Genomic DNA, 144,179 nt, shown 5'->3' with positions numbered 1-144,179 from the left:
GGTGGGGTTGGCGGGTCCTGGGGAGTCCCTGCGCAGTGCAAATGATGAATGTCCTTGACTGCTAACCCAAAGGTTGGAGGTTGGAGTCTACTCAGAGGCACCCTGGAAGAGAAGCCTGGTGATTTACTTCCAAAAAATCAATGATTGAGACACCTCTGGAGCACAGGTCTACTCTGGCACACATGGGGTCGCCATGAGTTGGAATCAATTGGACAGCAACTGTTTAGGAGGTTTCTTACGTTAACGAAAGGAAAGCAGAGGGCTAATGAAAATGAAGGGAAGCCCTCAATGAGATGAATTGACACAATAGCTGCAACAATGGACTCGAACATACCAACGATCATGAGGCTAGCGTGGGATCGGGTTACACTTTGTTCTGTTATACATAAGGTTACCACGAGTCAGAGCCCGCTGGACAGCAACTAACAGCAAAGAGAGGCTTGGGAGCAATGGTTTGGCGCCCTAGCTGGTGGGCCTGCATGAGCCCTGGCCTCTGTGAAACTCTACCCCACAGAGATGCATCAGATACCAAGGTGTTCCAGCCCAGCCAGGGGTAGGAGCTGTGGGAGGCACTCACAGACCTGTACAGGTGGTCCTTGCAGAAGCAGATTCCTTCATTCATGGAAAATCATAGATGCAAGAGATCAGCATGATGTGCAGCCCTCTTCCCATGCAGTTGGGGAAACTGAGGCCCAGAAGGAGTCAGCTCTCTCGATTCTATCTCCTTGCCAAATTACTTTGCATTTAAATATTTCAAACAGACTTTTCACATGTCTCATCTGGGGTGCTAGCACACCTGTCTAAGCCTGCTGGCCTCAGGGCCTACCAAACCCCTGTCTCTATGCACACCCGGACATGCTTCACAGAACAAAACTCCAACCACAGGTTATTGATTTGATCAAAGCCATCAAAGGGTGGGCTCATCTGGTGGGGGAGAAAAGTTGTTCAAAGTCATTGTTTATTAACCTCGTGGCATAGTGGTTAAGTGCTATGGCTGCTAACCCAAACCTCAGCAGCTCCAGTCCACCAGGCACTCCTTGGGAATGTCATGGGGCAGTTCTGCTCTGACCTATAGGGTTGCCGTGAGTCAGAATTGACTTGATGGCAAGAGAAACACAAACTTCATTAAAAAAAAAAAACAAAAAACAAAACCCGTTGCCATTGAGTCGATTCTGACTTATAGCGACCCTATAGGACAAGGTGGAACTGCCCCATACGGTTTCCAAGGAGCACCTGGTAGATTATTTATTTGTTTGTTTGTTTTTTGCACTTAATATAACAACAATAACCACCATTTTTTTTTTTTTTTTATGGGCCAGGCTGGAAACCCTGGTGGTGTAGTGGGTAAGTGCTGTGGCTACTAAACAAAAGGTCGGCAGTTCCAGGGACTCCTTAGAAACTCTACGGGGCAGTTCTTCTTTGTCCTATAGGGTCACTGTGAGTCGGAATTGACTCAACGGCAGTGGGTTTGGTTTTTTTGATGGGCCGGGCTCTGTGCTAAGTACTTGAAAGGTATTCTATCATGTAATTCTTCTAACAAAGCTATAAAATAGTTATTACCATATCTGCTTTACAGAGGTAACAGAGGCTCAGAGAGGTTAAATAACTTGCCCAAGGCCACACAGCTGAAAGGAACAGAACCAAGCTTCACACCCTGGTTTGCCTATGGGGCGCTGCCTCTTCATGACACCTTCCCCTATTTCTACAACCTGATGTAGAAACTTACTAGAGTTTCTTACCAGAGCACTAGTCATCAACTTATCATTTTCCTGTTGTGACATGAAGGCTCAGTGACAGCGAGCCAGATCACGGGCCTAGAGACTTGGTGATATCCATGTCACATCTACAGGACAATCAGAATGTGGAGTTGTGGGAAGACAAGAGATGCTCCTGCAAAAAGCTGCTGGAACCAGAACCCAAGAAACAGCCAGAATCTGCTGAAATTATTCCCAAAGGTAAAGAGTTACAGTGAGTCCTGGAGACTGAGGGACAAAAAAATAATTACGGAAGCTAGTGTATTGAGGGCTTGCTTTGTGCTATGTTTTGAGGGACGTGTTTTAGGAGCATAATCTCATTTGAGCCTCACAAGAGCTCCTTGCAGCTGGACTACTCCACCCCACCTCGCCAGGAACAATACCACAAATACAGGAAGTTGTCCTAAAGAAACTGATGCCAGATTTTTAAAAAAAGTCTTCAGAAATCAAGGTTCCTGTTTTACTTCAAAAGGTTGTGAAATTGAAATACATATTAAGATGGAGATGAATAACAACCAGCCCCAGAGCAGTAGTTACTGTCATAGAAAAAGGGATGAGTATTTCCAGTCCAACAGATTTGGATTCCCGGCTTAGCACCATCCTCTTCTGTTCATCTCCATGCAAATTACCCAACCTCTCCCGAGTCTTAATTTCCTCATCTTTAAAAAGGGGATGATGTTAAATACATCCCAGGGTTTTGTATTAAATGAAATAGTGCAGGCAAAGTGCCTGGCATAGTCTCTGGCACATAGTAAGTGTTCAATAAATATTGATGATGATGATGATGAGAATGGTTTCTATTCATGCCCTTTTCTTACTCCAGATCCTTTTTTCTGACCATTACGAGAATCCTTGAACTCATCTATAGTCCAATTATCTCAAGGACGGTAATATTTTTCTGCTTGTTGGCTCACTTGTCTCTGGGATGAGCCTCACCCTCCATGTCCCTGCTGTTTTACCAGGCTCTAAAAGCAGTAGTCGAGAAATAAAATGATGCATTGCATTGGGCAGATCTGCTTCAAAAGACCTCTTTAAAATGTTAAAAAGCAAAGATGTCACTTTAAGGACAAAGGTGCACCTGACCCAAGCCACGGTGTTTTCAATCTCTTCATACGCGTGCAAAAGCTGGACAATGAATAAGGAAGGCTGAAGAGGAATTGATATCTTTTAATTACAGTGTTGGTGAAGAATATTGAATATGCTATGGACTGTGAGAAGAATGAATAATTGAACAAATCTGTCTTGGAAGAAGTATAGCCAGAATACTCCTTAGAAGCAAGCATGGAGAGACTTCCTCTCCCATACTTTGGATGTGTTATCAGGAGGGACCAGTCCCTGGAGGAGGATATCATGCCTGGTAAAGTAGAGGGTCAGCAAAAAAGAGGAAGACCCTCAATGAGATGGATTGACACAGGGGCTGCAACAATGGGCTCAAGTGTAACAATGAGCATGAGGATGGTGCAGGACCAGGCAATGCTTTGTTCTGTTGTACGTAGGGTTGCTATGAGTTGGAGCCAACTCGACGGCACCTAACAACAACAACACAGAATTTAGGTCATAAATTCTCAGGACCTCAAGAGCATGGTCTATGATGAGTTTACTACCTGTGCCCAATAAATGTTCAATGAATAAAAAAGAACCAATAAAACTATAATAACCAAGAGTTAAGAATAAGTATCCTTACATGTGCTTTAGATCTTAAGAGGCTTTTACATTCAGGCTGCTCAGAGTCCAACGTGTGTCTAATAAAGATTTTACAAAGGGCCTGGGGTGGCATGACCAAAGGAAGAGGGAGGACTCCAGTGCCCATAATAGGCCAGATGGATACTCACCTGGGGCAGGGGCAGAGATTCCAGATCTCCAAGTCTGATAAACTCCAGGTAAGACACTCAGGTCAAAATATATTTCCTGCCAAAGAAAGGAGACCAGAAATGGAAAAGGGAGAAAAGAGGAAACCTCCCAAAGACACCTTCCTCTACGAACAGAAACTGTGAATCTACAATAGAAAGGCTAGCTACCTACCAGCTACCTACCTACCTACCTGTCTGTCTATCATCTATCTATCTGTCTGTCTGCCTGCCTGCCTGTCTGTCTACCTACCTACCTATCATCTACCTACCTACCTACCTACCCATCTATCTGTAAAAATATACATAATAAAACATATCAATTCAACAATTTCCACATGTATAATTCAGTGACATTGATTACATTCTTCAAGTTGTGCAACTATTCTTGCTAGCCTTTTCCGAATCATTTCACCACCATTAACATAAACTCAGTGCTTCCTAAGCAAAAACTACCCCTTTCCCTCTCCTTCCCACCCTTGGTAACCACTAATAATCTTCGGTTTCTATATATTTGCTAATTTCATATAAGTGAGATCATACAGTATTTGTCCTTTAGTGACTGACTTACATCATTCAGCATGATGTTTTCAAGGTTCACACATGTTGTGGCACGCATCAAGATTTCATTTCTCTTTATGACTGAGTAATATTCCACTGAATCTAGGTATCACCCTTTGTTCATCCATTCATCATTTGATGTACATTTTGGTTGTTGCTACGTTTTGGCTATTGCAAAAAGTGCTGCAAGGAACATGTGTTCAGGTTTCTGTTTGCCTTCCTGCTTTCAATTCTTTGGAGCATATACCTAGGATTGGGATCGCTGGATCATATGGTAGAAAGGCTTTTAAAAGGAGATATAAGGCTGCCTTGACGATGTTCTAGTAGTTGAATAGAAAAAGGCATAAGAAAGACCACAATGACTACGAAATCCCACCTCCATCCACTTGCCACATTGCCTGAAATTCCATCACTAGGAATTCTTTCCTTTGAGTTAACAAATAAGAAAAGATCTAGAAAATTCTTATTGTACACCTTCAACTTTTGGACTGTCTTTTCTTGATTACAAACAGAAGCTGACAATTTTTTTTTATTTCTTTTTTTTTAATAATTTTTATTGTGCTGTAAGTGAAAGTTTACAAATTGTCAGTCTCTCACACAAAAACCCATATACACCTTGCTACACACTCCCAATTACTCTCCCCCTAATGAGACAGCCCGCTCTCTCCCTCCACTCTCTTCATGTCCATTTCGTCAGCTTCTAACCCCCTCCGCCCTCTCATCTCCCCTCCGGGCAGGAGATGCCAACATAGTCTCAAGTTTCCACCTGATCCAGGAAGCTCACTCCTCACCAGCATCCCTCTCCAACCCATTGTTCAGTCCAATACATGTATGAAGAGTTGCCTTCGGGAATGGTTCCTGTCCTGGGCCAACAGAAGGTCTGGGGGCCATGACCACCGGGGTCCTTTGAGTCTCAGTCAGACCATTAAGTCTGGTCTTATGAGAATTTGGGGTCTGCATCCCACTGCTCTCCTGCTCCCTCAGGGGTTCTCTATTGTGTTCCCTGTCACAGCAGTCATGGGTTGTAGCCGGGCACCATCTAGTTCTTCTGGTCTCAGGACAATGTAGTCTCTGGTTCATGTGACCCTTTCTGTCTCTTGGGCTCGTAATCGCCTTGTGTCCTTGGTGTTCTTCATTCTCCTTTGATCCAGGTGGGTTGAGACCAATTGATGCATCTTAGATGGTTGCTTGCTAGTGTTTAAGACCCCAGACACCACTCTTCAAAGTGGAATGCAGAATGTTTTCTTAATAGATTTTATTATGCCTATTGACTTTATTTATTTATTTTTTTATTATGCCTATTTTTTTTTTATTGACTTAGATGTCCCCTGAAACCATGGTTTCCAGACCCCTGCCCCTGCTATGCTGGCCTTCAAAGCATTGAGTTTATTCAGGAAACTTCTTTGCTTTTGGTTTAGTCCAGTTGTGCTGACCTCCTCTGTATCGTGTGCTGTCTTTCCCTTCACCTGAAGTAGTGCTTATCTACTATCTAATTAGTGAGTGCCCCTCTCCCATCCTCCCTCCCTCACCCCTCTCAAAACAACAAAAGGATATTTTCTTCTCAGTTTAAACTATTTTTCCAGTTCTTATAATAGTGGTCTTATACAATATTTGTCCTTTTGTAACTGACTAATTTCACTCAGCATAATGCCTTCCATGTTATGAAATATTTCACAGATTCCTCAGTGTTCTTTATCTATGTGTGGTATTCCATTGTGTGAATATACCATAATTTATTTATCCATTCATCTGTTGATGGGCACCTTGGTTGCTTCCATCTTTTTGCTACAATAAACATGCAATAAACATGGGTGTGCATGTATCTGTTTGTGTAAAGTTTCTTATTTCTCTAGCATATATTCCAAGGAGTAGGATTGCTGGATCGTAAGGTAGTTACATTTCTAGTTTTTCAAGGAAGCACCAAATTGATTTCCAACGTGGTTGTACTATTTTACATTCCCACCAGCAGTGTATAAGTGTTCCATTCTCTCCACAGCCTCTCCAACATTTATTATTTTGTGTTTTTGGATTAATGCCAGCCTTGTTGGAGAGAGATAAAATCTTATTGTAGTTTTGATCTGCATTTCTCTAGTGGCTAATGATTGTGAACATTTCCTCATGTATCTGTTAGCTACCTGAATGTCTTCTTTAGTGAAGTGTGTATTCATATCTTTTGCTCATTTTTTAATTGGGTTATTTGTCTTTTTGTAGTTGAGTTTTTGCAGTATTATGTAGATTTTAGAGATCAGGCACTGATCAGAACTGTCATAGCTACAAACTTTTTCCCAGTCTGTAGGTAGTCTTTTTACTCTTTTGGTGAAGTCTTTGGATGAGCATAGGTGTTCGATTTTTAGGAGCTCCCGGTTATCTAGTTTTTCTTCTGCATTCTTAATAATGTTTTATATTGTTTATGCCATGTATTAGGGCTCCTAACTTTGTCCCTGTTTTTTCTTCCTTGATCTTTATCGTTTTAGATTTTGTATTTAAGTCTTTGATCCATTTTGAGTTAGTTTTCGTGCATGGAGTGAGGCATGGGCCTTGTTTCATTTTTTTGCAGATGGATATCCAGTTATGCCAGCACCACTTGTTGAAAAGACTGTCTTTTCCCCATTTAACTGTTTTGGGGCCTTTGTCAAATATCAGCTGCTCATATGTGGACGAATTTATGTCTGGATTCTCAATTCTGTTCCGTTGGTCCATGTATCTGTTGTTGTACCAGTACGAGGCTGTTTTGACTACTATGGTGGTATAATAGTTTCTAAAATCAGGTAAAGTAAGGCCTGCCACTTTGTTCTTTTTCAGTAATGCACTTTCCCTTCCCTATGAAGTTGGTGATTCGTTTCTCCATCTCATTAAAGAATGTTGTTGGGATTTGGATTGGAATTGCATTAAATGTATAGATCGCTTTTGGTAGAATAGACATTTTTATAATGTTAAGTCTTCCTATCCACGAGCAAGATATGTTCTTCCACTTATGTAAGTCTCTTTTGGTTTCTTGCAGAAGTGTACTATAGTTTTCTTTGTATAAGTCTTTTACATCTCTAGTAAGATTTATTCCTAAGTATTTTATCTTCTTGGGGGCTACTGTAAATGGCATTGATTTGGTGATTTCCTCTTTGATGTTCTTTTTGTTGGTGTAGAGGAATCCAACTGATTTTTGTAAGTTTATCTTGTATTCTGAGTCTCTGCTGAACGCTTCTATTAGTTTCAGTAGTTTTCTGGAGGATTCCTTAGGGCTTTCTGTGTATAAGATCATGTCATCTGCAAATAGAGATACTTTTACTTCTTTCTTGCCAATCTGGATGCCCTTTATTTCTTTATCTAGCCTAATTGCTCTGGCTAGGACTTCCAGCACAATGTTGAAGAAGAGCGGTGATAAAGGGCATCCTTGCCTGGTTCCCAGTCTCAGTGGGAATGCTTTCAGGCTCTCTCCATTTAGGGTGATATTGGCTGTTGGCTTTGTATAAAAAAAAAAAAATGTATAAATGCCCTTTATTATGTTGAGGAATTTTCCTTCTATTCCTATTTTGCTGAGAGCTTTTATCATGAATGAGTGTTGAACTTTGTCAAATGCCTTTTCTGCATCAATTGATAAAATCATGTGATTCTTGTCTTTTGTTTTATTTATGTGGTGGATTACATTAATTGTTTTTCTAATGTTGAACCATCCCTGCATACCTGGTATGAATCCCACTTGGTCATGGTAAATTATTTTTTTGATATGTTGTTGAATTCTATTGGCTAGAATTTTGTTGAGGATTTTTGCATCTACATTCCTGAGGGATATAGGTGTATAATTTTCTTTGCTTGTGGTGTCTTTACCTGGTTTTGGTATCAGGGTTATGGTGGCTTCATAGAATGAGTTTGGTGGTATTCCGTCCTTTTCTATGCTCCGAAATACCTTTAGTAGTAGTGGTGTTAACTCTTCTCTGAAAGTTTGGTAGAACTCTGCAGTGAAGCCTGGTCCTGACCAGGGCTTTTTTTTGTTGGGAGTTTTTTGATTACCTTTTCAATCTCTTCTTTTGTTATGGGTCTATTTAGTTGTTCTGCCTCTGTTTGTGTTAGTTCAGGTAGGTAGTGTTTTTCCAGGAATTCATTCATTTCTTCTAGGTTTTCAAATTTGTTTGAGTACAGTTTTTCATAGTAATCCGATATGATTCTTTTAATTTCAGTTTGGGTGGGTCTGTTGTAATATAGCCCATCTCATTTCTTATTTGGGTTATTTGCTTCCTCTCCTGTTTTTCTTTTGTCTGTTTGGCCAGTGGTTTATCAATTTCGTTGATTTTTTCAAAAAACCAGCTTTTGGTCTTGTTCATTCTTTCAATTGTTTTTCTGTTTTCTATTTCATTTAGTTTAGCTCTAATTTTTATTATTTGTTTTCTTCTGGTACCTGTGGGTTTCTTTTGTTGTTCTCTTTCTATTTGTTCAAGTTGTTGGGGTAATTCTTTGATATTGGCCGTTTCTTCTTTTTGGATGTGTGCATTTATTGATATAAATTGGCCTCTGAGCACCGCTTTTGCTATGTCCCAAAGATTCTGATAGGAAGTGTTTTTATTCTCATTGGATTCTCTGAATTTCTTTATTCCATCCTTAATGTCTTCTATAATCCAGTCTTTTTTGAGCAGGGTATTGTTCAGTTTCCAAGTGTTTGATTTCTTTTCCTGTTATTGATTTCCACTTTTATGGCCTTATGGTCAGAGAAGATGCTTTGTAGTATTTCAATGTTTCGGATTCTGCTAAGGCTTGCTTTATGACCTAATATGTGGTCTATTCTAGAGAATGTTCCACGTGCACTAGAAAAGAAAGTATACTTGATTGCTGTTGGGTGGAATGTTCTGTATATGTCTATGAGGTCAAGTTGGTTGATTGTGGTGTTTAGATCTTCCATGTCTTTATTGAGCTTCTTTCTGGATGTCCTGTCCTTCACCAAAAGTGGTCTGTTGAAGTCTCCTACTATTATTGTGGAGCTGTCTATCTCGCTTTTCAATACTGAGAGAGTTTGTTTTATGTATCTTGCAGCCCTGTCATTGGGTGCATAATATTTAATAGGGTTATATCTTCTTGGTGTATTGTCCCTCTAATCATTATATAGTGTCCTTCCTTATCCTTTCTGATGGATTTAACTTTAAAGTCTATTTTGTCAGAAATTAATATTGCCGCTCCTGCTCTTTTTTGATTGTTGTTTGCTTGGTATAATTTTTTCCATCCTTTGAGTTTTAGTTTGTTTGTGTCTCTAATTCTAAGGTGTGTCTCTTGTAGGCAGCATATAGACGGGTCTTGTTTTTTAATTCATTCTGCCAGTGTCTGTCTCTTTATTGGTGCATTTAGTCCATTTACATTCAGGGTAATTACGGATAGGTATGAATTTAGTGCTATCATTTTGATGTCTTTTTTTGTGTGTTGTTGACAGGTTCTTTTTCCTACTTAATTTTATGTGCTGAGTAGATTTTCTTTATATATTGTCCTTTCCTCATATTTGTTGTTGTTGATTTTGTTTCTGCTGAGTCTCTATTTTTCCCTTATATTTTATTTTGATGAGTAGGATAGTTTGTCTCCTTTGTGGTTGCCTTATTATTTACCCCTATTTTTCTAAATTTTAAACTAACTTTCATTTCTTTGTATCACTGTATCTTCCTCTCCATATGGAAGGTGTATCATTACATTTCGTAGTCCCTCTTTATTATTTTAATGTTGTCTTCTTTTATAAAATAACATCACTGTTACCCTGTTTTGAGCTTTTTTTTTTTTTTTTAAATAATCTTGCTTTGTTTTTTTGGGTTTCCCTGTCTGGGATGACTTTTCTGGTTGCTCTGCCCAGTGTTCTAGTCTTGGGTTGATACCTGGTATTACTGATTTTCTAACCAAACTACTATTTCTTGTAGTTTTGGTTTGGTTTTTATGAATTCCCTCAACTTGTGTTTATCTGGAAATGTCTTAATTTCACCTTCATATTTAAGAGACAGTTTTGATGGATATATGGTTCTTGGCAGGCAATTTTTTTCCTTCAATTTTTTAAATATGTCATCCCATTGCCTTCTTGCCTGCATGGTTTCTGCCGAGTAGTCTGAGCTTATTCTTATTGGCTGTCCTTTGTAAGTGACTTTTTGTTTATCCTTCACTGCTCTTATAATTCTTTCTTTATCTTTGGTTTTGGCAAGATTGATTATAATATGTCGGTGACTCTGTTTTAACATCTACCTTATGTGGAGTTCGATGAGCATCTTGGGTAGATATCGTCTCATCTTTCACAATATCAGGGAAGTTTTCTGCCAACAAATCTTCAACAATTTTCTCTGTATTTTCTGTTATCCCTCCCTGTTCTGGGACTCCAGTCACTCGTAGGTTATTTCTCTTGATAGTGTCCCACATGATTCTTAAGGTTTCTTCATTTTTAAAAATTCTTTTATCTGATTTTTCTTCAAATATATTAGTGCCAAGTGATTTATCTTCCAGTTCAGAAATTCTAGCTTCTACTTGCTCAATTCTGCTCCTCTGACTTTCTATTGAGTTGTCTAATTCTGTCATTTTATTGTTAATCTTCTGAATTTCTGATTGCTGTCTGTCTATGCATTTTTCCAGCTTATGAAACTTTTCATTATGTTCCTGAATAATCTTTGAAATTTCTTCAATTGCTTTATCTGTGTGTTCCTTGGCTTGTTTTGCATATTGCCTCTTTCCTTTCCTGATGTCTGGAAGGGTTCTGTATATTAAACTTTTGTATTCTGGCTCTGGTAATTCCAGGAATGCACTTTCATCTAAAAGATCCCTGGATTCTTTGTTTTGAGAGTCTGTTGAGGTGATCATGGTCTGTCCGTTTATGTGACTTGATATTGACTGTTGTCTCTGAGCCATCTATAAGTTATTGTATTAGTTTATGCTTGCTTACTCTGTCATAGGTGCTTGCTTTGTTTTGTTTTGGTATACCCCTATGGGTTGCTTGAGTGAGCTAGCTTGATTATTTTTGCCTTTGGAGCTCTGATGTCCTGTCCCCAGCTGGCTAGAGCTGTTATCAGGTATATCAGTCTAGGAGTTCATTCAGTTTTCTTGTATGAATTCAGCTCAGGTTTCCAGGTAGCTGATCATCAAATGTGTGGTACAGGCTCTGTCCTACAGTCTTAGAGGGGCAGGGGTGATTGGCGTGTATGCCGGTATCTGCAGCAGGGGGTCATGTTCTGAACAAGGCAGGGGGCTAAGAATCGATCCCCGAGTGTCTCTAAGGAAAACACGTCCCTGTTCCCTAGAGTGTGCAGGTGGGTGGGTTCTGCAGATGGACCACAGGCAACCAAAGTTTTTGGTTGTAAGGACTGGGAGGTACCAGTTATCTTTGGACCCCTGTCACGGGTGGCTGGGTGACCTGTGTGGAGCTACCAGTCCTTAGGTCCCTGATGTGGGTAGGTGAGGGCCTTGTTTAATAGGCAAAGCAATGTCAAACTTCATACATCCACCTCTCCACCGCACAGCTGAAGTGGTTGGAGTTTGCCACAGGTCTATGCAGGAGGGAAAGGTGCTCAAGGTCCACGGACAGTTTACACCTGGACAGGAGCCACTTCTGTTCTGAGCTCCCCCGGGTAATGGAGCTAGCAATTATCTTTTCCCCCCAGTTGCAAATTTTTTCCTTCTCCCAAACCAGGAGAATGGCTCTAGTGCTCAAAAGGGCCTGTCTTAGGCCCAGGGATTCAGCCGTTGAAGCCAGCTTGGGGGTGGGGGGGGGGGTGCAGTAAAATATACGCAAGTACTTAGCTTTTGCCGAGAGTGCCATTCTTCTCAGGTTCCGGAGGTGTGAGTAGGCCTTGTGGCTGGCTGCTTCTCCCTGAGGAAACTGCGGCTGAATGCTAGTACCAGCCAGCCACTGCCGCCGCTCCGGGAATGGTGCCGGAGGGCTCCCCATGATTCAGGTCCGGTAACTCCTCTCTACTTCTGAATGGTCTCTTCCTCCCCCTGCCGCTCAGTTCTTGTCTAAGCTTGCCTTTGATACTCAAGGCTCCCAGCTTGTCACAGATATACTCGTTTCACTTGTTTTTTCAGGTTTTTCTTGTAAAGAGGGCTCAATGGAAAAAAAAAGGAAGCATCTGTTTATTCCGCCATCTTGGCTCCCTGTCCTAGTTCTTCTCTTTCTTATTACAAAAGAGATCCATGTTTGTTGCAGAACATTTGGAAACGAATAAACTAAATGAAGAAAATTAATTCAGTCCATAATCCAATCACCCAGAAATAACTATCATTAAAATTTAAGGTATGCCCTTCTGATATTTTTTCTTCTTCTTTTTAACAAACGCTTTTTCTTTTGAAATTTAATAGAATACAGTTTAACTGTAATTTCCTTTATAGTTATTTTTGTTTCTTATTTAGGTAATGTTTTCCTGAGTTGTTAAGAATTTTCCCGTATTTTCTTTATAAGCTTTATTACAGTTTTACCTTTCAAATAAGACTAATCAATACACCTAGAATTAATTTCTGCATATGGTGTGAGTAGGAACTATTTTTCCCCCTCCCAAATGGATATCCAGTTGTGCAAGACTATTTTTTCCTTACTGCTCTGCAGTTTCACTTGTTTTGAAAAATTAATTGTCCATACACGGGAAGATCTCTTTCTGAGCTTTCTTGTGTTCCATTGGTCTGTCTGTATGTTGGACAGGATAGGATTTGATAGGCTATGCTTTATTTTGGGTAACGAGCAACTCCAACATCACATAGCTTAATATAGTGGTTATTTCTTCTTCATCAGAACGCCACTGCTGATGCAGAGGGTGCACCAGTACAACTGTCCTTCATGAGGCAACCCAAGCTTCCAGGGTCTGCACTATCTGGATCACTCTGGATCCAGAAAAAAAGACTGGTGCATCACTCATGTGGTTTTTTCTGACTTAGCATGGAAATGTGACTCATCACTCACTTCTTACACTATATTTGCCAGAAACAGTCACAGAGCTCTACCCATCTGCAAGGGGCTGTGAGGCATAACCTGTCATGTGTCTGGAAGAGGAGGATACCCAGATATTGGAAAACATTAATGATGTCTACCTCCATCTATCCTTAAATGAAAATGACGGTCTTAATTGTTTTAGTTTTACAACAAGACTTAATACACGGTAGAACAAGTCCTCTCACCTTGTGTTTCTTCTTCAAGAATGTCTTGACTAATCTTGGAGCTTGGCAATTCCATATAAATTTTAGAAAGTGCTTGTCAAATTCTTTTGACACTTGTGTTGACTCCACAGCTCAATTTAGGGAGATGTTGAATGTTCCAAACCATTGACACAGAAATTCCTTCTCTTCATACAAGTCTTCTTTAATTTTTTTCAACAATGTTTTATAATATTTTGCACAAAGGTCTTCCACATCTTGTGTTAGTTTTTCTGCTAGTTTTTTTTTTAAAAATTTGTATTAGTATAAATGTTATTTAAAAAAATTCATTTATAAATATTTATGGTTAGTATATGGGCATTTAATTAATTTTTCTATATTGAGTTTATCCAATAACCTTGTGAAAATTATTTATTAATTGTAAAAACTATTTGTAGATTCCCATGTAATTTCTAAGTAGACATTTATATAATCATCTGTCGGTTTGTCATACTATGGTGGCTTGTGTGTTGCTATGTTGCTGGAAGTTATGCCACCAATATTTCAAATACCAGCAGGTTCACCCATGGTGGACAGATTTTAGCTGAGCTTCCACAATAAGACAGACTAGGAAGAAGGACCTGGCAGTCTACTTCTGAAAAAACTGACCAGTGTAAACCTTATGAATTCCAGCTGAACATTGTCTGATATAGTGCTAGAAGATGAGCCTCTCAGGTTTGAAGGCACTCAAAATATGACTGGGGAAGAGCTGCATCCTCAAAGTAGAGTTGACCTTAATGACATGGGTGAAGTAAAGTTTTCGGGACCTTCATTTGCTGATGTAGCTCAACTCGCAATGAGAAGAAATATTTGCAAACATACATTAACAATCGGAACATGAAATTTATGATGTATGAATCTAGGAAAATTGGAAGTCATCAAAAATGAAGTGGAATGCTTTAAGATCAATTTCCCAGTCACGTGTGAGCTAAAATGGACTGGTATTGGTGATTTGGAATCACATGATCGTGTGGTCTACTATGCTGGGAATGACAAACTGAAGAGAAATAGCATCACATTCATCGTTAAAAAAAAAAATGTCAAGATCTATCCTCAGGTAAATGCTGTCAGTGATAGGATAATACCCATATGCCTAATGTGATTATTATTCAAAATTTATGCCCCAACCACTAATGCCAAAGATGAAGAAACTGAAGATTTTTTATTAACTTCTGCAGTCTGAAATCAATAAAGATGCATTGATAATTACTGGTGATTGAAATGCGAAAATTGGAAACAAAGATGATGGATCAGTAGTTGGAAAGCATGGCCTTGGTTACAGAAATGACGCCAGAGATCACATGATAGATTTTTGTAAGATCAATGACTTATTCACTGGAAATACCTTTTTTCAAAAACATAAACGGCGACTGTACATATGGACCTTGCTGGATGGAATACATAGGAATCAAATTGACTATATCCTTGGAAAGAGATGATGGAGAAGCTCAGTATCACCAGTCACAAGGCCGGGGGCTGACTGAGGAACAGACCATCAATTGCTCATATTCAAGTTGAAGTGGAAGCTGAAGAAAATTAAAACAAGTACACAAGAATCAAAATATGACCTTGAATATACTACCCGAGTTTAGAAATCATCACAAGAGTGGATTTGGCACATTGACTGCTGTGATGGTTAAGGTTGTGTGTCAACTTGGCTGGGCCATGATTCTCAGTGGTTTGGCAGTTTTGGTGTAGTTTGGCAGTCATAAGGTATTGTGATCACTTCCATGATGAAATTTGATACAATGTAATCACTTCCATGATGGAATCTGCTTTGAGTAGCCAATCAATTGAAAAGGAATTTTCTTGGGCGTGTAACCTTTGTTGAATATACGTGGACATTCTGGCAAGGCTTGTGGGCTTTTGCTTGCTCTGGATCCTGCCGCTTGCTCCTGTTTGTTTGACCTCCAGTTCTTGGAACTTGAGCTAGCAGCTTACCTGCCATCTTGCCTGCTGATTTTGGGATTTGTTGATCTTTGTAGCCTGTGAGCAAGAGCTCTGCTGTCTGACCTACTGATCTTGGGTTCACCAGCCCCTGTAGCTGTATGGAACAGGAGAAGCTTCTATCCTAACCCACGGACTTGGGACGTTCCAGCCTCTACAACTGCATGAACCATTTCCTTGATATAAATCTCTTTCTATATATATTTATACACTTTACTGGTTTTGCTTCTCTAGAGAACTCGGCCTAAGACATTTGGTACCAGGAGTTGGGTGCTGCTGTAACAGATACCTAAAATGTGGAAGTGGTTTTGAAACTGAATGCATAGAGGCTGGAAAAGTTTTAAAGTGCTTAATAGTAAAAGCCTAGATTTGTTTGAAGAGACTATTGGTGGAATTATGGACATCAAAGACAATTCTGGTGAGGACTCAGGAGGAAATGAGGAGAACTGTTACACTGGAGACAGTGCAGACAGCAAAAAGCAGCAGCAGAGAAATGGCAGCAATGGAACCAGGAGACTAGAACAAGACAGTGCTGGAGCCAACCCATGGAGTAAGAGAGCTGAGTGCCTTTGGCAGGAGGCTTCCCAGTGCAGTAGGGTGCCCCTGGGCACTTATCAGTGGATCTAGGCTTGCTGATCCATAGAGCAAGAGCTCTGAGTGCCTTCTGGCAAAAGTTTACTGATGGGGTGGTTGCGTACAGGCACTTAATGGTAGAGCTAGAGAGCTTTAGAACACTTGCCTGAGCAGGGCAGACACTGGCTAGTCCAAAGGTCCAAGGAGCAGAAAAGCCAAAGAACAAGGAAGCAGAAACTAAAGAGACAAGGAACACAGGAAGCAGAGTTGCCTCAGTCTCAAAAGAAAGAAGCAGAGAGACATGGGGACCTCATACCACCAAGAAAGCAGTGCCAGAAGCAGAGCACGTCCTTTGGATCCAGGGTTCCTATGTAAAGAAGCTCCTAGACCAGGGGAAGATTGATGACAAGGACCTTCCCCCACAGCCAAAAGAAAGAAAGCCCGCTCCTAAAGCTGGCACCCTGAATTCGGACTTCTAGCCTCCTAGACTGAGAGAATAAACTGTTGAAGCCATCCACTTGTGGTAATTCTGTTATAGCAGCACTAGATAACTAAGACAAACACTAGCAACTGAAGACCAGACAAGTTGTAGGATGACATCAAAGACATCATACATGAAGAAAGCAAAAAGTCATTAAAAAGACAGGAGGGAAATTAAAGACCAATATTGGGGTCAGAAGACTCAAAAACATAGAGTAGCTAAAACGAATGGAAGAAATTATGAAGTAAAACAGCTGAGCAGAAGATTTCAAAGGGCAACTTGAGAAGACAAAGTATCATAATGAAATGTACAAAGACCTGGAGTTAAAAAACCAGAAGGAAAGAATACGCTTAGCATTTCTCAAGCTGAAAGAGCTGAAGAAAAATTCAAGCCTTGGGTTGCAATATTGAACGACTCAGGAAGCATCAAAAGAAGATGGAAAGAATACACAGAGTCACTTTACCAAAAAGAATTGGTCAACATTCAACCATTTTAGGAGGTAGCATATGATCAAGAACTGATGACATTGAAGGAAGAAGTCCAAGCTGCACTGAAGGCATTGGCGAAAAAGAATGCTCCAGGAATTGACGGGATACCAATTGATATGTTTCAATAAATGGAGGCAGTGCTGGAAGTGCTCACTCATCTATGCCAAGAAATTTGAAAGACAGCTACCTGGCCAGTCAACTAAAAGTAAAGTTTTTGGGACCTTCATTTGCTGAAGTAGCTCAACTCGAAATGAGAAGAAATATTTGCAAACATACATTAATAATTGGAACATGAAATTTATGATGTATGAATCTAGGAAAATTGGAAGTCATCAAAAATGAAGTGGAACGCTTAAAGATCAATTTCCCAGTCACGTGTGAGCTAAAAGAGATCCATATTTGTGCCCATTCCAAAGAAAGGCAGTCCAACAGAATGAGGAAATTATCGATATCATTAATATCACATGCAAATAAAATTTTGTTGAAGATCATTCAAAAGCGATTGCAGAAGTACATCAACAGGGAACTGCCAGAAATTCAAGCTGGTGTCAGAAGAGGACATGGAATGAGGGATATCATTGCTAATGTCAGATGGATCAAGGCTGAAAGGAGAAAATACCAGAAAGATGTTTACCTGTGGTTTATTGACTATGCAAAGGCATTCAACTGTGGGGATCATAACAAACTATGGATAATGTTGCAAAGAATGGGAATTCTAGAACACCTCATTGTGTTTATGAGAAATCTGTACTTAGACCAAGAAGCAGTCATTTGAACAGAGAAAGGGAATACTGAGTATATAAAGTCAAGAAAAGTGTGCATCAGGGTTGTGTTCTTTCACCACACTTAATCAATCTGTATTCTGAGCAAATAATCTGAGAAGGTGGACTGTATGAAGAAAAACAGGGCATCAGGATTGGAGGAAGACTCATTAACAACCTGTGATATGCAAATAATACAACCTTGCCTGCTGAAAGTGAAGAAGACTTGAAGCACTTACTGATGAAGATCAAAGACCACAACCTTCAGTATGGATTGCACCTTAACATAAAGAAAACACAATTCCTCACAACTGGACCAATAAGAAACATCATGATAAACAAAGAAAATATTGAAGTTGTAAAGGATTTCATTTCATGATCCACAATCAATGCCCATGGAAACAGTGATCAAGAAATCAAAAGACACATTGCATTGGGCAAATCTGTTGGAAAAGATCTCTTTAAAGTGTTAAAAAGCAAAGATGTCACTTTAAGGACTAAAGCGCACCTGACCTCAGCCATGGTGTTTTCAATGGCTCTATTTTTATATGCATGAGAAGGTGGACAATGAACAAGGAAGAACGAGAAGAATGGATGCTTTTGGATTAGGGTGTTGGCAAAGAATATTGAATATTCCATGGACTGCCAGAAGAATAACAAATCTGTTTTGGAAGAAGTGCAGCCAGAATGCTCGTTAGAAGCAAGGATGGTGAGACTTTATCTCAATACTTTGGATATGTTAGCAGAAAGGACCAGTCCCTGAAGAAGGACATCATGCTTGGTAAAGCAGGGGGTCAGTGAAAAAGAAGACCCTCAAAGACATGGATTGATACAGTGGCTGCAACAATGGGCTCAAGCATAACAATGATTATGAGGATGGCACAGGACCCAGAAGTGTTTCATTCTGTTGTAATAGGGTCACTATGAGTTGCAAACAACTTGATGGCACCTAACAACAACAATGGGCTCTGATTATAATATGTAATTTTCTTTTCTCATACTGTTCTTGTTGGGTTTTGGTATGAATGTTATACTAGCCTTACAAAGTAAACTGGGGATTTTTCCGACTTTTTTCTATTATCTGGAAAAGTTTAAACAGGATTGGCATATATCTTATTTAAATATTTTTATAGAATTTGCTTGAAGCCACAGAAACCTGAAATTTAATTTATGAAAACTTTATTTTGAAAGAATCAATTATTTTTTAATAGTTTTAGGATTGCTCAGATTATCTTTTTGTTAATTTTTGTAGGTAGTGTTTTCTAGGAATGTATCTATTCCATCTAAACTTTTGAATTTATTGGCATAAAGTTATTTGTAATATCTTCTTATTATCTTCCTAGTGTCTGCAACATACGTAATGATGTTCCCTCTTTCATTGCTGATATTAATTATTTGTGTTTTCCCCCTTTTTTGTCTTGATCTTTATAAGCAGATGTTCATCAATTTTTCTGGACATTGCAAAGACCCTAATTTTGTCCTTTTTGACCCTGTCTATTGAATTATTTTCTATTTCTAACTTTTCCTTCTAGACCTCTTAAAAATGTGTTAAGTCTGATTATTATATTCTTCTTATCTCTGTATTTTCCATCATTTTTCTCTCTCTGCTTCATTTTGGTTAGTTTTTTCTGATCTATCTTTCAGTTCACTAATTCTCTCTTGACCCATGTTTAATTTGCTATTGAGTTTTTCACTTTGGTTATTGAGATGCTCAATTATAGAATTTCTTTTCAGTCCTTTTTTGAAGTAAACAATTTTTTTTGTTTGTTTTAGTTTTATTGCTCACTGTCCTGCAGCCACATTGGCCTTCTTGCTGTTCTCTAAATAATGGAACATGCTCCAACCCCAGGGTCTTTGCATTTGCTCTTCCTTCTGCTTTGGAACACTTCTTCTCCAGATACTATCTGTCTTATTTCCTCATCTCATTCACTCCTCTTCTCAAATGTCACTCCTGCAGAGAGATTGTCCCTGACCACCTTATCAATAATAGCATCCCTTCCCATGATTCTTTATCATCTCATCTTGTTTTGTTTTGCTTCATAGGACTTATCTCATCCCTTGGTGGCAGTATATTACAAATGTGTTGGTTTATTGTCTGCTTTCTCCACTAGTTTATAAGCTCTGTGAGGGCAGGGACTCCATTTTTTGTTCACCACAGTTATTTCCAGTCTCTTTGATAGTGTTGGGCACATAATTGCCACTCAAGAAATATTTGTTGAGCACTTACTATGAGCTAGGAACTCAGATAACTGTTTTATGTGGAATTAAATTTTTTCCCTCTAGGCAGGCCCTCCTTGGAAACTCCATGGGGCAGTTCTAGTCTGTCCTGTAGGGTTGCTGTGAGTCGGAATCGACTTGACGGCACTGGATTTGGTTTTTTGTTTTGTTTTGGTTTAGCAGTTCTACAATTTTAATATGTTATTATTGTCTCCATTTTACGGTTGAGGAAATTGAGGTTCGGAGAGATTATTTCACTTGACCAAGGGAAGTCAGGGATTGACCTGGGTTCTGAACTCTGCCTTCTAAAGATAGCCAGGGAAGTCTTACATATGTGACAAGAGCCTACTGAAATGTGGATATGAAATTAAGAAGGAGGCTGAAACATCTGTTGGGAAGGATAAAGAGAGAATATTGAAGACGTGAGGAGCACAGGCAAGTTCTTAAAGGTCAGCAGCCCTTTCTACACCCTTCAAATGATCAGCCTGATCTGAGAATTCCCTTACCCCATCCCAATCAGTCTTCGTCTGGCAGTTTTCATTAGCCCAGCTGATGGGAACAGCAGTGTCAACAAAAGAATGGTGGCCAGACGTGTAAAGCAATGCATTAGAAAGGCATCTCAGATGATGCAAGATCTTCCAGATGTAAAGCACTGTGTGCTTGCACACTTGCGCATTCATGTTATTAGTTTTTTAAACATCTGTGATAAGAACAACAGTAGGGCTGCTTCACTCACGGGCTCTCTGAGTGGATTAATGCAGACATCTGCGGCTTTAGGTTTTCTGATTGGTTCCTACTAGTTTGGGCCAAGAACAGAAGATTCTGAGCTGAGTGCAGGGGAAGAAGAGCTTCCAAGATCCCCTGGAAGAAACAGAGAAGGACAATTAAGAAACCACTGGGAACCACATGTGCCAAGATTCCTTCCTCTCACCTGCAAGTTTAGAATGGTGGTCAGAATGCAACTCTCCACCTCCTCTGCAGCTTTACTGATGCCTCATTGAAAACACACAGGAAGAAAACCCCAGATCCTCTGGGGAACAGGGTTAGGTCAACCTACACAGAGCCTGGTCAGATTATGTCATTGTCCCATGTTTTGGAGACGAAGCAGGCTCCATTTTAGGAGTGGTAACATGGAGAAGCAAGAGGCTGGTTTTGGAATCAAGCAGAACTCAGTTGGGATTTGGGTCATAGCTGGGTGACCCATGGACACTTATTTAATCTGAGTCTAAGCTTTCTCATCTGCAAAATGGGAACTACAATACCTACTTCATATAGTTGTTGTATAAATGAAACCATGAAATGCAGTGTCTAGGGCTAAACCTGACACATAATAGGGCATTAGTAAGTGGTACCTCCTACTGGAGATAGAGGTAAGAGTGGTTGGGCCACAAACCAGCCCCCTAGTCACCTTGCTGACTTCTCCTGTGAACACTGTCAATGTTTTTCTATAATGTAGAATAATAGTCCTTAAAACTTGTTTTTCATAAGGATCATCTGGGGTGCTAATTAAAAATACACCTTTTTGTTCCTATTCCCCAGATCTTCTGTTTCTGTAGGTGTGGGGTGAGGCCTGGAGTTTAAGTTTTTAACAGAACCCCCTACTCCCACAGGTGATTCTGACTTTGAGAAACACTGCCCTAGGACTTACAGAATGCTGACCAAGCCTGGTTGGTGCTGATGCAAAATATACTTGTAAAGACCAAAATAGAAATGAGTACTCCCGCAAACTCCTTTGGGTGTGCAATTTGCATAGTTATAGCACCTTTTCATCAAGTGCAAATGAGATCCAAATGAAGCCTCATTTTGACCCAGAAGGAATGTCTCCTGGTTGTAAGAGTTGTGGGGAGAGAGAAGGGCCAGAATGCCGTAGGGAAATAACACTGACCCAGGCAGTATGACAGCTGGGTTCTGGCTTTTGCTTTGTACTAGCGGTGCAACTGTGGCATGCCACTTATCATCTATGGATCTGTTCCTTTTTCTGTAAAATGGGAGTGGGAATCCCTGCCCTGTGTATGTCTCAGGGATTCTGTGGGCTTCAATGGATAAGGCACATGAACAGACTTTGAAAACGGCACTGCTCCATGAGCCTGGATGACAGAATATTATAGGTAGTAAGTAGGCTGGAAAGTAAAGGCCAGTTATGTCCTGTATCAGCTGGAGTCTAATCAGGAAAGCAGGAAAGACCTCAAGAGTTTTCAACAGAGAATATTTAATGCAGGGAATTGGTTATACAGTGTTAGAAAAGCTGTGAAGATACAAGATAAACATACAAACATCAGTTGGATTCCTCTACACCAACAAAGATAACATCAAAGAGGAAATCACCAAATCAATATTGTTTATAGTAGCCCCCAAGAAGATAAAATACTTAAGAATAAATCTAACCAGAGACGTAAAAGACCTATACAAAGATAACTACAAGACACTACTGCAAGAAACCAAAAGAGACCTGCATAGGTGGAAAAACATACCTTTTTAGTGGATTGGAAGACTCAATGTTGTGAAAATGTCTATTCTACCCAAAGTGATCTACAGATACAATGCAATCCTCATCCAAATTCTAATGGCATTTTTTAATGAGCTAGAGAAACAAATCACCAACTTCATGTGGAAAGGGAAGAGGACCTGGATAAGTAAAGCATTACTGAAAAAGAAGAACAAAGTGGGACACCTCACACTACCTGATTATAGAACCTATTATACTGCCACAGTAGTCAAAACAGCCTGGTACTGGTACAACAACAGACACATAGACCAATGGAACAGAATTGAGAATCCAGACATAAATTCATTCAGCTATGAGCAGCGGATATTTGACAAAGGCCCAAAGTCTGTTAAAGGGGGAAAAGGCCGTCTCTTTAAGAAATGGCGCTGGCATAACTGGATATCCACCTGGAAAAAAATGAAACAAAACCCATACCTCACACCGTATGCAAAAACTAACTCGAAATGGATCAAAGACCTAAATATAAAATCTAAAAAGATAAAGATCATGGAAGAAAAAATAGGGACAATGCTAGGAGCCCTAATACATGGCATAAACAGTATATAAAATATTACTAACAAGGCACAAACACCAGAAGAGAAACTAGGTAACTAGGAGCTCCTAAACATCGAACATTTATGCTCATCCAAAGACTTCACCGAAAGAGTAAATAGACAACCTACGAGTGGGAAAAAATTTTTGGCTATGAGAAATCCGATAAGCATCTAATCTCTAAAATCTATAAGATACTGCAAAACTGCAACAACAGAAAGACAAAAAAACAATTAAAAAATAGGCAAAGGATATGAACAGGCACTTCACCAAAGAAGACATTTAGGCGGCTAACAGATACATGAGGAAATGCTCATGATCATTAGCCATTAGAGAAATGCAAATCAGAACTACAATGAGATACTATCTCACTCCAACAAGGCTGGCATTAATCCAAAGAACACAAAATAATAAATGTTGGAGAGGTTGTAAAGAGACTGGAAAACTTATACACTGCTGGTGGGAATGTAAAATGGTACAACCACCTTGAAAATAGATTTGGTGCTTACTTAAAAAGCTAGAAATGAAACTACCATATGATCCAGCAATCCCACTTTTTGAAATATATCCTAGAGAAATAAGAGCCTTCACAGGAATAGATATATGCACACCCATGTTCACTGAAGCACTGTTTACAATAGCAAAAAGATGGAAACAACCAAGATGCCCACTGATGGATGAATGGATAAGTAAAGTACGGTATATTCACACAATGGAATATTATGCGATGATAAAGAACAACGATGAATCTGTGAAACATCTCATAACATGGAGGAATCTGGAAGGCATTATGCTGAGTGAAATTAACCAGTTGTAAAAGGACAAATATTGTATGAGACTACTATTATAAGAACTCGAGAAAAGGTTTCAACACAGAAGAAAACATTCTTTTATGGTTACAAGGGTGGCAAGGGAGGGAGAGGGGTATTCATGAATTAGATAGTAGACAAGAATTATTTTAGATGAAGGGAATGATAACACACAATAAGGGGGAAGTCGGACCAACTGGACTAATCCAAAAGCTAAGAAATTTCGTGAATACAACCAAACACTTTGAAGGACAGACTAGCAGGGACAGGGGTCTGGGGACCATGGTTTCAGGGGACATCTAGGTCAATAGGCACAACAAAGTGTATTAAGAAAATGCTCTGCATCCTACTTTGGTGAGTGGCACCTGGGGTCTTAAATGCTAGCAAGCAGCCATCTAAGATGCATCAATTAGTCTCAACCCACCTGAAGCAAAGGGGAATGAAGAACACCAAAGACACAAGGAAAATATGAGCCCAAGAGAAAGAAAGGGCCACATAAGCCAGAGACTCCATCACTCTGAGACCAGAAGAACTAGATGGTGCCCTGCTACTGCCAATGACTGCCCTGACAGGAAACACAAGAGAGTCCACGATGGAGCAGGAAAAATGTGGGGTGCAGAACTCAAATTCTAGTAAAAAGACCAGACTTAATGGTCTGACTGAGACTGGAGGGGCCCCAGGGGACACGGCCCCTGGACTCTCTGTTAGCCCCAAACTAAAACCGTTCCCAAAGCCAACCTTCGGACAAAGATTAGACTGTGTCTACTTGAGCTGAGAAGCACATTCCTCATCAGTATCATTTTAAGTCTTATAAACTGGGTTTTTTGTTTATAAGACTTAAAACGATGCTGATGAGGAATGTGCTTCTTAGCTCAGGTAGACACATGGGACTATGTGAGCAGCTCCTGTCTGGAGGTGAGATGAGAAGGCAGAGGGGGACAGAAGCTGGTTGAATGGACACGGCAAATACAGGGTGGACAGAGTGTGCTGCCACATTGTAGGGAGAGCAATGAGGGTCATATAACAATGTATGTATAAGTTTTTGCATGAGAAACTGACTTGAATTGTAAACTTTCACTTAAAGCACAGTAAAAAAAAAAAAAAGGGAAAGAAGAAGCTGTGAAACCAAATAGGGGGTGGTGAGGTCACTCAAAGTTTAGCAACAGTAGAAAGTCACTATTGTTCATAAGACTGAAGAGAGACAGGGAAGAGGTATGTTACCAGAGTTCCTGATGGGCTTGTCTGGAGGGAGCTGGGTTCAGGGAGGAAATGTAATCACTGCTGGAGACATTTTCAAGGAAGCAATAGAGGGAGGAAATGCCCTGGATTCTCACTTCCTCCCTCTAGTCTTGAGCTGGCGCCCCCACTAGCTGAACCCAGGCTAAAGCAGGCTGACATAGGAGCCTGAGAAACTCCTGCTTCCTGCAGGCACCAGACCCCAAGGAACAGAGCATGGGGTGGAGGAAGGACAGGCAATGGATCTGAGGGCAAATAGGCCCAGCAAAACACATCTGCCTGGATGTAGGTCTACCCACAGATCTCTGTTATCTGAATTTGTCTTGGAGCTAAGAAAGCTCTCCTACTCCATCCTATAACTCAGCAGCACTTAACGATTCAGTTCAAAAGTTTAAAAAGTTCCAAAGGCTAAGGTTTTAGGTCAGAGCCAGACCTCCACAATGCCCAAGAAACAGGAGAAAAGAGGTGGCACCGAATCAAGTTTTTGTTTGAACCTTTCTTTAATATTTTTCCTTGTTCACAGAGGCAGGAGTGTAAGTACTTGTGGGGAATTTGGCCAACTTTTGCTTAAACCCTACCCAGTAAAATAATTAATCAAATATTCTGGATTTTATAGCTATGATATCATGTTTTGACTTTTTCATGGCATTAGAATACCATTATCTATATTCAATTGGGAAATGGTCTGTACACATAAGTAAATATTTCTTTGATGAAGATGCCTTGGGATCTTACAGGAACTATAGGAATGGAAGGATCCGGAAGTGTCAGTTAACAGGGTCCTGGTTAATGGAGTGCAGGAGTGCTGAATGTAGAGGCTGCTCTATATAGAGGTGGTGGTGTGGGTTTTTTAGAAACTGTGCTTACTTACTGGGCAACGGCCCCTCAAGTGAGAGAATTGAGGGGACTGTGTTCTGGAAAGGAGAAATGGCTTACCCAAGAGCAGACAATGTGTTAGTACCAAAACCCAAATCTCCTAACTACTAACCTAGGACTCTTTACCTAGTATAGTAAGTGATGAGTAACCAGGACAACTTAGCTTTGTAATCCAGTTTGAAATCTAATGTCAGGATGAATGATTAGATACAGGGAGGCTGAAAGAGTGCTCCAAAGACCACATGAGTCAGCATCACTTGCTGTGTTCACTAAAGGGTCCTCTTCGGACCTCTTCTCAGACTTAAGACTCACTCTCTGAGTGTGCACCAGGAATTCTACCTATTTAACAAGCTTCCCAAGTGATCCTTACGCGTATTAATAGAAACTCAACAGAAATATTTTGAATGAAAAACCAATGAGGATGAGGTAACAATTTATTCATTCTTTCACCGAGGTGTAATCAGGTTGTTTCCAATTGTTCATTTTACAAACAGTGCTGCAGTGAATGTTTTTGTACTGCCACCTTGTGCGTGGGTGTTAGGGTTTTCCAGATTTTATACCTGGATGTGGGTTTGCTGGCTTACATGCATCTTCCTCTTTACTACATATTAGCAAACATTCTCTAAAGTGCTTACAACAATCCTTATACCTGAGGCAGCAGTGGATTAGAGTTCTTTCCTCATCACACTGTGGCCAATATATATTATCATCAGGTTTTAAATTTTGCCAGTTTGAAGGATGTGAAGCGGCCTCTTATTTGTGCTTCTCTGGTTACTAGCGAGGTTGAATGTCTTTTCTTCTGTTTGGTGATGCTCCCCCCTCCCTTTTTCTCTTGTACTTTGGATGAAGGTTTACAGAACAAACTAGCTCCTCATTAAACAGCACACATATTGTTTTGTGACGTTGGAATGATGTCCATTTTTAAACAGACTTTCTTTTATGCAAAAAAAAGCAGTGAATTGAAGTTGTAAGGATATTTCTTTCTTTCCACGGGAGTTACCTCAATAAGCAATTTTCATTTGAATGAAAAAAAAGTAGTAGGTGTTATAAATATTCTTATTTTTTCCCCGAATTTACATGGTACAAAAATGCAAAAATGGCCACTTAGCACTGGAAGAGAAAATGGCACTTCACAGACTGAAGGTGTGGATTGGAAAGCCTTAGGAAGGTTCTGCTCAGCCTCTTGGATTGGCTGGATCACAACTAACAGCCTGGGTAATCTACCCAATCCAACTCCTGTTTTTTCTGCTGTGGTTCCAAGGGTTGATCTACCTGCTTCTTCCCTACTGCTGCCGCCTGATTTTCTTTCTGTTGCCAGAAAAGAGGGATTTTGTGGCCCAGAGTCTTTACCTCACTTCCAGTCTGGAGGTCCTCTAGGTAAATAGTTGCCACTGGAAACCACACTAACAAACAAAAGAAGGTAGAAAGAGATGGAAAACCTTTAGCCAATAGTGTCATCAAGAAAGAAAGGAAGGAAGGAAGGAAGGAGAGAGAGGGAAGGAGGGAGGGAGGAAAGGAAAGAAGGAGAAAGAGAAGAAGGAAGGAGGGAAGGAGGGAGGGAGAAGGGAAGAAAAGATGGAAGGAAGAAAGGAAGGAAGGAAGGAACTGGGCACATATTGCATACTGTTTAACTATCTTCCAGTTGCTTTCACTAATGTATCAGTCATGCTCCTGAAATTAATCTCATGTCATGCTCACAGTTTTCCTTTTTGAATTCTCAGGACTGGTGCTCAGGAGTTTACCTCTTCCTTCTCTTTCGTAAGACCTGTCCTCTTTCTCAGACAGCCACAAAAACTGAAGCAAAAGTCATCCCCCTCACAGAAAATGCCAGATAGGTACGTTCTCACCTCTTATCACACAGGAAAGTCAGCTTGAGTTGGTTTCTGATAGGGCCTTCCGACTTGGTTTTTTCTGTTCCTGTCCTGGAGCAACCACAGATGCAGTTCCTGCATAGAATCCCCTTTTTAACTGTTACTTGTTTCTCCTCTGCCACCACCATCTTTCAATTACTTGCTTTTCCCCTGGACCCACCAAGAGCCTAGAAAAGTGACAGGACAGGCCGAAGAGGTAGGGACTTCTGGAAACCAGAGGTGGGCATGTATTTGTTGAGTTCCTACTGTGTGGCAGATACTATGCTAGGCACTTGGGGCGAGGGTGGGGATGGAAAAACACAGAGAAAATCTGTCTTCATTTCTGCTATCACTTACAGAGAGTACAGCTTTGAGGAAATGAGAAGGACAAGCAAGCTTTGACCCCTGCGGAGAGAAATGTCAAGCAGGAAATGCTGTGGGGGGAGGGGCCAGGCCTGGATGTCATAATGTTGGAGACAGGAGAGGGGCTGGATCAGACAACTGGTGCCCAAAGCAAACACAGAGTTTGGGGATGGAGTCTTCCCAACCAAAGATTTTGCCTCTATTTAAAGTTTTATCTAGAGCTGAGAAAGTAGGCAAAGTACCAAACACAGTGCCTTGTACATAGTAGGTACACAATAAAATGTTCTTTTTTTTTTTCTTTCTTGTTTCTGTTTTCATTTCTCTTTTATTTTTCTTCCTTTCCCTTCCGTTCTTTCCTGTAACTAATTGGATTCAACCCCTACCTCCCTCCTGAGCTTCGTTTAGAGTGGAGGTTGACAAACTTCTTCAGTAAACGTCCAGGTAGTATATATTTTAGGCTTTGCAGGCCAGACAGTCTCTGTCACAACTACTGAATTCTGTCATTGTAGCTCAAAAGCGGCTGTGTTCTAATAAAGCTTTATTTATAGGCACTGAAATTTGAACTTCATATAATTTTCACATGCTATAAAATTTTATCCTTTTTTGGATTATTTTTTCAACCACTTAAAAATGTAAAAACCATTTTTACCTCATAGGTCACTGAGGTCGTGGGCTAGATTTAGCCCAAGGGTCATCATTTGCACCCCCTGATTCCAAGTAATAGTTCTTAAATTTTGAGGCTTACATCCAACCCTTACGAGAACCCAAGGAAAATTTATATTCATTCACTTGTCCTACAAATGTTTTTGAGTCTCCTATATGCCAAGCGCTGTGCTAGCCATTACAGCTACAGCTGTGAGCAACAAGAAGCCCCACCCTCATGGGGCTTACATTCTAAACCTTAAATAAACAAGCAAAGGAAAACCTAATAACTGTTATAAATATATTAACAGGGTGCTGGTGGGATTAGGGGCTGAGGCAGAGCAAGAGTGATGCTGATTCAGCTAGGGCAGTCAGGAGAGACTTCTCTTTGCCTGAAACATTGGAGCTGAAGCTTGAGGGATGAGAAAGGGGCAGCCTGGAGAAGAGCTGGAGGCAGAGCAAACAGCAAGGGTAAGGCCCTAGACCTGGGCAGGAGAGGAGTCAGTGGGCCTCAGCGCAGTGGTCAAGGGCAGGGCAGGAGGGGAGAGTGACAGAGGGTAGACAGGACCTCTGTGTCATGATTAGGACTTTGCCTTCCTTTTGCCTCTATAAGCAATGGAATAAACAGGAAATGAGTAAAGGGCTCTAAGGTGGTTAGTGACAGGTTTGATTTATACCACTTTGGCTGAGTGTAGAAGCCCATCCCTAGACAAATGCACTTAGATACAGAGTGCTAATCGTTTTGTTTATTACTGGTATTTTGAGGGGTTCATAGGTCTCCCTTGAAAGCCCCTCCAGGGAAGCCCAAACCTCAAATAAAAAAGTCCCTGTGTTGAAGAAAGGTAAAGGTGGAGGAGAGGCCCGACTCCAAAACGAAAGGGCTTTAGTGTTCTCTGGAAAGTACTTGATCAAGTCAGCTGCTCCTTCTACTTTGTCCCCTTTGTGGCCCAGCTCGGTGGTGCTTGCTAGAAGGGGGTAGGGGTAGTTATTCAACTTATGGGGACTGTCTACAGAAGATGGAAGTTACATGGGGTAGAGTTTGTACAGAAAGCTCCAGGAAGGGGGTGGAGGTACAGATAGTAAGAGAAAGTGATGGCATTCTTTCCCAGGACCAGATTGTCATTCTACACTCCCCCCCCAACAAACACACACATACACACAATTCCACCGAACCAGCTGCCTGCAGGCATGCCTGCCCAGTGCTTTTCCCAGCAACCTCTGCCAGTTAGCACTGTGTCAAACATCTTGGCCTTGTCCCACTGGGCCCATGACTTAAAGGCTGTGGCCTCTGGGCCTTCCCTGTCTTGCACAGAGAAATGGGCCCTGAGTCAGGTTCTTCTGCTCCAACCCAGTGGCACCTGTGTTCCCAGGGAGCTTGGGGGAGGCTGGGAAACTTTCAAAGAGCAGTTAATCACTAACTACCTAGAGATAAGAGAGAGAGAATGAAACAATTGAGAAAATGCCCAACCCAGAGCTTAGCGCTTCCCTGCCTGCACACGCCAGGACCTCACCCGCCCAGAGAAGCCTGGGATCAAACTGAGGTTGTTCACCAGAGAGAACCGACGTGTCAACCTTTGGGGGCCTACAGCACCTTGGGACTGAGAGTCTCCTAGCAGCTGCTGCTCTTTCCTCTCTCGTCTCTTTCCCTTCAGCCAAGCCTTAGCCCCAAAGGCAAATATGGGGCATTGTCTAAGGAGGTCTCCCTTTATCTCTAGGTCAGGGGCTGGAATTCAGTCCATCTTGACCATTCACCTAATAGTTCTGTTCTGGACACAGAGATCCAAGGTAAATTAGACAGATCCCCTGGCCTCAGTGAGCTCCTGATGGGAGGCAGAGGGGGCAGGGAGAAGCAGAAACAAATGGACGCTTTCCAGTAATATCTACATGTTAAAATGGCAGAGGAATACACGGACAGGCTGGGGTCAAAGGGGAAGTGATTAGCCCTACCTGGGGAGGTTGGGAGTGTTTCTCCAAGGGGGTCATGGTCACAATAACTAATTGAAGGTTGCCAGTGTCAGGCATTAGCTTAAGAACTTCCTATAAAACCAAACAACCAGTTGCTATCAAGTGCATTCTGACTCATGGTGACTCCACAAATATCAGAGTAAAACTGTACTCCATAGGGTTTTCGACGGCTGATTTTTCAGAAGCAGACTGCCAGGTGCCTCTGGGTAGACTTGAACCTCCAGCCTTTTGGTTAGCAGCTGAGCCTGTTAACTATTTGCAGCACCCAGGGACTCCCAGAACTTCCTATATATTATCTCTAATCCCACAACCACCCTGTATGGGAGGTATTCGCCCCACTTTTCAGATGAGGAACTTGGTGTCTTACCAGAGGTACACAGGTGGTAAGTGCTAAAGCTGGGATTCAAACTCAGGTCTTTCTGACCTTAAAAGTACATCACTTTCCTTTTTCAGCTGCCCCTTTCTTCCATGGCTGATGTCTAAAAAGTTCTAGGAGAGTGTTTTTCCTTCAGCCAAAGACTTGGGTTAGGGGAAGCACAAGTACAAGACTTCCATTCATGGTTTAAGGGGGAATATTGCTGGAGGGCAGGAAAGGCGGGGGTGGGGACTGAGAGTACAGGGTCCTGCAGTTAGAGGAGAAGGAGACAACACCATGTACTTGAATATCCAGAGTTTTCTCCAACTTTTCTTAAGATCCAGCTAACCTGATACCCCCAGAGGGCCTCTAAATTTATGTCTTCCTGATAAGCATATTTATCCTTTCTCTGACGATAACAGCAGAATTTGGCAGAGTTACCTTGCCAATCTTTATTACCTCCTGGCTCTTCAGGATCTTGGAGATAAAAACTCTCGTTGCCTCTTGAAAGCACGCACGGAGCAGCGTTTAGGAACAACAAATCCATACGACTGCCAGCTGGAGCTGCATTTTGGGAAGCGGAGCCCTTGCCACATCTGCCTGCTGGCACATTTTCATCTGCTCGGCTCACAGCTGCACTTCAACCGGGGTGGAGTGGGGAAAGGCACCATGGGCTGCTCTGACTACTATTTTGGCAAGGAGGGGAATTATCATTTGTGGTGTCAGGGGCTGTTTGAGGGTGGTGGTTGGGACCGAGGCTGGCCTAATACAGGGAAGAATGTGTTGACTCTTTCAGAATGGGGGTGAGGACAGAAAAGGGGAGGCTTACCTTACCCTAAAAAGGCTTGCACATCTACCCTTTACACTCCGATAACAGCTGATTGTTTCTGAGTGCCTAAAATGTACCCAATATAGTGCCAAAGATGGAATTGAAGATTTTTACCAACTTCTGCAATCTAAAATTGATCAAACATGCACTCAAGATGCATTGATAATTACTAGTGATTGGAATGAGAAAGTTAGGAACAAAGAAGATCAGTCATTGGAAAATAGAGGCTTGGTGTTAGAAAGGACACCAGAGATTACATGACAGAATTTTGCAAGATCAATGACTTATTCATTGCAAATGCCTTTTTTCAACAACATAAATGATGGACCTCGCCAGATGGAATACACAGGAATCAAATTGACTACATCTGTGGAAAGAGATGATGGAAAAACTCGATATCCTCAGTCAGAACAAGGCCAGGGGCCTACTGAGGAACAGACCATCAATTGCTCATATGAAAGTTCAAGTTGAAGCTGAGGAAAATTAGAACAAGTCCATGAGTATGGCCTTGAGTATATCCCACTTGAATTTAGAGACCATCTCAAGAATAGATTCGAAGCACTGAACACCAATGACTGAAGATCAGATAAGTTGTGGGATGACGTCAAGGACAGCATACATGAAGGAAGCAAAAGGTCATTAAAAAGATAGCAAGGAAAGAGAAGACCAAAATGGATGTCAGAAGAGACTTGGAAACTTGCTCTTGAACATAGGGTAGCTAAAGAAAAGAGAGGAAATGATGAAATAAAAGAGCTGAACAGAAGATTTCAAAAGGCAACTTGAGAAGTCAAAATAAAGTATTACAGTGACATGTGCAAAGACCTGGAGTTAGCAAATCAAAAGAGAAGAATGCACTCAGAATTTCTCAAGCTGAAAGAACTGAAGAAAAAACTCAAGCCTTGACTTGCAATATTGAAGGATTCTGTGGGCAAAATATTGAATGACACAGGACACATCAAAAGAAGATGGAAGGACTACACAGAGTTACTGCACCAAAAAGAATTGTTCAACGTTCATCCATTTCAGGAAGTAGCATATAATCAAGGACTGATGGTATTGAAGGGAGAAGTCCAAGACGTACTAAAGGCATTGGCAAAAAAAACAAAAAAACAAAAAAACAAAAACGGCTCCAGGAACTGATGGGATACCAACTGAGATGTTTCAACAAACAAATGCAACACTGAAAACACTCACTCATCTATGTCAAGAAATTTGGAAGATAGCTACCTGGCCAACTGACTGGAAGAGATCCATATTTGTGCCCATTCCAAAGAAAGGTGATCTAAGAGAATGTGGAAATTATTGAACAATATCATTAATATCACACACAAATAAAATTTTTCTGAAGATAATTAAAAAAATGGTTGTAGCAGTACATTGACAGCGAACTGCCAGGAATTCAAGCTGGATTCAGAAGAGGACATGGAACCAGGGATATCATTGCTGATGTCAGGTGGATCCTGGCTGAAAGCAAAGAATACCAGAAAGATGTTTACTTGTGTTTTCTTGACTATGCAAAGGCATTTGAGTGTGTGAATCATAACAAATTATGGATAACATTGTGAAGAATAGGAACCAGAAAACTTAATCGTGCTCATGCAGAACCTGTACATAGAACTAGAATGCTGCGCGGTTTATAGTCAGGAAAGGTGTGGGTCAGGATTGTATCCCTTTGCCATATTTACTTAATCTGTATGCTAAGCAAATAATCCAAGAAGCTGGATTATATGAAGAAGTATATGAAGGAGAATGAGGCATCAGAATTGGAAGAAGACTCATTAACAACCTGTGATATGCAGATGACACCACCTTGCTGATGAAGATCAAAGATCAAAGACCATAGCCTTCAATATGGGTTATACCTCAACATAAAGGAAACAAAAATCCTCACAACTGAACCAATAAGCAACATTATGATAAATGAAGAAAGTATTGAAGTTGTCAAGGATTTCATTTTACTTGGATCCATAATCAACACCCATGGAAGCAGAGTCAAGAAATAAAACTACATATTGCATTGGGCAAATCTGCTGCAAAAGATCTCCTTAAAGTGTTAAAAAGCAAAGATGTCGCTTTAAGGACTAAGGTGAACCTGACCCAAGCCATGATATTTTCAATTGCCTCATATGCATGTGGAAGCTAGACAATGAATAAGGAAGGCCAGAGAAGAATTGGAGCATTTGAATTATGGTGTTTGTGAAGAATATTGAATATACCGTGTACTGCCAGAAGAACGAACAAATCTGTCTTGGGTGAAGTAGAGCCAGAATGCTCTTTAGAAGTGAGGATGGTGAGACTGCATCTCACGTACTTTATTATTATTTTATTTTATTGTACTTAGATGAAGGTTTACAGAACAAACTAGTTTCTCATCAGTTAGTACACACACTGTTGTACGACATTGGTTAACAACCCACTACATGTCAACACTCTCCCTTTTCAACCTGATTCCCTGTTACCAGCTTTCCTGTTCCCTGCTAGATTCCAGTCCCTGCCCCAGGGCTGGTGTGCCCCTCTAGTCTTGTTTTGTTCCATGGGCCTGTTCGATCTTTGGCTGAAGGGTGAACCTCAGGAATGAACTCATTACTGAGCTGAAAGGGTGTCCAGGGGCCATACTCTCAGGGTTCCTCCAGTTTGTCAGGCCAGCAAGTCTGGTCTTTCTTTTTGAGTTAGAATTTTATCCTACATTTTTCTCCAGCTCTGTCCGGGACCCTGTATTTTGATTCCTTTCAGAAGAGTCAGTGGTGGTAGCCGGGCACCATCTAGTTGTACTGGACTCAGCCTGGTGGAGCCCATGGTAGATGTGGTCTGTTAGTCCTCTGGACTAACCTTTCCCTTGTGTCTTTAGTTTTCTTCATTATTCCTTGCTCCCGAAGGGGTGAGACCAGCGAAGTATCCTAGATGACAGCTCAGAGACTTTTAAGACCCCAGATGCTGCTCACCAAAGTGGAATGTAGAACATTTCCTTTATAAACTATGTTAAGCCAATTGCATCTCACTGACTTTAGACATGTTATCTGGAGGAAGAAATCCCTGGAGAAGGACATCATGCTTGGTAAAGTAGTAGTCGTTATTGTTGTTAGATGCCATCAAGGTGGTTTTGACTCGCAGCAACGCTGTGTACAACAGAATGAAACACTGCCTGGTCCTGTGCCATCCTCATGATCATTGTTTCTATGTTTGAACCCGTAGTTGAAGCCACCGTGTCAATCCATCTTGTTGAGGGTCTTCCTCTTCTTCTCTGACCCTCTACATCAAAAAAGAGGAAAACTCTCAATGAGATGGATTGACACAGTGGCCCCAACAATGGGCTCAAACACAGCAACAATGATTGTGAGAATGGCACAGGACCAAGCAGTGTTTCATTCCTTTGTACACAGGGTCACTATGAGTCAGAACCGACTCGATGGCACCTAACAACAGTTATAATTTACCAGACACTGGGCAAAGTGCTTAACACGTATTAACTAATTGAGACATCACAATAACCTTGTAAAGCAGGTACTGTTATTACCAGTACCGGCACCAGTTGCTGTCAAGTCACTTCTCACTGATGGTCTCCCTATGCTATGTGTGTCAGAGTAGAACTCTTCTCCATGGTGTTTTCAATGGCTGATTTTTTGGAATTAGATCACTGGCCTTTCTTCTGAGGTGCTTCTTGGTTTACTTGAACCTTCAATCTTCAGGTTAGCAGCTGAGCGTGTTAACCAAACAGGTGAGTAGGCCAAGGCACAGGAAGTTTAAGGAAATTGCTCAAGATTACTTGACTATGTAGCAAAGCCAGTCTTATCCAGGCAGCCTGGCTCCAGAGTGTCCTATACACTATTCCCTGTTATAGTCTGCGGACTAGCAGCATCTGTATCACCTGGGAGACTGCTAGAAATGCAGAATCCCCAGCCCACCCCAAGGGCCTTGAATCAGAATCTGCATTTTAACCAGATCCCCAGGCAAGTCGTGTGCACATTAAAGTTTGAGATTCAGTGCCCTCACTGCAGTGTACTGCTCTACTACCAGTGCTAGGTTTGGTTTCCAAATTGTTCATTCGTTCAACCAGTGAGTAATTACCAAGCTCCAGACATCGTGCCAGGCAATTTATTTAGGCAATAAGACAAATGTCCCCATGGAACTTTTGGCTATGCCCTTCCTGGGGGCAGTGTGGAGTAGGGCAAGATGCTGAGAGCCAGGGCACTTGGATTCATCTTCCAATGCTGCCACTTGCTGGCTGTGAGACCGTAGCTGCATCATTTCACTTTTCTGGGTCCCAGGTTCCTTATCTATAAGACAAAGAAGAGTAACCAGAAGATGCTCAGGATCCTGTGATGTATTCCATATGCACAGAGCGGGGCACCCAGCAGCACTCGGTGAGTGTCTGATGAAAGAGTGAACGAATAAATGAATGAACTGATCCTCTTAATGGGTTTTCATTTTATGCAACAAGGGTACAAATGAACATGTCCAAATGAAGAAAAGCAGGATTCTACTGCAGGAGAGGAGTCCCTGCTAACCATAAGGTTGAAGGTTTGAGTCCACTCAGAGGTATCTCGGAAGAAAGGCCTGGCAATCCGCTTTCAAAAAATCAGCCATTGAAAACCCTATGGAACACATTCTACTTTGATACACATGGAGTCACCATGAGTCAGAGTCGACTCAACAGCAACTACTTTTAGTGATGCAGAAATCTGAATACCTCCCCTGTATCAGTTTAGAGGTAGGGCCTTCTTAAACCATTTAATCTATGACATGGGGATCCAAGGTTGCCCCTCATGTGGTCCTCTGTCCACTCAGTTTATTTCTCATGGTGAATTTGTACTGGACCCCAGCAGGTGTGTTGGCAATTTGAGCCACATGTCCAGTGTGAGTAGGGATTAGAGGGTAGGGAGAGTGGTGAGGAATGGCCTAGAATCCTAACTTCTGAGCTTAAGGATCTCCTGTGTTAAAGGGAAAGGGGCAAGAAGGGTCTAAATATCAAAGACTGTTTTGACTCTCCTTCCCACTCACTTTTCTCTTTTCTACCTTCAAACTACTTAAGTCCTTTTTGGTTATCAAGATAAAAAGTTATCCTGATAAATAATGGCCAAGTTAGTCACTGCCCTATGGACTTTACGTGCATTATCTCCTTAAAGCAAGCTGATGATGCATAGAAGCTGTTGTTATTTCCATTTTATAGCCAAGGAAACCGAGGTTCAGAGTGGTTAAGCAGCTTGCCTAAGGCCTTCTCAGCAACTTTCTAGAAGCAAACACAGGATTTGAAGACACATTTGCTTGACTCCCAACCCCATGTACTAAACTACTATACTATATTGCCTTGGTAGGATGATTGTGGGTCATTAATAGACAAAATAGGAAGCCTACTGAGAAGGTCACCACCCTTCTATCATATCACATAGTCCAATATAAAGCTGCGAGATGAGCCCTGTAAGTTGGAAAACACTCAAAATACACAGTGGCCACAACAATGGACTCAAGCATACCAATGATTGTGAAGATGGTGCAGGACTGGGTAACATTTTGTTCTGTTGTATACGTGGTTGCCATGAGTTGGAGCTGACAACATCTGAGGTAACAACAACATCAGAGAGGAGGTTTCCAACCAAGGACATTAGTTTCCAAATCCTTCTGAACATCAGACTCTCCCAGAAGCACAAAATGCTGTTTTCTAGGCCCATCTGTAAGTGACTGGATTCCACAAGTCAGCTGGGAGGTTCAGACACCAGTATTTTGATAAATCTTCCCGGGTGATTATGATACTAAGCCTGTTTGGGACCTACTGACCTAGGGAGAAACTTTGGTCAATGGGGGCTGGATGTGGTTTTTCCTCATCTAGAGCAGGAGTGTGTTGGCTTCTGAGAATGAAGGGTAATTAACTTTGAAGGAGCTTCCTGTGAATGACCTTTGCCCTCAGTGAAAGTGTGGAGTTTGAGATAAGGGAGATAAATCATTGGCAGGGTGTTTGCTGTTCTGCTGCAGGCTTAGCTTCAGTGGCCTCACTACTGGGCACAGTGTGGGTTGAGCCCTGTGATGACTGTAGGCGGGTGGAAGGAGGAAGGTGACAAGTGTGGGATTAATTACAGCATTAAGTGGTAAACTCTTGGGGTATTCAGATTCAGGTTCTTAAAAGCCCAAGAAGGAGGTAACATTAGTGTGTCTGGGTTTTTAGGTGCAGAAGTGCTCTTGGCCACTCCAAGGCCAAGTTGCACTGCTTAATTCAAGTCTCCCAAACATTAAGTGAAGAGTGTTGCTGGCACAGTGGTTAAGGGCTCGGCTACTCACCAAAGGGTCAGCACTTTGAACCCACCAGCCACTCACAGGAGAGAGATGTGGCAGTCTGCTTCCATAAAGATTACAGCCTTGGAAACCCTATAAGGCAGTTCTACTCTGTCCTATAGGATCACTGTGAGTTGGAATTGACTCAATGGCAACAGGTTTAGCCATCAAGTTATTCAATGTTTTGCTATATCCATTTACCACTTGACCTCTTAGTCTCTTAGTTCCTTTTTCAAAAAGACTCACTAAAAACTTAAATTGCCTTAAAAAAAGACTATATCACGTGGGGTCACTATGAGCTAGAATCTACTCAATGGCAACTAATTACAACATATTATTATATTTAATGGAAAATTATCACTGATTGCCACACACCAATGTTATATTGGGATGATGTATAAATACAGATAAATATATACATATTACAAAATTAAAACAAAGAAGAATGTGAACCCTCCCAGCAGCAAATGTTTACTGTTTTTTTATATATCCTCCCAGATATTACAAAATTTATGTTTTAACAACAACAACAGAAATTGTAACCATATTTTAAGCCCTATTCTTTAGCTTGATTTTTTACTTAATATACGGACATCTTTAAATCTAACTTCATCTTTTAATATTATTTTATATGTGGACCATACCTGAAGAAAATTAGAACAAGTCCACAAGAGCCAAAGAATGACCTTGAGTACATCCCACCTGAATTTAGAGACCATCTAAAGAATAGATTTGACTCGTTGAACAGTAATGACTGAGGACCAGACGAGTTGTGGAATGACATCAAGGACATCATACATGAAGAAAGCAAGAGGTCACTAAAAAGACAGGAGAGAAAGAAAAGACCTAAATGGATGTCAGAAGAGACTCTGAAACTTGCTCCTGAGTGTCGAGGAGCTAAAGCAAAAGGAAAAAAAGACGAAGTAAAAGAGCTGAACAGAAGATTTCAAAGGGCAGCTCGAGAAGACAATGTAAAGTATTATGATAACGTATGCAAAGAGCTGGAGATAGAAAACGAAAAGGGAAGAATGCGTTCAGCATTTCTCAAGCTGAAAGAACTGAATAAAAAATTCAAGCCTCGAGTTGTAATACTGAAGGATTCTAAGGGGAAAATATTAAATGACACAAGAAGCATCAAAAGAAGATGGAAAGAATACACAGACTCACTGTACCAAAAGGAATTAGTCGATGTTCAACCATTTCAGGAGGTAACATATAATCAGGAACTGACGGTACTGAAGGAAGAAGTTCAAGCTGCACTGAAGACATTGGCGAAAAACAAGGCTCCAAGAATTGATGGAATAGCAATTGAGATGTTTCAATAAATGGATGCAGCATGGGAAGTGCTCACTCTATGCCAAGAAATTTGGAAGACAGCTACCTAGCCAATCAGCTGGAAGAGATTCATATTTATGCCTATTCCCCAAAAAGATGATCCAACTGAATGTGGAAATTATAGAACAATGTCATCAGTGTCAAATGCCAGCAAAATTTTGCTGAAGATCATTCAAAAGTGGCTGTAGCAGTATATTGACAGGGAAATGCCGGAAATTCAAGCTGGATTTAGAAGAGGATGTGGAACCAGGGACATCATTGCTGATGTCAGATGGTTCCTGGCTGAAAGCAGAGAATACCAGAAAGATGTTTACCTGTGTTTTATTGACTATGCTAAGGCATCCAACTGTGTGTATAATAACAAATTATGGATAACATTGTGTGTGGAGAATGGAAATTCTGGAACACTTAATTGTGCTCATGAGAAATCTGTGCATGGATCTACAGGCAGTTGTCCAAACAGAACAAGGAAATACTGCATGGTTTAAAGTCAGGAAAGGTGTGCATCAGGGTTGTATCTTTTCACCATACCTATTCAATCTGTATGCTGAGCAAATAATCTGAGAAGCTGGACTATATAAAGAAGAATACAGCATCAGGTTTGGAGGAAGACTCATTAACAACCTGCGCTAGGCAGATGACACAACCTTCTTTGCTGAAAGTGAAGAGGACTTGAAGCACTTACTGATGGAGATAAAAGACCACAGCCTTCAGTATGAATTACACCCGAACATGAAAACAAAAATCCTCACAACTGGACCAATATGCAACATCATGATAAACGGAGAAAAGATTGAAGTTGTCAAGGATTTCATTTTACTGGATTCACAATCAACACCCATGGAAACAGCAGTCAAGAAATCAAGACGCATTGCATTGGGCAAATTGGCTGCAAAAGATCTCTTTAAAGTGTTGAAAAGTGAAGATGACTGAGAACTAAGATGTGCCTGACCTAAGCCATGGTGTTTTCAATTGCCTCATATGCATGTGAAAGCTGGACAATAAATAAGGAACACCAAAGAAGAATTGATGCCTTTGAATCGTGGTATTGGCAAAGAATATTGAGTATACGACCAACTGCCAAAAGAATGAACAAATCTTTCTTGGAAGTACACTCATGATGCTCATTAGAAGCAAGGATGGCAAGAGTATGTCTCACATATTTTGGACATGTTATAAGGAGGGATCAGTTTCTAGAGAAGGACATCATGCTTGGTAAAGTAGAGGGTCAGCGAAAAAGAGGAAGCCCCTCAACGAGATGGATTGACTCAGTGGCTGCAACAATGGGCTCAAGCATAGCAACAATTGTGAGGACAGTGCAGGACTGGGCAGTGTTTCGTTCTGTTGTGCCTAGGGTAGCTATGAGTTGGAACCAACTCGACAGCACCTAACAACAACAACAACATAACTTAAGCATTCTCCAACTGATGAACACTGATGCTGTTTTCAACATTTAATCATATATTTTAATGACCTTTTTTACATAAATCTATGGGAGAAATTCCTAGAAGTGAAGTTGCTGAGTCAAATGATATGAACATGTCAAATTTTGATAGATACTACCTGATTGCCCTCCACAAAGATTGTACAAATATACATTCCCACAATCAGAGTGCTTGCCTTCCACACCGGAACCAACCGTGGGGCTTACCAGTTCTGTTGGGGCTTTTAAAACTATGAAACTGTCCTCCTCCCTCCACCTGCCATGCTGCCCGTGGACTAGCTTATATTCCACTGCTCCTCTAGCTGACAAGCCTGGTTCATGTGACACTGGTAGGCTGAGGCCATCCTGAGAAATTGTTACCCAATAAAATGGTAGGAACCATGCCCTAGGATATTTGGAAAGCTTACCTTTGAGGGTTAAATGGAGGATTCACAATTCCAAATATAAAATCTAGTAGCAATGGAATACTGTGCATTATTGTTTTTGTTATTACAGAAAATTCTGACACGTAGATCTTTGTTGTGTTTGGAAGGATGATATCAGGAAGAAGAGAAAGACAAGGGGTGCTCAAGGTGTTAGTTTAAGGACAGTGTGACTTTGTCATTGCCAAGCTGTGGCTGGTCACAGCATTCTGGTCACATCCAGGCCCTAGGTGCTACAAAATGCAAAACAGCAGGTAACCAAATAGCATTTCCATAGAAAGAGCCCATGACCCCCTGGTGTTGCACGAAGGTAAGAGAGCTAGCTTGGAAAGGGGAGGTTAGAGAGAGCAGGGAGGGAGAGAAGAGGGCCTGTCCAGCCTCTGAAATCTGAAACACAAGGTCACTGGAAAAAGGTCTAGTAGTCCCTGGGTGGTACAAACGGTTAAACGTTCAACTACTAACTGAAAGGTTGGCAGTTCATACCTACCCAGAGGTGCCTTGAAAGACAAGTCCAGTGATCTGCTTCCAAAAGGCCAAAGCCTTGAAAACGGTAAGGAACGGTTCTACCCTGTGCACATGGGGTCACCGTGAGTCAGAATCAAATCAGTGGTAACTAACAATAATGGGGGCCGATTACTGACAACACAGGCCCCACGGCAGGCATGTCCAGGTAGCCAAGTAGCACCTGAGATTTGGAGCTTATCTTCAATTCAGCTGGCCTTATTTGAAAACACCCATAAGCAGGGGTAGTGGGTTGAGCCAAAAAGACTATGGGGAGATGAAGATCAACAGAATAGGGTAGGTCAGATGGCTGAGTCCTGGGCAAGAGGAGGCAGAATTCAGAATTACAGGAATAAATAAATAAAATAGCTGGCAAATCAAGCCCTTTACATGCACTATCTAATTTAATCCCCTTAATAACCTCACAGAGTGAGTACTGTTATGATTCACATTGAACAAATGAGGAAGTGGAAGCTCAGAGAGGTCAAGTCACTTGGGCAAGGCCACACAGCTGCAAGTAGCAGAGCTGGACACAAACCTAGGCCTACCTGGCTTGCAACTAAAATGCTGTGTTTTGGCATGGCAATTTAGGGTAGGAGGGGGTGTCTTAGATTGCTGGATATGATAATGATAAGTTTTCATTTTCTATCTTGATGGAAAATAAGCTAGTTTTACTCTGTTGTATAACAACATGAAGAGCCATGATTTTCATTTTCCAGCTAATATTGATGATTTGTGTATTTTTCACAATCCTATCATACTTGGTTGGGATCATACTTCTAGAGCCCTGGTGGCACGGTGGTTAAGAGCTCAGCTGGTAACCAAAAGGTCAGCAGTTCGAATCCACCAGCCACTCTTTGGAAACCATATGGGACAGATCTACTCTGTCCTACAGGGTCGCTATGAATTGGAATCAACTTGACGGCAACGGGTTTGGTTTTTTTTTTGGATGGTATTTCTGACCTTACGCCCTCCTCCCACCCTTTTGAGAACATTGGACCCCTAGGGGACACTGTTTGAGGACTTGGGCATGGACTTATAGAGGGGAGAAAAGGCAAGGGGACAGTGCAGAGTGAGATAGGAAGTACCGCAGAGGTTGCTTTTTTGTTTGTTTGTATGTTTGTTTTAATTCTGTTGGCTCCCCAGTAGCCTGGTGGAGTCTGTAGACCTCCTCGAAGTCTTTGAGGCTGTGATTCGTTACAGTATAAACTAGACAGGCTTCCGCCTTTGTGTTGCCTCTCCAGCCTGTAATTTTCTTTGCCACGGGTTGCTACCTGGCTTTGTTCCGCAGTTAGATGCTCTTACCTTGGTCCCTCTGTGTTCCTGAGTCACTCCTAGGGTCACATGTTCTCATCCCGACCTGGTGAATCATTTACTATCACTTGGAAGGCAGTGCAATTGGGGAAGGAGGAGGTGCTCCCACAGCCAGTCTCCCTCTTTTCCTTTCAGGCACTGTAAGGAGTGGTGGATTGAGATTGTGGAAGAAAGGATGCTACCGTAGGGTGGCCTATAAGCCAGGCACATTCACACGTGTCACTTCATTGGACAGTACAGGTGATAAGAGACAGTTCACAAAATCAGAAGCAAAGTTTTGGAGTCAGACTGTCTGGGCCTGAGACCTGGCTCTGCACCTTCCTAAAAGTGTATGTCCTTGGCCAGGTTTCCTAACTTCTCCAAGCCTCAGTTTCCTCATCTGTATAATGGAGATAAAAATAATAACTACATCCAAGACCTTTTGAGAGGATTTGATGTAAAGATGCAAGTGTAGCGCTTAGCGTATGTTAAGTACTCAACAGGTGTTGTTGACGATCATGATGGTGATGGTGGTGGAGGTGGTGGCACAGGGACAAATTTTATGCCCATTTTACACATGGGAGAACTGGGCCTCAAGTTTTCCAAGATGACACATTTAAGAAGTGATAAAGTTGGGATGAAAACCCCGATCTATTTCTAAGTCAGATGCCCCTTCCTCTATGACAGACAGTCTACTGGAAATTGTTAGGAATATTAGACTGTGTGGGCTGAAAAGAAAATCTGTCCAAACCACAATGGTTCATTGGCCTGGGCTAGTTCTATGTTTTCTCCTCAGTCTGAAGCTGGAGAGCAGTGTAATTAGATTATGTAAATATTTATTCAGGGTTCTGGGAAACCTAGCAAGGTTTCAGGGCAAGCTATCTCCCAGCAAGCAAGGGCTCGCCTTCTAATTCCTCTTTTCTCCAGGACTGATCAGATTGCCCTGTGCCTAGTGAAATGCCAATTTCCTTCTGTTTGGAGGGAGAAAACCTGTCAGCTTCTGCTCAGGCACAGGGGAGGGTGTTTCCTAAGCATGTTAGATGATGGTTAGGGATATAGAGGCTCTGAGTTCAGGCAGACCTGGTCTGCACCTGTCCCCACAGACACAAGTTACTCAATTTCTCTCAGCCTCAGTTTCCTCATCCTTAAAATGGGGATAACAACGGTACCTTATGGGGCTGTGTGAGGCTTAAATGAGAAATTGCATGTAAATAAAATACTTAGTATGGCATCTGGCACATAGTAAATGCTTAAGAAAATTAATAAGGCAGAACTGAGTAGATTCTGGATTTGGTTTATAGCACTTCAGTGGTAAGGCTTTTGTTTCCTGCCATTCTGAGATGCCTGTTGTGGCCACATGATCCTAGGCCTGTTGTTTTCCAAAAGAGAAATAGCTACTCAGCTGCATTTTCCAGCTCATAGTTTCTTTGATTAACCAGAGCTCTGTTCTCTTTACGCTGCTCTCAGTACAGCCTCCAAAGATATTAATAATAGAACCATTTATGGTTCACGTGCTATCTCCCTAAACATACAGTACTTTAATCCTCACAGCAGCCCTGGGAGTGGGTATTATCCACTTTGCAAACGAGAAAATAGGGACTCAGAGATTGGTAAGTAACTGCCCAAAGACACACAGCTGTTGGAGAAGACTGGATGGGAGCACAGCTCTGTGTGACATGCAGCTGGGGGGACCAGACTTCCTTGTTTGCTGGGGACTGAGGGGTTTCCCCAGACAAGGGTCAATCAGTGCTAAAACTGGGAAACTCCAGGCAAACCAGGATGAGTTGGTCATCCCACATGCAGTCTCCATGCTGAGGTTTGGTAGTGGTTCTAGAAAAGGAATGGAGTGAGAGAAAGGGGCAAAGTGAGATACAGGAGAGATGGAGAAGCAACCCTGTGCTTTCTCTCTAGGATCACATCAGGGCTTCTCCCACTTCTGGCACTGTTCCTGGGTGTCCTCATCTTTCCAGCAGTTACTCCAGAGCCTTGCATCAGTAGGTGCTCCATGTCTGCTGTGGGTTTATTCCCAACAAGAATTAGAGTTGTCTGTGTCTGGAAGTACCTCATCCTGAGGTGTGAGGAGAATTGTCATGGCAGCAAGAGCAGACACTGGGCGGACCACGAACTTGACCTCAGACCTCTGCCCTGCCATGTACTGACTGTATGACCTTGGGAAAGATGCCAAGCCCGAAGGGGTCCAAATTTCAACTGTCTTATCTGCATCACTTGTCCCAGGGGTATTGTGAGGCTCTAGTGAGAGACAGAAAGCAGTTTCTAAAGCTCCGTCAAAACACAGAGTGTGATTGGTTATGACACCATTTCTACGTACTAGGGCCCCAACTTCAGGGCTTCAAACTCTGAGAAATGCCATCTGATTCAATTCAGCAAGCAGTTTTGAGCACTCTGCAACTTGGCTCTCCTGGGGATATGAAGATAAATAAGACCTTTTCTGCCCAGGTTATCCAGGCTGGTTGGGGAAAAGTGGTACCCCAGAGTGGCCTCACATGGCAGAATATGAAACATGTTGTCATCTCACTTCATTAGAAGCCAAGTTTCATGATGCCAGGGATCTTTTTATGACCCCCACCCCCACGGCTGAATCCCCATTTCCTGGAACAGTGCCTACACATGCTAGAAGCTCAATAAATATTTGTTGAAAGTTGAATATTAAATGGTTCCAACCCTAGAAAAAATGTTCTGGGAGATTTAACTTCTGATAAAGGCAATTGGCAAAGACTGAATGGAGAAAATGGTGTTGAAAAATGGTTGGGTTCCACTGGGCAAGGATGGAGAAGGGGTGGTCCCTGTAGCAGGAAGAGTAGGAAGCAGAAAGGCACAGGACATGTGTGCTGAAGTGACTTGAGTTCACCATGCCTGCAACATTCTCTCTGAGGTCAGGTTGGAGACCAGAGGACTTAAGACTGGAAACATAGATGGATACCAGGGGATGAATGTCATGCCAGGTAGTTTGACCTGTCTGTTGTTAAGCCATTATTTCCCAAATTTCAATCACTCATCATCACTTTTTTTTTTTTTTTGCCATGTCTATGCAGCACCTGGAAACCCTGGTGACGTAGTGGTTAAGAGCTATTGCTGTTAATCAAAAGGCTGGCAGTTTGAATCCACCAGGTGCTCCTTGGAAACTATGTGGGGCAATTCTACTCTGTCTTATAGAGTTGCTGTGAGTTGGAATTGACTCAACGGCAATGGGTTTATTTTTTTGTTTGTTTTATGTAGCACCTATGTTATTCACTTAATAATTTTCTTTAGACTGACTCATTTTTTTACTTTACTAAATCTGTGTTCATAACAAAAACACATAACTATTGAAATAAAAGTTTTTCTTACTGGACTTAAGATCGTCTTGTGTACCACCCATGGTAGACGGCTCCAGGTAGCGGGGGCTGCATGAAGATTTTTGAATGAGGGAGGCATCTGGTTGCTTTTGGGAAGGCTGCAGACATGAAGAAGTACAGAATGGGGGTTGTGTGTATAGAAATTTTGTACAATTGCAGCTAAAATGGTGAGTTTTAGGGACATTTCAAAGTTTCTGTATGGGCATCAGGATAAAATATGCAGGAACTGCTGCCTCTCTGTTTCTTTTTCCCTCTTGGTCTCACTTTAACCCCATTCTCAGCAACTCTGCTGCACTGCCGAGTGCTTGCTGCCCACAGCACTGAGGAACAGAGTGGGACTGATGATTGGGCTGTGGGCTGGGTGGTGACTTATGGTGGGTCCGGATGCCTGGGGACTGGGTATGTATTGGCATGGTGCTATGGCTTTCTAGGCTCATCTTACCTGGTTGTTCAAAGAATGTTACCCCCAGCCAAGGCTCAGGTTTACAGAGCATTGGCCCAGCCCCTTACAAGCATGTTTTCCCCAGACATGCATTCAGCTTCCAAGTTAAGGTGACCTGCCAAGCTGGAAAGAAAATGGATTAGCTAAAAATCAGATACTTGCCAACGGCACCCCTCCTCCACCACAACCACACACAATTGTGAGAGCTAAGGCTGGAGTCCCTGAGGTTTTCTGCCTCGGTGGTTCTGGCAACTCCTCAGAACCATGGACTGATGAATTTGAGAACCATAAACTTTGAGCAGACTTTGAAGTTTTTGATGTGGATGAAGAAAGTTCATAGCAAGCTGAGCGTGCCCCCCTCATACTCACCTTGTCAGGGGTGGCTCCTGTCCTTTGCCCTCCTATCACATTCTTCCTAGCATATCTGAGCTTTAGGGTCTCCACATTTTCCAGGGTAAGGAAGTGGGCAGACTGTGGCTGGTCCCTTTCACATCGGAGTTGTTTATGCTCCCAAGAGAAATTTTCAGATGTACTGACTATGCAGATTTTTGGTTCAGTTTGCAGAGAAGGAGTTCCTTATTTCAGTTTTATTCTACACACCCACCTACACAGTATTTTTTTAGTTTTCAAAATTTCAGAGTTATTAATCTCCAACCTTAAATCAGGACTCATAAAACTTTCCTGGGGCACTGTCATAAAAGAAACTAGGTCTCAAAATAGGACTGCTTGGCATACTGTCCTTGTCCAGGAAGGTAGATTGACTAATTCCAAACCCTGAATTCACATGTGATTGCCAAGAATGGGGGTGGGGGACAGAAAGGGGAGAAAGGTCATAGACATGGTGTGACACATGGGGGAGATTTTATCTGGATTTCCCCCAAATATGGAATTATTCAGAAATAATCCCAAGGGCTTCTTTCTTGACATCCCACCAATGTGCAGGTGCATATGTTTTGAATGGACTGAATGGAAAATTTATTTATGCAAATGAGTTTTTTGCATAGTCCCATTGGATGTGCTTGTCTACTCTCTGATAACAGTTCTAGCAGGTTTCTAGATACATTTTTTCCAGGGCATGGGCGGGCTCATAATTCATAATTTCTATCTGGAAGGCATTTAGGGGCAACAACTTAGTTGAGCAGGGTTTTCAATTACTTTGAGACAATGTCAATAGCTTATCCAGAATGAGGATGGAGAAACTGTTGGAGACCCACTCCCAACCAGGTTTTCCACCACTACTCTAAGCCTTAATGTTTAATGGCTTTATCATTCCTCTGACTCTTCCTATTTTCCTCCCTGCCATTTCTGGATCCAGATGGCCCAAACCGTGGTATTTGCTTGCTCAGTGCTGTTAAATCTGGTGGCTAGCGAGTGACCTTTGTGTCAAAAGTGTCTCATGACTTCTCAGGCAATGCCAAGTCACAACTTTTTCAGTGGGTTTCCCCTCAATTCTTATTCTGAGCGTTTAGCCTTTTAAGTATTTGGTATTAAAGAGTAGGGGCTGAAGACTGTCCTCTAAGACCCAATCCTGTCTGGAGTTCATATATTTCATACTTTTTTCATTTCAATTTTCCAATCTCACATTTCCATCTGCTTTCCAGAATTGGGCTTGGTTTTCCACATCTATGTAACATATTGTAGTTCAAATTTCAACAAGTTTCTAAGCTTCTCTTTTTTGGAGAGAGTTGTGGTTAAGAGATCTGTTTTGGAATTACACTGATTTTGGTTTGAGCTTCAGCCACTTGTTTTACTGTGTGACTTTGGCCAAGGTGCTTATCAGGCTGATGAGGCTCAGTTTCCTCACCTATATAGTGAGAAGGGTAACAGTTCTTTCTGACAGATTTTTCAGGGGCTTAAATGTGGTAATGCAAATTAAGTTCTTTGTCTAATGACTGATACATGGTTGTATGTTGTTAGGTGCTGTCGAGTTGACTCCAGCTTATAGTGACCTTATGTAGAACAGAATGAAACTTTGTGCGGTCCTGGGGCATCTTGATGATCATTGGTATATTTGAGTCCATTCTTTTGGCTATTATGTTATGATACACAGTGGCACATGGTCAGAAGTTAATAAATGTGAGCAGTCATTATTACTCCTCCTGTTCTCTATGCCTTTCCAGCTTCACCTCCTTCTCCTACTTTGCCTTTTGAGACGTGGAGGGTTATTTCTGCAACAACCCATATTTAACTTCATATATTGCTAAGGGGAGCGCTTGGGTTTCAAGCTCTGTACTTGGAGGAATTAAATAAATGTTTCCTGAGAGCCCACCAAGTACCAGGCACCTTTTAAACACTTTACGCAATTTCTCATTTAATTCTCCAAACAGCTCACCAAGCACATAATACCCCCAGTAAACACATGAGGAAAGTGAGACCTAAAGTAAAGGTGACAAGGTTGTGCTGATCTGTCAGGCTCCAAAATTTATGTCCTTTCCTCCACACCAGGCTGCTTCTGAGAAGGCTGTCCCCATTTTGTTTTTACAGGGTAAGAGACTAGGTTCTCAGAGCTCCTAGTCTTCCAACACCACAGGTTCTCCAGAATCATCAGGCATCTGGATGTTGATTTTACACATTTTCTACTCTGGGTCTAAGAGTTTGCTGTCTCTTGTGGTCCTTGGGTGAGAATGTACTGGATGCTGAGACCTTCATGGTTTCTCCATTAAAATGTCCTCTGGGATGGTAGGAACCATGTCTTCTGGTTTATTATCAGTGGAACAATGTAGAAGCCCACGAAATATAAATAAATGGTGATGAATTCAAGGTTGATTATTTTTTCTGCTATCACCCCACCCCTAAAAGTGGAGATTTGGTAGGTGTGGGGAAGAACTCAGGAATCTGAATTTGTAAAAGTGATTCTGAGGCTCCATTGACTTACAGCAAGGACACTGAGTTGGGAGGACTATGTCGCAGAGAAGGTTAGAGCCTTTGGAGATGCCTATGGGAGAAAAGGGAAGGGAAATGAAGTAGGTGAGGCCCTAGCTGTTTCACTCCAGTCCACAGGCATCGATGTCTTTTAATCTGTTTTACAATTGGGGGTTCCATGGTGGTGGAAACGGAATTGTTTTTTGTTATAGTTTTTTAATAGTAAAAGGCCATATTTTATTATGCATATTCTTTTTGAATTAAATATTCCACGTTAATAGAAAATTTTATAGAAAATAATATAGGAGATACATAACCACCACTCAGCTTTGTCACATCTTAACATTCTGTCATGTTGGCAAAACTCCTATTGCATTTGCCCCTTTCCTTGACTCATTCCCCATCCTCCCTCAGGTTAAATTACAATCTTGAATTTAGTGTTCATCAGTCCCAGGTCTGTTTTAATTATTTTGGAAAGGAAATTCTTTTGCCAAAATAATGTATGAAGACAATTACTGTAATTATAACAAACCCTTTTCCTCATAAAGAAAGAAGAAAACACTGGCCACATGGCCACAAGAAGGTTGCCTAGAAGCGGCTAACTCTTGCCTGGCCTTCCCTGTTTCTCTGGAACTGAGAAAATGAGCCTTCTTCAAGACCTCGATGGAAACTGTTTAGAAGCTCAAAACAGTTTGATCCTAGAGACAAAGTGCTTAGCCCAGCAGTGAAATTGGCATTAAGTCAGGGGACTGTGTAAAGGCTAGGTGTGAAGAAAGATAAGTTCAGAAAGAGAATAATAAGATGTAGCCAAGGCAGAACAAACAGGGCAGGAGTAAGTTAAGCAAGAGTGGAGGTGTCTTGAGGGTATTTTAAAAAAATAGGAAGGAGTTCCAAAAATTCATTGTTGGTACATAGATAGGTTGGTGATGGATTCACACGTCCGAGTTGTGTGCATGTACACGTGTGTGCGTGTGCACACGTGTGTGTAGGTGATAAGTCATTTTTCCAGAAATGGTGAGCCACCCTCCCCCACCCCAGCACCTAGAGCCGCTCAGTGGTAGGTGACATTGGCAGAGGGTTTGCTCAGCGTGTAGGCACAGATGTGATGGCAAAAGGCATAGTCAGAAGGCTCCACACAAATCTGTCCCAAACAGAGCTCAGATCCCTCCTTCAGAGCCCATGGAGCCTCTCCTCAGCTGGTATGAAAAGCCCCAGGCATCTAAGCTCTGTCTCTATTAAAGATTTTGGAAATGTGACTTTTGGTGAGGTGTTATGGATTGAATTGTGTCCCCCCAAAATATGTGTGGTAAATCCTAACCTCTATGCCTGTGGTTATGATTCCATTTGGGAATGGGTTGTATTTGTTATGTTAATGAGACAAGATTAGTGTAGGGTGTATCTTCAGTCAATCTCTTTTCAGATACAAAAGAGATTAAATACAAGCTAGCAAGCAGAGATGGGAGAAGAGAGATGCCAAATCACAAGAAGATTGTCTAGAAGCAGAAGCTCAGAAGAGACAAGGGCCTTCCTGCAGAGGCCACAGAGAGAGAAAGCCTTTCCCTAGAGCCGGCACCCTGCATTCAGACTTCTAGCCTCCTAAACTGTGAGAAAATAAATTTGTTTGTTAAAGCCATCTACTTGTATTTCTGTTATAGCAGTGCTAGATAACTAAGACAAGAGGGGTAGGGTAAGAGGCAAGATGATATTTACTAACCCCAGTTTCTTATCTGATGCTAGTGAAGGTAATTAGTGATAATATTCTGCTCTGTTTAGTCACCTCTCTCATCCCACCATGAGTTTTACAGAAGTAGAGGTTCTCGTCAGTTCTACGGTAATATTCTTGTGTAACTCTTACTAAATGATTTGTCATGTTCTGCCCTGGAGGTAACTCTATGTCATCAGGAGGGGATGATAGAAACATATACAAACACACACTTGCTTTCAAAAATAAATATCAGGCCTCTAGTTAAAAGGTGCTGTGTAAAGTGAGCAAGCATCCTCTTCCTTGCAAATCAAGCGCACAGCTCTCACTAACCTTGTGACCACAGCCTGTGTTAAGACTCTGACCCTTTAGAGCTTGATACTTGGCTTAAAGAGATTCTTTGTCTTGACTTTAATTTAGGAATTAAGGTCCCTGAAATTTTTTGGTTTTGCCATGTGGATCATCTAGTTGACAACGCCACTGAACTTGGGGTCTCCAGGCTACTGGATGTAACTGGTCTGGTTGCTTTGTTCCCCTTTTCCTCTGGGAGGGCCAGCAGCAGAACTTGACTCAAATGCTCCGTGTCTTGCACAGGACTGAGACAGTGATAGAGTCTTGAACTGTTGGGAAGACCAGGAATATTTCTATGCAGAATAGTTGGGCTTTTAGGGTTGGTTCCAGGTTCCAGTATTATCTTGATCTTGATAGGAGGGTAAGTTGCTTTGTCTCTCTCTTTTTAGATTTTCCGTCCCTATAACGGGAAATGAGCTTTGTCTCATCACTCCATTTACTTACCCATGTCTTTATCAGTCTCCCAGAAATCCTGGGAGCAAAGAACAAAAAAAACCTATGTTAGAGTTGGAGGCATGAGATGGTAATGAAAGTCTTGCTTATTTCCTCCCTGAGAAAGTTGATAGGACTTTTAGGGAGCAATGTGACCATATTAAGGCTCTGGTGTTTTTGTGGTTGTATTTTTAAACTCCTTACCCATGAGGGTCACTACTCGTCTGCCAGTTTGTTGTACTGTGGTGGCTTGCATGTTGATGTGATATTGGCAGCTATGCCACTGGTATTTCAAATACCAGCAGGGTCACCCATGGTGGAGCTTCTATCCTAAGACAGACTAGGAAGAAATGCCTGGAAATCTACCTCTGAAAATTACTCAAAAAAAACAAAAACAAAAACAAACCCTAAGGAGCACAACAGAATATTGTCTGATATAGTGCTTGAAGATGAGCCCCCTAGGTTAAAAGACACTCAAAATACACAGTGGCTGCAACAGATTTGAGCATAGCAATGATTGTGAAGATGGCATAGGACTGAGCAACATTTTGTTTGTGTACATGAGGCCTCCATGAGTCACAGCTAACTCAATGTCTACTAACAACAAGAAATCCATGAGGGATATGCTTGATATACTTGAGACTCTTGCAGTAGAAGGGCACAGCACAGCTCCATCTTTCAGCATTCTCAATTAAAACCCAGACCGTCCGCCTGCCCGCCCGTCCGTCCGTCCGTTCGTCCGCCAGTCCACCCAACCGTCCACCCATCCATCCACCCATCCAATCTGATGCATGTGCTGTCTTGTTGAAGTTGGCCATAGAATATAAGACCTTTCTCTACAGATGTAAAACAAACAAAAAAGCCCAAACCCATGCCATCAAGTCAATTCCAACTCAGCGACCCTATAGGACAGAGTAGAACTCCCCCATAGGGCTGCCAAAGAGTGGCTGGTGAATTTGAATTGTCGACCTTTTGGTAGCAGCCAAGCTCTGTAGATGAATGTGCCTGAAAACTAGCTTTTTTGGTGGGGGGTGGGGTTTTTTTGTTTTTATGCTGGGAGGTTCAACTAAGTCCCAAGTAAAGAAAAAAAACCAATACTTACTAAGTACCTGCTAGGTGCTAGGTGGAGTCCTGGTGGTGCAGGGATTAAGAACTTGGTTGCTAACCAAAAGGTCAGCAGTTCGAATCCACCAGCTGCTCTTTGGAAACTCTATGGCGCAGCTCTACTCTGTCCTATAGGGTTGCTATGATTTGGAATTGACTCCACGGCAACGGGTTTGCTTTTTTCTTTAGATGCTAGACATATTGTGGAAACCCTGGGGGCATAGTGGTTAAATAGCTATGGCTGCTAACCAAGAGGTTGGCAGTTCAAATCCACCAGGCGCTCCATGGAAAACCTATGGGGCGGTTCTAGTCTGTCCTATAGGGTCGCTATGAGTTGGAATTGACTCGATGGCCATGGGTTTGGTTTTTTTTCTAGGCATGTTGTTAGGGACTTCACGTACATAAAAACCCCACAAGTAAGTGGCTTGTGAATACGAGGTGACATCTCTTCCAATCCCTCCTACCACCACTGCCCCAAAATGGTCTTATTTCAGGGATACCTTAATGGAACAGTCCTCTGACCCAAAATGAGTAGAGTAAGAGTGGATAAGGGAATGGCGATGTAACAGGGACTATTCAGGTAGAAATTAAAAAAAAGAAATTAGAGGGCTGTAGTTAAGGGTGGCTAGGATTTTTTTTTTTTTTTCTTTTTAGGATTAGACCTGCAAGCCACATCACTTTTGGAGCTGCATTTGCAGCTCACAACCTTTTGATCACACAACTCCTACCCCTGCCCCCACCCTGTTGTTGCAGGTTAATCTCAGGCAAAGTTGTAGAGAAGGCCAAGTTCGCTTTCCTGGAGTCTCACTGGCACTGCTAGCACCCTGCCCCACCCCCACACACACCCTGTTGTAAAAGGAGTCCTACCTAAGACTTCTTCTGATTCATCTCCCAAGCAAAACTTTGCCAGGCCGTTCCCTTAGGGCCCTGCTCTCAGATCTGGAGCTGATAAACTAATTGGGGTTAATGTAATGATGGGCAATAATGATATTTACTGTTTTTATCAGTCCCAAGGGAGACCTTTGCCTTTTAACAGGGCCCTGAGGAAATACCCAAGGTTGAATATTAGGGAATGGTAGAAATGTTTGAGGAAGGCTAGAGAGATAGAGCCCTGGTGGAGTAACAGTTAAACGCTCAGCTGCTAATCGAAAGGTTGGTGGTTCGAACACAAGTGGCTCTGAGGGAGAAAGACCTGGCAATCTGTTTCTGTAAAGATTTCAGCTGAGAAAATCCTGTGGGGGACTTCTACTCTATCACACGGGGTCGCTATAAGTCAGAAAGACTCAGCAGCACCTGACAACAAGGGATACAGGAGGGCTTTTTAGTCTCCCTACACTGCACGCCTCAAACCTTCAAGAAGTGCCCTACCTGAGATCCAAGACTCTCCCAGATCCACTCCTGTCCTCCCTCCAAGCCTACTATACACTCAAAAACCTTTGCTGTTTCTCCTCTGGATTTATGTTGCATAAACTAAGAAAACAAAACAAAACAAACAAAAACTCCAGAAAGGATAAATACTGCCCACTCACCATTCCACCTTCATACAGCAGTTGCTGACTTTTTGTTCTATCCACAGTCAGCTTTTGCCCATATACAGACTTTTTTACACTGGGAACTCCTTGGTTTTGATCGCAAAAACTTTGTCTGTTTGCCAAAACCCCATTTCTTTTCCTTCTCCCGTAGAGGGGAGGCCTGTACATTAAAGAAATCTGCTTGGACACTTAGTTCATGCCAGACTAGCGTCCAGGAAGACCTGAGAGAGAAAGTTAATGGTTAGGGGATTGTATTTTTCCTTGCCAGGGGCAGTCACTCACCTGCATGAGTGGAGGTGCATTTGTGACCCAGTGAAGCAGGTGTAGGTAACTCCCGATATGCCTTTGGCCTAGGGGGATGGGGATGGCACAGATACTGAAAATCTGTAGATCTTACCTAGGCTTCCACCTCCTTCTTGGCCCAACTGTGTTTTATTTCCAGTGTCAGAGTATTGATCTTTCCGTCTTTAGCTCCTACAGGCAAAGTCAATAAACAGTAAATGATATCATGTACGTGTCAAGAGGAAGTGAAGATCCTGGGTAATCCGACAACCGGATAATCAGCCCTTGCATTGTTGAGAGTTGACTATTAGACCTGAACAACTCATAGTGGATCCTCCCTCTCAAGACCCTCCTTCAAATGCCCTCCCAAGGCTCTCACCTGTGGCAGGGGGAGATTGACTTTTCAAAGTCCATTCAAATTGCCAAGAGTCAATGTCAAAGAGGCAGTCCTGGTGCCTGGAGACAAAACCCGTGACCAGTCTACCTTGCCGGGAGCCCCTTCAGGACCTGGTACCCGCACAGCCAGGCTGCTCTCTGGCAGACAAAGCTCTTGATGCCAAAGCAGAGGGGACTAAAGACAGATTAGTAAATGATGCTGCCGTTCTAGAGTACCCTTTCCTCTATACCGTCATCTTCTCCCAGTTTGAACTCTGTTCGCTTTGCTTCTACACTCTCCATTCCTGCTGGTGTCTTTGGGGAGCTCAGTGCTTTTCACCTGAAATAGCCCGTAAGCTGAAAAGAACCTATACTCACTGCTCTGAGTCGATTCTGACTCACAGCAACCCTATAGGACAGAGTACAACTGCCCCATAGGGTTTCCAAGGCTGTAAATCTTTATGGAAGCAGACTGTCACAACTTTTGGCTGGTGGGTTCAAACCACCGACCTTTGGCTTAGCAAATGAGTGCTTAACCATTGCACACCAGGGCTCCTTGCTGAAAAGAACAGTCACCACTAAATCAATTCCTCATCCATTAACAGGTTGTCTTTCTGTTCTTGAGACACAGGCATAACCTGGTTAGACCTGTTTTGTTTGAACACTAACGTGTGAGTTGGCCAAATGCAAATGAGCCAATGCTTGCAATCCTTTATTTTATTTTTTTAAAGGGCCCAGCAACCAATCAGAGAAGGGGGAAGTAACTTAGGGAATTCCCGGTTGGTGGCTTATTGCTTAACATCCTACAAACTGATTTAAAATTATTGTCATATGCATTTATCTTCACTCTGGTGAGGGTTCAGACGTGATAACTCCCGTGGTTCCCCATATCCGTAGGAGCTGGCGTGTTTGCTGCTTGCTGTCTCCCTTCCATTAGCCTCAGCTACTGGATTTCCCACCCAGAATCTTTAGGTAAATGAGGTAAGTCCTTCTTTTTAAACCTTCTTTTGGGTCTTGGATTAAGACACCTGAATGGAAAAAGAAGCCTGCCTTGAATCAGACAGATGAAAATAAAACACTCCCCGTGGCAGCTGGAGTCTGCTATGGCAGGAAGTGAAGCTCGCCTTACCTGTGGTTACCTCAGGGGTTCTTACTAGAGTTTTATCTTGCAAGGCACCTGGGCTATTTTTCAGGTTATATGTGAATCTCTTGCATCAAGTCTGGAACTCCCAAACACTGAATTTAAAAGCCACCTGCTTTCGCTCTAGCTGTGTGGCACAGCCATTTTCTCAGCTTGAATTCTTCTGAAACAGGCAGGTAGGGAAAGGTGATTCTGATACAGTTCAGTGAGGAGCTGGTTGGCTAAATAACTGTTGGGATCAGAGCACATGGTCATGCTTTCTAGCGATGTCTTCTGTTGGTAATTTTCCTGACTCATGAGTTGGAGGGAATGGCAAATTCATCTTCAGTATGATTTGGCTTTGGTAAATGGCTGGAAATGGGCAGGGGCGTACTTACCCACATTGGAAAAAGTGACCAGGCAGCCAAGGTAGGCAGGTGGATTGGGGAGAGCTGCACACCTAAAAGACTGTCTAGAAAAGAAATCAGTTTTGTCAAAGGGCTTCACCATATCCCAAGAGGACAAACTAACCCTTTGTTTGTCCCATGGTGGAATACTATGACCAGACAAGCAGATGTGACTTAGCAGCAACAAATGCCTTCTAAGACAGGGACTCTTTTGATTTGGTTTGGACACCATGGAGAAGTGCTGTCCCCAGTGTGGATAACACTGGGAATGGTAGGGAAAGAATCTTCTTGTCGGTAAATAGCAACGCCATGGTGGAAAACACCGTCATTCTTAGCTAAGACTTAGCATACATCCAGGACTGTGGGACCATGTGTCTTTTTAAGATGAAGTGGAAGATTCTGTGAGTTCAAGTCCATAGGTGTCTTTGCTGGTTATCTGCACTGACTTCAGTAACAGGGAGAGAGTGAGTGTTTGGATTCTTATAGTTTTGAGATGGAAGGTTTAATTCAGGAATTGGATCTGCAGGCATGATTGTGAGGATGAGTGTTCAGACAGAGCCTTTCAACACGTGTAGGGGCAAGTTGGGGGTCATGAGTGGCTGTGTGCTAATTCCACTGAGGCCATGGAAAGAGTCAATTTCCAACAGGAGAGTTGAAGGCATGTTATTAGAAAGAACTTCATGGGTAAGAGATGCTATTAGAGAAGGCTCTTCGGAGATTTTTAAGACTGGCTTTAATAGCTGCAGTGTGAGTTTGTAGAAGGTGCAACTTTTCTTCTTTTTTTTTTTAATTTTTATTGCACTTTAAGTGAAAGTTTACAAATCAAGTCAGTCTCTCATACAAAAATTTATATACACCTTACTTTATATACTCCTAGTTGCTCTCCTCCTAATGAGGCAGCACGCTCCTTCTCTCCACCCTGTATTTCCATGTCCATTCAGCCAGCTTCTGACCCCTCCTGCTTTCTCATCTCCACTCCAGACAGGAGCTGCCTACTTGTCCTCTTTTTGAGACCTAGAATTCTGGCACTATGAGAGAGCTCATCAATTCCATCTTCTTATAACCTGGGATCATGTAGGACCATGTCATTTCCACACCACAATCACTAATGGCTCATGAGGACAGATTTTTAAAACAATGACTTGAGGGTCATTTGGAAGTCCATAATCACATTTGAAAAATAATAAATATAATGGAGAAGATCCTTCATGTTTCCAAAATATTTTATGGAGGCATTTTTTTTTAAAAAAGTAATCTCAAGGGAGAAGCTCGGCTGTAAATCCTCTCGTGTGACTGTTCAAAATGGCGGCATTACTCAGGACCTCTTAGGGGTAGTTGTGGGTAGGGTAATGCATTTGGTCGAGGCCACATATTTACGAAAGTTCTCAAATTCAATTGTATTTTTTATTTTGTGTTAAAAGTATCTATTTGTTCAATTAAAAAAAAACCCTCTTTTGATATTTTTCATTTTTAAAATATATTCTGAGCTTCCAGAAATGGAAATGCCTTAAGTCTTTCTGGACCTCTGAGAAACCCTACGTTTGCATTCATGAATCCATGTTTATAAGGATCCTAAAGTGCCCCCGTTAGCTTGCCAACTTTACCCATATTCCCTCTGCAATATCTTTTATGATTCCTCAAGGGGCTGAGATAAAATGGAAACTTGGAGGTTAAAATACTTATTCAACTGCAGTCAATTAGCTAATTGGAAACTGGAAGGAGCTTATTATCAGATCTCAGGTCAGAATGTGGGTGCTTTTGGCCAAAGTTCACTTCTAGGAAGTCAAATTTCACTTTCTGGAGTCTTGCAATGTTTTATTCTCTCCTCATTACCCAGTCCCCAAAGTAGGGAATTTTAGCACTGTGAGTTGTGTTCATCAGACAATCTTGTTTTTCTTAAGGCCCAGTTGTAAGAACCCTGTTTAATGTTACAGCATCAAGCACAGACATAGAGCCTTATACAAATCATTGAAAAGTTAGTCTCTTTTCTTCTTCCTCCAGACAGAGTCATTCCTAAGTCCTTCTAAATAAATGTGATTTTCAAAGAGCTCTGGGAGATGGGGTGGGGTGGATACCAAGAATGCCGTGGTAGAACCTGCTCACACGCTGGAGAAGCAATGCCATGGTTCTATGGAACCAAACGTAAAGACCGAACCTGATTTTCGGTAACATCCTTTTGCTGCCGTTTCAGCTCAGTTGTCTTGTTAAGATTGCTCCCTGATAGTCTTGAAGTGACAATCATTTCTGTTGTGGGTGGGGCTCTGGTCAGGAGTCATTGACTATACTGCAGACAGGCTTGGTGTTTAGAGACCCACATTCGAACCCTGCCTTTGTTACCCGGTAACCGAGTGAAACGCAGTGGCTTGCAGCTTAGGCAAGCTGAAACTCAGTTGGAACCATAATCTAAAGGCAGAAGCAGGAAGGTAGCCACATCTTACCCAAGTTCTCTCATATCTGTCGCTGCATAACTAAGGAGGAGAGGATAGGTAATTAACTAAACTTTTCTTGTCTATTTTTTAATAATACAATTTATTAAAATATATGATTTAATAATACAATTATTTAATATGCTATATTCTAAGGGACAGGCAATTTTACTTTTCTTATTAAATATTTGTGACTACTGTTAAGTGTATTTAAATTGGACAGGTTTTAAAGGGCTAGACTATGAAGCTGTGCAGGAAACGAAAAGCACACTGAGAATGGCTCCCGTAACAGTGAATACTAGAATGAGACATGTTTTCAAGTGAAGTGGTGTTAATGTAAGGTACACTAGAGTAGAACTTTCCGTGGATCCTCTCAGAGGGATTTGATAAACACTCAGTTGCACTTCAGAGGGGGGGAAACAAAAGATATTTCAGAGTCTTCCCTGGGGAATTTCAGACACAAGCTTTTGAGTGACCAGAGCACTGTGTTGGGAACATTGTGTGTGGTAATGTGCAGGGCCTGAGGCTAGAAGTCAGGGGACCCGGTTTTCTAGCCTGGCAAAGCTGTGTGGTCTAGAGCAACATGTTCTACCTCTCTGGGCTTTAGCTTCCTCATCTGTGCCAAAAAGGGTTTGAACTCTGATAATCTGGAAGGTCCATTTCAGCCCTCATATTCTGTGACTCTGATGACCTGAGTGAAGCAGCTATATGTAGAGGTCAGCAGGTTTAGCCTGAATCCATGGAAGCTGAGATTGAGGTGGGTGATGCCCTCCTAAGGATTAGAGAAGAAAGAAGATTCCCATGGGCCACTTTAAATGGCTTTCCTTGAGGTCTTTAGAGTTTTGGCTACCTCGCCAGGGGTAGATTGCCCAGTAAGCAAGGGGTAGATTGCCCAGTGAGCAAGGTAAGCACGGGCTTATTTGTGCTTACTTACTAATCTGTAGTGAACAGTTTCACATGAGGTACTAAGACCCAGCAACTGGAGCCTTTATTGTTGTTTAGTTGTGAGCTGATTCTGACTCTTGGCAACCCTGTGCGTGCAGAGTAGAACTGCTCCATAGGGTTTTCAAGGCTGTGACATTTCAGAAGCAGATTGCCAGGTGGGGGCCTTTACTAGGGGCATTGAAATCTGTTTCTATGACCAAATTTTGTCTTCATCAATTTACCTCGTGGTTCCAAACTAGTGGAAGTATAGAAGTGGATGAATCAGACTGCCTCCCCATCACAGGAAGCAGTTGGTGTACATGAGTGGACACCTTAATGGTATCTTCTACAAAACACCAAAGCAGCCCGCTGAAAAGTGAACATTCAGGCACCCGGAGTCTATTCGCTTTGATGGGCGCTGATGAGCTCACGTGACTGATTTCTCATGATGGATTCGCTATTCCTTGCGGAAGCTTCTATCCTAAAGGGACCATGAGTAGCCCAACTGGATCCAGGTATTTCCAGGCAGCCTCAGCTCTGTACCTGGAGCATCTGGAGCCTGCAACAAGGTCAGGCAGGGTGGCCCATTTGAAGAGGCTCCTAGGATTTTCATTGGCCTTGTTTTAAAAGAGACACCCTGTAAAATAGCTCCTTTGAAAACTGATTTCAGTAGCACCTAACCACATTCCCTCTTGGGTGCGTTTTATGGGGCTGGGCCCCTTGTTCTTGCTCATTTGATTCACATTATCTCTCTTCCTCCAACCTTCCCCCACACCCTGGCTCTTACCCCTAGGGCCCAGATCCTCCCTCCCTCTTTTTCTTAGAAGCATCTTCATTGTTATTAAGGGCACCTGTCTATTTATTTAAAATATGGCCAGCATAGGTACATTCAAAACATGTTTTCTGATGAAGAAAGCGAAAAATAAAAAGAAGCAAAATGCCCAATATAGTATTTTGAATATTAGCTTAATAGACCACACCCTAGTACCACTATTTTGACATAACAACTTATTTTTACTTTTATATAGCCTTGCCTATATGTCCATTTACTTTGATGTTGTTGTAATTGTCCCGAAATAAGAAATTTTGTTTTCTGCCATTTCCTCCTCACTTTATACCATAGACACAAAGTAAACAATCTTAAAGGCTATGTATGACTTCGTTGGTCCAATTATGAATTCTAGAAATTTTAGTCACCCTGACAGCCCTTTCTTAGCCTGATGCAAACATCTTCCAAAAGTCAGTTGAGTCTTTCTTGGAACCCTCTCCTTTTTGTATATGACAGTGGAATTTGGAGAATATGGCTGCCTGTAGAGATTATTCTGGGATCCCTCTTAGGAACCTTTTTAAAATCCTCAGTAGGGCTGATAATATATTGTAGTCGAGGAGGTGAGTGGGGTCTGAAAGGTGAGGGCTGTCTTCATTGTGACTACTGACAAGTGACTTTGGGTATGTTATGTAAGCTCTAGACTCTTAAGTTTTCTCATCTGGAAAATAGGGCTAATAACAAACAACCACTTCATAGGGCTGTTGTAAGGATTAAATTAGACAAAGAATATGAAAGTACCCGGACATATGTTTGTGAGTTAGAGAATAATTACTAATTTGTGGGATAGAAGTTGAAGACGAATCCTCAACTTGGGTGTTTTTAGTGAGTCTTTGTTGGATTGAAGTGAATAATTCTGGGCTTTTTTTTATCTGTTTTTTTGTACTGTGACCTTGAGAAAGAAATGTAACAGAGTTTTCTCTGGAGAAGGTGGGCATCAGGGAGATGGGATGAATCATGTTAATACCAAAAACCAAACCCGTTGTCTTTGAGTTGATTCCAATTCATAGTGATCCCATAGGACAGAGTAGAACTGCCCCATAGGGTTTCCAAGGAGTGGCTGGTGGATTCAAACTGCTGAACTTTTGCTGAGCAGTCGAGCTCTTAACTGCTGTAGCAGCAGGGCTCCACCATGTTACTGGAGACCCCCAAACTGAGCCTGTCTTGAGACAGTTGCAAACCACAATTCATAGGGGTCTCCAGGAAGACCTGGGGTGGGTACAGCATGCTCCTATCCTTGCGTCTTGATGTCTGGCATGTAGGGCCCTCCAGAAGAAATTCACCCCCTTCTAGGCAGTTCACATAGCTAACTTCAGCTTCACATGCTATCTCCGACACTCAAAATTCTTTATAGTGTCTCCAGATGCCTACTTACCACTGCTACTGAAGGAATTACCTTGGATGCCCATTGTTGTTGTTGTTAGTTGCCATCAAGTCTATTCTGACTCTGGATGACCCCAGGTATATAGAGTAGAACTGCTGCACAGGGTTTTCAAGGCTGTGACCTTTTGGAAGCAGATTGCCAGGCCTGTCTTCCAAGGTGCCTCTGGGTGGGTTTAAACCACCAACCTTTTTGCTAGTAGTCAAGAATTAGGGGCTTTGAAAAATTCATACTTATTTTGTCTAACCCTGTGGGGTCTGCCTTCTGGTAAGTTGTATAAAAGAGGTCTCTGGCCACATGGAAGTAGTTTCTAGATGCTATTTCAGTGAACAAGTGTCCTTGCCGGTAATAAAATGACAAGGACTCCTAGCCTAGAGTTCAAAGGTTTCTTCAGGGATCTGTGAAGCTGGATGTAAAAAAATTACATCTTTACTTTCACTAACCTCTAAATAAAATGTAGTATTTCTTTCCAATATGAATTTAAGCAAAAGACCACAACAGTATTAGCTGTAACTATGACTTTATCACCAAGAAAAATCACATTTTCACATTACGCTATACTCTACAGATTTCTCAAAATATAGTTGACATTCATCACTACTTTGACATCGTGGAGGTCATTAAGCCTGTCTTAGATATTTTTATTTAATGTGTTCATAAAGAAGCACATATATTGTTAGGATGTTGTTAGGTGCTGTCGAGCCACTTCCGACTCATAGCAGCCCTATGTACAACAGAACAAAAAACTGCCCAGTCCTGCCACCATCCTCACAATCATTGCTATGTTTGAGCCCATTGTTGCAGCCACTGTGTCAATCCATCTCATTGAGGGTATCATATATTTACTTTAAAAGAAGTATTTTGCTAATTGTATTTCAATATAAATATCCTTTCTAATCTTATATATTTTGCTTTGTACCTTTAAAAACATTTTGAAAAGGGGTCTGTAGGCTTTACCTGACTGAAAAAGGGGTCCATGGTACAAATAAAAGGTTAAGAATTCCTGACTTGCAGTAGTACTGTTTTGCACAGGGCAAGTGAAATGACTTCTGAACAGCAGCAGCTGATAGATGAGCTTTGTCGAAGCAGGGGAATGTGTTCCTCCTACCAACTATCCCTGCCTACGGGTACCCTTGGAGGTGTGCAGAGATCTTAGCATAGCCATAATGATTATAACCACCATTACTACTGTGGTAATGCTGGCTAACATTTACTGAGTACCTTTTGTAAGCCAGGCGCTGTGACAAGAGCCTTCCGTGTGATATTTTGTTTTGTCTGCCCAATGCCTCATGAGGTAGATAGTGGGGCAGTCAAAGACAAGAAAGACTCACCCCCTCCCTGATGGTGACAGAGCATGAGTGCTGGTGAAGGCAAAAGGTGGGACTGACTCTCTGGCCAGGCCGGCTTGGTGGGCTTATGATCAGGGCCCCACACTTAGAAAAGCTCCATGCTTGGTCTAATGTACTGTTTTTGCTGCCTTGAAATTCTTAATACATTTTGAACAAACCAAAAAAATCCAAGCCAGTTCCCGTTGAGTCCATTCCTGCTCTTGGGGACCCCATGTGTGTCAGAGTAGATCTATGCTTCCATAGGGTTTTCAGTGGGTATGACATTTCGAGAATTAGGTTGCCAGGCCTTTCTTCTGAGGCACCTCTGGGTGGATTCGAGCCATCAACCTTTCGGTTAGTAGCCCACCACTTAAAGAGGCCCTGTATTTTCCTTTGCACCGAGCCCTGCAAATTATGTAGTTGGTCCTGCCTCTGGATGTGGTGAAACTGTTCAAACGTATGACAGCTCCCAAGGCCGGGAAGCTGGGCAGCCAGTGTGGAGAGCTCTCCTGCTCATTCTTATCTTGCTCATCTAGCCGAGCTCTGGTGTAAAGTTAAGGCCTGTCAAAGCTTTCAAGTTAGCGATAATTATCGTCTTGTTTGAGCACCAAATATTTCCTCCAATGTAACCTGAAGAGTGACAGAGCAATCAACCGAAGGGGATACGATCCCTTTGGAAAACCTTTCTGGTGAGGAGTTGCTTGCCTTGCTGATGGGGTTTTTCATTTTTCCTTTTCCAGAAGGTTTGCTACATAGGCCAGTATGAGCCAAAAGAAGCAGAGCAAGGGCTGTTTTGGAAAGGAAAATAAGACCAGGTGCGTCAGCGTCTCTTGTTCTTGTAGAAAGGTGCTAAAAAGAAATTCAGCTTTCTTGCCTACTGTCATTTAATGATTATCAGCACACAAAGAAATTCTCTGCTCCATCTAAAGAGGGGGTCCTCTAATTTGTGAGAAAACTGCAAATGGAATAAGCCTTATGAGAGTCTGTATGTGTTTTAGGGCTAAGTTTTTAAGAACTGTTCCAAGGTTTAAAACAAAACAGGGTGGTGGGCATGGGGCTGGTGGGAAAGGGGGAGAAATTTCTAGATTTATTTGCCTGAATGATGGAATTCAGTTTCCCTGAATGACAGACACACCCATAGTATTTTTCTAGTCGATGTGATAGTCACCACACAAACAGGTGTGTGACTGCTCAGAATCAGGTGCTCCTCCAAAGGAGCCATAATTGTCCCTTAATTTTTCAGCCTTTTTTTTTTTTTTTTTCTTTTATTACTGCTCTTTTATCACAGCTAATAAGTCTGAAGTGGCTTCAGGCAGCCAAGCCCAACCTCTGAGTCAATTTGACATTTTCATTAGGGAACAGGACTGCAGTTCTGACAGATGGGTTTGCCTGACCATGAATTGGGATTTCTGTAGCATCTGGACTGATGTACACTAAAGGGGGACGTTCATACTAAGGCGCAGGATGTTTATTATGACTTGAGTTCTCGTTTAGGGGAAAAACTACGGGAGCTGTACTTAAAACGATCCCAATTTTCAAATTAAAATATGAGATCCTAAGGGGCAGTTCCTCCTCTTTAGAAAAACCAGGATCCATTTTCAAAGCTACAAAAAATTATGCTACTCCTCCCCAATACACTTGCTATAATCTATCCAGTTCATTTACTAGCTCTGTGTCTTTGGGTAAGTTGCTTAACCTCTCTGTGCCTCCTAATCTGTAAAATGGGGATAATATTTGTTTTTTTGAGTTCTGGTGAGGATTAAATGAGATAATTTATGTGAAGCCTAGCTCAATGGCTAGCACACTGTAAATGCTCAATAAATATTAACTATCATCACCGTCATGGAAACCCTGGTGGTATAGTGGTTAAGAGCTACAGCTGCTAACCCAGAAGTTGGCAGTTCATATCCACCAGGTGCTTTTTGGAAACTCTATGGGGCAGCTCTATCCTGTCCTATAGGGTTGCTATGAGTCGGAATCGACTCAACGGCAACGGGTTTGGTTTCGGGTTTTATCATCACCGTCATAGTTTTTGTTGTTGTTTTGTAATTATACGGTCTGGGAGATTCCACACTGGTGGCTGTTGATCTTTCTTTGGCTTGAGCATCTTAGTCTTTTCCTGGGAGGAAACTTTGACTCTCAAAATGGTCAAATCCATTGTTCTCGTCCATCCCAACCCCTCTCTGGCTCCAGTTCCCACCTCTTAGCTCCCTCCACCCTTCTCGCATTCCTGCACAGCTGGTCTTATTTATTTTTCAGTCAACTGAGGGTGTTGTTAAATCTTTTATTTTTCTGGCTGCCCGATTTGGTTCCGAGGCACTCCACTCCCTGCCCTGCTCATGACAAGAATGCCTGGGAATGCTCACCCAGCCATATCCCTTCTCTGTTGGAACACCCTGTTCTTAACGCTCCTGGAGAAGCCACGTGTCCTTGGCCTTTCCCCGCTGCCCTGACTTTCCTGTGAGGCCAGTCGTCTGCGGTAATGAAGACCCCATGACCAAGAGAAAGCTGAGGGAGGGAGGGAGGCTATTTAGGGGAACATTGCATATCGCCCAAGTCCTTTCTTCACCAAAGCTTAAGGAGAGATGTAAAGAGGCTTCCTCTGATGTATGTGTTGAAGGCTGGGTGATGATGGCATTATTTAATTAGTGTTGTCATGATCTTCCTTTGAGTGATCTGTTTAGCTCTTTGTGGCCGTTTTGGCCTGAGCTCATCCTGTGATATTTACAAACTAATGAGAAACGAGAGCATGATGATGCTTGGATTAATGAGAAATCACACCAGGCCCTTTTTGACCTGGGACCTGGACCTCAGATCACTTGGCAAGACATGAGTGAGTCTACGCAGCATGTCAGTGAGGTAGGTACAGCTAGCCTGGTTTCCCCGATGGGAAAGGTACAGTCCAGGGACTGGGGGTTTTCAAATTATGCCCTTGGGCCAGGGCTGAGGGTAGGAAGTCAGTGGGAGAGGCTAGACTGAGATTCAGGCTTGCTGAGTCTTCACTTTAAGAGGTAACACATAAACCACACCTACTCCCTCAATCCTATTGACTTTCGGAAGTCAACTGTTTGGAAGAGTGTGGTCTGGGGTTTGACGGTATCCCAGCAGCCCTCCCTCTGCCCTTGTTAATCTGATTCATGATCTGACCTAGGTCTGGCTGGAGGTCAGCCGTGTTACCCTACAGATCTTGGACAGTCCTCAGTGGTCTCACAGAACCAGCCAATGGAAAAGTACAGTGTCTTCTGGCTTCTTGGCCCTGCCAGCTCCAACTGACCTAATTCAACACCTCACTTAATTCTGAAGGAGTGGGAGGGTCGCATCCAAACAGAAAGTACAGGTTTTTCTTTAGTTTTTATAGGAAAAACAAACTGGCATGAATGCTCAGTCAAACCAGCTCAGGCTGTTTGGGCAGATGCCTTTCTTTGCTTTTTTCTGTTTATTTTCCAACCAAATCAATGCTTAACTGCGTTGTTATCGGAGCAGAGCAACAGGTGCAAAAAAATAACTCTGCTGCCAACTCAAATGAAAAGGTAGGGCTTATACCCTCTGGGAGGTATTCAGAAGATAACAGAAGCCCCTGCCAGCAACTGAATTAACAGCTCTGTTTACGGTGGGTTTTATGTTAACAACCTGCTCCTAACCCTCTGACACATAAACATGCCATTGTCTCAAAGACAGACATTCAGCCATCCAGACAACCATCTGCTTTATTCTGCCCTGAGTGGAGATCGGTTTTGGCTGAGGCTGCTTGGTGAAACTCAGGGACATTATCCTGTCTGCCAACTCGATGTCATAGTAAGAGTTTTTCCGTGAAGGCAAGGGCATGGGGTTGCCAGGGAGAAGAGGATCAGTCCTGCTTTTAAACCTAGTTGAATTTTTTTTTCAAGGTTGGTTATTTCAAAATGCCAGAGCAGGTCTCCCGGCTTTCTCTCCTCTGGCTCCATTCCATTCCCAACAGGAGGTGGAGAATGAGCTCAGATGACTTTGGAAACAGCTACCATTGTTTTGGAAGTGGTGTCCTTGCTGAATAGTCCACGAGGGCAGGGCAGCGTCTGTGTTTTGCTCACTATTGTGTCCCTAGCACGTAGCTTAGTACCCAGTGTCTAGTATACATTCGATAAATATATCTTAATTAAGGGGTGGATAAATATTTGTAATAGCATTTCTGGGAGATAATTTCTCTCCTCTGAAGGCTAACAGACCAATTTTCTTGTGTATGAGGCCTAAAATCCAGATGGGTGAGCAATCTTTGGAAAGACTAAGGGTGACTCGGCCAGCCACGAAATTCTTTACATGAAAGTGACCATCTTAGAGACCCACTGCAAATGCTGTGTTCTGCGGCCTTGCATTGTTCACGTTAATAACTTGGTGGCACCAAGGATTAGGGACCGTTGTATATCCCGTGGGTGAATACTGTGGTAATAGATTTTCTACTGTTGGAGCTTGAGTTCTCTGGATTGAATGTTTTTTCTCGGACTTCACAAGGATTTCCTTGGGTTTAGTGGCTGTTTCCTTCAAAGCTGGTATCTCTTGGAGTTAGTCTTCTTGTGGTGGGAAATTGAGGGAAGGCAAGTACTTGAGTCTATAGGCCAGGAATTCTCCACTGTGAGGGTGTGTAAAGATTCATCAGGGAGGTTCTTAGATGTACAGATTTTGATTCAGAGATCTGGGACAGGACCCTGGGATTCTTCAGGTCTAACCCCTCTTCAGGTGATGACGATACAGGTGGTCAGTCTATAGACCAAACTTTGAGAAACACTTGTATGGCCTCTTCAGCCAAGTGGGAAAATGAGCAGCCTGAGAATAATCCTGGGTATTCTAGCATACCTGTGCCTTCACAAGGACATAAGGTTGTCATAAGAAGTAAGGTCTGTCTGTTTTTTCTATGCCTTCCTTACTCTGGGATTCCTTATGATCATGTGGTTTTAGAATAGGGAAAGGAGCATGGTGTGGGTAACAGAGTCTGAGGTTGAGGGATGGCAGGGAAATGGTGAATGCTTTACTGAATGGCCCTGCCAGTATGTATTAAGATTCCTACCTCACTGCTGACAGAGAGGGACAGGGGGGCCCCACCTGGTCTCACTGGGGGACACAAAGTGACACCCATTCCAGGTAAGAGAGCAAGAATGGAGTATCTCGGGCCTTCTCCCATTGGTTGGAGTAAATTTACATCCCCTAAACCTGACTCACTGCAAAGTTGCCTTTAAGTTACAAACCATTGTGAGTGCAAGAAAGATTTCTTAAAGGACATGTAGGTCAGGGATAACCTATTTCATTGTCCATGAACCTCCTAGGGGACGATGGACAGCCTTTAGAGGGCTTTATTGTTGATGCTGGTTGATTTTGACTCACAGCGACCCCATACGACAGAGGCAAACTGTCCTATAAGGTTTTCTAGGCTGTAATCTTTATGGGAGCAGATTGCCAGGTCTTTCGCACGAGGAACTTCTGGGTAGATGCAAACTGCCAGTCTTTTGGTTAGTAGCCAGGTGCTTAGTTGTTGTGCTGCCGGGACCCACAAAATATAGGCAAAACCATACATGGATGCACATTTTTGGTAAAAGGAGAGAGCCCCAGCGTCTATTGAGGTTTCAAAAGGCGCTGTGACCTTCAAGATTCAAAGCTTACCCTATGGGTCTTAGTTTGTCATATCTGAATGGGATTGATAAAGGGCGGGCATTGTCATCTAAGGTAATCTTGTCTTTTGATCAACTTTGGTGCCTGTCGCTGTCAGTATCTGCCATCTTGTCTGGGTCTGGCACCAGGGATGAAAAAGATCAGCATAATATGTATATTTCCAAATGGCTCACTTTCAATAAAGCATACCTATAACAGATCCAGACTTGGCCTCCCAATACTTATACCATAACCCAGTGCTGTCAAGTCAATTCCAACTCATAGCGACCCTATAGGACGGAGTAGAACTGCCCCATAGAGTTTCCAAGGAGCGCCTGGCGGATTCAAACTGCCGACCCTTTGGTTGGCAGCCGTAGCACTTAACCACTACCCCACCAGGGTTTCCATATTTACCATAGGTCATGAAAATGTGTGAAAGCCCAGGAAGGTTGCCCCTGGGAACGTGAAATGTCTGTGTATAAGGGTTTGCACTGACCTGTAATGTAATCCCAAGAGGATCAAATACATCCCCAAGCCTGATTCACATTTTGATTCATTTGTAAAAACACCGGTTATTGTCTGTGTCACATTCAGTTACCTTCAGAATTTTCTTTTCTCCTCCTTGGGAGTAGTTCTTTTGAAATGACATTGATATTGAAACAGGAAGTCAGTAAGCGGTTGCAACATCCTTAGGGCAAAAGCTGTGAATTAACCTGCTGGTAAATTTGATTAAGGTCTTAGAATGGTTTGGATATCGCCATCATCACAAAAGTAATTATTTGAAGTGCCTAATTGCTCCTCTGACCTGAGAAGCAAAAATATCCACCTGAAAGCCTGTTTGGGAATGATACGGTTAAATGAATAAAGAGCAGCGAAGAAGGCAGACCCTGGCTTTAGCACTGATCTGCGATTCTCTAGGAGTCCCTGAGGTCCCCGGTGGTAGAAATGGTTTGCCCTCAACTACTAATCTAAAGGTTGGTGGTTGGGAAAGGGCAAGTTGAGGGCAATTTTCTTCTCTGGCAAAAGAGCCCTTCTTTGTAGTAAAAAGTGGCCAAGGTCCCAGTGTTTGTTACTAGGCTGCTGCCGTCCAAGTTGGACTTCTTTTCTCACCCCGATTCTTACTAAGCTGTGTGATCTTGAACAAGTTACCTAACCCCTCTAAGCCTCAGATAGGTTATATGTTAAATGACATCATGATAGTACCTGCCTTCTAGAGTACTTTTTTTTTGAGTATTGACTGAGATAATGCATTTAAAACCGTTGACTGGAGCCCTGGTGACACAGTGGCTCAAAGCTCAGTGGCTAACTGAAAGGTCAGCAGTTCAAATCCACCATCCGCTCCATGAAAACCGTATGGGACAGTTCTGCCCTGTCCTATAGGGTCACTGCGAGTTGAAATTGACTCAACAGCAACAGGTTTGGTTTTGGTTTTTTAGCACAGAGCTAGCATGTTTTCGGTGTTCAATAAGCCCTACTACTGATAATAAACCAAAAAACCAAACCCCTTGCCATTGAGTCGATTCCAACTCATAGCAACTTCATAGTCAGAGTAGACCTGCCCCTTCGGGTTCCAAGGAGCAGCTGGTGGATTTGAACTGCCAATCTTTGGGTCAGCAGCCGTAGCACTTAACCACTGCACCACCAGGGCTCCATAGCATAGGTATTTCATTATTATTATTAAAGCATTTGGTTCTGGGTCTCAGTAGTCCTACTGGTGAGCGAGAGAACTATCTCCCTCCAGCTGAGCAGATCTAAGGTGGCTACAGATGTCTCTGATGGGAGGTTCTCGGTATGCTGAAGACGACCCAGACTAGCAATTTTAGGCCTTGTTAGGAATCCTGAGACTGAGCAAAGCCTCCTGGGTTCTAGAACACATGGCTTCAGCTTCTTGCCAGAGTCCCAGTGGTGCCTTCTTCCCCTTGCATTTCTGTCCCAACTAGCCCTGAAGGTGCGATTGTTAAGTGTTCGGTTGCTAACTGAAAAGCTGCAGTTTGAACCCACCAGCGACTCCGCAGGAGAAAAGACCTGGCCATCTGCTCCTACAAAGATTACAGCCTAGGAAACCCTATGGGGGCAGTTCTACTCTGTCACACAGGCTTGCTATGAGTTGGAACTGACTCAGCATACAACAACTGCCCAAAGCCCAGAGCCTATTCCTTTAGAGTAATTGAGCTTTCCCTGTGCTCAGGGACCCTGCAGAATAAAGAAACCCTCTGGTCACACTCTGCTGGGAGCTTCCATTTTAGACATGCTGCTTTCCCAGTTGTGTCCTTTGTACCTGTAAACCAGCTGTGGTGCATAGGAGTACAATGCTGGGTGGTAACCCAGAGCCTGATGAGTTATGCCCTCCCACTGGTCTGGCCACCTGGGGTGCAGTGTGTCTGGTGAGAGGAAGGGGAGCAGGAACACTTACCATGGGATGGCTTTCAGGACTGTGCCTAGGGGGAATAGCACACCTTTTGTGAGCAGGGGCCAATGTGCGCTGCTCATAGCTCAGCTGCAACGGTGCGTCCACACAGCAGTACCCAAATGGGGGCTGGGGAGGCAGGGGATCCAGTCCTAGGCTCCACTGTGCCAGCTAGCTGGAATTGGAGAATATTGTGTAGATGATAGAAGTTACAGGCTTTGCTTGTAATATGAGGAATTTGGCCCTCAAGTTCCTCCTTGGAGGTATGATATTATTATTATTAATAATTATTATTATAAAAATAAGTCAATATTTATCAAGAATATTAATATGTGCCAAACACTATTCTAAGCATTTACAGGTATCATCTCATTTTGTATTATCCCCATTTTATAGATGAGGAAGTTGAGACCCAGAGAAGTTAAATAACTTGTCCATGCTTGCCTCAAAAGTAAATTGGCAAAGCCAGGATTTGAACGTGACTGTCTGACTTCAGCCTGGGGCTTCCAACCACTATACTATCCTGCCTCTGAGGATTCTACCCCTACTCCAAGAATGTCACCAAACCAGTTAACACAGTTCAAAGAGAGACTTGTTGGCAAACCCTATAATGATAACTAACATTTACTGGGCATTTGCCATCTACAAGATAATTATGCTCATTTAATCCTCACATCAACTCCATTTTCGCCATTTTTTGTCATGTGGGGAAACTGAGGCTTTAGAGAGGCTAGTATTTCCCCTCGGTTAACACAACCAGCCAAGTAGCAAAATCAAGATTTCAACCCTCGTTTTCTGAGTCATGAGACCTTGCTTTTAAGAGCTGCCCTCCCAGAAATTCAACAATGCTAGGTTGAATCTAAAGCTCCTCGCACGCTTGAATATGTTTTTTCAGCTCAGTTTCGGTGGAGTCCAATCTCTCTGGCCAGGCCTCACAGTCTCCCATGCACAATGTTGCCACTTGAACGGCAGTCAAAATGTGAAGCTCTTTTAAACTTCAGGGTCAAGCCAAGTGCTCCGTTGCCCACCCACCCCATTGGTCTAGCCCATAAGTGGTAGCTGGTGGTGGTCCGGTTGGCACTCCTCGGGGAAGAAATCATTCCTTTGATGAAGGCCTGGAGGGGGATCTAGTACAGTGAGTAGTGGGTTCTCCCTGTGTGGGCGGTACGAAAATGATCCAAGTCCATAGTCTGTGGCCCACGGTCCAGGTAGGACCTGCTTGTTTTGCTTGACAGCATTAATCTGAAACTTCTCATTATAAAAGCGAGGCGCAGAAGGTGACCTAGCTCTCCTGCCATGGATTCAGGCTGTGGCTACTCGGCACAACACAGTCCTTTCTCCCTGCAAAAGTGGTTTTTGGATAGGCCAAGCCGTGCTAGGGACGTGGTGACCTATCACGTATAGGCAGTTGTTACTCACGGCCCAATAGGTCCTGCCTAGAAGGCTGGCATGAGCTGCTCATCTGTACTTTAGTCTGTTGGGTAACATGCCACAGCTCCTCCTCTTCAAATAAAGAGAAGACTCTTGTCTCCAAAACCATTAGTCTTAGAAACCGTTGCATGAAGGCGTAATGTCTTGAGTGAATGTGAAACTCTGGGCCATCAATGGGGCATCAAGTGAAATAGAGTTCCCTCTGATTGCTCCTACATAGGAAGGGGGCTAAGAGAATATAGGTAAAAACTCCCCTGGAGAAGCCGCGTTTCATTTCACTCTTTGGGTTAGAAATACAATTTACAGATTTTTTTATGTGTGCAGATTTTAATAGCTCAATATAGCAATTTAGACTATATTCTCAGAAGATGCACCACCTGGGAATAGACAAAGATGGCTCTGATACTCAGTGTATTTTCTTAAACCTCCACTTATTAGGCATGTGCCAGGCCCTGTGCTAAGGGACTTTGCTCCCTTATCCCATTTAATCCTCTAGCAAGCCTATGTGGTAGGTTCTAATGCTATGCCTGTTTCCCAGGAGAGGAAGTAGCAGCTCAGAAAGGCTAAGGGATGGCCCTCAATTGCCATATGAGCAGCAGCAGAACCTGTCTAGTCTGACTTCACAGGCCTTACTTTGAACCAGTGTTCTCCACAAAGGGTGATTTTGCCCCTGGAGACATTTGGGGGAGGGGTGTACTATTGGCATGTAGTGAGTAGAGGCCGGGGTGCTGGAAACAATGGACAAGATAGCCCCCACCACAAAGAATTATCCAGTCCAAATGTCAGTTGTGCTGAGGTTGAGAAACCTGCCTTTAACTACTACCTAGCGGGACTGAGGAAACCCTGGTGGTGTAGTGGTTAAGTGCTACAGCTGCTAACCAAAAGGTTGGTAGTTCAAATCTACCAGGTGCTCCTTGGAAACTATGGGGCAGTTCTGCTCTGTCCTGTAGAGTTGTGATGAGTCAGAGTTGACTCGATAGCAATGGGTTTTTTTGGTGAGCAGGGCTGAGGAGCCATCGTAGCACAGTAGTTAAGTGTTAGGCTGCTAACCAAAAGGTCAGCAGTTTGAATCCACCAGCCTCTCTTTGGAAACCCTATGGGGCAGTTCTACTCTGTCCTGTAGGGTTGCCATGAGTCGAAATTGACCCTTTGGCACTCAACAACAGCACAACTTAGAATCACACCCCCACCCCGATTTTCCCCTTGAGCTGGAGATGAAGAGAAGGGAGTATTTTTCCCAGCTGACTTTTGCCTCACAGGGTGGAATCATCCTCCTTCAGGCTCTGAATTGAGGACACAGTCCTGGAAGAAGTAAGATGTCTTAGAGAAACACCCTGACAATTAATGTTTAAAGAAAGGAAAGGAAACAATTTTTTGTTGAAGGTATGTGTGCCAGGTGCCGGCCTAGACACCTCCAAACACATTATATTATTTATTCTTCAAAACAGCCCTCAGGCTTAGAGGAAGTCAATATTATCCCACCCCTTCCGGGCCTTTTTTAAAAAAATCTGTGAAGAAAATGAGACTTGAGGAGGTTAGCATACTCAAGGTCACTTGGCTCACAGATGAAGGCTGAATTCTAACCCAGGTCTCTCTAATTTCAAAGCCTCTACATCACATTCATTGTACTTTTATTTTCTTTCTCAAATATATATATGTATATATATATATATATTTAATTGTGCTTTTGGTGAAGATTTACAGCTGAAGTTAATTTCTCAGACAAAAATTTATGCTCATATTGTTATGTGACCTTCCCACCCTGGGTTTCTTGTGTCCATTCAACCCGTTCCTGTTCCTTCCTGCCTTCTAACCCTGCCGCCCATTCAGTCGTGTGTATCTGCTTGAACTGAGAAGCAACTCTTTAAGAGTATTATTTATGTTTTATAGTCCAGTCTAATCCTTGCCGGAAGAGTAGGCTCTGGGAATGGTTTTAGTTCTGGGTTAAGAGAGTATCTGGGGGCCATGGCTTTGGGGGTTCCTCCAGTCTCAGTCAGACTATTAACTCTGGTTTTTTTACATGAATTTGAGTTCTGCTCCGCACTTTTCTCCTGCTCCGTCAAGGACTGTCTATTGTATTCCCTGTCAGGGCAGTCATTGAAGGTAGCTGGGCACCAGTTTTTTTTTTTTTTTTATAAAAAGGAAATAATGAAAGCTATGCTAAAGGTGTAGGAGCCCTGATGGTGCAGTGGTTAAAGTGATGGCTAGACGAAAGATCAGCAGTTCAAAACCGCCAGTGGCTCTTTGGGAGAAAGATGTGGTGGTCTGCTTCTGTAGAGATTTACAGCCTTGGAAACCCTATGGGGTTGCTCTGAGTCAGAATTGACTCGATGGCAGTGGGATTTTTTAGTTTATGCTGAAAGTAAATCAAGGAGCTTGAGGGAGAACATTAAATAATCCACCTATCTTTTAATTATAAAAATTTTTTTTTTTATGTATATATATACCATAAAGTAATCACTACGTACCATAGGAAGTCTATATTAGTATTTGGGAGTGTAGATGAGTTAGTTATAATAATGTTTAACAATTCTCAAAGCATGTTTATTACCCATTATCTCATCCTGTGAGGCTGTTGGGAAAAAAATGTCCTCATTTTACACCTGAAAAACTCAGAGGGGATATGACTTCACCAAAGGCATTCAGCCACACTGGCCAGGGCCCTTCTGTGCCCACTCTGAGGGCACCCTCCCTGCAGCTCACCAGTCATGTCACTAAAGGTGATCTCACTCAGTGCAGTGACTCACAGTGTTACCCGCCACCATGGACCTCCTCCCATCCAGACCATACAGAATCCTTAGTAATGTTTATTATCAATTTTAGTCATAGGCTAATATGTGATAACTATAGTTGTAAATTGCTTAAATGTAATATTTCTTAGATTATATGAATACTGACAACAAAATTGTTCTGTAAAACCTTACTACTTTGAATTACATGATAGATTATAACATTATTAGTAACTGAGCAGAAGCCTTTTTTGATTTTTCTCCTTCTTTTCCTTTAATTACTACTTTGTTCTCAAAAAAGTTATTGATATAAGTTCACAAATACTACTTAGCACAAAATTGTAGCTAAGACATCAGTAATTTTGACAAAATCGTGGCTATAAGAACACTGGCAGCAACGAAGCAACAGCGCGAGCTTGTAGTGAGTGCAGATAAAACCACAGATTTGAAGCATCATTGTAATTGGGTAACAATGACAGCTCTGACCTGACCGCATTAGGAGGTTCAAAAAGTAAATTAGCATAGAGTTTTAGCCCTGTAGATACACTGATGCATGTAAGCTGGGCTTAGAAAAAAATGTTTTTCTTGTTATAACTAACTATAGGGGTTTTTTAAATAAAAAATAATAAATTTCTGCTGAAACACTGATCAAAAATTTTATAGACAGTCATTTTGGTGTCACCCCCTCTGACAGCATCTCTCTGGTGCTGTCTGCACCACCCCCATACCCCTTTAGTGACACCACTGCTGGGTTGGTGAGGAGACGCTGACCTTCTTTCCTTACACGCCTGGGTGAGCTCAAGTGAACTCTGACTTACTAAGGGTTAAGCTACATAAACTCTTTTATGAGTAGTAATCATTTAATGTGCCCTCACCACGCTGGCTGCTTTCCCTTGGAAAGGGGGTGCCAGCAGGGAACAGAGCTTGAGCTTCAGGCCAGCTCTGGGCGGGGGTGGGGGAGGTGGGACATTGTAGTTCAGAAGGCTTCTCTGTGGGTTAAGAGTTGTTCTGGATGCTTCCAGAAGGTCATGATGAGAAATGAAGTCTGATTGGAGAAAAGGGGTTTGTGGGTATTTGACCCCAAGTGGAGAACTGGCTAGCCCACATTGTCCTGAATATTTATTGAGCTCTTTCTTATTACTGGAGCCCTGGTGGTACAGTAGTTAAGCGTTTGGGTGCGATTCAAAAGGTCAGCAGTTTGAATCCATCTGTTGCTCCTTGGAAACCGTATGGGGCAGCCCTACTCTGTCCTGTAGGGTTGCTAACACGGAATCGATGCAACAGTAATGGGTTTGGTTTTCTTTCTACGGCAGCGTAGTGGTTAAGAGCTCAACTGCTAGCCAGAAGGTTGGCGGTTCAAATCCACCAATTGCTCCTTGGAAAGCCTATACGGCAGTTCTACCCGTGTCCTATAGGGTTGCTATGAGTCAGAATAGACTCAGCAGCAACAGGTTGGTTTGGTTCTTACTACCTGCTAAGCTCTGTACATACATAACCTCATTTGATTCTCACAACACTTCGAGTTTGGAGTGGTTCCCATTTTACAGGTGAGGAAAGTGAGGACCAGAAAGTTTTCAGCTAAACAGACTTGTAACTTTTTCAAAGTTATACACAGTAAACAGGGAAAGTGGGATCTGAACACGTATCTCCCAACTTGAAAGCCTAGTGGCTTATCCTCACATCACCCTGCTACTGTTTGTTGGGAGGCCGTGAACAATAGCACAAGCAAGCAATGGAAGAAATCCTGAGCCAGCTGAGAATGGAGCTCATGGTTGGCTTGGACAGGTCTTGCTCCCACTGAGATGGCCACTTTGAAACAGCCCTGGGGGCAAATCTGAGTGCAAGAATTTCAAGGAAGCCTTTCCTTGCCCATTGTCCCTGAGCCTGTGGGGCCAATCCCTCCATCAAATGGGCTGGGCACTGAGCTTCAGCCCTTTCAGGGTTAAACAGTAACCTTCCTACTGCTTGTGGTTGAGCAAATGCTGGCAAGGAACAAGCCCAGCCTTGAGCAAACAGAGACGGGGCTGTCTCTCCCACTCCCAGCCACCCCCTCTGGAGACTTGAAGGTTTTCTTTTGCCTTGAAGTCCTCAATCTGATTTCTGAGCTTTAGGGCAATTGCTTCAGAAGGCAGGATGGGAAAATGCTCAGCTAGTATGCAAATGAGAAGGTTTGACTTGGGTTGGTTTCCCTCTCCTAGGGAAGGAATCAAAGAAGTTTCTAAAAGGGAGTTTAAGGACCCCTTGAGTCAACTTCTTTAAATTTTCAGATGGGGAAACTGAGGCCCAATGTTGTTTCTGGTTCAGGCTATCCAGAGAGGCAGTGATTATCCTCATGTTAGCATCTACCATGTAATAATTGTGCTGTGTTTTGTGACAAATGTTTGAGGTATAGAAACTCATTTAATCTCCAACCAATGTACATAGTAAGATATGATTACCTGTATTTTCCATATGAGGAAACTGGGGTTCAGGGAGGTTAAGTAACTGAGTTAGCACCAATCTTAGCTAGTAAGTGTAGAGTTTGGAATCAACCCAGTTCTTTTTGGCTTTGAAGCTCTTAAATGCAGCGCCAGGAAATAGAATCCAGCTCTCCTCTCTTCCACCCAGTGGTCTCTTCACTGTTATAGCATCCACCATTCCCACCCTACCTTTCCCTCTCCACCTTCTACTTAGCCAGGACTCAGGCCTAATTGTTTACCGAGCAGCAGTGATGATGATCACAAATATTCATGCCCAGCTTAGTCCAACTCTTAATCACTGGGGTGCTTAGAACAGGACTGAGGCCATTATAGGGCTGATAAATATTTATTGAATAAATCTTTATGCTTTCCATGCTTTCCCCAGGCCCATTCTCTCCCCTCTCAGTCTCTACACACACCCAGAAGACCAGCAGCTAAATTAAGGGAAAGGAGTTTTGAGGGCTGGCACTGCTCTGGGTGGGCAATTTCAATCCTGGGGATATGCATGATACCCCAAGGATGTGAGGTTTCCCCTAAATAGGCAGAAAAATGTCCATGACCACTGCTATACAGCTGGGCTTCTCTCCATACCCCAGTAATTTATAAAGGGTAAGTTTCCTTTGTAGACCTGGGTAATGCCCTCAGGGAACAGTCCATTCTTTCTTTGAATGATTGAACATACTCCTGGGGCTTTGGTTTAAAATATGGAGGGAGCCTGGCTCAGGGATAGGGACATTATCGGTGCTGGGGCATTGAAGAAGTTTTTCTTTCTTTTTTTTTTAAATAATTTATTTTATTTTATTTTTGTTGTTGTGGTTGAAAATACATACAGCAAAACATACCCCACTTCAACAATTTCTGCATGTACAATTCAGTGACATTGATTACATTCTTCAAGTTGTGCAACCATTCTCCTCCTCCTTTTCTGAATTATTCTTCCATTGTTAACATAAACTCACTGCCCCCTAAGCTTCCTATATAACCCTTCCAGTTGCTGTTGTCAGTTTGATCCCATATAGATAGTTCTTTGAAAAAGCACAATGCTCAAGGCAGACACGAAGAGGGTATTTTTAAAGAGTAAAATGTTCGTTTTGTTTAAAAAAATCCAGACAGGCCCATGGAAGAAAGACTTTCCTTCTGGGTCCTTTACTTTGGGTCAGTTTCAAAACTCGGTGTATTCTGTAGGTCTCTAAGAGGAGAGGAATAGTTAGTCATAATTTTTACCAGCAATGAAGAGAAAGGACAGTGTCCTAGTCAGAGAGACCAGTGTATTCCTCATACCATCACAGAACCAAATACTTCAGAACTCCATTCTTCAAGTATGGCTGAGGCCCCATGAAGACCAGCCCACCCTGTGGCAGATCCCAGTGTTGAAGGGACTTGATACAGGGCAGGGCTTCTCAGGGTTGCTGGGCCGAGTGAACGGGTGGTTTCAGATTAGCGCTCCAGCATGGCTGCCGGCTCTGGTGCCCCCGCTGGCTTGGGTTTTCATTGATTTAAATTCCACTTTAAACAAAATCTCTTTGGCATTTTCACTTCTGTAAAACACTTGGGTGCTGGCCAGCCTCGCCCCCGAGCAGGTATTGCATTTTCCTCCTGCTTCAGTCCTGATCAGGGTTTCTTCATTTATGAATGGGTGGCTGTAAAAACTTGCCTCATGCATATGAAAATCGAACCTGGAAATTTTTTAATTGCCAATAAGCTTTGCTTTCACTGAAAAGGTGGTGGCAACATGTTTTGGAGGCATGGGTGAAAGGACAAATTCTTTTTTTCTTTTCCTTCTTCCTAAAGTAACTTTACGATCTTCACACTGAAATGATGTTTGTCTAAGGGGCACCGACTGACTGAGCCGTTTGACCCTCTTACAGATCATGATTCTGGAAGGAAGTGGTGTAATGAATCTCAACCCCAACAACAACCTCCTCCACCAGCAGCCAGCCTGGACAGACAGCTACTCCACGTGCAATGGTAAGAGGGCCAAGGGGTGTCGTGTCATTCCCGTGGGGATTCTCCTCTTAGTTTAATGATGCCTCCTCTCCCAATTTAATGTTTAAAAAAGACAGGTTTTATTTAATGGGTGTGTGGAGACCAGGGGGAATGGGGAAAACTCCTGAAACTGAAGTTCCCTGTAGGTCCCCAGGGCTCCAAGTAGAAGCCCATTTAAGGTATTCTATTTATCATCTCCTCTGTGTTATCAATACATAGATCAATATTCAAGGTCCGGGGTGGGCAGACTGGCAGAGAGGGTGGTAGAAGAGATCCCCAAAAGGACGGCTACCTGTTGAAGCTTTTAAAAGCGTTTGGCTGAGATACCAAGAAAGGATAGAAAAGAAGGTGTGTGTGTGTCTGTGCACATGCTTGTGACACATGCACACATACACACACATATACACACATGCACACACACTTGCACATGCACACACATAGAGCTTGAGGAGGAGAGGGCTATAGCAGCTTAATCTTTCTGTTTAATCTTCCAGTGACTTCCTTTTGTAAGGGAAGAGGAGATTTGTTAGAACACCAGGTGCTCTCCTTTAGTGCTTTAATCTAGAGCACATTGATTAGAGGAGGGGGGTAGCTATAATCTTGGACTTGATGGTGGGGCTTGTAGAGGATTTGGTGATCAAGCCTGTGGCTTACTGTGGAAGCTGAACTCAGTAAAGTTGTTGCTCAGTCAGGGACCCCAAATCCTAAATGAGAAGTATATTGTAAAGGCAGTCAAGTTAGGCAAACTGCTGTGCATCAAACGGGCCAGAGAAGTTCTGGGTCTTATCCCACCTCAGACCTGCTGCTAATTCTTGTGCAAGAGACTCTGCTGTTCTGGCTTCCCTGGAAAAGTGGAAATTGCCCGCTGGTGAGTAGAGTCTGAGAAGCAGGAGTGAGAGGATCACACTTGTTGCTGTTGAGTCGATTCCAACTGGTGGCGACCCTATAGGACAGAGTAGAACTGCCCCTTAGGATTTCCAAGGCTATAAATCTTTATGGAAGCAGACTGCCACATCTTCCACCCATGGAACAGCTGGTGGGTTTGAACCACTGACATTTGGGATAGCAGCCTAGTGGTCACCCACTGTGCCACTGATTTGAGAGGATCATGGAGGGGTTATATTCTCCAACAACCAGCAGACGCATGCGGAACTCCACCTCTTTTAATTTGGAAGCCCAGCCACACATAGCTGAAAGTTTGAAACAGATGAGCTTCCCATCATCGATTGCCACCCCACCAAACCACTGCCCTTCCTGATAAGTTACATTTTCTGTTGCAGGCCTCCCTGTGGGGACCTAGAAAAATGATTCCAAAGAGAGCAAGAAGGTTCTTCAGACTGGAAAGTCTTTGGGATCCCCAGACCACTTGACCCTAGATTAAGGCAGCGTTATTCCTCCTGTTTGCTTTGGAGACAGCTAGGGAAATAAGTTTAGCAGGGAGTAGAATTTAGAAGCAACTTTATTTCTTAACTTCCAAAGGCACCAGAAGGCCCAACTCCTGGTCACAATTGATGCGGAAGGGGAGATGAGTTGAATAACAGAGAATAGTTGAACTCATCAGATTTTCAGTATTTCTCTTGAAACTTCAGGAATCTGAGAAGTCTCCTGGCTGATGCAGAGTCTCCCAAGTCAACTTTAGACAAAATTCTCTGGTGTTTCTAATTTCTAATAGGATGCAGCATCAGCACCTATCCTTTAATTAGATTATATTAAGTGTGGAGAAGAAATTATTCCAGGTCTGTGGTTGGGTTATTGAAAGTTGTTTGTTGCCCTTCAATTGCATATCCATAGCTACACAGTTGTAGAAACACAATTATTTTTTGAAAAAAAAAGATCAAAGACTTGGAGAACCACAAAAAAATATATCCCGTTCTTGAACAGCTGTATCTATGAGAAACCAAGAAATTGTAGGAGAAGGGAAGCATCCATTATAGGCTCTGTTGTTTGTACTTTTGGGAATATGTCTTTATAACTAAAATATTGGACTAGATTTTTCCAGTCCCTGCTCCCATCTCCCACGTTGGCTTCCTCTTTAGGGCCCAAGGCAAGACATTAGGGCTTTCTGCTTGGCAAAGGGCATGAGGAATGAGGCATACACTGTGAGTAGCAGTATTGTCAATGGTTGCCACCCTCGTGTTCTAAATGAAATGGACTTCCTACTCCTAGTGTTTTTGAAGTTTGAAAGTAGTGGGTGGATTCTGAGACGGGTGAGCAAAAGTGGGGTTGGGTTGGAAATATTCCCCTCTTAGCCTCTCCTCTGGGAATCTTGAAGGCCAAGCCATGGGTGTTGTGGGAGTCATACCTTTCTCAGCTCTTTAGCACCTTGTCACTCAAGGTGTGTACACAGACCAGAAGCATCAGCATCACCTGGGAGCTTGTTAGAAGTGCACAATATCAGAGCCCTCAGCAGGCCCACTGAATGAGAATCTGCATTTTAATGGTCCCTGGGATTCATAATCGCAGTCAAATTCGAGGAGAACTGATCTAGCATGACCTTGAAGAAAAGAGTAAGGAACAGTTTCCTTGCACTCTGGTTTCCTTTATTGGTCTATCCTTGAGTTAGTGGGAATATATATGTGTCAAGTTTAATTGGGTTTTCCGTGCTTCAACTTGGCGGGGTGCAATCGTGTCTTACCCTAGCCCCTGCCTCTCACCTTACCTAGAAGAGAGATCCCCTGCTTAGTTTCTGCTTTCAAGTGGACTGTGAGCTCTCTCAGCCCTGTTAAATGCTCCTAGAGGCATCCCCCCAGGTTTTGGGCCATCTATGGACTCCACGTGATGTACTCCTAAGTGAGCATGATGGAGTCAGATGCATAGATTGTTAGCACAAAGTGGACTCAGCCATATTTGTTGACTTGAATGAACTTCATATCTTCACTGGTATTTGACTTAAGCATCTTGTGAATACACCTAACAACTCTTCCGGATTCCTATGCTATTTCTTCTTCAGCAACAAATTCCATTAAGTAAATATTTAAAAAACCAAACCCGTTGCCATCAAGGTGATTCCGACTCATAGTCGAGGGGATTCTGACTCATAGTCGAGGGGATTTTCACTCATAGCGACCCTATAGGACAGAGTAAAACTGCCCCATAGAGTTGCCAAGGAGTGCCTGGTGGGTTTGAACTGCCAACCTTTTGGATTGCAGTTGTAAGACTTAACCACTACGCCACCAGGATTTCCAAATAAATATATAGTGAGAATTTAATATGGCAAGGCTCAGAGGTAGGTTTTATAGGAGTTTCAAAGGTGAGTAAAATGGAGTCCATGACCTTGAGCATACAATACAAGGTTGAATAAGACAGTACACAGAGGCCTATCCCACCAAACCACTGCCATGAAAAGTAGACCATGACAAAAACCATCAGGAGAAATACCAAGCAAGTCTCCTGGAGATTCAGCGGAGTGCAAGTCCTCACAGTAAGGTCAAGAGATTCAGTGATGGCTTGATGCAGTGGTTGGAGTTTGAAAGATGGGTAGGAATTCAACAGGGAGTGAGAGGTAGAATATAAACTGGCTGAAGGGACAGCACAGAAATAGGGCAAAAGTCACAGGTCACTTGAAGAATAGTTAGTGAAGAGCCTCGATGCCTGGCTGGGTAGTGGTAGTGTTGTACCCAATTTCAGTGAATAATAGATAGTTACTGAAGGTGACTGAGCAGGGCAGTGACATCACAGTAGCTATAATAAGCAGGGTGGGAGGGTGGGGTTTATCAGCACAGTTAGCAGATAAATAATCTGGAGCATTTTGGTGGGAAGCAAAGGTATTACAGAGAAAAGAAGCTTAATCTCAGGCCTCATCTTTGGTCAAAAAAGGTTTGAGGCTTAGATGTATGTGTTTGTGTGTGTGTATATATAAGAGAGAGAAAAAAAAATAGGAAAGAGAGAAGGAGGGAGGGAGGCCAAGATAAAGGGAGAGACAGAGATATTTTGGTGTGGATGAAAATCCAGTAAATTGCCTAAACTATAACAACACTTTAGCTATTATGGTACTTCTTTTGTGGTGGGGGAGAATGCTCTCAGAGCACTTAAAGTCTTGCATCCTCCTCACCAAGTGCCTGTTGTTGCTCTGTGCCATCAAGTTGATTTTGACTTGTATTACCCCATGTGATGGAGTAGAACTGCCCCATAGGGTTTTCTAGGCAGTAATCTTTATGGGAGCAGATCTCCAGGTCTTTCGCCAGCAGAACCATTCAGCGGGTTTGAACTGCCAACCTTTTTGGTAGCAGCTGAGCACTTAATCACTGTGCCACCAGGGCTCCTTACTGAGCGACTTGGGGTTAGTATTACTATGCTAGGAGGACATGAAGATACATGGTGGTTAACTAATTAAAAACCATATTTCCATGAGCCTTTTCCAGAGCCTGGCTCATGCTCCCCAGCCCCTTCACTGGTGCACATGGACTGTGGTTGGTATGTTCTATGACATCAAAGGCCAGCAGTGCGTCCCCGTGTCTGAGATTAATCCCAGGCACAATCACAAGTTACTCAAGGGATGGCCTCCTGTTTTGCAGTTTCCAGCGGCTTCTTTGGAGGCCAGTGGCACGAAATCCACCCTCAATACTGGACCAAATACCAGGTGTGGGAGTGGCTCCAGCACCTTCTGGACACCAACCAACTCGATGCCAGCTGCATCCCTTTCCAGGAGTTCGACATCAACGGCGAGCACCTCTGTAGCATGAGTTTGCAGGAATTCACCCAGGCGGCTGGGACAGCGGGGCAGCTCCTCTACAGCAACCTGCAGCATCTCAAGTGGAACGGTGACTATCTCCTTCCCTGCCCACTGGGGGCCAGCTGGGAAGATGGAGGCAACAAGGCCAGCAAGATCCCTGTGTTCTCACCTCCAGTTTACTGTTTCCCAAGACAGGAAAGTAGAAGGGAGGTGAGAGAACAGGAGCAAAGCCTAAGATGTGAGGTGTGTCTAATCCCTTATAAACACCGGCCTATTTATATATTGAATTTGTTCCTTATGGCAACGTTAATTTTCAAGAAGAGAGCCAGTTAGGTATTCCCAGAGTGCTTACCACTTCCCGAAAATCTTATTTTCTTTCCCTTGCACCAGGATTGATGGTTGAATTCCCAATGACGTACTTGTTCAAGTGCTTAAGAAGTACTTGCTTATTAAAGATGGTCACGTTGTTAGTGTGTGCTGTGGGGTCAACCCTGACTCATAGCAACCCTATAGCACAGGGTGGAATTGCCCTATAGGACTTCTTAGGCTATCATCTTTACAGGAGCAGAGCTACTGGGTGGGCTATCATCTTTACAGGAGCAGAGCTACTGGGTGGGCTATCATCTTTACAGGAGCAGAGCTACTGGGTGGGCTATCATCTTTACAGGAGCAGAGCTACTGGGTGGGCTATCATCTTTACAGGAGCAGAGCTACTGGGTGGGCTATCATCTTTACAGGAGCAGAGCTACTGGGTGGACTATCATCTTTACAGGAGCAGAGCTACTGGGTGGGTTTGAAATGCCAACATTTTGGTTAGTAATCTAGCACAAATCACTTGTGCCAACCAGGGGCCTTATGATGAAGTCTAAGGGTAATGAAAAGATATGCGGGATTGGATTCATGTTTGTGCTTTGGTAGGAAGGAAGGCTCACAGTATTTCAGTAGATTCTTAAAAGATGTGTTACTCAAAACAAAGGTTAGAATGCTGGTGTGGACACATGTGAGATGTTCCTGCAGTAGTTTCTGGAATTGGTGCTATTTAAAACCCAAAATGTTTCTCTTGAAGCCTCACCTAGCACATGGGCAGCTCACCGTCACAATTCTGTCCTCGAACATCCACATATTTTACACTAACTTATAAGACCCAGCAAGACAGACAGCTATTTTTTTTTTTTTTAAGTTGTGCTTTAGGTGAATGTTTACAGAACAAACTAGCTTCTCATTAAACAATTAGTATACATATTGTTTTGTGACACTGGTTACCAACCCCACAACATGTCAACACTTCCCTTCTCGACCTTGGGTCCACTATTACCAGCTTTCCTGTCCCCTCCTGGCTTCTAGTCCTTACCCCTGGGCTGTCGTGCCCCTTTAGTCTTGTTTTGTTTTACGGACCTGTCTAATCTTTGGCTAAAGAGTGAACTTCAGGAGTGACTTCATTACTGAGCTAAAAGGGTACTGAGGGCCATGCTCTCAGGGGTTCTCCAGTCTCTATCAGGCCAGTAAGTCTAGTCTTGTTTTGTGACTTAGGGTTTTGTTCTACATTTTCCTCCAGCTCTGTCCGGGACCCTCTGTTGTGATCCCTCAGACAGCTAATCTTGCAGAATGTCTTTGACATTTTCCTCTGATAATGGCTATAAAAACTATCTCCTCTGAGAGCTATGGACATCTTATAAAGCAGTGATATCTAAGAATAGTGAGCTTGCCTGTCCATATTGGAAAAGGCACACCCACATTAGCAGAACCTGGGCTTGGGCAGGTAGCTGGGCATTGGGAAGCACAAATTCCAGGACTGGGAGCCAGATACCCATCTGACAACTGCCTTCAACAGTGGGAAGGGCGGCCATTTGGCCTTGGAGCCTGGAGCTGTGGTCGCCATTTTGGATGACTTCATTCAGCTCCCTGGCACTCCCTTCTTCCCACCCACCCCGCAGTGGTGGTTGCTCATTTTTCTTTTACTAGGACCAAACCAAACAAGGCTCTATAAATAACCCCCAGGAATCTTCAGAAAGAGCAGACTTACACTTGAAGAATTAAAAACATTTACCTCCCCACCTCCAATTAAATCTACTCCTTTAAAGCTTTGCCCTGATTGAAGCCTAAGGCAGGGAGGTCAGGGAGGCGCTGTGGCCATCCTTGACCTTCCATGACTTGTTTGATCCACCACATGCTGCTGTTGCCTCTGAATTCTTAATGATCAGCCAGGTTCCTCATCCTTGTTTTGTTGTTTGTCCTTTTGTAGATATTATACTTGCATTTATTGTTTACTTATACTAGCATCCTAAGTGAATTGGTTTATGTAATGACCTTATGAGAAAAAACTACTATTGTACCCATTTTACAGATGTGAAAACTGAGGGTCAGAAAGGCTAAAGGCCTGACCTCTTTCACTGAGTTATTTACAATCTCCCTGGAGGAAAAACATATTAGATTTATTCATGTGTATATATGCGCTTGGATATAACACAGTTAGAGAGAAGTTGTAAGCAAACACAAGGATGTGTGGTGTGCACTGCTGGTACATGTGCTGAGGGCATATGTAAAGGAAGAATTTTTACATTTATCTAGACATATCTCATAGACTTACTCTAAGATTAAAAAAAATACAGTTGCTGTTAAGTCACTTCTCACTCATGGTGACTCCATGTGAGTCAGAGTAGAACTGTGCTCCATAGAGTTTTCAATGGCTGATTTTTGGGAAGTAGATTGCCAGGCTTTTCTTCTAAGGAGCTTCTGGGTGGACTCAAACTGCCAACCTTTCGGTTAGCAGCCATGCCTGTTAAACATTTACATCACCCAGGGATTCACTGATCAAGATGGGCTTGATAAAATTTAATATCAAAGAAGTAAGCCAGTTAAATTAGTTTTTGCATATTTTTATTTTCATTTTGTATCAAGTCTTAGCATTGCAAACACCTTAGAGATCATCTAATGACTTTATCTAGTTTAATCCCTTAAATTTAAAGATGAGGAAACAAACTGAGACCTAGAGAGGAGAAGTGCCTCACAGCTAGTAGTGGAAAAGCTGGTCTCCTGACTTCTGAAGTTCTATTCTGCCATATTGGATGCCTTTCCTATACAATTCCAAATAATTCCATTGGATGTGGTGTCCTAGGCAACTGATCTTCTGAGGCCAGGACTCCAAGCTTGCATTTGTAGAGGCTGAGAAGGAAGCTCTTGCTCATAAGCAAATAGAGGCAAATGGGCAGTGAAATTGGCCAAAGCTCTTCAAAGATGCCAGCTCTGTCCTTGTTTAAGGATCAAGTTTTGGCTCCATCTGGGCCCTTCTGACTTTGCCAATCTGTCCCTCACAGGCCAGTGCAGCAGTGACCTGTTCCAGTCTGCACACAATGTCATTGTAAAGACCGAACAAACAGGTGAGTAGTAGCAGACCAGGGAAGCCAACTGGCTAGGCAAATCCCCGGGGAGAACAATCTGGAAGGGACATAAAAGAGGGCAGGGAGCAGGATGGACCCAGTGTTTTGGTAGGGAGTCCAAGGAGGCCTCTTCCGTAGCTGTCTCCAATGGGCCACCCCACCATGAGCCTTATCCCTTGATCTCGGGGCCAGTGACGGCCAGCTATTTCTGATTTATAGACTTATGGAGAGCTTCCCCTCTGCCCACTCTTCCCTGCTTCCCACCACTGGCCAGGCAACATTCAGGTTCATGTCTAGTAAGAATGCAGCATCAAATGTGGTCTTCCTTCTTACCACAATAAGTGAGGAGATTGGACTTGGCCAAGTTAGAAAAAGCAGGGGAGGAGGAGAGGAAGAAAAAAATGTCTCCTCTGCTCCCTCGCCTCCCAAAAGGAGGAAGATGTTGATACTGTAGTTAATGTAGTTTCTGGAGCCCTTGGGAGATTCTGTGGGGATGTCCAAAGGCAGCTGTGGAGCCAAACTTCTAGTGTACTTTTTATAAGAAAGTTAATATTCTGGACTCTGAGCAAATTTTGGAGTTCCACAGTATCTATACTTAGTTTTGTTCTCTTTTCTCTCCTTCTCTTGTCCTAAGTCTCTATCCTGGGGATTTTCTGTCAGTCAGTTGGACTTGGAGGGAGTAATAACTGCCTTGAGGGGAGAAGTTGTTGCTCTGGGCCTTGTACCCCTCAGAGCTCCTTTGGCCTATGAGCTCTCAGTCTAGGGAAGGCTATGCTAGTCCCCCAAAGCCCATGGGCCATGATAAACTGTGCAGCTGTGTTGTCTAAAATTTGCCACTGCTAATGGATCCACTCCTATGTCCACACCCCGAAGACTGGGAGCCACGTAGGGCCAAGTTTGCCACAGGCCTCCCCAAGAGTTGCGTGCCAGTCACCAAGGATAGAATTTGACCTTGGGGTGATTTGTGAGTCACTTGGGGCTGGCCGAAATTGGTCCTATGTAGTTATTTACTCTCTTATAAGGGGGCTAGGCTACCATTACTAAAGAAAAAACAATAGCTGCTAAACATGTTAATTAAACTTTCCAAGCCTGGCCCTTTGCCACAGACACCAGTGCCTGGGCTACGTGAATGGTGCCCACTCCTCTCAGTGACCCGACAGATCCCCCACTGGAGGAGCCAGGGGTGGTATTGGAGAGGTCCCAGATAACTTGATAATCCCTTCTTGACCATCTAGACATTCTTGTGTTGCCAGTTTAGAAAAGCTGAGCTGAAGGGTGGAGAAGGAGGTCCGCCCTGGGAGGAGGGCATAAGAGGCTCATGGAGGGGCCAACACCCCCAAACCTCTTTGGTTCAATTTGTTTTCAGAGACAATAACAGGTGTATGAGGTGACCAAACAAGGAGAGAGGGCGTAACCCCAAGAGATTGGGCTTGGGGTGTCCAAACACGTAGTTATTAGTTAGAATACCGACTAAATCTCTATGTCGTAAACAGAAGAACTTAGCCAGTGAGTCAGGGTTTATACCGTTTATGCTGTAAAAACAAAATGAAACTCAGCCAGCAGCTTGCCACCTGGGCCCCAAGATTCAGAGCCTGGGCAGAAGGGGTGCTGAGGACAGCCCAGATCTGCGAAGAGGCTAAAGCAGGAAGTTCCTTCTGGGGACGAGATGAGCACTCATACCAGATCTTACAGGACCTGGCCAGCCAGGAAAGAAAAGGCTTCTCTTGGAGATCAGCCCAGATCTGGGGGTTGTGTAGGGGTTGGACTTCATTTGGAGTAGGTGGAGGGGAGTTTCCTTTGAATCTGAAACCTGAAGAGTTAATCAGAGTGGGATGTGTTTAATGTGCACACCGAAGAGAGAGAGAGGAGAGAGAGGGAGAGATGGTTTCTTCTCTGAAATGAGGCAATGGTACCCACTCTTAAAAGTTGTTTGTTTGATTTCATAACACTCTCCTCCCCTCCTCCTTAATTTTATTTTGAGAATGTTATGTCACCCCTTAAACTAATTAAAGAAACACTGGAGGAACGGGGCTGTCACCCAACTTGAGGTGAGACTCTTTCTAGACTTTGGCAGCGAACAAACTGTGCTAAGACTGAATAGACCTTTTCTGAAAGAAACAACTCTAATTCTCCCAAGAAAATATTAGTAGAAGAAAATCACTAATCCCTTAGTGTAAATTCATTTGTCCCAAACAAGGTTTTTGTTTTCTGGTGTGCAAATATTCTGGTGATTGTATAGTAGAAGGAGCTCTGGTGATGCAGTGGCTAAGAGCTCAGCTGCTAACCAAAAGGTTGGCAGTTCAAATCCACCAGCTGCTCCTTGGAAACCCTATGGGGTGGTTCTACTCTGTCCTATAGGGTCGCTAGGAGTTGGAATTGACTCGATGTCACCTAACAATAGCAACAACATCAACATATAGTAGAATGTAAGACAACCCCAAGCCTCTGGAACCATACCACCTGCCATGTGCAGCCTAGGAAAATTCTCAGGAAACCAAATCATTGGTCTAGGGCAAGATCCCACTGTTGTAACTTCCCCCACTTTCCTAAAAGTGCAACAGGTATAGGATACATGGCCAGGGCCATAGCAAAGCCCATTTCCCCCCCAGGAAACTGAAAAAAAAAGAAAAAAAAGGATAACATTATGAAGTCGCATGTGGCCAAAGCTCCCTGAGGACTAACCCCTGTGTTCTTCCACAAGCAGTGAGTTAAGGGAAAATGACCACAGAGCTGTTCCACTTTCTGTTTTTTGCAGACCCTTCGATCATGAACACCTGGAAAGAAGAAAACTATTTATATGACACCAGCTATGGTAGCACAGTAGGTAACTAACTCCCCAACACTTAAGGCCCTTTTGCCTTCTTGTTCTGCGTCACAGCCACAACCTTATATTGTAAGGAGAGGGCTCTTCATTCCCTTTATCTTTTCATTGTACAGATTTGTTGGACAGCAAAACTTCCTGCCGGGCCCAGATCTCCATGACAACCACCAGTCACCTTCCTCTTGGTAAGTTGTCCTGACCGAGAAGTTGAGTGTGCTGAATGCCAGCACCTACTGAGAATTCGTGAGAATTACCAGCACCCCACACTTCCACTTTCTGGAGTCTTTCTCATGAAAAGGCTAGGAAAGAAATGGTGTTATCCATTTATAAGAAGTCTGTTTTTGAGCCAATATTTGCACATTGAAAATAAGCAGCATGGATGCCTCTAATAAAGTGTTTGTCTCCAGTGAAGCGAGTCACTCTCCAAGGATGTTCACTCTTTTCCTCTCTTTTTTTAGCAAAAACTTCTTAGGAAATTACCTGTTTATATGTTCATATCAAATTATTTATACTTTGGAATACATATGGAGGAGGAAGCTATATTTAAATTTCAACAAACTACATTTGACTTAGGTGAAAGAGTGTTTAACAGTAGAATTTAGACGTAAATGAAACTGTGGTGACAGTCTCTGGGTGGAGGGGTTGCAGCCGGAAATTTCTGGAACCCCCCCCCAAAGCACAACACTTTGTCAGTTTTTGAGCCTGACCCAGATGGCTCATCAGGGCTCTCCCATCAGTCAGAATACCTGAACATCATGAATTATGCTCACATTAGTTACGTCTAATCTTAACCATTTGGTTAAGATTGGATTCAGCTGGAGGCTACCTATGACTCTCAATCAAGTTTACACCAAGCCAGAGAGATAGTACCTTGGGAGTGTGGGAGGGGGTCTTTCGGATTACTTCCCCTTTATGAATAGGTACACTTGCATGTATACTATAGGAATGAGTACACTGAGGAGTTGAATAGAGGATTTCATGTTGTCCCTTGACCTGGGCGCCAACTTCTGGATCCCTTTGGGTCTATGAAATAGAGCTTAGACATCAGTCACAAATGACATGCTCTTCTCCTGGAATTGGATTTGGGGCAACTTCAGAACTAGGATTTAAATGAATCTTTGTAAAAGAAAGTGTGAAGTCAAACAACAACCCCTTCCATTGTTTTTTTTTTTTTTTGCTTTTGTTGATGTAAGTTTTTGAGAACTGAAATAATGAAAGCTTTTGGTTTGAGTTTTGTTCAGGTCAAGCCCCTGGAAGGAGACAGGACTCAGCTGTTCGGTGCCATTGAGTCGGTTCCGACTCATATTGACCCTATGTAGAGCAGAATGAAACACCGCCCAGCTCCGCGCCATCCTCACAATTGTTGCTATGTTTGGGCCCGTTGTTGCAGTGACTGTGTCAGCCCATCTCATTGAAGGTCTTCCCCTCTTTCACTGACCCTTTACTTTACCAAATGTGACATCCTTCATCAAGGACTTGTCCCTCCTGATAAGATGTCCAAAGTACTTGTGACGAAGTCTCGGCATCCTCACTTCTAAAGAGCATTTTGGCTGTACTTCCTCCAACACAGATTGTTTGTTGCTCTGGCAGTCCACGGTATATTCAATATTCTTCCCCAACACCATAATTCAAAGGCATCAATTCTTCTTCATTATTCATTGTCCAGCTTTCACATGCATATGAAGTGATTGAACACCATGGCTTGGGTCAGGCACACTTTAGTCCTCAAGGTGACATCTTTGCCTTTTAACACTTTCCAGAGGTCTTTTGCAGCTGATGTGCCCAATGGAATACATTGCTGGATTTCTTGACTTCTGCATCCATGGGCATTGATTGTGGATCCAAGTAAAATGAAATGCTTAACAACTTCAATCTTTCCTCCATTCATTATGATGCTGCTTATTAGTCAGTTGTAAGGATTTTTATTTTCTTGATGTTGAGGTGTAACCCATACTGAAGGCTGTAGTCTTTAATCTCATCAGTAAGTGCTTCAAGTCCTCTAGAATTGAGGTTAAGAGTGGAGGACAATTCATTTCCCTTCTCCTCACCCCCACCCATAGCATTATGTGTTAATCTAAGTGTTTGTTGAAATTAGGAAATAGATCAGACACTGAAAAGGCTCTGCAGTGCATTTGTCCTTCTGGGGGAACTGGAGCCAACTGGGGAAAAGTTTCTGTGGCAATGGTTGCCACCCAGTCAAGGCCAAGGGTTTCAGAGCTGAGGAAACCACCCTAGTCACCCTCTGACTTCCTCTTGAACTTCCTAAGGTGTCACCTCCCACATCCTTCCGGTTGGATCTTGACTATGGCAAAAGTTCCCAACTAAGAATAAGGTTCAACCAATCACTTCCTGAGCCTCAGGCTTTTTAGGTCTTGAGGTACCTAGGAAGCCTAAAAGCCAGACCATCCTTCTCTTTACTATATCCTGACTTTACCTTCTAGAATCTCAGAATTGGCGGGGGCCTTAGAAGCCAGTTTCTACTTTCATATTTGCAGTAATAGGTAACTCACTATCTCCTGAGTCCATTTATTTTTTAATAAACCAGCGAGTTGCTGTCAAGTTGACTCAGACTCATGGCAACCCCATGTGTGTCAGAGTAGGACTGTGTTCCACAGGATTTTCAACAGCTGATCTTTTGGAAGTAGATCACCAGACCTTTCTTCCTAGGTATCTCTGGGTGGACTAGAACCTCTAGCCTCTCAGCAACTGAGTGCCTTAACCATTTGTACTACCCAGGGAACACCAAAAACAAACGGAAAAAACCAAACCCATTGTTGTTGAGCTGATTCCAACTATGCTGACATCATGTGTGTCAGAGTAGAACTGCACTCCACAGGGTTTTCAATGGGCTTGACCTTTCAGAATAGATGGCCAGGCCTTTCTTCTGCACCCAGAGAATACTCCTTCTTAAAATGGGATAAAATCTGTTTTCCCTTACTTCCTTTGCCCCTTGATTCCCTGCCCCTATCCTGTGATTGCAATACAAGCTGGAAAATGAGATCAGCAACCCATCCCCTCTTTCAGAATGATCATTTAAAGAATTAATCCAGGATCTGAGGTTGGTGAATTCTTTGGAGAAGGAAGCTCAGTAGCAGCTTTCCCTCCCCGCAGTAGGATCTTCAATTACAGCCTTGTACAGGTCGATTGGAGCCCTGGTGGTGCAGGGTTAAGACCTACAGCTGCTAACCAAAAGGTTGGCAGTTTGAATCCACCAGCAGCTCCCTGGAAACCCTATGAGGCAGGTCTACTCTGTCCTAAAGGGTCGCTATGAGTTGGAGTCGACTCGATGGCAACAGGTTTGGTTTTTTTAGTTATGAGTCAATTCCTGTTGGACTAGATTGGTCTTTACCAGATGGGGCCAGAATCCCCAAAAAGACCTTTGCCATTTACCTGAGCCTTTAGATTTTAAACTCCCATAAAATAGAGTGCAGTTAAATATCTCTCTATGTTTTAATGCAAGTTACAAACCCAACTAAGGTGAGGCTCACCATAAACTGATGCCCTCTGTGATAAACAAGGTGGGGAAGCAGGCTTTGTTTTGATTTCTCCGTCATTTGCCAACTTCATAAAATGGCCGCCGCCAGTGTTCCTGATTTGCCTGATAGTCCTCAAGCCAATCACGCCAACTCAGGCTTGATGTATTTATCCACTGACTTGTTGAGCCTAAAGCTAGGGTGGCACAGTCTATTATAGCACTGAGATTTGTATATCCCGTAAAGAAATGGCTCACAGCTGACTCATATGCAAATATGTCTAATCTTCGCTTCTTGCGAAGCAGCTTAGCTAAAGTCACGCTCTCACGCTTGCCCCATAAGCCCAGGGCTCCTAGTTGCTGCTGCCCCTGCCCGGGACTGGACCCTGGCCTGGAGTGCTGGGAGCAGAACAAGAAAAAGCCAAGCTGGAAAGCTCCCCCAAAGCAAGCCATTCTTTTATCAAAATGAATCACTTAACCACATGGCCCACTTCAAAGGTCTTGACGTTTATTTGACTATGGAGGGAAGCCACCATATTAAAGTGAGGTTTTAGATCAAAAGATTTTGATACTAAGGCAGGCCAGGGATTCCACAGCTTGCCCCAGCCCATTAAAAAATAGGGATGGGGAAATAGGGCTAGAAGAAATTCAAGTTTTCTTTTGCCTTTGGCTGCTTATTCCCCCTCATAATGATGGAAACATTTTTATTTGAGGATTTTTCTTTTTGTCTTTCCTAAGCTGAATGGATAGAAGTCCACTGTTAATTGTTAGTCGCTGTCTAGTCTGTTCTGACTCATGGTCACCCCATGTGTTACAGAGCAGAACTGCTCCGCAGAGTTTTTTTTGACTGTAATCTTTACGGAAGTAGATTGCCAGGGCTTTTCTTCCGTGGTATCACCGGGTAGGTTCAAAATGTCAACCCGTAGGTAGGTAGTGGGGCCATTTTTTTTTTTGTCTTTTCTAAGCTGGATGGGTGTCTAGTCTGTGTAAATGGCTGACATCCCAAAGAAAAAATTCTTCCATGACCTATGTAGTCTGGGGGTTTTAACCTGGACTCCGTACAGACTTTTCAGTGGGTCACAAACCCCTGAAATTGTTACAAAATTTCATGAGTGTACACATATGTGCTTTTTACTGGGGGGAATGGGCCAAGGTTTTCCTCTTATTCACCAAAGTACCTTAACCCCAAAGTAATTGATTCTAGTTCAGCTTGGAACCAATAAACAATAGGCTGGTCAATAAGCTAAGAGACACTTAAGTTTTTCTGAACTCAACCCTGGCTCTGAAATGATGGCCCTGCGTCCCTCCTGAATGCCACTTGCAATGAGCTTTGCTTGTGGCCTGCTGGGTAAATGCTGCTCTTTGTCTGCAGAACAACGTGGCCCTGTTTGAGTGATGTATCACTTGGAAACCAGGTTGGGTGCCAGACCTGCCTCAATGTTGTCACATCCTGATGGGATGTTGCAATCTCACTCTGCAACCTACAGGGAGGGAGAGTGAGGGCTCCTTGCATTTCCTGTGAATTTGTCCTTGCAGATTTCAGAGTAAACTCAGACAGGTGCAGACCTTTCTGATGACATGTCAGGAGAGAAATTCTTAACCAGAAAAAAAGGCTTCTCTTCTATCCAGATCTTGTGAAATCCCATTCCTCCTGCCTGCTGTGACACTTCCAGTGAACTTTTGGAGAAACTGCTGGGAGCCCTGAGTCATGACAAGCTGGGTGATCAGATAGGCAAGTGGGTCCATGCACGTTGGGAAATACAGAATCATTAAATTGCAATTATTTTTTCTTGCTACTCGAGGGCGAAAGAACTAATCCTAGAGGCTCAGAAGCAGGGCAAACATGCCTGATTCTGACAGAGAAGACTTTCGTGCAATCTATTTGTTATGTTCTAAAGGGACCACTTTCTTTGGAAACAACATAGAGTAGTGGTTACGTGTAAAGCCTCTGGATTCAAACTACTTGGGAGGACATCCTGGCTTCACCTTCAGGCTGTGTGACTTTAGGCAAGCCATTTGACCTCTCTGTTTCTCAGTTTCTCTAGCTGTAAAATATGGACTGTCACAGTACCTACCTCATACGGTTATTGTGTGGATTAAATGAGGTAATTCATATAAAATGCTTAGTGCACTGCCTGGTACACAGTAAGCGGGCAATGTCGTTAGGTGCCGTTGAGTCGACTTCGATTCCTAGAGACCCATACAGCAGAGTAGAACTGCTCCATGGGGTTTCCTTGGCTGTAATCTCTATGAGAGCAGATCATCAGGTCTTTCTCCTGCAGAGCTGCTGGGTAGGTTTGAACTGCCAACCTTTCAGTTAGCATTAGAGCACTTAACCATTGTACCACCAGAGCTCCTTAAGTGCTCAATAAACAGTAGCTATAATGGCATTTTTTTTTTTTTTTTTTTTATAATGGCATAGTGGTTAGGAGCTACGGCTGCGAACCAAAAGATTGGTAGTTGAAATCCACCAGGCACTCCTTGGCAGTTCTACTCTGTCCTATAGGGCCGCTATGAGCCAGAATCGACTGGACAGCAATGGGTTTTTTTATTCCTCTTATCATTCTAGTGAGGAGCTAATGGTCAGTTGTTCATAAACTGTTTTTTAGTAACGGACCACTCTCGAGAATCTAATGAATGCCATGGGCCGTCTCCTTTTGCTTCCAGTTTCAGATATTCCAAAATGCCCTTGAAGACTACACATGGCCACACATGGGTCTAAGCATTCTAGGTTATGAAGCCCTGATGTAATGAGGTTGAAAGAGATTTGTGTTTTACCGTCAGAATTTCTTAACAGGATCAGCTTGTGGTTGGGCACTATTAGCTGGCTTTTGATTGTGGGATATATGTTATATTCATTTTTTGGTAAGCTCTTTTCTTGGTCCTCCTACCAGCCAAAGTGCCCCCTCCCCCCCAACACATCCGTAGATCATTTAGTTTTCTTTATAAGGAGTTTTATTTCACAGATCTGCCTCTGTTGTCTCTTCTTCGGTAATAGTCTCAAGGGTTACCATAATGAGTCATTTGTTAAACTAATCTGTGTTTCCATAGTTCACTGTGGCCCTCTGTACTGAGCTCAGGCCAGTCAATGGCCCCTTTGTCAGGCTGATTAAAATGTAACTTTGCATGCCAAAAAAGGTACTCCTCCAGCTTAAAAGTCATCTTTCTTTGTTATAAATATTTACATTTTTGTATTATGGGAAAAAAAAAAAAAACAGAAAACATTCTAATGACCTAAATCTTTCAATGGCTTCCCACTTTTCTCACAATAAAAAACTAAGTCTTTTCAAAGCCCCACAGACCTTAATGATCTGCATCTCTCATACTTCTCCGACTTCAGCTCCTACCTCTCTTCCCTTTGCTCACTGGTTTTCATCTGTTCCACAGACATACTAATCACATACTGACCACAGGGCCTTTGCACCTGCTGTTTGCATTCATGGCAGGCACTTACACGAGCTCTTTGTATAGTTGTCTACCTCACATCCTTCGGGTCCCCTTATCAGAGAGGTCTTCTGTGACCACCTTATATTAAATTGCAAATCACCCCAATTCCATGCTTTCTCTCCCTATTTCTTACCTTGCACCTCCATGCTTCCTCTCCCCATTTCTTACCTTGCATTATTTTTCTCTGTAGCATTTAATACCTCTGTTTTGTTTAGTACCACATTCTTGGTGTCTAGCATGTAGTAGGTGCTCAATAAATATTGGTTAAATGAGTAGATAGATGAATGAAAATGATAATTGTAGGAAATATGTAAATTAAATGACTCTCATTTTTCTCCTTAGCAGAGTCACCTGATATGAAAAAGGAACAAGACCACCCTGCAAAGTCTCACACCAAAAAGCACAGTAAGTTGCCTGCCTTTCTGATGGCTTTTGGCCTGTCCCTTCGAGTTGAATATAACTGGTGGGCATTGTGTTTTAGACAAATATTGCCTCTGCTAGTTGCCTCCATTTCTTCTCACACTGAGTGAGAAAATAGAGACAGGATTTGCTAGCAAGTAACCCCCTCTCCTGTCCTTTCTCCAAGTGGAGCACACTGAGTATTTCCTCCTCGTTCTGTCAAACTTGTTTCAAAATGGAAACACCCAGTGAATAAAAACTTCTTGCCGGCATGGGGTTAGAGAGTTTCCTATCCCAGAAAAAAAAAAAAAAGGTGTGACGAGGAGAAACATTGAAAGAAACTGTTGAAATTTAGTATTTTTTCTTTTGCTCAAGTGTTGAATTCTTACTTTGTGGAGCTGTCATTCCAAGAAATGCATGTTTATCCTCAAGATTCACTACTGTTCCTTGGGAGCTGGATTTCTCCTGATAATATAACCTTATAAAAAAAATGGCAGCATGGAAATATTGGAGACACAGAGTTTGGTAGGGGGCGGGGAGGGGAGTGGCACATAGAAAGAAATTGAGATGTCATAATCTAGAAATTATAGGATATCTTTACTACCTGCTACTCCAGGTGGTCCCACAGGACTGAAGTAGTACAACCCCAAGTGCGGGCATCCTAAGTCTAGTGGAGTAAAATTGAACTTAGCTGCTAACCTTATTATGCTTATTATGCTGCATTTTCAAATTCCTGCATGACCCCCTTTCCCAATGTATTCTAGGAGCAATTAAATTGGTTGAGGTACTAATACAAGTGATTGAAAGTTGTTCTCCAGGGAAATAACAAGGGGAGATAAATCCGGAACAATTTGTCAGCAGCAGTTAGAAGAAACTCCCCCTGTCTTATGAGACCTATTTGGCTTTGCTGCTAGTTAGCAAATTGAACTAGTTCATTTTCAGATGCCCTTTTGATTTCCAATATTTGATGATTCTGGGCCCTGGCTTCCCAGGTGAGAAGGGGAGAGTTGAGCATCTCCTATTGTATGGAAAATTTGTTCTAACTTGATGCTTTCTCTGCGCATTTCTTTGCTATGACATAGGCAATTAAAAAAAAAGTTATCACTGAGTTGACTCAGACTCATGGCAACCGCATGTATGTCAGAGTAGAACTGTGCCCCACAGGGTTTTCAGTGGATGGTTTTTTGGAAGTAGATTGCCAGGCCTTTCTTCAGAGTCTACCTCTAGATGGACTCAAACCTCTAACCTTTTGCTTAGCAGTCATACACATTAACCATTTGACTCCTAGGCAATGACTATAAACCCCCTTTTCTTTTTGCCAGATCCTCGAGGGACTCATTTATGGGAATTCATCCGGGACATCCTCCTGAACCCAGAGAAGAACCCAGGGTTAATAAAGTGGGAAGACAGGTCTGAGGGCATCTTCAGGTTCTTGAAATCAGAGGCTGTGGCTCAACTATGGGGAAAAAAGAAAAATAACAGCAGCATGACCTACGAAAAACTCAGCCGCGCTATGAGGTGAGGAGTTTCCCGTCTCTAAAAACAATGAGGCCACACGACCAGTTATTTACCCAGCAGCCTTATCTGAGCCGCCATCTTAAGCAGTTTCCTTTGTTGCAGATATTACTACAAAAGAGAAATTCTGGAGCGTGTGGATGGAAGAAGACTGGTATATAAATTCGGGAAGAATGCTCGTGGTTGGAGAGAAAATGAAAACTGAAGCTGCCAACACTTTGAACACAAACCAAAACACATACCAGATAAATGACAAAGAACTCCTGGACATAAATATTTCAAAGACGGCTTTTCTCTGATATTTATGTACCAAAAGAAAAAAAAAATCTACTTCTAACGGGAAGAAGGAACACTACAGTTGATAAAATTATTTTGTTACTTTGAAGTATGTCCTATCTGGGGAACTAACGTACACAGTTTTCTGTGAAATATGATGCTGTATAAGGTTGTGATTTTTTTTTTGTCTCTATTGTGAAGTTCTTTTCCACTGCAAGAATAACTGGGTTTGTAACCTCGTGCTTCTTGCTAAGAGAAAGAGAAAAAAAATCAGAGGGCATTAAATGTTTTTATATGCAAAATGATTCAGAATAAGGTGATATATCCTCGGCACATAAGCAGCCATGCGGCTTTGTCAAGAGAGGTCGGTCGGTTGCTAGGTGAACTCCAGGATCTCAAGTTAAGGTCATAAACCTGAAGGATGCTGGGAAGCCTAACCTGCCCTCTAGGAGCCAGTGAGTGGAGAATGGGGACTTCCAGAATCCAGGGTGGACTGTAATCTCTGTGTAATCACATGACTTCCAGTGTTTAAATCAGTGAGAAGAATAATAGGAGGGAGGGCTTTATACTCATTCTGAAGTGATTTACCTGATGCCAAGGCAATCCACCCCCCACCTTGGATGGTTGGTTAAAAAAAGTTCAATTGCCACCTCTGCTTACATGTAATTAACATTGATACAGTAGTTAAAAGCTTGGCTGCTAATTGAAAGGTCGGTGGTTCGAACCCACCAGCTACTCCATGGGAGAAAGACGTGGCAGTCTGCTTCTGTAAAGATTTACGGCCTGGGAAACCCTGTGAGGGCAGTTCTGCTCTGTCCTATAGGATCGCTATGAGTCAGAATAACTCCATGGCAATGGGTTTGGTTTTTTTTTTTTTTTTTTTTCAGCCTTGGTTGTTTTTATCTCAACTGCTTAAAAATAAGTGGGAAAAAGGAGGTGGTGGTATGGAAGTGACTGCTGAGTTTGCTACCGTGTCTCTTTAGCCCTGTGTTTCTTAATCACCACTACTGACATTTTTGAGGCTGGATAGTTCTTTCTTGTGGGTCTGCCTTATGTATTGCCGAATGTTTAGCTGTATCCCTGACCTCTACCCGCCAGCTGTGACGGCCAAAATGGTCTCCAGATTTTGCCAAATGTCACCTGGTAAGAGCCACTGAGTTAGCCAGTCAAGATGAAAGATGGCAGTATATTCTCAGGCCAAAAAGATTTGTAACATCTTTTTTTAGTCTCTAGAGGGAAGCAAAAGCAAGACTTCAGTGTCAACCTGTTTTTAATTTTTGGAAGTTTGAGACAATGGGTTGAAATAGCTAGAGGGACTTATTTTCAGAACCCCAGATGAGAGCCAAAGTCAGACAAATTAAGTATAGTTATGTAGCATGAGCTACAATAGAAAACATTTTCACTAGAATTACAATGCAGAGACACAGTTATATTGCAGAAGGAAGAAATGGGAACACGCTGAGGGAATCCTTGCAAGAATGGACATATGAGTCTGTGTGAGTTCTGGGGAAATCCATCCTTGTGGGTTTTAATACTTATAATCTTTCCTCTTTTAGATCATCTTTCTTCTGTCTCACTTGAACTTGTCCTAAAGTGAATGGTTTGTTGGCTAGACTTGCAACCAAAGGAATGTTAAAAAAGAAGAAAAGAAAGAAAGGAAGAATAGAAAAGGAAAACAGAAAATTCAGCTCAGGAGCTAGTGACAGTAGGGAGTTTAGGACCTTCTTGCTCTGGGGTACCAGGAAAGCTGTCATTGGGCCAAGCAATGTGTAGAAAGATTAGCCTATAGACACTTTAAAAAACGGATTTGAAAATCCACATCTCTTTTGCAACTTTCCCTCTGGGTCCCCTGTGTCCTTGACTTTGTCCTCTATCCTGTTTCTTTACCTTGTACGATAGTATGAGGATGACATGTACCAAGAGGAGGGAGTAGAACCTACTGGGTCTTCATAAATTAATAGAGCACCTACTACAGTGTCTTACCCAATGGAGCTCTGCAAATCATATTTGAAGTTTGCAAAGTGTTGGTAATGTATCCAGAAGTAAGAAGAATTAAGAACTTGTCCCAGTTATAATGAGAGGAAGGTGGGTGCTCTGGGAGTACCATCTTACTGAGATGAATGACCTGAAGGTACAAGCAAGTCTGTCCATTTTTATTTCTGCCCAGCTTGGTCACTTCCACAAAGGTGTTGCTTGGTATTGTCAAGTAACAGCTATGAGGGGAGCTGAGAAAAATCATAATGAACAGCAAAGATCTTGACTATGCAAACGAGACATTGCTGCATAAAGACAAACCCTGCTTTTCAAGCAAAAGTCAAGAATTGTGGGACCTTCCTAGCACTTGGCTGTCCCTCACACAGAATGTTTTAAACATCCAGGTATTTGAAATTGGTGTCACAAGTGAATATTTGTAAGTCTGTGTGTGTCTGAATTGTATGAAGTTCTGGGGAGCATCTCACAGTTCCCTCTCTGCCGTTCCTTCCTTGACTTTGCCCCTGTGCATCACACAAAGTAGCTAGATCTTTCTCTGAGTTCACCCTTCCCCAAACTTGTAAGTTTCTCACTTCCCCCCAAATTGGCCTGGGTTCTTTCAGCAACCTCTCCATTGAAGAGCAATCACTGGTAGTTTTAAGTGAATCTGGGGAGTACCAATCAGAACAGCTCTGCTGATAATGAGCAGATTGTGTTATTTGTTGGAAGTGATGGTTTCTTGGCACCTGGTGCCTGCTTAAATGGGCTGGAGTATTAAGTTCTCAGACTCTTTCTCTATTGTCTTGGCTTGAGTTTGATGCGTTTGCTATGTGCTGTTCGTGACTTGGAGAACTCAAGGTAATCAAGCCCTGCCAACTTGGGGTGTGAACAGAGTACGTTCCAGCATGGTGTTGAAAGGGAGAGCAAAGTCCCAGAGACAAGCCAGTATAAGGTGGAGTACCCACCTTCTTTTGGGGACACACAGCTTCTCATTTGAGAATGTACACATGGTCACAAAGCATGGTCTCCTCGAACTCTTGTTAAACTGAAGGCCTGGGCTCTTATTTGCAGTCTTCATGGGAACCTGAGTCAGGAAATGTATTGCTAAGACTTTACTAGACCTGGATCATCTGATGATCCTAGATATTTGACTTGATGAAACTTGAGCAAGGACATATCCTACAGCTTCTTGAATGTGCTTTCTGAGCAGGCAGACTCAGGTTATGTTTTCTTTTGAGCACACTGGTCCTTTCTCAAAAGTTCTTGCCTTGCTAGACTGTAAGCTCTTTGAGGGCAGGGATTGTGTCTTGTCACTACTGTTTTCCCAGGTACTCAATATTTGTTGAGTTAATGAATGAATGTCTTCTGGAAAACTCCTCTGATTGGAGGCCATATCGATAATTGGGACATGAATCATTTCTACACTGGAATAAGAGCATGAGGACCAAACCCTCAAGCACATGTTACCTATTAGATGAACATTTTACTGTGAGACTCTTTACTTTGCCTTCCTACCTGTGCTGAAATGAAACCAAAAACAGGCTGTTCAGTTCCACACGTCAATCTGTGTTGGATGAGAATTCTGTTGCCTTATTTGGAACTGTGAGATCCCTGGTAGAAGAAGCCAGTAATGAACTTTTGACCTGTTTTAACCAATGAAGATAATGAATATGTTTATATGATGTAAATTGCTATTTAAATGTAAAGCATTTCTATGTTTGAGTATTTTTGGGTTGGTTTTTATTTTATTTTTTTCATTTTGAAAAATACTGAGGAATCTTTTCATAAGGTTAGTAAGGCATGTTAGATTTTAGTTTTGCAAGTGTGTTATTTTTCAAATGCATAAAATAGGAAAAAAGGTAAACTAGTAAGAGGGAAAGGCAACTATATTATTCTTCTATAGTTAAAACAAGTGTTTGTTGAGTGGCTACTATGTGTACAGCATGGAACTCTACATGTGAGGAGCTTGTGTAATTTTACAGGGTGTAATAGATGCTTGATGTACTGGGTGGATACTTATTGTATGAACAGAAGAGCAGCATAGCAATCACAATACCAGAGCTGAAGTATTCTCAGCGTTGGCTCTCAGGATTCAGTTTCTGGAAAAGAGGTAGAGCATTTAAAAAATGCGTTGAGACTTATGAACCACTGAAATGTACAGGCCTTCACAAGTTTAGCTAAATTGGGATTAATCTTTCTATAGCTGTCTGCATAATTCTTGCTTTCCTTCCCATTTGGTTTCTGGGTTGGCAATTTTGTGGGAAACAACCCAACTGCCACTATTTTTTAAAAATCAGAAATCTTGCCCTTTTAAACTACTCAGTTAAATTCACATTGAGGATTTCTGTTTTGTGAAAGAAGTATATTTTTCCAAATACGGTTTCTTGTTTGATGGGTCCCAGAAACACTAATAAAAACCACGTAGACCAGCCTGTAAGTGTCTTTCCTTCTTCAACAAGCTCTCCGGAGCTGGACTTAGAGTAAATGCACTTAGTCTACAGCCATGGAGCATAAGCAGTTTCTGCATTCGTTTACTCAAGAAGTCTCTACTGAGCATCTACTGTGTGTCAAGCACTGTCTTAGGCACTGAGTTATGGCAGAGAAACAAAGAGACAAAAATCTCTGCTGCCATGAAAAAAAAAAAAAACTTATGCTTAATTGGGTGGAAACAGACAAGAAGCCAAAATTAACAAATTACCAATAAAATCACTACACAGCGTCTCAGCTGTGTAGTAAAGTAGAGTGAGGAAGAGGAGTATGGAGTGCTGACACACATGGGGGTATACTGCAACTTTAGGCAGGCTTATGCAGGAAACATTTCAGTAAAGACCTAGAGGAGCTAAGAGAAGGTGCCATGTTGACAAGTAGGGGAGAGCGATCCATACAGGGGGACTAGCATGTGCAAAGGTCCTGAGATGGGTGTTCCTGGCATGACTAAGCAACAGTAGGAAATGCTGTGAGAGAGGCACTGGGAGATCGGATCACAACGAGTTTGGATGCCATTGAGAAGGCTCTAGTTTTTCCTTTGAGTGAGAGGAGTGCCATGTTCTGAGTTTTTGTGTAACTTCTGCTGTGTTGAGAATGGATTGCAGGGGAGCAATTGGTGCTGGATGTACATTGTTAATAAAGGATGAGCAAAGGGAGGTAGAAAAGATCACTCGCCTGGCCAGCTTTCCAGTGCAATACTTAACTAAAATATTTCAAGACAGGAAGTGAGCTCCATCAGTTCATAACACATTTCTCCCTGGGCCCAGAAGTCTCAGTCATGCAGCCCCTTAGCTTCATAAATTGTAGTGAAAATAATAATAGCTAACCATTTTAGGAAGGTTCACTTGGTCCCAGGCACTCTGATAAGCTCTTTATATACAGTAAAACCTGCAAAAGCCGGCACCTGCGTAAGGTGGAAACCTGTCTGAAAAGAAAAACTCAGATTTTTTCCACTAAATAGAGAGCTCTAGAAAAGTGGTGACTCCACCCTGTCAAAGGGGGAAAACTTGTGAGACCCAGAAAAACAAGGCAGTCTCGTTGAGTTCTGGCTCTCACAGGGTCCACTGTAATTTTTTATATTTAATCTTCATACAAGCCTGTGATAAATAGATATTATCCCCAATTTCCACATGAGGGAAATGAAGGTCAGAAAGGATAAGTTACTTTCTCAGGGTCACATAGCTAGTAATAAGTGGTAGAGCTGGCATGTGTTCCCTGAGGTCCCCTTTTCCCAAAGTGCATGCTCTTAACCTTTATTTTTCTCTAGTTCCTCAGAAGGCTAACATCACACACATACACTCACAAATGGTTCCATGGTTAAAGAAGTTTGAGAAACACTGAATTAAATAATGTCTCACAGGGTTATTTATTGTAGGACTTCTCAGACCCTTGATTATGTTGATCTGCATTGTGATTCATCAAGGGAGAGAAAAAGTGTGTGGGTTTCCCAAGCTTATTTGACAATGAAAACTTCTCATCAAACGAGACTTTGCGGAGTCAGTACTGTGTAGAATACAGTGGGAGAAGTGATGGTCCTTAGAGATTACTTCTCAGTTTTAGAGCAGGAGGTATTTTCATGTTTGGGCCAAATAAGTACCCTAGTAATATTCCTGCACATCAAAGTTGACTTTGAATGTATTTCTTTTTTTTTTTTCCTTATTAAGAAAAAAAAAAAAAATCTCACTGTGCTGGGCTTTACTTATTTGTATTAATACATTTGTTTAGTCATCATAAAGAACTTGCAAAATGGCTCCTTAGAAACTATGAAGCCTTTTGAAATTTCACTCTCTAGAAATATCTGTCCAAAACTATGGGCACTAGCCGCATGGGGTTATTTAAGTTTAAATTAATTTCAAGTACATAATGTTATAAATTTAGCTCCTTAACTGCACTCTCCAAGTTTCAAGTGTTGAATAGCCAAATATGGCTAGTGGTTACTGTATTGGACAGTGCAGACATAGAACATTTCCTTCATCACAGAAAGTTCTAATGGACAGCACTGCTCTAGAATCTAGTCTGGGGAAGATGAGGTCAGAGTGGCTGAGGTAGTCCAGAAAACCTATCAACCTGTGAAATAAGATCCAGTGAGCCTTAGAAACCAAAGGTAGCTACAAAGAATGGTAGAGAACAAAAAAATAAAGATCGAAAGCAAATATCTCTGTGTTTGCCGTCATGCAATGGATTCTGCTAGTGTGAACAAGGTTGACACTGTCACTAGATTGTCTGGCCTGGGAAAATTTTATTTTTATTTTATTAATAATATCTTATTGTATTATTACTCAAACAGACGCATGGACCAAACTGGCAGCTCCTATCCAGAGGCAGGATGAGAAGGCAGAAAGGGACAGGAGTTGGTTGGATGGACACGGGAAACCCGGGTTGGAAAGGGGGAGTGTACTGTCACATAACAATATGTGTATAAATATGTGAGAAATTAGCTTGAGCTGTAAATTTTCACCTAAAGCACAATAAAAAAAGAAAAAGAAAAAAAATCTTATTGTATTTTTGGCGAAGGTTTATATAGCAGTTTAGGATCCCATTCAACAATTTCTACACAAGTCGTTCAGTGACATTGCTTACATTCTTCACAGTGCATGAACACTCTCATTATTTCTGTTCTGGTTTTTCCATTTCCACTAATCTGGTTTCTCTGTCCCCTTACATTCTCACCTTTGTTTTAAAGTAACTGTTGACTGTTCAGTCTCATGTAAGAGATTTTTTAAACGATCACTGTACTTATGGGTGATATTTTTTGAGGTGATTTGTTATTTAGCTACAGGGCGATCTAAAGAGTTAGTTTCAGTTCAAGGTTTGAAGCATACCTCAGGGCAATAGTCTCAGGGAGTTCTCCAGCCTCAACCCATCCAGTAGGCCTGGATTTTTGTTTGTTTGGTTTGGTTTCTTTTAGGAATTTGAGGTTCTGTTCCACATTTTTTTCCCATTCTATTAGGGTCCATCTATTGTGGCATGATTAGGATGGTCAGGAGTGGTAGCTGGGTACCATTTAGTTCTAGTCTCAGGGTAGATGAGGCTGTGGTTCATGTAGGCTGTCCTGTAAACTAATTTCTTCTTTGAGTCTTTGGTTTCCTCCTTTCCCTTTTGCTCTGGACAAGTACAGACCAATAGTTATATCTTAGATGGCAGCTCATAAGCTTTTAAGACCCAGACACTACTTACCAAACTAGAATATAGAACATAACTTTATGAAATACATTATGCTAATTGACCAAGATGTCCCACGAGACTATAGTCCTAATCCTTCAAACCCAGAAATCCAATCCCAGGAGGTGTTTGGTGAATTTGATCATTTTTATCTCCAAACCCCAGAAGCTCTACAGTCATTAATATGAATGTTTCAAAGATGTGGCTTTCTGGTTGAGAATATTGACACTGATCCGTGATCACTGGATGGGAAGGGAAATGAAAGGTCCCCAAATAAGAATAGCTGCTACTGCCCACTATCTGCTACAAATGGCACTCATACCACTTTCTTTCTTATTTTCATGACCAACTTCTTGAACAAGTAGTCTACCCTTAGGCTCTCTATTTCCTCATAAGTCAATTCTCCGTTAACTATCACCGTGTGGTTTCTGTTCATATTAAGTTATTGACAATGACTTACTGAAGGTCATAATCAAGTACCTCCCTGAATCAGGGACTATGCTTTAGCTGTTCTCTCTGCCTAGAGTGTACTTTTCTTTTGATATTCATGTGGCTGGCTCCTTCTATTCATTCAGGTCTTGGTTCAAAAGTCACCTTTTCTAATCAAACTAGCTTTAGTTACCTACCTACTCCCTAGATCTAGGATGCACCTGATACATGTGCCTGTCTCCATAAATATTTGTGGAATAAACAAATTAAAGACCTTCTTATTTTCAAATTCCAAGGCTTTTCTTCTGATTTCATGTTTTTTTTTAAATTTATAGTCTCTGACCTTTAAAAGCTCATTCTTTTATTGACATAATATATATTGAACACCTATTATGTGTGATTTATATGCAATGATTTCACGATTTTTGACAGTGGTGACCCTCTCTTCTTTACTTTTAGAGAAGATTTGCTTCCTTGTTTTCTGCAACAGTGAAATCCTTGTTCTTCTTCTCTTTTTTGAGTACTCATTCTTCACTTCTTACCCTTCCCATCTTTCTTACTGTTATGTGTTTCCCAAGATTAAATCCTTAGTCTTTTTGTCTTCTCTTTTTTGTATCCTCTCCTTCAAAGCTTAGCCTCTAGACAGTAGAGTCACGAGGCAGGTATGTGGGGGACGTGTGGACTGCACTAGGTGACACTGTCGGGGGGGTTGACACCAAAATGACTGTCTAAAAAAAATAGCCCTGTAGTTAGTTATAACAACAAAAATGTTTTTCATAAGCCCAATTTACAGGTACCAATATACCTACAATGCTAAATCTCTATGCTAATTTACTTTTTGAACCTTCTAATGTGCTCCGGTCAGAGCTGTCATTAGTACTCAATTACGATGATGCTTCAAATCATGGGGTTTCCTCTGCACGCATTACAAGCACGCTCTGTTGTTTTTGTTCCTGATTTTGTCAAATTTTCTGGTGTTTTAGCTACAATATTAGCGTTTGCAATTAGTATTTGTGAGCCTATATCAATAAATTTTTGAGAATAAAGTAGTAATTAAAGGAAAGAAGGAGTGCTATGGGAATTATGATTTACAAGTAACATTAGTACAAAAAACATTGCTAAGGATTCTGTACGGTCTGGTAGGAGGAGGTCCATGGGGCGGGGTGGGGGAAGGCAGTGAGACACTATGAGTTACTGCACTGGGTGACACCAACCCTAGTCATGCCACCGCCTCTAGAAAGCTCAGTTCAAAGACTTCATAACGATATGGGGAGATGCAAGCTGTCTTGTTTCTGGTTTTAACTCTAACTAGCTGTAGGGTAGGCAAAAGTCACTTACATTCCCTATGTCTTTGTTTTTCATCTATTAAATAGGGATACATACATACTTCACAGAGGTGTTGTGGGAATCAAGTGAATGGATTCTAACATTTGATCATATTACAATTTATAGAGGGATTAATCACACAAAAACTGTGCTAAGTGCTTTGCTATTATTTTTTCATTTAATCCTCGTTAGAGTCCAATAGGCAGGTTCTAGTTTTATCGCTGTTTTACAGATGAGAAAACTAAGGCTCAGAGAGATAAAGTATTTTACCTGAGTTCACCCTGTTCACATGTGGCAGAGCTGGGATTTGAACCTATGTCTGACTGAGTTCAGAGCATCTTAATCATTATGCTCTATTGTCTCTTTTTGAAAGTGTTAGGAAAAGAACTAAACACTGAACAAAGAAAATTTCTGAATTTGCAGCAATTCAAAGAGAGAGTGTCTAGATTGGAAATGTGATGATATCTAGCCAACATGAGTATCTTCAAGTCATTTTACCCTGTGTTATGGTCATAGCTAACTTAGTTCCTAGCCAGGAACTAAAATTCAAAGAGGATTTGATGTCTGGTGGTCCTTAAAATGATAGCACAAGAAACAGAGCTGGAAGATCATTTAGTACAAACTCCTGTCCTGAAGGCCCAGACTACTCAATGGACAGACTCCAGGTCACACAGAAGATTAGTGGCCAAGCTAGTAGGGAATGCCAGTTTTTCCATTCATGAATCCTTCCACTCATACATGACCCTTCCTGGCCATGGGTTCCCTACCTCATTATCATAGAGGGGCTCAAAAATGCTCCTCTTTCCTCCTGACCTCCATGGTGATGCTATACAACCTTCTTCTTATGCTGATTATTTGAATTCAGCCAACATCATCTAACCTTCAGATCCAAGGCAGGTTAAGGAGGAAAAACTACACATCCTAGACATTAGTGGAAGAGCAGATGTGGAACCAGGGGAACAAATCAAAGCCACAAAGAAACAATGAATGAAGAGATCGCTAGCATTATTGAGAAAGGAGCACAGGAGTATGGAATCTGGCAAAAGATCCCATTAATCATCTGTTCTCTGACATCCTTCCTCTTCTTCATTGCGTGGTGTGTATGTGTGTGTGTGCATGTATGTAAGAGAGAGAAAATGTGTGAGACTGCCCTTCTCTCTCTTGCTCTCCTACTTTAAGAGGCCCTATTTATTTCCCATATCCTTTCTTCTTCTTGTTTACCAGTCCCTTTCAAACTCCTTTCCTCTCTAAACCTGTCTTTCCAGGTTGCTGAAAGACAGAGCCAAAGAGGGGATAGTCCAGAACCAGGAATAGTGCCACCTCTCTAAAAGCCTCAACAGTGACAATAACAAATGGTGTTTACCTAAGAATTATTAACACATCAACAGTTCTACCCATTACTGTTTAGTCATGTCATTCAGCACTAATGGACTTTTCCAATGGCAAACAGAAAAAGAAGGAAAACAAACTGTATTCAAACTAGATAGAGTCGGTGATCCCTGCTAAAGCTGTGAAAACACAGAAGGTCTCTTAAATTTGACCCAAAGGCACGTATCACCTAAATGGGGATACATAGAATTCCAGGCTGATGTTGAACTCTCCACTGGAGTTCCATGTGACAGGGAAAGCAAGAAAAAATGAAGGACAGGGCTGTAGAGTGCAGGAAACAAATGCTTCACTTACTGACAATATTCAACTACTTATTGATCACAACCAAGGTGCCAAGTACACAAAGCAGACTGAAGACAAGGTCAAGTGATTAGTCCAAGTTACAGGAGGTTAGTGTGAGAGCCCAGCTGACGTCCAGGAGTAGGCCCCAGTTCAAATTCTCATACCTTAACTTATAAGATGCGTGACCTTGGGCAAGTGACTTAGTCTCAAGTGACTTAGCCTCTCTGAACCTCAGCTCTCTCATGAACAAGCACAAGGGTCTAAGTATAAAGCTTATACTTTTTGGGAGAACCAGATAAATAACCAGGATATTCCATTGCAGTGTGATCAATAATTGGGAGTTACAGTAAGATGGGAAACCTGGGTCTAATCATGGTTCTGCCACTAACTAGCCTTTGAGCCTTAAGCAAGTTTCTTAAATTCTCTAGCCTTTGTTTCCTCATCTGTAAATTACATGTTACACTAGATCATCCATGAAGTCACTCCAAAGAGAAAGTTCCAGAAATTTATAAAAATAAGTTTAGAATCTAGTCCAATATTAATTTAAATGTTTATTATTCAGACTAAGTATTTAGAAATAGCTTCCCTTGCCTCCCTGGGATGGGCTGGGGAGCTAAAGTGAACATGAAGTCATCTCTGGTGGGATGGTAGGACTGTGAAGGCAGGAGGGGAGTGGAGACAAAAAAAAGTAGACACAAAACTCTGGATCACTGGAACATGTGTGCCAGTTCCGGGGGAAGTTGGCCTTCTGGATCTAAGAATTGTGTCTCCACCTGATAAAGCTGCTTGCTGGGGACATGGCACACATTTAACAGCGGTGGATGATATTTAGTGGCTACCATATGCTAGGTAGAATACCACACACTCTACCTGCATGGTCACATTTAACCCTATGAGGTAGGTATTATTGTTACTACTATCATTTCCTTGTGATAAGGAAACTGAGGATCAGAACAATTAAATAATTTCCCCAAGGGGCAGAATTAGGACTTGAACCCAGCTTCTAAGCAATGTCATTTCTATCAGCTGAACTTCTAAGCTACTAAAGGAAGAAGCACCACCTGTGATCTGAACAGCTAAGTACAGTCCCTTCTTTGAGTTTGCTTTCTTGGAAACAGGAAGTAGAATTTTGCCAAAAGCTCAAAAAATAAACAAATGCCCAGGACATCAAGTATAATTTGAAATTGAAAACTCATGAGGGATGTTGCCTTTTTATGAGTCTGAAAGATTCTAGCAATGTTAACCATGGAACCTGAGATTGGACTCCTGGGGAGATCATGTACCTTTTTCTGATTTTTCCAGAGCAAAGAGAAGGGACCTGGAAGACTGAGTCATTTCTCAGATGGTGACAAGAACTAGGGAAACAACTGCGGGTCTCCCTATCTTCTGCCTCTCTCATCTCCATTCCATTCTACTGCAAAGATAATCTATAAAAAACACAGCTCTGGTTATGCCATCCTGGCCCGTAAAGTCTTCAAAAGCTTTCCACTCTGCGTAGATTTAATTCTTCATTCACATTTCCCATTCTTACTCTTCATAAAATTGTTTCAATTAAACCAAAATACACTTCAAATTTAAATAGAACTATAGACTTCTATTATAAGTAGCTCCCACCAAAACACAGCTAGAGAAACCAGTATGTATATATCTAAATCTATCTTTTTTAAGGTATCAACGAGCTGCTAGGCAGGATTTTGAGAGGACAAACTCCCAGAGAAGAGGCAATTATAAAGAAAGGTCAGTTGGTAGTCTAAATGATTTTTTTCTCTCGGGGCATTTTTAGTTTTGGATTTGGGGCAAAGAGCCCAGGTGGGAAACTACTACTAAGAGGCAGAGAAAACCCATCAGAAATTTTGAAAGTCGTGAGGGGTTGGAGAGTCAAAAACAAGATACCTGAGGGGTCAGAATACCTGTGAGAAGAAAAGGCTGGAGAACTGATCCCAAGACACTCCACTATATCCCTTCCCACAATATTTGCCAAATTCTGAATCTTCTTGGAACAAGAGGATAATAAGCCTAGATTCTGAAAAGAAAATGTACTTTTTGTCAGTCTCACAATACCCAAGGAACAAGGAATAACCAGTTATAAGGAATAACCAGTTATAAGAATCTCCAATCAACACCTTAAGCTTTTATTGGGAATCCCAGGAAGGGGAGATAAACCAGAGGTGATAGATCTTTGCTGTAATTGTAAATATACTTCAAATCAACTTATTCACTATCTATTTCCAAAAGTGATATTCTTGCTTTAATATATTTTTTCTTTATCCAACACTTAAAAAAAACAAAACAAAACAAACTCTTCCTCCTTCCACAAAGACAAAACAAAATCTCAAAAAACAAAATAAAAAAAAAGATTGATGACCTAATAGCTAACAGATGCTGACTATTGCCAGCTACAGTTTTTGCATATTATTGCATTCATTTCCTCAACAACCCTCTCAGTTTGCGATCAAAGTCCCATTTTACAGATGAAGAAACATACTCAGAAAGTTTACCTTCTTTGCCTGGATTACATACACCATAAAGGACAGAATGAGATTTGAACTCAGGATAGTCTGACTTAAAAGCACTTTCTACTTCTCATACTGTCTCTATATACGTGCAGATGACTTGTCCTTTAGTCCTGAGTTACATGGCCATTCTTCTCAAGTTCAGAGGTGATAGATATGTCAGGGCTCCTTGGAGGAAGTGCAGCTTTGGGCCTCCCACTCATTTTCTGTAGAGTGGTTCCACTTTTATTCATTAGACATTTTGAGCTCTTCTATGAAATTTCATTGGAGCAAAGTGTTCCAAGGCGAAAATCAAACCACATCAAAGTGAAACAAAGGAGTACATTGAAACTGATGATTAAGTAACCTCTAAGTTCCCTCTTAAACTCTAGTGGTATAGTGGTTAAGTGCTACAGTTGCTAACCAAAAGGTCAGAAGTTCAGATCCACCAGGCACTCCTTGGAAACTCTATGGGGCAGTTCTACTCTGTCCTACAGAGTCACTATGAGTCGGAATTGACTCAACAGCAATGGGTTTGGTTTTTTTTTGTTTTTTTTGGTAAGGACTCCCTTGGAGCCCTGGAGGCACAGTGGCTAAGAGCTCAGCTGCTAACCAAAAGGACAGCTGTTCAAATCCACCAGTCACTCATTAGAAACCCTATGGGGCAGTTCTATGCTGTCCTGTAGGTTTGCTATGAGTCGGAATCGACTCAGTGGCAATAGGTTTGGTTTTTTTGTAAGGTCCCTGTTATAAAAGCCCACTCTAGTTCTTTCCTTCCTAAGCCATCTATCTTAAGTCTTGGAGGCTTCCAGCAATGAAGAGTGAGCATGGAGCCAGACCTCCTTTGGTACAGTACAGCGTCTGCTGCTCTCCAGCCCTACTCAGTTCCGGGGCTTGGGTCCCATAAAAGATGGAAGAAAGAAGAAACTCTGGCACCATTAAACTGAGAATATTCAGCATATCACAACTTCCACTGGCCCAACTATAAGTCAGAATATCCTAATGGCTAAGAGCACAGACTTTGGACTCACATATGTGTAGGTTAAATTCTAATTTTCATTGCTTTTTTTTGACCTTGGGCAAGTTTCTTTATCTCCCTAAACTTCAGTATTCTCTTTGGTAAAATAGAGGTAATAGCAATAACCATTACAAAGAGTTAATTCAAAGATGAAATGAGACCATGTGTGTAAAACACCAACAGCCACCATTTGTTGAGCACTTATATGTGCTTTTTTTTTTTTTTATATGCCAGATGCTCTACTAAGTGCATTGCTTTATTTCATCTTTACAACAACCCTATGAGGTAGATTGGGCAAATCTGCTGCAAAGGACCTCCTTAAAGTGTTGAAAAGTAAAGATGTCACCTTGAAGACTAAGGTGCCCCTAACCCAAGCCATGATATTTTTGATCACATCATATGTACGTGAAAGCTGGACAATGAATAAGGAAGACCAAAGAAGAATTGATGCCTTTAAATTGTGGTGTTGGTGAAGAATATTGACTATACAATGGACTGCCAAAAAACCGAACAAATCCGTCTTAGAAGTACAACCAGAATGCTCCTTAGAAGCAAGGATGGCGAGACTGCATCTTACATACTTTGGACATGTTGTCAGGAGGGATCAGTCCCTGGAAAAGGACATCATGCGTGGCAAAGTACATGGTCAGTGGAAAAGAGGCAGATCCCCCAACGAGGTGGTTTGGCTCAGTGATTGCAACAATGAGCTCAAGCATAACGACGATTATAGGGATAGCGCAGAACTGGGCAGTGTTTCATCCTATTGTGCATAGGGTCGCTATGAGTCGGAACCAATTCGATGGCACCTAATAACAACAACAACAACAACATGAGGTAGACGTAGTTGTCCTGGGACTGACTCTGTAAGAAGCAGTCAGTAAGTGGGAATTGTTGTTGTCATCGTGATTAGTGCGGTTACAGTGATGTGGTTGTTGGGGCAGGAGTGCAGGGTGACTATAGTGAACACCTACATGCAGGGACATATTATCCAATAATCAAGGTAAGCACAGTGCTTTCTTTGCTTACCAGATGATCTGTGGTGAACAATTTCACCTGGGTTTCACTACATCCTTGATGCACCTTTTACAAATCAAAGACAGTGTGAAGCCCATGTGAAATTATTCACTACAGATTAGTAAGTAGGCACAAGCAAGGCTGTGCTTACCTTGCTTACTGGGTCATCCACCCCTACCAGGGACTATAAATTTAAAAAGAGGGTTTAATTCTATAGGAAGACGCTGTGGGGTTGGGAAAGAGACAAATGCCAGCCATACCTAGAAGAATCTTTCACAAAAGAATGTGAAATTGTTCTCTACAGATGATCTGGTAAATAAGGTAAGCACTGTGATTACCTCACCTATTTGCTAATCTGCCCCAGCCCACGTGTGATGGTGCTAGGCTGGACCCTCCCATGTGCTGCCTTCACCTGGTTCTCTACTGGGGGGAATGACACACTTCCACAGTGCTGATGCTTTTTCTCAGTGACCATTTCCTGTTGGGTTTTCCCCTCTCTTGGCCTGAAGAACTTGTCTTCCCTCCTCAACCTCAGTCCCCAGTGAGGCCCTCACGAAGTGGTGTTGGTAGGTAAGAAGGCAAAAACGAATTTTCAGGAAATGGATTAGATTATAAATGAGAGAACTAGACTTGAGTTCTAGTTCTTCCACTTTTCAGACAGGGACATGGCGTCTGGAATTCACCTTTTGCAAATCGTAGTGCCTCTCTAAGCCTAAATTTGCTTATCTGACAATAGAAGTAGAAAGAGAATGGATAGCGAAAGAAACATTTATCAAGAGCCTACTACATGCCAGGGGAGTCACAAAAACTGTCTCAATTATTCATTTCAACACCCTATATTTATTGTCCTCATTTTACAGATGATGAAACTGAGGCTTAGGGAGGTTAAGAGACTCACCAAAGATCATACTGCCATTAAGTGACAGAGGCACAAGTTGAATCCAAACTTTCTTTCCACTTCTGTTGTTGTTAGGTGCCGTAGAGTTGGTTCCGATTCCTAGTGACCTTACGTACAACAGAACGAAACACTGCCCGGTCCTACACGAGTCTCACAATCACTGCTATGTTTGAGCCCATTGTTGCAGCCACTGTGTCAGTCTATCTCCTTGAGAGGCATCCTCTTTTTCACAACCCTCGACTTCACCAATCATCATGCCTTTCTCCAGGGACTGTTCCCTCCTGTTAACATGTCCAAAGTACGTGAGATGAAGTCTCCGCATCCTTGCTTTGAAGGAGCATTCTGGCTGTACTTCTTCCAAGACAGATTTGCTCGTTCTTTTGGCAGTCCATGGCATATTTGATATTCTTTGCCAACACCATAATTCAAATGCATCAATTTATCTTCAGTCTTCCTTACTCATTGTTCAGCTTCTGCATGCATATGAGGTGATTAAAAATACCATGAATTAGATCAGGTGCACCTTAGTCCTCAAAGTGACATCTTTGCTCTTTAATACCTTTAAGAGGTCTTTTGCAGCAGGTTTACCCAATGCAATGATTCATTTGATTTCCTAACTGCTGCATCCGTGGGAGTTGATGGTGGATCCAAGTAAAATGAAATCCTTGAAAACTTCAATCTGTTTTCTGTTTATCATGTTGTTGCTTAATGGTCCAGTTGTGAGGATTTTTGTTTTATCAATAATGGGATGAAATCCATATTGAAGGATGTAGTCTTTGATCTTCATCAGTAAGTGCCTCAAGACCTCTTGGCTTTCAGCAAGCAAAGTTGCGTCATGTACATATTGCAGGTTACTCAGTCTTCCTCCAATTCTGATGTCCCATTCTTCTTCCTATAGTCCAGCTTCTCTGATTATTTGCTCAGCTTACAACCCTGATTCACACCTTTCCTGATTTTAAACCAAACGGTATCCCTTTCTTCTGATCAAATGAACAGTTTCTTCATGAGCACAATAAAGTGTTTTGGAATTTCCATTTTTTTAAATGTTATTCATAATTTGTTATAATCCACTCAGTCAAATATTTTTGCATAGCCAATAAAATACAGGTAAACATCTTTCTGGTATTCTATGCTTTCAGCCAAGATCTACTTGACATTAGCAATGATATCCCTTGTTCCATATCCTCTTCTGAATCCGGCTTGAATTTCTGGCAGTTCCCTGTTGATGTACTGCTGCAACTGCTTTTGAATGATCTTCGGCAAAATTTTACTTGTGTTCGATATTAATGATATTGTTCTATAATTTCTGCATTCCATTGTATCAGCTTTCTTTGGAATGGGCGTGAATATGGCCAGGTAGCTGTCTTCCAAATTTCTTGGCATAGATGAGTGAGCACCTCCAGCGCTGCATCCATTTGTTGAAACATCTCAGTTGGTATTCTGTCAATTCCTGGAGCTTTGTCTTTCACCATCGCAATCTTCTTTTGATGCTTCCTGCATCACTTAATACCTTCCCCTTAGAATCTTTCAATATTGTGACTTGAAGCTTGAATTTTTTCTTCAGTTCTTTCAGCTTGAGAAATGCCGGGCATGTTCTTCCCTTTTGGTTTTCTATCTCCAGGTCTTTGCACGTTTCATTATAATACTTTGTCTTCTTGAGCCACCCTTTGAAATCTTCTGTTCAGCTCTTCTACTTCATCATTTCTTCCATTTGCTTTAGCTACTCTACATTCAAGAGCAAGTTTCAGAGTCTCTTCTGACATCCATTTTGGTCTTTTCTTTCTTTCCTGTCTTGTTAATGACCTTTTGCTTTCTTCATGTATGATGTCCTTGATGTCATCCTGCAACTCATCTGGTCTTTGGTCATTAGTGTTCGATGCACCAAATCTATTCTTGAGATGGTATTTAAATTCAGGTGGGATATACTCAAGGTCGTATCTGGGTACTTGTGGACTTGTTTTAATTTTCTTCAACTTCAGCTTGAACTTGCATGTGAAAACTGATGGTCTGCTCCATAATCAGCCTCTGGCCTTGTTCTGACTGATGATATTGAGTTTTTCATCATCTCTTTCCACAGATTTAGTAGATTTGATTCCTGTGTATTCCATCTGGTAAGGTCCACATGTGAAGTTTATGTTGTTGAAAAAAAGGTATTTGCCATGAGTGAGTTGTTGGTCTTGCAAAATTCTATCATGAAATCTCTGGTGTCATTTCTATCACCAAGGCCATATTTTCCAACTACTGATCCTTCTTTGTTTCCAACTTTCTCATTCCAATCATCAGTAATTATCGATGCATCTTGATTCATGTTTTACCAATTTCAGACCAAAGAAGTTGGTAAAAATCTTCAATTTCTTCATCTTTGGCCTTAGTGGTTGGTGCATAACTTTGGATAATAGTCTTATTAACTGGTCTTCCTTGTAGGTGTATGGATATTATCCTGTCACTGACAGCATTGCACTTCAACATAGATATTGAAATGTTCTTTAGGACAATGAATGTAACGCCATTTGTCTTCATTTCATCATTCCTGGCTTGTCTGTCAGTTTCTTATACTGTGGTGGCTGGCATATTGCTGTGATGCTGGAAGCTATGCAACTGGTATTTCAAATACCAGCAGGGTCACCCATGGTGGACTGGTTTCAGTGGTGTTTTCAGACTAAGAGAGACTAGGAAGGAGGATCTGCTATCCACTTCTGAAAAAATTGGCCAGTGAAAACCTTATGAATAGCAGCAGGACATTGATATAGTGCTGGAAAATGAGCCCATCTGGTTGGAAGGCACTCAGAATATGACTGGGAAAGAGCGGTCTCCTCAAGGAAGAGTCAAACTTAATGACATGGAAGGAGTAAGATTTTGGGACCTTCATTTGCTGATGGGGCATGATTCAAAATGAGAAAGGAACAGCCAAAAACATTCATTAATTATCAGAAAGTAGAATATATGAAAAACAAATCTAGGAAAACTGAAAGTTGTAAAAAGGAAATGGAAAGCTGTACCAACCACCAATACCAAATGCTGTCCAAGAACTACCTCTCATTTTTTTCTCTGCATATGTAGAAGAACACAGTATCCTCTGTTTCTTGGCCTTTTCATAGCTAAACATCTCTTTGAAAACTACCCTTGACACTGGGCACAGAAGCCTGCAGCCTCTTACTTCCTGATGGACTTTCAAAGGCTATAATACCTTTACCTTCTGGCAGCCTAGCTACCTTTTGCAGGTAATTTTTGAGTAACATGAGCCTCTGTTTATTTCCTGAGATTGTGTCTTCTCTGGATTGCAAGCTTAAACACAAGTGTAGCTTTGGTTGTTATAAACAAACACAATGACACAGACACCTGACTCACGCACTGGTCATTTCCAGTGGCTTTCCAAAGCATGAGCATGGCATGGCACTGACCACTCATTCTGTCTCCCTGGAGACTGGCTTTTAAGACAAGTCTGGGAAGAGTAGTTCACACGTCAGTCACCTGTTCTGCACAATTTTGTTAGGGTGGATTGAGGAGGTGAGAAGCAAAGTCTGGGAGCAAGGGAAATGCATTGCTTTGCTGGGAAAGAAAGAAGGCTCTCTTTTGCTAGGAGAAATTGTCATCAACAATCAACTGATTAAGGATCTGCTGAGATCCAGGTGCCTAAAATACAAAGAGTACCGGGACCTTAGAAGCAAAACCAGAGTTGGAATATGCTTCCTGACTAGGACAAATGGTAGAAAATCTAGTACGACTATTCAGGAAAGTATAGAATCTTTCCATAGGTCTAAGACATGGACTCTGCCAGTAATTTTACAATCTCTTGGTAAATGAAAATGAGGTTGTCGAGGTTGAAAGTCTTTTTCCAAATCTGCTCTCGTAGATATTAGCCTAGCCTAAAATTTCTCCTACAGTTTCATACCTTTAGCCTGAAGGCTTTTTTTTTTTTATTATTTTACTGTGATAAATATCTATAACAAAATGTTTGCAATTTTTATGTATTTAAGTGTCCAATTCAGTGACCATTGTGTAATGACATTTATTTAATGACAAATTTCTCAAAAATTCTCACCACCTCAAACAGAAACTCAGTACCCCTTAAACAATAACTTCCCATTTCACTCTGCCCAAACCCCTGGTCACCACGAAGAAACTTTTGTCACTATGCATTTACCTATTCTAGGCATTTCGTGTAAGTGGGATCCTACAATATTTGTCCTATTGTATCTGACTTATTTCACTCAGCATAATGTTTTCAAGGTTCATTCATGTCATGGCGTGTATCAGAATATCATTCTTCTTCATGGCAATAATATTCCATTGTGTGGATACACCACATTTTGTTTATCCACTCATCTGTTGACGGACTCTTGGGTTGTTTCCATCCTTTGGCTATTGTGAATAATGCTGCAATGAACATGCATGCAAGTATTTGAGTCCGTGTTTTCTAATTCTTTTATTAATTTTGTGCTCTTACTATTCACATTTAGGTCTTTAATTCAACTGGAATCTATCCCTTTTTATGGGCATTAGATCGGGATGTAGTTTAAATTTTCTTCACATAATAGTTTTCTAGTTTTTCCAGGGTTACTTATTAAACATAGTGTTTTCTCTCAGTGCAGCTGTCCATCTATCTATGAGTTTCTGTCTGACACTAATTTCCTTATACTGTTTCATTGGCTGATTTGCCTGTTTCTGAACCAATGCCATACTGTTTTTACTATTGGGCTTCTACTACGTCTTATGATTAATGTTGTCTTGACTGTTCGTGGGTCAATACAAATTTTAGATTTTCAACTTCCTCAAAAACAATCCAGCCGGAGTTTTAATGGGACTGCATTCGTTTTACACATCCTCATCTGAAGCCCAAGAGATTTTCTGGCTGTTGGTGACCTTGTGACCGCTGGAAATGGGCCAGGTGTGGCACTCGGTGTTAGGGGGAGGGTTGGTGATGTCAGCATATCTGGTGAAGCTGGCATTTCAACGCACTCCTAAGGCTCCTGGAAATCTTCACCAATAGAGATGACTCATGGTTTCGTGAAAAGCTGCTGATCTCATTAGTTTCAGAAATCATTGCACAGCTGGGCAGGGCCTCTCGAGTAGGTGCAATGCTGACTGGGTGCCCCCAGGAGCAACACCTCTCACTTCTTCTGGGGTGGTGAAATAGCCAGAAACTGGCTCCCATCCAAACCCTGGAAACCACCATGGGTGAGGTCATATCCACACATGCTAAGACCTTTATGAGATCATTATCTGCATTGTTAAAAAAAAAAAAAAAGTCACTTTTCCACCAAGCATTCTAGACGATTGATGAAGAAAAATTTCTGTAATTATGTTCATTTTCATTTTTTGCTTTTTCTAAAGGATTCTCTTGCTCTCTCACATACACACACACACACACACACAAAATTCAGAAGGGGGAAAAAGCTTAATTATTTCATATTCAGAACAAAAACAAAATAGAAAAAAGAAAAAGAGGAAAATAAATCCCAAAACAAAAGCCAAATAAGAACAAAAAAAATTCACATACCCAGAGAGAGTCACTGTTAAAGCCTTGATATTTACTTTTCCTTTTGGATTTTTAAAATAATTGCCAAATATTTCCATTAGAGAAATATATGAAGTATTTTTGCTTTTTTTTAATAGAAATAAATGATTTCAATGACAGATACAATCGAATTCCACTGAGTATTCTAACCTCTGTCCTCTCTTCTGAGATAGAACTGCTCATCTGAATTCTCATGCTTATTTTTATACTTTTACCATCTATGTATGCACCCCTGAACTGTAAATAGCAAAGTTACATGTTTTAGAACTTTCTATAAATGGTCTTTTGCCATCTGTATCATTTTTCAATTTCTATTTTATCCAAATTGCTATATGGAGCTTTCTCACCTTTGTTTTACATGCTAGATAGTATTCCATTATGTAAATATATCACAGTTCATCCATTCTTCTAGCAATAGATGCTTAATCATTGGTAAATTTTTGCTCCTATGAAAACATTGCAAGTTCAATCATACATACAAAACCAAATGGGTAGCTCCTGTCCAAAAGCAGGACGAGAAGGCAGGAAGGGACAGGAACTGAATGAATGGACACAGGGAACCTAGGGTAGAAAGGGAGAGTGTGTTGTCACATTGTGGGGAGTGCAACTAATTTCACAATGCCACAAAACATTGTGTATGAATTTTTGAATGAGAAATTAATTTGAGCTGTAAACTTTCACCTAAAGCACAATAAAAAAATTATAATAAACATTCTTGAATGTTTCCTCGTGCCCATGTAGTAGAATTTCTCCAGAGTATGCTTATTAAGCAGAAAACCATTTTGGAGCATAGCTTCAGCTTTCCTAGATAATGCCAAATTGTTTTCCAAAGTAGTGGTATCAATTTACCCTCCCATCAGCTTGTGTCAGAGCTACCATTGCTCCACGTCCTTGCTAACACTTGGCATTGCCATAGTTTTGAATTTTTATGAATCTGATGAATGTGAAATGATGTCTCATTTTTGTTATAATTTATATTCCACAAATATTAACGAGGCTGAGCATATTTTCACATATTTATTTTCTTTTCAGTTTTTTGCCCTGTGAATTGTCTGCTCATATACTTGGCCCATTTTTAATTGGGCTGATTATTTTTTTCTTATTGAATTGTAGGCATGCTTTATATACTCTGAATATGACCCTTTTTTGGTTTTATTCTTTGCAGGTATCTTTATTCATTACATAAAACAAAACAAAACCCACTGCCATTGAGTTGTTTCCAACCCATAGCGACCTTAGAAGACAGAGCAGAACTGCCCCATAGGATTTCCAAGGCTGTAAATCTTTATGGAAGCAGAGTGCCACATCTTTCTCCCACAGAGCGGCTGGTGGGTTTGAACCACTGACCATTTGGTTAGCAGCCAAGTGCTTTAACCACTGCACCACCAGGTCTCCTCTCATTAACTAGCTTGCCTTTAAAGCTGCATTTTGTGTGTTTTCAAAGGTAAAATTGAAACTCAGATAAACAAAATAAGCTCAAACTCATTAATATTTGTGGAATGGAAATTGTAACAATAATGAGACACCGTTTTACACCCATCAGATTCATAGGAATCATGTCACCTGAATAAATTCTCGACTGATCCCATGTGCTTCAGGACCCAGAGCCCAGGTCATCTTTGGCTTTGGCCATACTCATATTTTAACATCTGTGCATTTCTGGTACATCTGGTACATCTTTACACATTTACAAATTGTCCCTACAAAGAGATTATACCATGATATTTTTTGTGGCCCGGTATTTTCCCCCAATTTTATTGTAAATGCATTTCTGTCAATAGATTTTTTTTTTTTTTGGCAACGTTGTTGTTTATTTTCTGGCATAAATACTGTGTAGCCATGATACGCTATCCTTCTTACCCTTCTTATACATATTGCTGGATTTAATCTGCTAGAAGTTTGCTGAGAGTTTTTACGTCTATGTTCATGAGTGATATTTACTTGTTGCTTTTTCTTCTCTTTCCTTTTTGTAACGTCTCTGTTTTTGGAATCAGGGTAATGGCGCATCTAAAAATGGGTTGGGAAGTATTCCCTCCTCATCTGTTTTCTGAAAGAGTTTCTTATGATCATTTTCATTTCTTCCTTAATATTAGAATTCACTAATGAAGACATCTGGGCCTGGCATTTTCTTTGTGGGAACATTTTTCCCTATGAATTCAATGTCTTTAATTGATAGAGGACTATAAAGTTTTAAAAATTGTTTCTTGAGAAATTTTTGATAATTTATGCTTTTTCAAAGAATTTCTTCTTTTAATCTAAGTTTTAAAATTTACTAGTAGAAGTTGGTCATGGTCTCTAAATTCAGGTGGGATATACTCAAGGTTATACTTTGGCACTCATGGAATTGTTTTAATTTTCTTCAGCCTCATCTTGAACTTGCATGTGAACAATTGACGGTCTGTTCCGCAGTTGGCCCCTGCCCTTGTTCTGACTGACGGTGTTGGGCTTCTATGTTGTCTCTTTCCATAGGTTTAGTTGATTAAATTCCTGTGTATTATATCCAATGTGGCCCACGTGTATAGCTGCTGTTATATGTTTTTAAATAAAGGTGTTTCCAATGAATAAGTCATTGGTTTGGCAAAATTCTGTCATGCAATCTTCGTCATTGTTTCTCTCACCAAGGTAGTATTTTCCAATTACTGATCCTTCTTTATTTCCAATCACCATTTTTGCATTCTAATCATCAGCAATTATCAATGCATCTTGATTGCATGTTTGATCAATTTCAGACTGCAGGAGTTGGTAAAAATCTTCAATTTCTTCATCTTTGGCATTAGTGGTTGGTGCATAAATTTGAATAATAGTCATATCAACTGGTCTTCCTCGTAGGCATATGGATATTACTCTATCGCTGATGTCTGATTCAGAATGGCCACTATCAGTCCATTTCAGCTCATTAAGGCCTAGGATATCAATCTTCAAGCATTCCATTTCATTTTTGACAACTTCTAATTTTCCTTATTTCATACGTTGCACATTCCATGTTCCAGTTACTGACAGATGTTTGCAGCTCTTTCTTCTGATTTTGAGTCGTGCCATATCAGCAAATGAGGGTGCCGAAAACTTGACTCCATTCACATCACTAAAGTCAACTCTACCTTGAGGAGAGCTCTTCCCCACCTGTATTTTGAGTGCCTTCCAGCCGGAGGGGCTCATCTTCCAGCACTATATCAGTGTTGTGCTGCTATTCGTAAGGTTTTCACAGGCCAGTTTTTTTTTTTTTTTTTTGAAGTAGATCACCAGTTCCTTCTTCCTAGTCTGTTTTAGTCTGGAAGTTCCGCTGAAATCTGTCCACCATGGGCGACCCTTCTTGTATTTGTAAAATCAATGGCATAGTTTCCAGCATCACAGCAACATGCAAGCCACCACAGTATAACAAACTGACAGACAAGATTTGACACATTGAGCGCTAATGATCGAAGATCAGATGAGTTATATGACATCAAGGACATTTTACATGAAGAAAACAAAAGGTCATTAAAAGGACAGGAAAGAAAGAAAAGACCAAAATGAATGTCAGAAGAGACTCTAAAACTTGCTCTTAAACATAGAGTAGCTAAAGTGAAAGGAAGAAAAGATGAAGTAAAAGTGCTAAACAGAAGATTTGAAAGGGTGGCTCTAGAAGACAAAATAAAGTATTATAGTGAAATGTGCAAAGACCTGGCAGAAGCAAACATTAATTCTCCCTGGAAGATTGTCATCTATACCTGCCCACAAAGAATACCCGTAGGTACCGTTTGAATGATCGCATAAATAAAAATCACAAAACACATGAGAAAACAAGCCACTATATGTGAGAAATAGACCCATAAAGACTGAAGATACTTGACTCACAGATACAGAATAAAAACTGGATATTGAAAGTATGGTGACAAAACGTAACCAAGCAGATTTGGATAATAAGTAAATAAAACTTCTAGAAATAAAAAACACAATTGTTGATATTTGTCATTAAGTCATTTCCGACTCATAGTGATCCTATAGGACAGAGTAGGACTGCCCCATAGGGCTTCCAAGGAGCCCCCGGTGGATTCAAACTGCCGACTTGGTGGTTTGTTGGTTAGCAGCCAAGCTCTTAACCACTGTGCCGAAAGAGCTCCAAAAGGACACTATAAAGAGAATGAAAGACACAAGTAGGATAAAATATATGCTACACATACAGCCCACAGATAATTAGTATCCAAAATATCTAATATATAAAGGACTTCTATAAATCAAGGAAAAAAAGACAATTCAGTAAAAAAGCATCCAAAAGCTTTTAATAGGTATTTCACAAAAGAAGAAACACAAATGACCAATAAACGTATGAAAATGCAAATTAAAACCACATTGAAATACCATTCACACTACCAGATTGGAAAAATGTAAAACGTTCACACTGCCAAGTGTTCTCTAGGAAATAGGGCAATGCGAACACTCATATGCCACGAGTGGTTGTGCAAGTTGGTCCCACTTTATGTAGTAAAATTGAATTTGTCTCTCACTTTTTTTTTTTTTTATATAGGAAACAGAATTTCTTTTTTTAAATTGTACTTCAGGTGAAATTTTACAGAGTAAATTAGTTTCTCATTAAACAATTAATACACATGTTGTTTTGTGATATTCGTTGTCAACCCAGTGATGTGTCAACACTCTCCCCTTCTCAACCTTGAGTTCCCCTTTTCCATTCATCCAGCTTTCCTATCCCCTCCTGCCTTCTCACCCTTGCCCCTGGGTTGGTGTGTCCATTTAGTCTCTTATACATGGTTGAGCTACCCGTGTTATTGTTTGTTTTATAAGCCTGTCTAATCTTTGGCTGAAGGTTGAACCTCGAAAGTGACTTCAGTACTGAGTTAAAAGGGAGTCCAGGGCCATACTCTCGGGGTTTCTCCAGTCTCTATCAAAGCAGTAAGTCTGGTCTTTTTTGTGAGTTTGATTCTTGTTCTACATTTTTCTCCAGCTCTGTCCCAGATTCTCTATTGTGATCCCTGTCAGAGCTGTCGGTGGTGGTAGGTGGGCACCATCTACTTGTGCTGGACTCAGTCTGGTGGAGGCTGTGGTAGTCATGGTCCATTAGTCCTTTGGAATAATCTTTCCCTTGTGTCTTTGATTTCCTTCATTCTCCCTTGCTCCAGACAGGGTGGGACCAGTAAACATATCTTAGATGGCTGCTCACAAGCTTTTAAGATCCCAGATGCTACTCACCAAAGCAGGATGTAGAGCATTTTCCTTATAAGCTGTGTTATGCCAGTTGAGTTAGATGTCCCCCAAGACCATGGTGCTCAGCCCTCAGCCCAGTAACTCAGCTCCTCGTGGAGTTTGGATGTGTCTATGAATCTTCTATGACTTTGCCTTGGTCAAGTTGTGCTGGCTTTCCCAGTATTGTATACTGTTTACCCTTCACCAAAGTTATCACTTATTTTTTTTTTTTTGTCTAATAAGTGTTTTTCCCTCTTCACTACCCCCTTCCTCATAAACATCAAAGATTGTTTCTTTCTATGTGTAAACTTTTTAAATAGTTTTTCAAATAGTGGTCTCATATAGTATTTGTCCTTTTTTAATTGACTTATTTCACTCAGCATAATGCCCTCCAGGTTCATCCACGTTGTGAGATGTTTCACAGATTCATCATTGTCCTTTGTCGTTGCATAGTACTCAGTTCTGTGTATGTACCATAGTTTGTTTTATCCATTCATTTGTTGGTGGGAACTTAGGTTATTTACATCTTTTTGCTATTGTGAATAATGTTGCAATGAACATGGGTGTGCATATGTCTGTTCTTGTGAAGGCTCTTATTTCTCTAGGAGATATTCCTAGGAATGGGATAGGAAACAAAACTTCTAACGCTAGGTATATACTGTCAAGAAACTCTTGCTTGTATGCTCCAAGAAAACATGAATAAAAGTATTTAGAAATAAAAATGGCTTCTAAGTGCTTAACTCTTATATGAATGAGTATTTGAGAATAGCTTATTAAAAAAAAAAAAAGGATACAGACTTCACTTAGTAGCTTTCATGTTTTGAAGACAATGTCTCTTATGTGGGATTTAAAGATGGAGAGACCTGGGTTTGAATACTGGTTTATTCATTTCCAGCTACATGACCTTGGGCAAGCTGTTTATACTCTCTAAGCCTCAGTCTTTGTCTCTGCAGACTGAAGCTATGAGAGCTACCTTACACGTTGTTGTGAGAATTAGATACATTACTTATAAAACACCCAGCACATAATACTCCATGAATGCTAACTATTATTACTGTTCCACTGAAAAGATTACACAGTGACCCCAAGAAGTGTAGGGAGGGAAAGGGAACGAGCTATTTACTGAGCACATCCAGAGTCTTGTTCACTCCACATGAGAAGGAAAGATAAAAATCTTTAGGGCTGGGTAAATTCAAATTAGAAAAGAGTATTCCCTCCAGGTGAAATGTGAAGAGTAGGTATGAGGGGTGTGGTAGAAAAAACATAGGACTTAGAGACTCAGGATCTGCATTTGAGTCCTCCAGTACATAGTACATATTAGATTTATAATGCTGGGCAAGTCATTGTTCTTTATATCCAGTGTGCTTTATGAAAAATGGAAATATTAACGTACCAGGTTGTTGTGAGAATTAGAAGAGACAGTATGCACAAAAGCTCCAATGTGTAAAATGTTATAACAATGTCTTTATGTCAATAGTACCAATATGTTTGTTTTTATTTTTCATCCTTCTCTTAGCAGAATATCCCTCTCTGCCCCTTTTTGGCACCTCCATGTTCTTTGGCTGGTTCTAGGGCTCCTGCTTCCTTGACCTCTCCTGCTCATTCATCAAAAGTTATCATTGCCGATATCCTCAGGATCTTTCTAAAGAACTGTCTGATCTGAGGAACCAAATTGTACTTGTCTATCAGTGGATAGGAAACCCTGGTGGCATAGTGGTTAAGAGTTACAACTGGTAACCAAAAGGTCCACAGTTTGAATCTATCAGGCACTCCTTGGAAACCCTATGGGGCAGTTCTACTCTGTCCTATAGGGTCGCTATGAGTTGGAATTGACTCGATGGCAATGGCTTTGGTTTGGTTGGTTTTATCAGTGGATAGAAGCCCCTTGGTGGTGCAAACACTTAGAGCACTTGGCTGCTAACTGAAATGCTGGAAGTTTGAGTCCACCCAGAGGTGCCACAGAAGAAATGCCTGCCAATCTACTTCCAAAAAACTCACCACTGAAAATCCTGTGGAGCGCAGTTCTACTCTGACACAAATGGGTCGCCACGAGCTGGAGCTGACTTGAAAGCAAGTGATTTTGTTACTGGTTTATCAGAGGATAGTCATGAATTCCCCAACTTCACCTCCTTCTTGCTATTGTGTGGGCTATTATGTTGAAATTTCAAAGATGACTCCTTCAGAGGGAAAATCCTTTAATGAAAACACTGGCAAATGCTCAGAATTTTAGGTGCCGTGGTAGACTGTTGGATGAGATCCACTGGAGTCAAACAAACTTTTGGCTTCCTCATGTGACGTCCCAAGGCAGCTTCTTTCTCATTTATTCCTTGCATCAAAGGAGATACCTTCTCCCCTCCCCCCAAATAAAATTTGAAAAGGCTTCTGGAATAAGTAGATGCGGTGTCAGATCTTGACACTCAAGAACACTGTAGTAGAGATAATATCCAACTAGAATTTTATGACGCACAAAGAACTTGCATATCTGTTGTCTTACTCAATCTTTACATCAATCCTGGGAGGAGAAAACAGAGATATGGTTTATGAGTCCCAGTTTTATAGCTAAAGAAAAGGTGGCTCAGGAGGTTAAGGAGCTAGTTTGCAAAAAGTCACATACCTACTAAGCGGCTGAGTTTTGCCACACCCTTTCTTGGGCTCCTCTTTCCCACCTGGTTTCTAGAGCCCTTGGCTAACCTATCACTTGGACCACCCAAGAAGTTATGGCAGGTGTGGAGTCACCACAGACTAGCTCCTCTCTTTAGTGCTTAATGTCTACATATCCTAGGGGAGCAAACTTCCAGGCAGGGTCAAAATAGAAAGACCTATAATCCAGCCATTAGCCCAAGAAAACCCATTTCAGACTGCTTCTCCTCATACATTATACGCCTTACTCCCAGGTTGGTTACTTTGAATATAGAAAGACCCAGCTTTTCAACACAGGCCAAGAGTAGGTGGTGAGGGATAGACTTTGTCGCTTCCACCTTCTGCATCCTTTTCACAGCTTTCGAGGTTTTCCTCATCTCTATCAACAGGTAATAGTCCCCTTCAACTAGCAGCTTTAGAAATGATAATTGACCAGTTCTTATAATAACTTAATAATCATACCTTGCATGTCAATGGGCTTGGTGTTTTCAAGCTCTTTTGCAGTCATTAATTAATTCTGCACCCAGGTTCCCTGAGCTGTAGGTCACCTTGATCACCTTCTGGGTGTGGCTGAGTCACCAAGGCAGGCCAGGGATCTGCCCAAGGTCACACGTCAGTGTCTGCAGCCGAATCACACCACCAGCAAGTTGTAATCAAAGTTATTAAGTCAGTCCTGCTCTTAGCATCTTCCTTGCCAGGGTCTAATTCTCTCAAACTATCTTCCTCACCATCCCATATATTTTGGATGAAATCTTCCTCTAAATCCAAACTTATGTATTCTTATATCCTAAGGGTCATGTTAAATGACAAAAAGCTGTCTAATGCAATAATTTACATTAAATTACATTACTACTGGTTCTGATGATTAATGCTATGTGTCATCTTGGTTATGCTATGGTGCTCAGTTGTATGGTAAAACACTTGTCTAAATGCTGCTATGAAGGTGTTTAGATGTGAATAGATTTGACACATTGAACACTAATGACCAATGACCAGATGAATTGTGGAATGACATCAATGACACCATACATGAAAAAAGCAAAAGATCGTTAAAAAGAAAGAAAAGACCAAAATGGATATTCAGAAGAGACTCTAAAACTTGCTCTTGAGTGTAGAGTAGCTAAAGCAAATGGAAGAAATGATGAAGTAAAAGAGCTTAACAGAAGATTTCAAAGGGCAACTCAAGAAGACAAAGTAAAATATTATAATGAAATGTGCAAAGACTTGGAGATAGAAAACCAAAAGGGAAGAACACACTCAGCATTCCCCAAGCTGAAAGAGCTGAAGAAAAAACTCAAGCCTTGAGTTGCAGTATTGAAGGATTCTACGGGCAAAAAGCGGAAACCCTGGTGGTGTAGTGGTTAAGTGCCATGGTTGCTAACCAAAGGGTTGGCAGTTTGAATCCACCAGAGGCTCTTTGGAAACTCTATGGGGCAGTTCTACTCTGTCCTATAGGGTCGCTATGAGTCGGAATCGACTTGACAGCACTGGGTTTTTGTACTGGGATGGGCAAAAAATTGAGTGACGCAGGAAGTATCAAAAGAAGATGGAAGGAAAACACAGTCACTGCACCAAAAATAATTGGTCAACTTCCAACCATTTCAGGAGGTAGCATAGGATCAAGAACTGATTGCACTGAAGGAAGAAGTCCAAGCTGCACTGAAGGCATTGATGAAAAACAAGACTCCAGGAATTCACTGTATAACGACTGAAATGTTTCAACAAAAAAATGCAATGCTGGTGCTCACTCATCTATGCCAAGAAATTTGGAAGACAGCTACATGGTCAACCGGCTGGAAGAGATCCACATTTGTACCCATTCCAAAGAAAGGTGATCCAACAGAATGCAGGTATTATCAAACAATATCATTAATATCACATGCAAGTAAAATTACCCTGAAGATAATTAAAAAATGGTTGCAGCAGTACATCAACAGGGAACTGCCAGAAACTCAAGCCAGATTCAGAAGAGGACAGGGGACAAGGGATATCATTCCTGATGTCAGATGTATCTTGGTTCAAACACAGTATACCAGAAAGATGTTTACCTGTGTTTCATTGACTATGCAAAGGCATTCCATTGTGTGGCTCATACCAAATTATGGATAACATTGTGGACAAAGGGAATTCCAGAACACTTAATTGTGCTCAGGTGGAACATGTACATAGACCAAGAGGCAGTCTGTTCAAACAGAGCAAGGGGATACTGCTTGGTTTAAAATCAGGGGAGGTGTGCATCAGGATTTATCCTTTTACCGTCCTTATTCGATCTGTATGCTGAGCAAGCAACTCATGAAGCTGGGCTATATGAAGAAGAACGTGATATCAGGATTGGAGAAAGACTCCTTAAAAACCTGTGATATGCAGATAACACAACCGTGCTTGCTGAAAGTGAAGAGGACTTCAAGCACTTACATATACACACACACACATATACACACATATATATATGTATACTGACTTATACTGACTTATGGCTGAGTTGTTGGAATGGAACTCAGGTGTAAGCCGTGGACTACCTGTGTGTGTATATACATATATGTGTGTGTGTGAATGTGTATATATATACATACACACACACACATACATATACACGCATATGTACGCATATATATATATGCACACACACATATAGGTAGTCACCGGCTTATGCTGGGGTTCTGTTCCAATGACTCACTCATAAGTCAGTCCTGACTTAAGTCGAACACCTCTTTTTTTTTTTTTTTTTTAGTTCTCATTACTATTGGCTTTTATTATCGGTATCTTTATAAATCTGATCTTTATTTGTCTTTAGGGATTGGCTTGAGAATGATAACATCAGTAAATTATGAGCTGCGACATTGTACGTAGTATATATTATTTACAATAAAATGTACAATAAACACCCAAATTCGCATAAAAAGACCATAGTTAATGGTCTGACGGAGACTAGAGGAATCCCGGCGGTCATGGTCCCCAAACCTTCTGTTGGCACAGGACAGGAACCATCCCCGAAGACAACTCATCAGACATGAAAGGGACTGGACAGTGGGTAGGTGAGAGATGTTGATGAAGAGTGAGCTAATTATTTCAAGTGTTCACTTGAGACTGTGTTGGCATCTCCTGTCTGGAGGGGGCATGGGAGGATAGAGAGAGTTGGAAGCTGGCAAAATTGTCACGAAAGGAGAGACTGGAAGGGCTGACTCATTAGGGGGAGAGCAAGTGGGAGTACAGAGTAACGTGTATATAAACTTATATGTGACAGTCTGACTTGATTTGTAAACGTTCACTTGAAGCTCAATAAAAGTTAATAAAAAAAAATGTACAATAAACAAAAACGTTCTGTCTCAACTGCGGGTCATTTGTTGTACTATGTATATCCTACTGGTTCTGTTTCCCGGAGAACCCTGACGGAAACTCTGATTAATGGGCCTCACTTTTTTCTTCCCAGAGGTATGTGCATTATACCAGAGGGTCTTCTGCAACTCCATGACTTTAATCCACAGGGATGGAGTTCTAATGGTAGAATTCCAGGCATTTGTCTCCCTCAGCTGATAAGCTACTTTTGTAATGGGGCTGTCTGGGGAGAAGTCTCTCCTGCTACTCTGCAGGCCATGTTAGCAGGAGTAGCATGCTGGCTCTGGCCTCAAGCCGCTTGTCTTGCTTGCGTTTGGTCATTAGTTCACTCCCTAGGGACTGGTGAGGAGCAGGGAACTTCTGGTCACGTGGGACATGTTAATTAAGATCTGGAAGCCTATTTTCCTTTAATTAACTCCACCTGAATCCACATTCCCTCAGACAACCAAACTGTGCCAAGCCAACATTTGCCCACTGGGCCAGCCCAGCATATGGTAAGAGATTTCAGGTATATTCAAACACATGAGTCACAGTGGTGCAATGCATGCATGTGTATGTGTGTGCACCTGTGTGTGTGTGCACATGTGCCCGTGTATAAGGCAGAGCTGCTAATGTGACCACCTGAGAGATGAATCTTGTTTAAGTCACTCTAAGCTGGGAAGCCTGGAGGAGCCAAATGAATGCAGCCTAATAAATGTGCCGATGGTAACAAAGACAGCTGACCTCTGTAAAGCCAGTTCCCAATTACCAGCTCTAATGAGGGGCTAGGGAGGCACAGGGATGAAGTGGTGATTAATCCCAAAGCATTTACAAGGGGTTAAGGAGTAACCTGGGTGATTTGTTTTTGTGCTTGGGCTATTATTATTAAAGAGGAATTGGCTGTGATTAGAAATCAAGAAAGCCAGGCAGGACTGGGAGTGTCTAGGATTTTGGAAAGCATCGTGATTAGTGGAGGGTTTCCTGCAGCTCCTTATCCAAAGGGGAGGCTTGGAGCATCTTTATTAACAATGCCTCACTCACAAGCAATAATCAGGGTGGAAACAATTGACTAAAATCAATTTAGCTAACACACTGAGGGGATTCTGGAACAAACTTGCTTAGCCTAGACTTTCTCAGTAATCAGAGTTTAAGGACCTGGTGAAGATTCTCAAGGTAAAATCTATGGAAAATTTGCTTTCTCTTCTTTTTGTTCATCTTTTAGGGCAGCACTGAGTACCAAAAAGAGAGTGGGTTTTGAATCAAATAAATTGGGGCTTAAGTCCTGAATTCCCCTTATAAGTTACATAGGTTGGGCAAATAGTTGTCTCAGCCATAGTTTTTTCATCTGTAATAATTTGGCAGAGTTTCTGTGATGATTAAGTAAGATAATTATGACTCTTGTTCATGATAATGATAATTGTTAACATGGATTGAATACCTACCATATGCCAGTTTACACTTATCTTACCAGTTTATGAATACCTTGTGAGGTACAGAGCTGGAAAGTGGGCTTGGTGAAGTTAAATGATATAACTGGTGTTTAATAAATATTCATTTCCTCATTCATTTGGTTAATTTGAAATGGAGATAGAACCAAAAGGACATTAAAAAAAAGAAAAAAAAATTGCCATTGAGTTGGCTCTGATTCATGGTGGTCCCTTGTGCATCAGAACAGAACTGTGCTCCATGGGGTTTTCAATGGCTGATTTTTCAGAATTAGATTGCCAGACGTTCTCACTTTCTTTCTTTCCTTTTGGTTAACAGTCAAGCATGTTAACTCTTTGTATCACCCAGGGACTCTGAAAGAACATTACATAATATTAATGGTGGTTCTATCTAGGAGGTGGGTCTGTGCATGAACTTATTTTTTTCTTGTTCACTATTTTGTGTTTTCTGAAATTACTATTTATTACTTTGGCAGTATATTAGTTTCCTAAAGCTACTTTAACAAAGTACCACAAGAGAGGTGGTACCAAGACCAGTCCTCACAGAAATTTATGTCTCACAGTTCTGGAAGGTAGGTGTTCAAAATCAAGGTGTCATCAGAACCATGTTCTCTCCAAAGCCTGTGGAGGAAGATACTTCTTTGTCTCTTCCAGCTTCTAGTAGCCCCAGGCGTTCCTTGGCTTGTAGACACATCACCCCAATCTATTCCTCCATCATCACATGGCCACCTTCCCTCTGTGTCTGTCTGTATCTCTTCTCCTCTTTTCATAAAGGCACTGCTCATATTGGATTAAGGCCCACTCTACTCCAGTATGACCTCATGTTAACTGACAGCATCTTCAAAGACCCTATTTCCTAACAAACACAGGTTCACAGGTACCAAAGGTTAGGATTTCAACAAATGTTTTTGAGGGACAAAATTCAATCCATAACGAATAGTATGAAAAAAAATCATAGGATAGAGCGTGTGGGCAGTGACGATAAAGGACGTTGCTCCTACTTGCCGACTGCCTAGTCGACGGCAGTTAGGGCTTGAAGCCCCACTCTGCTCACTTACCAGGGTTTATACTAGCTCTGCAGCCCTGCAGAGAAAATACAGAATTGGACAGTTACCGGTTAGTTCTTACACATATGTTTTCCTTACTTAATTTGCTTTTTAGCTTAGAATTACAAATTGTGTCAAAACAAACAGTTCTTCAAAGCATATTTATTTGCATATACTTATACATATCTTCCCCCACTTCTTTGAAAATGAGTTCTGAACACTTAAACTCATTCAGGAGCTCTGGTTGCACAGTGGTTAAGAGCTTGGCTGCTAAGCAGAAGGTTAGCAGTTTGAATCCACCAGCTTCTCCTTAGAAATCCTAAGAGGCAGTTCAACAATGTCTTATAGGGTCACTATGTGTCTGAATTGACTTGATGGCAATGGGTTTGGTTAGGGTAAACTCATTCAACATTTGAACCCAATTCAATTATGTGTGACATCAACATCTGTATTTAGGGGCCAAAATTTATAGACTGAGCGATGAAGGCCCACACATATCAACCTGACTGCCTTGGGTCATAAAAGAATGTGTTGTTAAAAGCATCTCAGAATTGATTGGCGAGGTGCCCAACCCCTCTCTTAGGAAACATGATTTTGTCTGAGGACTGGTCTTGGTACCACCTCCCTTGTCTTCAGGGAGGTGCCAGAGCAAGTTCAAGATGGGCAGAGGGAGAGCTTTTGTAAACTAACTGGGTTCTCCCCTAGGGGTACAATGAGGGCAGGTAGCATGTGGAAAACTTGCCCACGCAATCAATGGGGTTGGCACTGGAGGTATGACAGCGCCTGGCAGGATTCTCCCACAGCCCACCTGTCTGGTTCTTCCAGATTCTGTCCCCTCAGTGGTGGTGATCCAGCCCCAGCCCAGATAGAGCATGGCTAGTAAGTAATATAAATAACAGTGCTCTTCATTAAACTTTGAGCACTTTAAACATTATGTCAATTAGGCCTTCCAACAGCCCCATGAGATAGATACTACTACTAGCAGGTTCATTTCACAGTTGAGGCAATTGAGATTTACAGAGATTAGGTAGCTTGTGGTCACACAGTTAAGCGGCTAAGACTCAAACCTGGCCAGGTCTGTCTGACTCCCACAAGCCACAACCTTATCTCCAGCAACACATTGCCTCACCAGACTCACCCAGTCAAGTCCATCTCACCTTCCTGTCATGCTTCATATCTCACCACACAAACCTCACCACCACAGCCACACCAGCTCACTTTGTTCCCTGATCAAACTAAGCACAGACTCAATGCCCTCTTTATGCATGCTTGACTCTCAGCCTGGAATCCCCTAACCATCCCATTACCCTACCCCTTCTTGACATTTGATGTTAAACTTTCCCTCCTCAGCTCATTTACAATGAATTACATATATATATGGAGCTCTGGTGGTGCAGTGGTTAAGAGCTTGGCTGCTAACCAAAAGGTCGACAGTTGGAATCCACCAGCTGATCCTGGAAAACCCTGTGGGGGAGTTCTACTCTGTCCTGTAGGGTCACTATGAGTCAGAATCAACTCAACGGCAATGGGTTTTATACACACACACACACGTATACACAATACATATACACACACAGTGCGTGTGTGTATGTGTGTGTGTATATTTTTTTCAACTCTCTAGGCAAAATAATAGACCCCTAAAAGGTCGCTATGACTCAGAATTGACTCAGTGGCAATGGGTTTGATTTGGGGATTTTTGGAAAGATGTTCAAAAAGGAGTCCTGGTGGTGACATGGTTAAAACACACAGCTGCTAACTGAAAGGTTGACAGTTCAAACCCACTAGCCATTTTATGGGAGAAAGATGTGGCAGTCTGCTTTTGTAAAGATTTACAGCCTTGGAAACCCTATGGGGCAGTTCTGTTGTATCCTATAGGATTGCTATGAGTTGTAATTGACTTGATGTCAACTGGTAAAAGATGTTCATGCCCTAATCCCAGAATCTACGACTAAAAGACTTTGTGATTAAGGTAAGGACCTGGAGATGGGGAAATTATCCTGCGTTATCTAGTGAGCCCAATCTAGTCCCAGGAGTCCTTAAAAGTGGAAGAGGAAGGTAGTAGAGTAGATCAGAGACATGTGGTGTGAGAAGAACTTGACCCACTGTTGCTGGCTTTGAAGATGGAGAAAGGGGACCACAAGCCAAGGAATGTAGTGACCTCTAGAAACTAGGAATAGTCCTCAAACGACAAGGAACTGGATTCTGCCAACAACCTGAGTGAATAGAAAACAGATTCTTCCCTAGAACCTCCAGAAGGCAACTCAGCCAGCTGAAAACTTGATTTTACTCTAGTGAGCCCTATATCAGAATCCTGAAGTGGATTTTACTCTCGTGAGACCTATATCAGAATCCTGAAGTGGGAAAAGATGGGTGGCAAGAAGGATATGTAGGCAAGGAAACAGCCAGAGAAAATCTTGGGTGGTTTCCTCCACCACTGCTTAAAGAATAGCCTCAAGCTTAGAAAGAATCTTTATTATTACCATAGGCACTTAGGAAATGAACTTCTACTCCAAGCTCCAAGGCTGATACAAGAAAAGGGGCGGGGGGGGGGGGGGGAAGGGGATGAAGTTACAGTTCTCCTTTTAAATGATTTCACTAGCCCTGAATTTCAACTTCATTTATCTGCCATGGTCCAGGACACTGCTGGACAGTGAGTGAAACCCAAAGAAAGGGGGACACAGCCCTTGACATAGCTGAAGACAACAGGGCCCACTATGAGGATGTTTATGTTTGATGCTAGCATGTGGGCAACAGACAGAAAGGTTGGAGGGATTGGAAAACAGCCTTATGTCTGAGATAAGGCTCAGCCTCTAGAGTGACACAGACCTGGTTCAAATCCCAGCCCTGCTACTTCTTATTAGATGCTGGGCAAATTAAGAGCTCAACTTTTTCATTTGAAAAATGGAGGTAACAATGTGTTCCTTACAGAGTTGCAAGGATTAGGAAAAAATGTATGTAGAAAGCTTAACAGGGTACCTGGACTACAGTAAGTGATCCATAGATGGGAGTGATTGTCAGTGTCTTCTCCAGAGAATGGCATTTAGCATTGGGCAGATAGTGTCACATTGCACAAACATGACCATGGTTACAACTAAGGTATAAGCTAACTACAAGGCAGGTAAAATGCAGTTCAGGACAGTGGGGCCGTCTCCAGAGCCTGCCGTATGGAAGGGCTTCCTCTACCAGATCAGAACCTTTCTAAGGGCTTCTGATGCAAGATGACCCCTCCGTGACCTCCAGGCTCCATGCTTGGATGCTTCTTGCAACAGCATAAAACAGGTCCTGACTTACCAAACTTATGTGGGTGGCTGGGACCCTCTGGCCACAGCTAAGACTTAATCTCCTGGCCACCTGTAGCCAGGTAGTCTCAATCTTGTCCTAGAGAAATCCAGAAACCATAGGAGAGCAAAAAGGGGACTCTAGAGAAGCCATGCCTCTTGGAGACATCTCTTCAAGATTTTCCCTTGGCTTGCTGAAGTCCTTGCTTTTTTCTTTATCATATTTAAAGTTACCTTTATTATTGTTTTTTTCTTACTACAAGAACAAAATAAGATTATTGTAGAGACTATAGATAAGCAAAAAAAGAAAAAAACAACAAAAAGAAAACACATCAACCAACAAACTCTTATCCCATCAACCCAGAAATAACATATTTTAAGTCCTTGGTATTTTTCCTATCAGATATTTTTATTTCCTGTCATATATATAAGGGAGCCCCAGTGGCATAGTGGTTAAGGGCTTGGCTGCTAACCAAAAGGTCAGCAGTTCAAATCCACCAGCCACTTCTTGGAAACCCTACGGGGCAGTTCTATTCTATCCTATAGGGTTGCTATGAATCAGAACTGACTTAATGGTTCCCGACAACAGCAATCATATATATATGGAGTCTCCACATAGCGCAAATGATTAAGCACTCGACTACTATCCAAAGGGTTGACGGTTTGAACCCACCCAGAGGCTCCAGGGAAGACAGGCCTTGTGATCTGCTCCTGAAAAATCACCATTGAAAACCCTGTGGAGTGCAGTTCGCCATGAGTTGGAATTGGCTCCATGGTAACTAACAATAACATCATAAATACAAATATAAATGTGTATACATACACACACATACATAGAGAGCAAGAGAGAGAGTGCCCTGATGGCACAACAATTAGGCACTTGGCTGCTAACTGAAAGCTTGGCAGTTCAAGCCCACCCAACAGCTCTATGGGAGAAAGATCTGAGAATCTGCTCCTGTAAAGATTACAGCCAAGAAAATCCTATGAGGCAGTTCTACTCTGTCACATGGGGTCATTATGAGTCAAAATTGTCTCAATGGCACTCAACAACAACAATAATATGTATATATATAATTATTATTGGAGGAGCCCTGGTGGCTCAGTGGTTAAGAGCCCAGCCGCTAACCAAAAGATTGGCAGTTTCAATCCACCAGCCACTCCTTGAAAACCCTATGGGGCAGTTCTATTCTGTCCTGTAGGGTTGCTATGAGTCCGAATCAACTCGATGGCAAGGGGTTTATATTATTATTGCTCATCTATTGGGTTTGGCTTCTGCTGACTGCACACACACAAATATAAAATAATTTATTATATACTATAAACATCATTCCACATTGGTAAGTACATTTCTATAAGTGATTTTAATGACTGCATAGTTCCATTGAATGAGCATATGCCCCACATTTTTAACCAGGCAGATATTTAGACTATTCAAGGCATTGATTTTATAGCAGTATTTTGATCTATACCTTTTCTCACAGACTTCATTGTTTAAATAGTCTAGCGGTAATATCTCGTATTCTTTATTATTTCCTTGGGATGAACTCTAACAGTCATGTTGCCGGGTCAGAAAGGATGCACCTTTAAGGACAGTAGCCTGTACTTTTGGTTCTTTTCTTTCTTATAATTTCACCTATTGAGAATGGAAAACATCTTTGGAAACCAAAAGCAAAAGTGAGTGTTGTCTCTTAAATGTTACTGAGACCCTAGCAGAGTGCTAATGTTTCAACTGGCCATATTTGAGAGTTATTTCCCCTCTGACTTGAAGGCAACAACAATTACTATTGTTGTTGTTGTTGTTGCTGCTATTGTTATCATCTTCTGCACTGTTGTCCGGCTCTGAGATCCCCTGCAGTGCACTCATGAGGGAGGAGTGGGCCATTTGCTGGGAGCTCCATTGACTTCCCATGAAGCAGAGGCAGAGGTGCTGGTACATCCCCTGTCTGGAAAGGTGAGGCTGAGCTTTGCCTGACCCCTCAGAGACCCTCAACTTTAGACAACTCTAAACAATAGGTCTTCTATAATGTTGGCCCAGTGACACCTGCCAGAGTCTGGTGTTCATTGTTATGCCTTCTCTTGGCAGGCACATCTATTGAGTTTGGCTTCTGCTGACTAAAGTGAGGGAAGCTGACCTAGTTGAGGAGAGAGCAGCTTGAAAGAAAAGTCTTAGTGTTGCCATATGGCCTGAGGGCTTCACATGAACCTGTCAAAATAAAGACATATGAATTAATCAGCCCAAATCAAAACAAGTCCCAGCAGTGAGCACAGTACATGGCGCACAGTATAGGCACTCTGCAAGTGTTCACTAAGTAAAAATACGGATGGAGGATGAAGGAGGGCATTAATTGTCTGTTGCCTTATCTTGCTATAGGTTCCATGTTATGCAGCCAGAGTCAGGTATTTGTTTCCAGGAATCCTTTCACAAGAGAGATGGAGAATCACGCCACGGTATGTAGAGTTGAATACACACCGATTCTTCAACTCATAGGCAGATCAAAGAACAAAATGCATAGGTCTAGTAAGTGCCATTAAGTTTATAATAAAGAAGAAGATTGATCTGCTGACCATAAATCAAGTGCAAACATATAATAAAAATATTTTCAGGTACGTACAGTCTCAAAAACCGTCACTTCCCATACAGTTTTACTTGGGAAGCTATGGAAGAATGTAACTCACTAAAAACCAAAAGGGGAGCTGGGGGGAGTAAACCAAGCCACGGAATCCAGGATCCTGGAATCCAACTCAGGAGAGAGGTTCAGGGAATTTTTAGGATGATGATGTAGGAAAGACCAAAATAATAGCAGAATAGAAGACATAAAGAACAACTAGTCTAGGCTGGAGTGGGAGGACCAAGGGCCTCTGAGAGGGATACTGTTGTTAGCGGCCATCAAGGTGGCCCCCGAATCATGCACAATCCACGCTGCCCATTTCAGAGCCATTCCCACGATCAGTTGTAGATTGGACCGTTGTGATCCAGAGGGTTATTACTGGCTGGTTTTCAACAGTAGATCTCCAAGCCTTTTTTTCCTAATCCATCTTAGTCTGGAAGCTCTGCTGAAACCTGTTCAGCATCATAGCAACACGCAAGCCTCCAGTGACAGATGGGTGGTGGCAACACATGAGCTGCCTTGGCCAGGAATCAAACCCAGGTCTCCTGCACGGAAGGTGAAAATTCTACCACTGAACCACCAAATGCCCCCAACAGGGATATACCCACCCCCCCCCAAAAAAAGAAAAACAATGGAACCCTTGATTACATGATCACTGGGAGAAATTTTATAGCTTTCTGATAATTTGGGGGTGAATTACTGTTAGGTACATAAAACCAAGCAAAGGAAAAGCTAGGTAATTGTTTACTCCAGGAAAAAAAAAAAAGTATACAAGACAGGAAATGATACTTGGTATATTATGTGACACATCTGTGAACAACAAGTTCATAGGTATTAGTATATAAATAGTAAACATTGCATTAACCAAAAATTGTGGTATATTAATAGTTCTATGTAAATGAAAGGGAGAGGAGAGAAAGTGGCTGCAGGGATTTAGGAGGTACAAAAGAGAGGTGGTATAAAGAGCTAAATACTTGTTCTCCGTAATAGAAAGTCAACAGATAAATGTTTAAGATTAAAATGCAAGAACTAGAAGTATAACTCTGAGGTAAATTTTAAAGAAATAATTAAAAGGGTTGAAAGTCATTGCTTTCTCGGAAGGCAACTTAAGGTGGAAGGAGCAGAAAAGAGACTGCCATTTTGTACTGTAAGACTCTGACTTTTTATAACTTTATGTATATTATTTTTTAAAAATAAATTAAGTATCAGAGGATGTATAACTGAGGACGTTGATGCCAATGTCTTCTTTTGGGGCTTTTGATAGCTATACCAGTTTTGTTTCCTACAGGTGCTTCAGGGGTGGTCACAAAGGGAAAGGGGGTGCTTGAGAGGGCGGGGTTCTTCGACACTTTATGAGTTTTATGTATTGTGGTTCCTGGCGAGGTTTCATTTGAATGAAAGGATCAATTGCTTAAAAGCTTTTTTTTAAGTTTGAAAAGACAGACTGAGACAGAACTTTCCAGGGACTAGACTTCTCTTGGTATCCCTGTGAGTCAGTCAGCCAAGCCCACGGACTGCAGGACAAGGTGAAATGTGCTATCCTTCCTGCAGGAGAAGGACCCATCTCTCACTACTATGACCTTGGACTTGTCTCTTCAGAAGCAAGAATGGAATCATGAAGCACCATCTGCATCTTTTTATTTTTTTCCCTTCTGGGACCGAAGACCTGTATCTGTGGGCTAAATGATTTGGGCTTAGGAGTGTGGCATGATTCCAGGGACGAGACCTCAGCTAACAGGTTAACTTGAGGCACTGAACCCACAAAACTAGCCTTAGTATTGTTTGACCCAACTTAACCAAGCCACTGCATACACAAACCCAGCAGCGCATCGACGTTTCATCTTTAGCAAGAAAAGGTAACACTTGCTGTGTCTTTTTTACTTGCCAGGTGTTGCTGTAAGCACTTCATGTACACTAACTCCTTTAGTCATTTAACAACACTTAACCCATTGCCATCGAGTCGATTCTGACTCATAGAGACCCTGTAAGACACAGTAGAACTGCCCCATAGGGCTTGCAAGGCTGTAATCTTTATAGAAACAGACTGCCACATCTTTCTCCTATTGAGCAGCTGATAGATTCGAACCGCCAGCCTTTCAGTTAGCAGCTGAGTGCTTAACCATTGCACCACCACGACCCCTTAATAACACTTAAGGTAGATACTATTACCCTTCACATTTTACAGATTAGGAAACTGAGACACAGAGATGATGTAATATGCCTAAGGTCACACAGCTAAGACGCGGCAGAGC

General features: G+C 41.9%; 1 protein-coding gene across 2 annotated transcripts; it reads left to right on the top strand.

Moving 5' to 3' along the window:
* The first annotated feature begins 56,237 nt into the window (after positions 1-56,237).
* Positions 56,238-104,830, top strand: EHF (ETS homologous factor). 2 transcript variants are annotated; one of them, XM_023550738.2, is made up of 9 exons: positions 56,238-56,392; positions 80,334-80,433; positions 84,966-85,211; positions 88,438-88,500; positions 91,256-91,324; positions 91,438-91,506; positions 98,586-98,645; positions 99,962-100,157; positions 100,260-104,830. In XM_023550738.2, the coding sequence occupies exons 2-9, from the start codon at positions 80,337-80,339 to the stop codon at positions 100,357-100,359; spliced, it is 900 nt and encodes a 299-aa protein (XP_023406506.1). In that variant the 5' UTR covers positions 56,238-56,392; positions 80,334-80,336; the 3' UTR covers positions 100,360-104,830. The 2 variants fall into 2 exon arrangements, with proteins under 2 accessions (XP_023406506.1, XP_010590435.1); XM_010592133.3 differs by having other exon boundaries at positions 56,239-56,392; positions 98,583-98,645.
* Positions 104,831-144,179: the final 39,349 nt, after the last annotated feature.

This window comes from Loxodonta africana, chromosome 7, assembly GCF_030014295.1.
Source record: "Loxodonta africana isolate mLoxAfr1 chromosome 7, mLoxAfr1.hap2, whole genome shotgun sequence".
NCBI lineage: Eukaryota > Metazoa > Chordata > Mammalia > Proboscidea > Elephantidae > Loxodonta > Loxodonta africana.
This window is presented reverse-complemented; position numbering and strand designations above follow the sequence as displayed.

What these genes read in the sequence shown, in the direction of transcription:
- EHF (XM_010592133.3), top strand. Translation starts at nt 80,337, where the DNA reads ATGATTCTGGAAGGAAGTGGTGTAATGAATCTCAACCCCAACAACAAC. An exon ending in GCAGCATCTCAAGTGGAACG is followed by an intron (nt 85,212 to 88,437) that starts GTGACTATCTCC and finishes TGTCCCTCACAG; the next exon opens with GCCAGTGCAGCAGTGACCTG. An exon ending in CAGCTATGGTAGCACAGTAG is followed by an intron (nt 91,325 to 91,437) that starts GTAACTAACTCC and finishes TTCATTGTACAG; the next exon opens with ATTTGTTGGACAGCAAAACT.